We start from the raw sequence: 115,305 nt of genomic DNA, 5'->3' as shown, positions 1-115,305 counted from the left end.
GTGCTTAAGTAGAGATTGACTGCTAAGACTTATCCACTGCATTTTCTATTTTCTCTCCCTAAAACTTGATATCCCAGGATAGTGGGATAATGAAACTACACAAAAATTTATTACAATTCCAGTAAGAATGCTGAATTGTCAGGAAAAGAACTTTTTGCATGACAACTTAAAATGTTCTTAAAATACTTGATAAGATTGAACTTCTAACAACTGGATATTTAGATATTGAAGTTTCCAACTCAAATATAGTTATAAAAGGAAATTATGGGGGGAATAAAATAATGTTTTAAAAGTAAAAATACTATTGGTCATGATTTGTGTCTGAATGTGAGTCTGGGACAAAACATTGAAGTGTGAATGTGGTTGAGCACATGCTTAAATGTTGTTCACAGTAGAGATTAATTTTTCATTTGTTTCAGTGCTGTTCTCAGTAAGAATACAATACTAACCTATCAGATAAAAATCAGAGTGAACACATCAGTGTTAACAGAGAAATGTCAGCTTTCGCACAATGTAAGAAACCAAAACCTCACCTTGTGAATTTTTCAAGGACATCTCCAAAGGTGAGATCACGGTCATGACTGCAATCACACATATCATGAACATTGTTGTCAGATTAATTTTCATCTTCTCTTGTTGGAAAAACAAATGCAAAAGTATTTACATCTTTAGTTAATGTATTAAAGGCAAAGGTCGATTATTTTTGCAAAATGAGATTTCATATTATGGGTATTTATGCAAGAATTCCTTTACATGAAAATTCAACATTCTTACTGGAACTGTAGTAAATTCACAAGTAATTGAGCCTTAGGATAATATTAACATTACGACATCCATTCTTTTCTCTTTTAATAAACACACAGATTTCTTTGTTAGCTGAGTGAACACATCTGGCTTCCAAGACTTCCCTGTCTAGAAATTGTATGTCCATTGACTCCTCAATCCGTAATTCAGAGAACACCGCGCACGTACAGAAATCAAATTGTCTTGCTGATTACAGAATCACACATTTTTAATAGGAAAATTCTTTTCGATTTAGCTTCTGTGTATGAGTAAAAGTCATCATTCCAGGTATATTAAGATTTAGGAAAAAAAATTTATGTGCACAAGCAAAATTACATTTTTTAATTACAGAAATGTACATAATTTAAGAGATAATTGACCAACAAATGTTGTGTGTGAATCTGTTTCACCCAATTACATAAGTCATTTATAAAGTGGGAATATAGCTAAGATAATAACTTACAGAGGTAGTATAAATAGTAATTAAGAGCAGTTTGAATATTTGCCTGCTTTCCTATAATCTTTCCATGTAGATGTCCTAAGGAAACAGGAGGAGAGGAACCTAAAACCTGCAACAAATCTAAGCATGAAGTTACATTTAAGATTTCAGGCAGACACTTCTGCAGGAAGCTCAGAGATCTGCCCAGAAAGATTCAACTGCATAACCAGGTCCTTAGGGAACCTGTTTCCAAGTAAAATCTAGAAGCCACACAAGAGTTATTCACCTTCAACACTAAGTCAACTGTGTACATAGTGCTAAAGCTGTCACCTTTCCAACAAGAAAGAAACATAAAATCCTAATAAATCCAGACACTTTGAATGTCAGTGCTCTTTGCCCAGTAATGTGACAGACATCATCAGCTCTGCCTCAGTGCTGCCAGGGAGTTTATTCATCAAAACCAAAACCACCTTAATTGGCAAACTTCTCTCCTCTGGTCTGAGGCACCACAGGATGTTTAAATGCTACTGGCTCCAGCAAAAAGAGTTTGATAGGTACCCTTCATATTTAACCAATGCCTTTTTGAAAGACTATAAAATCCACACAATTATTACGACGGTCCCAAAATCTTCTAAACCTGGAAGATTGCAGGATTTGAATGTTTGCATCAGACTCCTGTAAGTGCTGTTATCGATCTTACATGGGCTCTCTCAAGGAATATCAATTCGCAGCAAATGGAAAATCTCCAAAACAAATAAAACAAAAATGTATCCAAAAAAAGCCAAATTCAGGTCCAATTTGAATGTGACTTTGAGACCTGACATCACAGAGGAATCTCTTTACCACTGCACATTCTTTCCATTTTGTTTCTCACAGAAAGTTTTGAAAAGCCTTAGGTTTATCCCACGGTGGTACAGAATCACTTCTGAAATCTCAGGGAAAAAAAAAAGCCTGGTGTGGAAGAGAATTCCTGTACACAACTGTGCCAGATGCTGGATTTAAAGCTGCATTTGCACGTCCTGCCACTCTGTCTTGGCATCTTTTTCCATGCTCGGTGCCTACGTATGCCTGTGCATGCCTGTGCCCTGAGCACTTCTCCAGCAACACATCAAGCCTTCCTCAGGCAGAAATCAAGGTGTAGTTACTTCTGCATATAATAGGAAAGCACTTCTGCACAAAGCTTGTGGTGCTGCTTCACCTTCGTGCCTTTCCGAGACTATTATGAATAATAAATTCTCAGGAAGCTTCCTACACTTATAGCTGGGTCCACAGCTCTGCTATGTGTTGATTTGGTTCACTTCATGGTAGCTCTACTTACAAGGTATCCAATAAAGCAAAAATGCTTATTGTTAGTTATTGTTAGCTTTTAGTTTCCTCATTTATGCTTACATCTTTCAGCTGAATGTTTAAACCTGTGCTGAAGGGTAAAGAATAATCTTCCCTAAAAAAAGAATCATTTAAGGAATTGGCAGGGTTGGTGCGGATGGGGGAAAACATTCAAGCCTCATGAGAGAAATTACTGTGGAGGAATGCAAGCAAAACAATTCGATCCATATAGTACAGAGGGAAATTCTGCAGATATGCAAGAAACAATGTGTTCAGGTAGTATGGGGTGAATCAGATGACCAACTTGGCACAGCAGGATGTGCTAACTTTACTATAAATCCTTATTTTATATTTTTTAGTGAGAAACATGAATCCTGCCCACGTGTTACCATTGTGCATCCATTCATATCCCTCTGGAAAAAATGCATTTTGTATACGTCTGTACTTAGATCTGAATACCAATTCAGCCACCAGATAAAAATTCTGAATTATCCTTTGGAAAAATACTGCTAACCTTTAAAATGTAATTGCTTTTGCAAACTGACAATTAATTATCCAAAAACAAAATGCACATTAGGCATTCAAATAATGAAATGTCAGTCAAGATAATAGAAGTGTCACTTTATTTTTTACTTTCAGAAATTATTTTAGTCTTGAAATTAATCTATATATGCATAGGCCAATGTATTTTGCAATTATACTCATTCACATAAAATAAATTCTTACAAAACTGTGCTATTTCTACCTACAGACTGCTTGCTTATGTCCTTGAACTACCACTGGTATTTCTAAAGGTACAAATACCACTACTATTACCAGCTGCTTCAAGCCTGCATTTATATTGAAGTGCCCTCTGCAGTATTTTGCTGCTTTCCAAGGGAATTTTCTGTCTACTGATGATTGCTAGAACATACTTATTTTACTGCGTAATGAATCTGGAAGTCAGACATCCTTACACAGAAACAAACCATGTTAACATCAGGATTGTGAGGTCTGAAAACATGGTTCACCATGAAGCTGCAAAAATTAGTGACCTCAAGGATGTGTTCCATTTCCCTAAATAATCACAAGATTTTATAAAGGCAAGATTAAGGATAGTTTACTTAAAACGTAAGTTTTTAGCAATGGGGAAGTGACGAGTGCACAGTCAAGACTGTTTGGTAGCATCTTCCCTTGACATCTTCACATCAGATTCTTGAAGATCCCTGCCAGCTCTGAGGCTAGCACACCTGCACCCTCCTCACGGATGCTCAAGGAGGCTGCTTCAGAGAGGGGAGCATGTCCCAGTTACGTGTGCCTTGGTCCAGCTGCTAAACCCTGTCACGGAGCCAACGAGAGCAGATGCTCAAGCCTCCTTCCTCCTTGTTCCTCCAGGGCAGAAAGGATGCTTCCTACCCCTGTGTTTCACTTTACAGACTCATTCCTTGAGACAGGGCATGGCTATGTTGCATGGAAAGATAAGACTCAGTTTTTTCCACTTTTGAATGTCAAAAAAGTTATTAAACATGGCAGTGCAAACAGTGCAACTGAGAATGCACTCCTTTCAGTACTGTAACATTTGCACTCCAGTACAAGTGTTTTTTTAGAGAGCCCGAATTATATCACACATGTGTAGAAATAAACACATCTGCTGTAGATTTACATACTGCCTGTGTATATTCAGATTCACGTAGACTGATGCAGATTAAAGCAATTAAAATATTTTCCAAAGCCCATAAGTATATTTTATACCTATGGATCCATAAATATGCATCTGTATATACATGTATTCTCTTGTGAGGGTACAGGCACATGTGAATGTGTGCACAATAAACCAGAATTCAATGTGAGCAAAAGAAACAAATTAAGTTCAAAATAATATGGATGTGAAACTAGTACTCATACTGTAACACCATATTTTAACAAAGCAATTGGAAGCACAAAATAAAATGTGGAATATTTGAACAGAGTCAGAAATGCAGCCCTGTTCCAAATGCATCCATCATTTTACCTGTAAAATTCATTCTATTTCAACTGCATCCCTGTTTGGGGTAGCACAGTAAGTGGGCACAAAAATACACCTTCTGTATATTTTTTGGTAACAATAGTTACTCTAACAGGCTGCCTTTTTAAAAAAAAATATAGTTAGCCACTTCTTAAAATGCTTTATTTCCTGTCTCTATCCAAGAATGGTTTGTATTTAATAATTTATAGAACCATGGGATTATAGAATGGTTTGGATTATAAGAGACCTGAAAGATCACAGTTTCAAACCCCCTGCCATGGGCAGGGACACCTTTCACTAGTCCCAGTTTTCCAAAGCCCCATCCAACCTGGCTTTGGACACTTCCAGGGATAGGGCAGCCACAGCTTCTCTGGGCAATCTGTGCCAGGTGCCTCACCACTGTCATAATAAAGAATTTCTTCCTAATATCCAATATAAAACTACTCTCCCTCAGTTTGAAGCCATTGCTCCTCGTCCCTTATGCCCCCTTACACACTCCTCACATGGTTTCCCCTCCAGACACTTCAGTATCCCCATTGCCCTCTTTTGGACACTCTCTAAAACCTTAAATATTTTTTTTGTATTGAGGTGCCCAAAACTGCACACAGGACTCAAGGTGAGGCTTCACCAGCTCAGAGCAGAGCAGGACAATCCCCTCCCTTGCCCACCCAGAGATGTTGTGCCTGATGCCCCTCAGGACATGCTTATCATATGTAAAAATAACCATCCAGCCCCAGGGCAACTCTGCACCCCATCCAGGCCTCTCATCAAGGCCTGTCTGAGTCATTCTGTGCTCATTTTGGTTTCGATAAGAATAAAAACAATATTTCCTACATTGTAAGGGGAAAAGCAGAGATTTTTCAGGGCAACATTTTAACTTAAACAACTGAAAACTTAGAGTTCTAATTTGTCCCTGTAAGACTTACTGAGAAACAGATATAGCATTTTGGAAAACAAAAGGCTTTGATTGGTCTAAATTATAAGTTTTTTGGAAATGGTATGCAGAGTTTTTGTTAAACTTACTAGGTGGGCACACAGATTTGTAACTTCACGCTAACTCAGACACTAATTTAGGCACATATTTTACAGGAAAAGCAGGAACAGAAATAAGCATTTTAACTCCTTTCACCCCTCTTCTTAATTTTTCATTACAATAACTCTTCAGTCAATTAAAAATCCAAGAATTATCAATTGCTCCATTTCCATATATATACAAATTACTGAACCTCTTTATTTAGTATATGTAGCTCTAATTTAATGAGTTCACCATGAGACTCTTGACTGATTCATAACATGCAAGAATAAAAAAGAAATTGCCTTTGTAGTTGTGAAAATTGATAATGCAGTTCATTCTTGAAGTACCCTGCAGATGCAGGCACCGTTTTTCAATCATCCTGATCAAGATATCTGTAAGACTTCACTGAGCATCTCTCCCTCCCCCAGTATCTGTGCCTAATACCAAGGAAAACCAGATAGCACAGAAAGAGCCACAGTCACATCTGGGCATAGGGGTAGGTGCACATCTGAGAACCAGAGCTATAATCACAGAAAGCAGAGAGTTTATGTATGGTAACAGATGCAGGAAAGTGTAATTTTGATGTTTTCACAAGGACAATATTTGGAGTTGTCTTCAACTTTGATATTTCTCGTTTTGTTCTGGTGCTTAAATGTACACCGTTCCTTCTTGTTGGATAACTGCAATTGGGCAGATAAACCACAGTTATGCTTTCCTTTTATAATGGAAGATTGATACTTACTTCCAGGAAACATTTCCATAATAAAATTTAGTATTAATAAACATTAATGATGAAGGCTTGAAACCTATTTTAATGAGCATTTGTGCCTGCAACATGCAGTAAGGCAAACATCTGTTGTAAATAACACAAGGGAGGTAGAAATATGGCCGTTCCATTTTCTAAGCAGAAATTTTAGTAGCTGATTTTTCAGCAATTCATTGAGCTCTTTTTTTCAGCAATAGAATAGGAAAAAGAGCAAGAATGGCTGGGTAAATATCCTGCCTCTGCTTCCTCTGTAAAAAGCTAGCTCACGCATTTGAAATATCTACAGAGCCAGTTGTTTTGAAGACAATGCTTTGATGCTGTGTTGATATCTCCATGATTATCTGAGTCATTTCCAAGGAAAAGGAAAGAGCAAGGAACGCTCTCTTATATTATTCCATGGTAAAATAGGGAAGATGGAGCAGCCATGAAGCAGATATTCTCACTGAACTGCTTTACTCTCCCTCCCACCTTCCCACATGCATTCAAAAGTTTCAGATACATAATAGTGCTATTTGGGAGGTGAGTGAGCTGTGACTAGCTCATAGCAGGCTTTTTCAGTGAACCAATTTTAATTTTTAGTAATGCTAAGCAGAGCAACCATAAACAGAAAGAATCATTTTGTGATGACAGCGATTAATTTCTTGCCATTTCCTCTATCACAGTAAGGAAATGGGAAATACATCCAAAAAACGTTTTCTTCTGCAGATTCATCATCACTAGATCATATATTATTGCTATGATATGAATACTCTATTGAGATGCTTGTGCTTAGAGAACACCTTCTCATTTCTGCAATTTCCCTTTTACAACTCTAGAATTCCAGATAATTTCTGCCTCATTACTTTAATATCATTCCTCACTGATGAGAATCTTAGGAGAAGGGACACATTTTATGACTTCAGTTCCTCTCCATGCATGAAAAGATTGCAAAAATATGTAAAAAAGTGATTGAGTCCAACTGAAAAAGGACAGACATTAAAGGTTCAGCCCCAATCTATTTATTTTTAAAGATTTTTCTCCCTTGTGCCACTGAATGACCAAAGGAAACAAAAAGGAAACTTCATATATCAGGTTAAAAAAAAATTAATAAAAGGAAGAACACAGTATGGGATTGATTTTGATTTTTTCTTTACTAGAACCACCATCTCCTCCTAGGAATAAAAGACCAAGGGTGAGGATATCTGTTAAAATTAATCTGGTAAGAGACTCAGAACTTTTGCAAGAGATAACCATAGCACTGGTTTCGGACTTGAAAAAATATGTAGGTGTTATCACTACCACAAAATTAACCCAAAGTAGAAAATTACCAGAAAATTCACAAAACAAGCTAAATTCATTTTTGAACACAATAGTCCTTCCTCATTTACAATATGCAATTAATCCTCTCCTGCCATTTATATCCCCAGTGTCATGCCATATTGAGAATTCTTGGTACTAGAAGTCACTAAGAACAAATTAACATTCAACTATCCATTTCTCAGGACTGTGTGCTTTTGATGTTTTTATGCACATGAGGAGCAGCTGTCAGATCCACCTTTCAGCAGCTTAACAAGCACTTAGATGCTCTCTCCTGGTTCAGTAGCTGCTCACAGTTAGGCTGCTTTCAGTTCAGTCAATGGGTTGAACTCCTGCTTCTTCCCTAGCAGTAGCCTTGCAAAATTATCTCAGCTGGAAGTCAGTCCCCAATCCCTAAATTTCCCCTAAATTTTCATCTCTGCCTTTAAGTAATAGATTTTGTGGCAGACTATGCAGAAGTTTCCAAAAGTGATTTCAGGACATATGGGAAATTCATGGTCTCCAACTCTGTTAGTTGGTGAAGCCAGGGGTGATCTAATAACAGCACGATCAACAGTTTCAGCACTATTGCTGTGCAACCAACACTTACTTGCTAGGACATGAAGTGAATAGAAGTACTGTTATGGTTAAACACTTTTATGGATCAAGGAAATGGGGAAGAAGTAGGAAGACAAGGGATCAGAAGTTTCGCAGTACCTCTTGCCATAGCTCTGTGCTAAGTACTCAGTGCTGGATGAACCCTGCAGATACAGAGGAAACAGGATTTAGAGTGAGTCTACTCACCCAAAATGCTGGGAAAGAAACACCCTATCATTTTGATCAGAGTTCTGCTGATTACAGAGAAGAGGAAACGCCGTTATAATGGGTTATGCTGCATTTTCCAAAATTGTGCTGACATGCAGTTACCCTGTGGGTTTTTGGGCCTGCTAGCAAACATCATCCTTGGAAGCACGTCAGTAGAAGCATATGGATCCCCTAGTGAGCATCTTGCTAAGATAACCCCCACAAAGAAACCAATCAATGTCTCATGGTAATCTGTAATTGCTGAACTTCCAGCTAATGGTATTCCTTCCCCAGGGCTCTGTGAGCTGCTGTTTGTAACACAATGCATATCATGAGTGGCAAGCAGCTGAGCTGACACCTACAGCCTGTGGGAAACAGACCTTTAGTTCACACATCTTTTTCAACCATTTTAAGCACAGACCACTGATATAAGGAATAACAGTTGTGGAACTTCCTCTGGAAAATGTTACAGCTAAAATAAAGCTGCCAATTTGTCTGATACAGGCCATCTTGTTTCTTGCCTAGAACATTGTCATAAAACTAGATGCTGCAACAGGAGTAGACAGTATGCCGAGCAGACACTGTTGATCTGAAATGTATCCAAAATAACTAAACCTCCTGAGCCTTGCTGGAAATTCCATTACAATAATCTTTCCAGCACTGGCACTCTGGGATCTGGAAAGTAGTCTGTTCTCTTGGTCTTGTTAATTCCTTGATTTATACTCACTTTTGTGTTCAGCCCTAAACAAGTCAGATTCTAGTTATTTACAGCCTGAACTAGAGAATATTTCCTTTCTCAGCTGAGTGGTGTTCCATCACAGTGAAATAATAAAGGCTACAAAGACGCAGCCTTTTTTTTTTTTTAAGACCCAAAGCTTGCTATGCCTATTTTTTTTTATTACTACTCCATTTTTCTAGGAACCTAATTAGACTAGGAAAACAGTACCAATTACCTGTCTATCTGTGAAAGCTTATCACAAAAAAGAAGAAATAATCCAGATTAGAACCAAAACCAGCCTCCCAAAAATAACCACATCTGCAGAAGAGAATTCTACCAATAAACCTGTTCTGATGCAAGTATAGCAGGGAGAAATTTTTTCTGAGCAAAACACAACTAGACCTTGACTAATTCTTCACACTGACATAAAGTTCTATTTGTGTACCTGGGAAAACTTTAGTAAGTGTTTTAGTCAAAGAAAGTATTCTGATAGAACTGGGAGAGTAATCCTGTATTCACATGTTAAAAAGTCTTGGACTGGTTCTTCAGTATTTGCCATTTAGAATTCACCTCTAATTTTCTTGCCCAGCAGAGCAATCACTGCCAGTCTCAGTTACAGGTGCACTGATAGATTAATAAAAGATGCTGAGGAACAGTCCTAAGTTAATTTATGAGTTCAATTGTGTTCTTAGAAGGATAGTATCAGTTTTCTTTGTCCCTATCTAGTTTTCTTCCACTATTTTTAATTTCTTGGAAGGAAAGTCCCAGACTCCCACATTTGTCCTTTCCTTATTGGAGACCTCCACAGTGAAGATGAAGCGCTATCCAAAGATTTTATGTCACTGCCAGCAGACAGTGACACCAAGACCGGTCCAGAGGGGCAGGTGCCTGGCAAGAATGGAGAGATGGGAACAATGAACAAGACAGAAAACAAAGGAATTTACTGATGGTTAAAATAAAAAATGAAGAAGTCGTGTGCAGTACAAGGGGTCACATCTCGAGGACCCTGGAACCAGGAAGTCACAACAATGTATGGGGTGGGGTAGAGGCTGCAGGTCCAGTCAATAATGAGGATATGAAACAGAACCTTCTAGATATGCAACAGGCAGTCAGCCAACCATGTATCAAAACTAAGAACATAACTCATTTGTAACAAACTGATTAACATACTAGCTCCCATGAGACAACTCTTCTATTCTCTCACCCTAATGTAAAAGGATATTGTCTCACCTAGCTAGTGCTTCCCAGGGTCAGAGGCTGATTCTTTCCAGGTATGCAGGTGAAGCCACTCCCCTGACTGTCCCCACTAGACCCATTTCTACAATGTTATAATGTGAGAATTACTGATCTCATCAATCTTTGTAGTCTTGTTGCTGCTATGTATTAAAAGATAAATGTAAGCAGTAGTTTTTAACAGTAGGGATATTTAAGAAGAAAATATGATCTGGAAAATTTAAATCTTAGTTTAATCCCTGTATACCATTAGATAGCTAAGTTAACCATCAATCCCTGATAATGACTCATTCATTTATTTAGCCAGCAGGGCTGACATCCCACTTTTTGGTGGATTATCAATAAGAGTTCTGATTAAAAGGAAAACAACTATTCCTTCCACATGTTTATACAAAATAGTTAAGAAAAACCAGACCTTTCACACTGAAAAATTTTGTCAAATTTCATATAGAGTTTTTTGCAATAATAGTTTTGAATGCCATGGTAGGAAGTTTATTCGATCTGCTCTTAATCAGCCTTGTGAAGATGAAGTAATTTAGCAAAATTAAAATTTACTTATGTGTTAATTGAATAAAATCTTGAAGCTTGAGCCTGTTACCTATTGCCTGTAAAAGGCAGTTTCACTCAGGAGTTTGAGAAATGTGGCTCAGTTTCTGAAGTCAAGCCTTTGTCCATAACACTGCAAATAGACCAATTTTTATGAAAATTACAGGACTAGAGGGTGAAAAATCACCTTGGCCAGCATCCATTTCAAATTCATATTTATTGCTGAAGGCTGGTGAATGGGTTTTACACATAATTGTTGCACTGAAATCGCCATGTGAAGCCTATCCTGCCGTACGAGAGAAGGAACACAGCGTGGCAGTGCAGGTTTCCATCAGTGAGCGTGTTCTTCCTCAGGGTACAGGATGCTGTTGCAGTCCCGTCACTATTCTAGACCCCTCACTAGACCCACTCTCAGCTATTGAACTACAGCCAAAGAGGTGACCTGGAGCAGCAGGGGGTCACACTGGCACTCTGGAGTGTGTGACCTACGCGCATCCTGCTACAGGAAAAACCCACATAGGTACCATGTGAACATTGACATACATTGACATTGTCCATACAGCTGGCATGCAAAGCCAGTACATCTACCAACTCTTTTTGCATTGTATCACTCTGAGATGTTTCATCCTTTTAGAGATGAAGAAGATACTTCATGACACTGTGACAGTTTTGCTATTCTCAGTTTTCTTCCAGATCTGAATCTCCTCATAGGCTAGAAAAAAAAAAAAAGAGGTTCGTTTTCAGCAGATGCTTCACAAGAGCAGATTTAACTACTGGATCTCCCTGTCATACTCAGATGAGATAAGGCTTCTCTAGAAAAAAATGACAGCAACTGAAGAAGAAAAAATATTGTGTCTCAGCAGTGGAAAAAAGTTAGGAAATATTTTTCCTTTTCCTAAAATCGGACTGTTTCAGCTAAGGCAATGAAACATATTCTGGAGTCTCAAGTGCTAGCTACAGGCTACAGTGCTGCTGGCCGGGACAACCAGGACAGATGTGCAGAACTTTGGCACTTGTCCCCGCATCCCCTGTCCAAGCTGGAATGCTCCCAGTGCTCCTCAGTCTCTGTGAGTAGGAGGACAATGTCAGTCTGTTCCATGGAGGGACAAGGCCTGGCCCTGGCTGCCCTGGGACTGCGAGCAGTCACCAGCATGTTTTTATTGCACCAGACTATAATTTGTTCAAATTTGTTTGTCAGCAAACTGGGTTATTGTGGGGGAAATTTTGTGGGAATTTTAAGCGAATATTGTGGAGATTTGGGGGAATTTTGTGGGAATTTTGGGGCGATTATGTGGGAATTTTCGTTGGGAATATTTTTTGGAATTTGTGGAAATTCTGAGGAGATTTTGGGGGCCATTTTGTGGGAATTTTGAGGGAAGTTTTGGGTGATTTTGCAGAAAGTTTTGTGTGAATTTTGGGGTGATATTGGCGAAATTTTTTGGGGAATTTCGGGGTGATTTTGTGGGAATTTTAGGGGAATGGTGGGGATTTTGGGTCATTTCTTGGAGAATTTAGCAGGGATTTTGTGGAAATTCTTAGGAAAGTTTGGGCTGATTTTGGGAGAATTTTTGTGGGAATTTTTTGTGGATTTTTTTGGGAAATTGATGGAATTTTAGTGGGAATTCTGAGTATATTCTGAGGGGATTTTGTGGGAATTTGTATGGGAAATTCTGAGAGGAATTTGGGGCAGTCCTGTGGGTAATTTTGTGGAGATTTTGTGGAAATTCTGAGGGGATTCTGGGGGAATTTTGTTGGAATTCTAGGGTGATTTTGGGGTAATTTTTGTGGGAATTTTGGGTCGATTTTGTGGAAAGTCTGAGGGGATTTTGCGGCAATTTTGTTGGAATTTTGTGAGAATTTTGCCGTGATTTGTGGGAATTTTTTTGGGAATTATAGCTGATTTTGTGGAAGGTCTAAGGGGATTTCGGTGTCATTTTGTGGAAATTGTGGGAAAATTTTGGGGTGATTTTGGGGAATTTTGTAGGAATTTTGTGGCGATTTTGAGGGAATATTGTTTTAAGAATTTGTGGGGAATTTATGGGAAATTTGTCGAGATTTTTGTGGAGATTTTGTGAAAATTCAGAGGGGATTCTGGGGGAATTTTGTGGGAATTTTTGGGTTATTTTGTGGGAATTTTAGGGAATTGGGGGGGATTTTGGGTCATTTCTTGGGGAATTTTGCAGGCATTTTGTGGAAATTCTTAGGGAAGTCTGAGCTGATTTTGTGGGAAATTTTGTGGGAATTTTTTGTGGATTTGGTTGGGAATTTGATGGAATTTTAGTGGGAATTCTGAGTATATTCTGAGGGGATTTTGTGGGAATTTGTGTGGGAAAGGTAGGGGATTTTGGGGCAGTTGTGAGGGGATTTGTGGGAATTTTGAGGTGATTTTTGGAGGAATTTTGGTGGGAATTTTCAGTCGATTTTGTAGAAAGTCTCAGGGGATTTGGGGGCAATTTTGTGGCAATTTTGGGGTGATATGTGGAAATTTTGGGGGGAATTTTAGTTGGTTATGTGGAAGTTCTGTGTGGATTTTAGGGCGATTTTATGGAAAACCTGTGAGAATTTTGGGGTGATTTTGTGGGAATTTTCAGGAAATTATGGGGTGATTTTGGGGGAAATATTCTCAAAATTCACAACAATATTCGCTTTAAATTCCCACAAAATTTCCCCCAAAATCTCCCAAAAATTTCCTGAAAATTCCCACAAAATCACACCAAAATTCTCCCACAATTTCCACAAAATTGCCCCCAAATCCCCTCAGAATTTCCACAAAGTCTCCACAAAATTACCCACAGAATGCCCCAAAATCTCCTACATTTGCCACAAAAATAACCACAAAATCCTCTCAGAATCTACTCAGAATTCCCACTAAAATTCCATCAATTTCCCAAAAAAATCCACAAAAAATTCCCACAAAATTTCCCACAAAATCAGCCCAAACTTCCCTAAGAATTTCCACAAAATCCCCGCAAAATTCCCCATGAACTGCCCCAATATCCCCACCAGTCGCTTAAATTTCTACAAAATCACCTAAAATTCCCACAAAAATTCCCACAAAATCACCCCAAGATTCCCTTAAAATTCCCACAACATTCCTCTAGAATCCCCTTCAAATTTTCACAAAATCTCCACAAAAATCTCCACAAATTCCCCACAGATTCCCACAAAAATTCCCACAAAATTCCCCCGGATTCCCCTCAGAATTTCCACAAAATCTTCACAAAATTACCCACAGGACTGCCCCAAAATCCCCTAAATTTCCCACACAAATTCCCACAAAATCCTCTCAGAATCTACTCAGGATTCACACCAAAATTCCATCAAATTCCAAAACCAATCCAGAAAAACTTCCCACAATATTTCCCACAAAATAAGCTCAAACTTCCCTACAAATTTCCACAAAATCCCCGCAAAATTACCCAAGAACTGCCCCAAAATCCCCACTATTCCCCTAAAATTCCCACAAAAATCACCCAAAAATTCCCCCCAAAATATTCTGCCAATATCACTGAAAATTTCCTCAAAATCCAACAAAATCATCTCCTAATTTTCAGAAAATCTCCACTAAAATCTCCACAAAATCCCCACAAATTCCCTTCAAAATCTCCAAAAATTCACACAAAAATTCCCACAAAATCATTCCAAAATTTCCTCAAAATTCCCACAAAATGACCCCAAAATTCTTTTGAAATTCCCACAAAATCGCTCCAAAATCTCCTCAGAACTGCTCCAAAATGCCTTCAAAACTTCCCCAAAATATACTATGAACTGCGCCAAATTACCTAAAATTCCCACAAGAATCGTCCAAAAATTCCCTCAGAATTTCCAAAAAATCTCCACAAAATTCCCCACAGAACTGCCCAAAAATTCCCACAAATTCTCCAAAAATTGCCATAAATTTCCACAAAGTTACCTCAAAATTCTCTTGAAATTCCTACAAAATCGACCCAAAATCTCCACAGAATTTCCTCAAAATCACCCCAAAATTCCACCAAAAGTTCCCACAAAATCCCCACAAGTTCCCCTGTTAATTTCCACATACAGTAATTTCACGAATACAAGCCGCACCAATTTGACCAAAAGTTTCGTGGAAACCTGGAAGTGCGGCCAATATTCGAGGACGGCTAATACATGAACAATATTCTAAAAGCTGCCAACACGGAAGTGAGAGCCCGCGGCAGCCCCAAGCCAAGCTGGAGCCCGGCCGGCCCCGGCTGAGGTGGGAAAGCCTGGCAGACCCCGGGCCAGCAGGGCGGGGGAGCCCGGGAGAACTGGGACTAGCAGTGCAGGGGAGCATGGCAGAAGCAGGAAGGCCGGCGGGTGGGGCTGCCTGGCAGCGGGGGAAGCCCAGCAGAATCGGGGCCAGCAGCATGGGGGAGCCCGGCGGTGCGGGGGCCTGCAGTGCCGGCCAGGGCGAGCAAACGCGGTGGCGGTGCAGACGGGAGGGGGCGGCCGGCGAGCCTGGTGGCGGCCGCCCCGCCGGCAGAGCCTGGCAGCGGCGGCAGCCCTGCCGGCCGGGCGAGCAAACATGGCGCAGGGCGGTCGGCGTGCCTGGCAGCGGCGGCGGCAGCTGGCCCGCCAGCAGGACGAGCAAACGCGGCAGCGGGGCGGTGCTGACGGGAGAGGGGGGCCAGTGAGCCCAGCGGCGGCTGCAGCACCACCTGGCCGGCCCCGTCGGCAACCATGAGCGGGCCGAGCCTTCCTGGCCCCGCCCCGAGCCAGTAAACCCCGCTATGCCGCGATCCTGTTACTAATTGGCCAATTTGTGAAAGCTGCGCACGGATTCTCGCTACGAACAAAAGTGCGGCTAATATTCGGGGTGCGGCTTATCTATTGACAAAGACAGCAACATTGTCGAGGCACCGGAAGTGCGGCTTATACTCCGTGCGGCTTGTATTCGTGAAACTACTGTAATCCCCCAAAATTCCCACAAAAATTCCAAAAAAATCATCCCAAAATTCCCACAAAGTTCCCACAAAATCACCTCTGAATTTTCACAAAATTTCCACAAAAATCGCCACAAATGCCCCACCAATTACCACAAAATCCCCAAAACTTCTCTGAAAAATTCCCACAAAATCACCCCAAGATTCCCACAGCATACCCACAAAATTGTCGCAAAATCCCCTTAGACTTTCCACAAAATCACCTAAAATTCCCACAAAAATTCCCACAAAATTCCTCCAGAACCCCTCAGAATTTCCATAAAATCTCCACAAAATTACCCACAGAACTGTCCCAAATGCCCCTAAATTTTCCATACAAATTCCCAGAAAATCCCCTCAGAATCTACTCAGAATTCCTACCAAAATTCCATCAATTTCCCCACCAAATCCACAAAAAATTCCCACAAAAATACCCACAAAATAAGCCCAAACTTCCAGAGAATCTCCACAAACTCCCCGCAAAATTCCCCAAGAACTGCCCCAAAATCCCCAACGATCCCCTAAAATTCCCACAAAATCACTCCAAAATTCCCACAGAATTCCCCCAGAATCCTCGCCGAATTTTCACAAAATCTCCAGAAAATCTCCACAAATTCCCCACAAAATCCCCACAAATTCTCACAGAAATTCCCTCTCCCAGGGACCTCACAGTGCCCCAACAGACACCCCCTCCCCTCAGCCTTTCTTCCTCACCCCCAAAGAAGGCACCAAGGACTCCCAGCCGGGCGAGGAGTGGCACAGGGATGCAGACACAGAGGCACGGCCAGCAGGACAGAGGCTCACCCAGAGAGGGCTGCGCTCAGGGAGGAGCTCTGGGCAGCACTCAGACTGGGCAGGGCTCCTTTAGGACAAGAACAATTCCATGTAGAAGCAATTCCCTCATTTGCATCTCATTTTTATTTGACACCCCCAAAATTCAATTCATATCACAAGGAATGTGCAGTTCTGGCTTTTCCCTGTACCATATTTGTACAGAGGACCTGGGTACAGCACGCACTCCTGAGTCATTGAATAAATCCTGGTTTACATTTCAAAGGTTCTTGGTCTGGCACTGCCTGTTTGCAGGTCTGGGTTGGCACGTTCGCCTCCCCTCACGGCCACATTCAAGAACAATTGATCAGATTTTGCAGAGAATTCCCAATAAAACCCAGGTATAATCGGTGAGCAGAAAATCCTTTGGGGTTTAGCTCCATCTCTCACCTGTTCCAAGCGGAGGGAAGATGGCCTTTTGTCACACATCACAGCAGCAGTGATTTAAAATCACAGGCTATTTTTAAAATGGAAATAAAGCAGATCTGATATAAATGTCTTTAAAAACTACTACAGCTTTTTAAACCCAAGGAGACCATCACGATTCCCAAGTTCAGTCTTCTATTCACACTGGTTTTGCTATCATGAAATCTACCAGGTTCTTTTAAGAAATAGTAAATCATCATGACTAAACCTCTGGCTCCTCGTTATTTGCACTTGCAGCCCCTTGTAGGAAGCTCTGCAGCCTTTTTTCCCATCCTACTCTGGAGAGAGGATGGATATTAATGACACACATATGCGCCAACAGTCTTTCTGGTTCTTCAAAAAGTTAAAAATGCCTGTAATAAAAATGATACAAAGTAATATTGTGTCTCAGACTGTTCAAGAAAATGGGAAGTGGAGCTTTAATGCCCCACTGAGGGAGGTTGAATAAGATCATCCCCCTGAGTTCCCACACAGTGATCAAAATTTTTTGACCAAACAAGTTAGGTCTGTATGAGAACAGCTCAGGAGGCTTCCAGGGCTCACAGTGATGATGGCAGAGCACAGAATGTTGAAGATGAAGTGTTAGTTCCCTGAATTAATGCCCTGATGTAGCCAAATCTTTTTGCAAAGAGATGTAATCATTTCTTCTCCTTGTTTCCAAGTTCCCAAGCTATCCCGTAATTCATCACCTGCACTAGTGCAGACCAGTGGGACAGTAACAGATCCAGCTCCTGAGCTCCGAGCCATGTGTTCCCCTCATAAATGGAAGTCAGGAATACAAGAACAGCTGTGGAAGAAAGATGAGAGGACAATCAGAGGAGATATTCTTCTATTTCCGCACAGAAATACCTAGCCAAGCTGTTTACCTCCAGGATTATGTTTTAAAATAGCTCCCTAACTCTTTTCCTAGATGGAAAATGTGGAGTGCCTTTGCCCACACAAAGCCAATGACCCTGCTCACAAGGAGGAACAAACCTGTTAAATCAAACCGTTTGAAATCTGACCTGTCAGATGCTGCCCTGGACCAGCAATAGGGATCAGCATCCAGGCCCACGGGGACTTGTTTTTTGCAGACTTTTTCTCCTCTTGGAATTACATTTCTTTCATACCTTTTGTTCCATTATAGTCCTTGAAAGGGAAGTTTCTTAGAGGGAGTGTGAGCACTGTAGTGTCAGAAAAACCTCCCAGTGTCAGCATGCTCTGTGCTGCCCACCCCTCCACCCATCCCACCGAAGACAGCTTCTGTTTCAGGAAGCCACGAGCCTGGGTGGGCAGGGGAAAACTGGTTTACTGGATGAAAAAAGCCATGGAATTTCCTAGTTCCTCCACCCCTGCCTCGTAACACGAGTGCTAAGAACAGGACAAGTCCCCATCCTCTCCCATCCTTGCCGACAGGCACAGGGATTTCACCGGCTCATGGAAGGTGCTGCACGGGCCCTGCTCCTCCATGAGCTGGAGCATGAAGAAGCCCAGCCTGCACTGCTGAGAGGGGCTCTGGGGGCTCCCAGTTACACCAGTCTGACAGAAGGTACTACTACTATTTCCAGAGAAGTCTGCCTCACTTGTCCTGTTGGTCTGTAACAGCTGCCACAAAATATGCCTTCCTTGAAGTATTTTAGCACTTACTGAGCAATTCTGTGTTTTGGCACCTCTGGGCCAGTGCCTGCAGCTCCTCCTGCAGCTGCAGGTCTTTGCTCACAAGGCTCCACTCGTGCAGCAGCAGCAGCAGCAGCTCCCTGCTGGACAGGATGCTGTCATTGGCCATGAAACGCCTCATCTCCCTAAAAGCCTCCCCAACAACGGCACGGGATTCCAGCACAGAGCGGAGGGTGCTCAAGAACTCCATCAGTCTGGCCACATCTACATTAGTCCTGTCAAAAGAAAACACAGGTGCCATGGATTTTCCTGCATGCTAATTAATAAGTGCAGTTTGTAATCCTTACTGTCAGAATGGCTAGGAATTAAGGACCTAGGATTTGATAGCAACCATGCATCACATTTTTCTTTATTCTCCCACGTATTCAAACACCTAAATCCGCCTGTCAAAGAAATCTCATCCAAATTCACTACTCAACACAGAAACTGAAGGTAAAAAAAGCCATTCATCTACCAGAAATAAAGAAATCCTCCTGGCCTTATTAAAGTTCCAGCTGGACAGAAGATGAAATGCAAAACAACTGAAACAAAAAACAAGACAAAGGAATTACCAATATGTTTGATCAACCTGACCAAAACATACAGAAATTCATTTACAAGCTGAATAGGAAGAAGTTTCCTCTTCTCCTGCGATTGATTCTTGTTTTCTCTCTTGTCTCCTAAATTTGTTAGCCACAGAGTATGGAGTAAGGAAATTATTTTATCACCTTGTTTTCCAGAAACCTGAAAACAAACCAAAACAAGCAAATAAACAAACAGAAAAGGAAAGAAAGCCACATTTGGAAGGCAGATCCTCACCAGCAGCTGGTCCATCACCTATAGGGGACCATCTTTGTGTGCTTTGGGTGCACTTGCCTGAACCTGCCAGGGCACTCCATGCAAAAGAGATTTTTTGTGTATGTGCATCTATGTGAGGGAGAGGCAAGGGGAAGAGGAATGTTCTAGACAGCTCAAATCCATTCCTGTGCAGCAGTTCCTGTCACAGCATGTGAACTGAAAGTGCTTCAAACTTAGAAGTAAAGACACCAATACAAGGTGCCATTTCCTTCCTTGGTTTTTCAAAGTAGTGTTTTGAAACAGCACCCTGGGGGCCTCGCACTGCACCTCAGATATCCTGCAGAGTTGGCCTGGGATGCTGTTTCATGTAGAACGGTCGAGATATTAGAGGCTCTTATCCCAGGGTTGATATACTGTTTTATTCTTAGGTTTCCATGTGGTCAGAGCGGGAGATGGGGATAAAAAGAGGAAGTCCACACGTGGGCTCAGGTTTTTCTATGGGTCAGGAAAGGGGAGGGGTCAGCCTTGGCTTCAGGCCAATCCCATCGCAGGGGTCAATCCATTGGTCTTGCAGGGGTTACAGGGTTAAAGGGATGTACCATTCTTAAAGCAGTAGGGTATTGGGTTACAACATCTCACCTTTTTTTGTTTAAAAGAAGAGAGAAGGTTATTCTGGATACAACTTAAGATCTTTCCCACCACTTGGGGTTAGTAGGGGCTTTAGATTGTTTCGGGGTTTTCATCTCTATGTGATTTACCATGGCGACAGAGGGCATGAGAACACTAATGGCCTTGATAACCAAGTGACGAAGGATTCCAAATGCCAGTATTACAAGGAAAAGAATAACAAAGAGTAACAAAATAGTTTTGACTATTGAAGTCCACCACCCCGTGAATCCCCAGCCCTTGAACAGTTCGTTGAACCAGTCTTCAGATTCTTGCTTCACTTGTTCGATCAAGGTTTTCATGTCTCGGAGGGCAGCATGGACGTTAGGAGCTTTCGAGGTCAGGTTCATGCAGCAAAGTCCTTCAAATTCCTGGCACTCATGTCCATGTAGCAGCAGGAGAAAATCTATGGCAGCACGATGTTGGAGTGTGGCCTGCCTGGTAATTTGTTCGTCTTCTAGGAGGGAGCTGATGGCAGTGGATGTCAAATTTGCCTGTTTGACTACCCAACACTCTAGGTGGCCCAATTCACCCAGAGCCTTGGCTGCTGCTACCCATGGAAGAAACAGGGATACAGCAACTCTTTTGGATTTGGCCCAATGGAAAATTTCAGAGTCACAATCTTTGTCCACATTATTCGCACTTCTCTTTTGGATTTTATTTACTGATTTGTTTTTATGAGTCCAATCTTTAATTAAGGTTTCATTGGGTGCCAACAGGGACAACCGCCCAAAGGTACATGGTCCTCCTAAAAGCTTAGAGGGAATTCCTGCCCATGCCCGATCTCCACAAATCAAGAACAACCCCTTAGGGAGGCTTTTGGGACTTGTGAGAGATGGGGAGTTTGCTGCAAGGTGACTCAAAACCCCGCACCACTTTTTGCCTGTGAATTCCTCTCTATATTGTGTTACATTGTGGAATTCTTTGGTGTCAGAAGGTTTTGGATAAATTACAAGCTGAATGCAGTATTGTGCCGGATAGGAACCTAACAGCTCTAATTCCTGAGGTTCCTGAGCTGCTTTTGGCAAATTGGGCAGCAGTTCCTCCATAGGGTTCTCTTCTGTTTGCTGCCCATTAGTTTTGTATACTGAAATTGTGTGTATCCTGGGAATTTCATTGTGCATCTCCATTGCAAAGTTGACTGAATATTCTCCAGCTTTCAAGGGAACTCCTACCAGGCAGGTGGACATAGGATTTTCTGCTGCTGCCGAGGACAGGCATATGTTTTCCTGTTGGAGTGTCTTTACCAGGGTCACCCAGACGTTTTGACGCGGCTGAGGGACGATCCATGCAGCTGCCTGACTGTTCAGTGTTAACAGGATGACAACTTGGATGGGGTTCATCACGAGTTGAGTGGAAAGGAGGTATTCTCTAAAAAGAAAACAAACATTTTAAAACATGTTAAAAGTCTCTGAGTCTGCCGGGAGGTCGTCTTCTGTGTCAGTTCTCTCTCCTCTCCGGCGGCGTCTTCTTTTCGAAGCAACTGTGACTTGTTTCTCTTCCTCTTCAGCTGGAGCTGGCTGTTTGGGGACATAAGGCTTCACCCATTTCTGGGGAACCCACCGAGGGCCTGAGGGAGTGGATACGCACACATAACCACGTCCCCAGGTAACAAGCTCATAGGGACCTTTGGTTTCCCAGGTTTCTGGATCCCTAATCAAAACTGGTGGATGCTCAGACAGCTTGAACTGTTTGCCACTGTTAAAATGACGAACCACAGGAGCATTCATGTTTTCAAATGAACAGTTCAAGAAATTGATAGTGAACAGGGCTTTACACAGCTTCTGCTGTGGAGACATCCACACAGTTGAATTGCTCTGTCTAGCCAGAACATGCTTGAGCGTCTGGTGTGCACGCTCAATCACAGCTTGGCCTGTGGGGGAGTGGGGGATGCCAGTCTTATGTTCCACTCCCCACTGCTGGACAAATTCCAGGAACTCCTTGGACACATACGCTGGGCCATTATCTGTTTTGATTTCCTTAGGGATCCCCAATACTGAAAAAGCTTGCACTAGGTGTTGTTTGGCATGCACAGCTCTTTCTCCTGCATGGGCAGAGGCATAAACCGCACCTGAATATGTGTCAATGCTTACATGGACATATTTGAGGCGACCAAAACTGGGAATGTGTGTGATGTCTGTCTGCCACACCTCACAGCTGCCAAGGCCTCGGGGGTTAACCCCTGCACCTAGCGATGGCATGGCCTGGAGCTGGCAGCTGGGACAGGTGGCCACAATGGCTCGAGCCTGACTCCGTGTTAGCTTGAACTGACGGATCAGACCTGGCACATTCTGATGGTATTGCTGGTGGCTCAGCTTTGCCTGTTGGAAGATGTCTGGGAGGTGTGCTTGTTCTGCTGGGGTGGCAAGGGAGTCTGCCTGACGATTCCCTTCTGCGATCTCACCTGGCAAATCGGTGTGTGACCTCACATGCATCACATAGAATGGATGTTCTCTATGAGAAATTAGATAGATTAGTTTTGACAGCAACCTGAAAAGCTGCTCATTGTCAACCTCTTTGAGCACTGCCTGCTCCGCCCTGGACACTACTCCCGCTACATAAGCTGAGTCTGTTACCAAGTTGATTGGCTCTGAGAACTTCTCAAAAGCTCTTACCACTGCAGTCAGTTCAGCTACCTGAGGCGAACCCTCCACAAACTCAACATCAGCTTCCCAATGCTGAGTCTGAGGATTTCTCCAAGTCATCACCGACTTGTGGGAAGCCCCAGAAGCGTCTGTGAACACTGTGAGAGCTTTGAGTGGTCTCCGACTCCTCACGAGGAATGAGGTGGAATTCCTCATTGAACAGCTTGTGAGACGGGGCATGGACTGATATTTGTCCACTGTAGCTGTCCAGAGACAACTGGAGACTGGCATTGCTCTGGAGCAAGTGCTCGAACATCTCCTTTGTCAAACTCTCAGGAGAGTTCCTTCCCTCCTCAGAGAGTTTGACTGGAAGGTGAATACATGTGAAGTCACAACCTGCCAGCTCATACAGTCTCATCCTTGCCTTACGAATCAGCTGAGCTATGAGTTCTTGTGGCTTTGTGATGGTTTTGGATCTTTGGTGGGAGAGGAAGACCCACTCTATGATTAAGAGCGAATCTCTCTGCCCCTCGATCCACTGGAATATCAAACCGTGTAAGTGTGGTAGTTTTCCCAGAATTATGAATTTGAAAGGCAGTTCAGGCTTGTAGCGATGAGCCTGTCTCTCTGCTAGAGCTTTCTGTACCTTTTCGATTGCAGTTTTTGCCTCTGGGGTCAGTTCCCTGGGAGAAATCAGCTCTCTCTCCCCCTTCAATAAATTGAAAAGGGGCTCTAGGTCCTCATTAGTGAGGCCTAGCCAGGGCCTAACCCAATTTAAAGACCCACACAAGGAATGGAGATCTGCTAAGGTTTTTGGGTTGCAATTAATGTCCAATTTCTGAGGAACAATGGTCCTTGCAGTGATTTCCAGGCCCAGGTACTTCCAAGGTGGCATCCTTTGGACTTTATCCTCCTGCAACTGAAATCCAGCAGAGGTTAAAACCTTAACCACTAGGTCAAGCGTGTGTTGGAGTATAGAGTCATCGGGGGCACACACAAGCAAGTCATCTACATAATGTAGGATGATAGCTTCCTTTCTCTGAGCACGCACTGGGGACAGCAATGAGGCCACATACCACTGGCATATGAAAGGACTACACTTCATCCCTTGAGGGAGCACTTTCCAGTGGTAGCGCTTCATTGGGGCTTCTCTGTTGATGGTAGGAACAGAGAAGGCAAACCGTGGAGCATCTGCTGGGTGTAAAGGGATTTGAAAGAAACAGTCCTTAATATCTAAAACTGCCAATTTCCAATTTTGAGGGAGCATCGTTGGAGAGGGCATCCCTGGTTGAAGTGATCCCATGTCTGCTATAATTTTGTTTATTTCCCGGAGCTCATGTAACAATCTCCATTTGTCCTTCCCTGGTTTCTTAATTACAAATACCGGGGAATTCCAAGGACTTATAGTTTCTTCTATGTGTCCTTTTGCCAATTGTTCTGCTACAAGCTCCTCCAGCGCCTTAAGTTTTTCTTTACTCATCGACCACTGAGCTGTCCAGATTGGAGAATCATCTAACCATGTCAATTTGTGGGCAGGGCGCTCCTCAGTGGCCGCCTTTAAAAATCCTGAGAACTTTTGGGGATTACCATTTTCATTCCCCACTGAGACATGGTATCTCTTCCCCACAGGGGGCACTTATAGTCTGTAACAAACAGACGGACACTAGCCATTTTTCCATCCAGCCCCTCAATTTGCACGATGCTTTTTGATATTTTAGCCAATTTGATTCCTCCTATACCTTGGATTTTGCCTGCCACGGGTTGCAATTCCCATTGTGACGGCCACATCCTTTCGGGTATGATCGTCACATCTTGCCCCTGTGTCCAGCACCCCCTCCACATGGAGATGGTCTGAACCATGGGTCAGATTGCATGCCACAGAGGGTTTTTCCTCACCCACCACCTTTGCCCAATAGATTTCAGGTGATTTTCCTTCTGCTGTGATTTCCTTTGGAACAGGGATGGCCTGGGCGAGGATTTGCCCCTCGTTCAGGTAATAAGGTGGTTGTGAGCAGCGTGCTAAGAGAACGAAACCTGAGACATTTTCCTTCTTGGATAATGGAAGTAATTCCACCTCCAAGGGTGTGTGTGCTGTGTCCCCCATAACTAAATACTCACAGCGCAGTTCCAAATGCAACAGCGTCAGGTCCAGTGAAGTGCTAGACAGATCCACTGTAATTGTTGTCCACTCTGTTGACATAAAACAAACACCTTTAGTGGTCTTAAGATTGAGACGACCAAAAGGCGTCCAACCCTTGCCAATTGAATATTTAACATTAATGCTATCATTAATCCCCACACTATTTGTCCCGTCCTCCCCCTTAGTTTTAAAGAGAGAGGGTATTTCCCGTGTGGAACCCGCAGTATTTATATCTTTGCGCGTTATGGTATTTATGGTGGGTACGCGCTGTACACCTAGTTTTTTTGTTTGATGGTCTTCTTCTGTTTCTGGCTGTGTGGGCAATCCCTTGCAGATGTCCAGTTTTCTTGCACTGGAAGCGGGTGATGTGCTGCAGCTGCTGTGGAGGTACCGGTTGCTTCCTTGGTCCTGGTGTCATCGCTGCTGCAGATCGTGAGTGTGCTGGTCCTGGATTCCTCTCTGGTGCACTGAACAGTTCTGCTTTTCTGGTGCAGGCTTCTATCATCTGTGCTAAGCTAGGTGGTGGGTCGAGGGGAAGACTAAGTATGACCCTGCGACATGATTCATTAGCGTTTTTCTGAGTCATCTCCTTCAATAGCTCTGCCTGCACCTTTGGGTCCGAGACTTGTCTCTCCACCTGTGCACGGAGGCGATCCAGAAACTGCAAGAAACTTTCTGAAGGAAACTGTTTAATATTAACATAACTACCTGTAACATCAACAGTAGTAGGTAATTGATGGAAAGCTTTTTCTGCTGCTAGAGAGATCTTATCCAAAACAAATTTAGTTAATAAACGTGCCTGTTTATCAGGGTTCTCAAATTCTCCCTCTCCTGTTAGGTGTTCCTGTGTAATATCATTATTATCCTCATCTTTTGCACTTTCTGGGCTTTGTTGTAGTTCCTGCAAAAGTATTCTTAAAGATCTTTTCCAAATGCTTTCCCACAATTCGAATTCCGAAGCTGAAAGTAAACATCTGAATAAATACTTAATATCATTAGGTACCATCTCATTAGAACTAAATGTTGCTCTTAAAAATCCTTTAAACATTTCACTGTGTCTGCCAAATTCTCTTTGAACCTTACAAATTTCCTTTTTATCTTGGTATATCAGTGGCTGATATGTCCTCCTGCCATTTCTCCTACCCATATAAATGACAGGAGCCACAGACGGTATCTGGGTTTCCAGACCCAGGGTTTTAGGGATGGGCTCTATTCCTCCCTCTGCTCTGGGCTGTGTTATCTGTTGATTATGTGTCTCTACAGAGACAGTGTCCTGAGCGATGGGCGGTGCCGAGGCCCTTATCTCGGAGGGAGGTTGTGTAGAACTTGTAGAACCAGTTCTCCCACACCCACCCCCACCCCGCTCTGTGCTAGCCTGATAGCTTGGGGGTCGTGGTTGTGAAAGAGAACAGTCCTGAATACCCAGAGGCGAGGATGAGTTTGGGGAGAGGTCTGAGGGTGTTAGCAAGGGAGAAGGAGTATTATGGGAAGAAGAAGAGTTTAATGCCATGTGGTTGGAGCCATTTTGGGGTTTGCTTTCAGCCTCAGTAGTAAAAGACACGTGGCTGTCAGCCTGAGTTAGAGAGACAGAAGAGTCAGATTTCTTAGGTGAAGAGGGAATAACACATGCAGAGGGACAGATACAAGAACTGGTTGCCTCTGAAGCAGTTTGCTGTGGCTGGCTGTTATTTTCTGTTTGAAGTAACAGTTTTCTAATTTGCAAAAATTTTGGGATGAACATTAAGGCTTTTTTATCCCCATTTTCAACTTTTAAAGTTAATAAATCTCCAATTTCATTCCAAAATAAAACCGAATTCATATCTTCCAAATTAAGGTCTGATTTTTCTACAGACAGCCACCTAGCAAACCTATCTAGTTCTCTGTTAGTAATAATCACATTTGCAATCTTTAAAAGTTCTCTAATTTGTGAAGCCACGCTCTGTTGCAAAGTAGATTGCTGTGTACCCATATTTTTCACAGCAATTTACTCTAATATCTCACTACAAAGCACAGTTAAAACACAGTAAGAGAAGGCTGCTAGTTGCCGGCTAACTGGCACCTCCCCCCACAGAGAATCACAGGCTGCAGCAAAAGCGGCGCCTCTCTTTGAAATCAGCTGTCTGGCGTGATACTGTACACACGGCAGAAACTGTTTCAAGGTGGCCTTGCTACCCCCACCAGTGTCTCCAGCCGCATACAGCTCCAAAACCCCCAGGGAGGACGCTGTGCAGCCCAGCTCCCGGCACCTCGATGTTACAGAGAAAGCACCTCAAAATCCCCCTCCCCACGGAGGAAAATTTATACTTACCACTCTCTGCGAAGTACCAAGGAGCTGAAAAACTGTACTTTGTAATCTGCTCCTGAAACCGACCACCCTATGGGCTGGATGAGTTACCGGTTCCGTCCCCTTAAGCTAGACCTGCTAGAAAGCAAGTTTCGCCCGCAGGGTAGTTGGGCTTCCCATCGGCTTCTTAACCCTTCAAGGGTCACAGCCTCTCACGTGGGTTTTAATTAAAAAAAACACCACGGGCCGGGCGCCACCTGAAACAGCACCCTGGGGGCCTCGCACTGCACCTCAAATATCCTGCAGAGCTGGCCTGGGATGCTGTTTCATGTAGAACGGTTGAGATATCAGAGGCTCTTATCCCAGGGTTGATATACTGTTTTATTCTTAGGCTTCCATGTGGTCAGAGCGGGAGATGGGGATAAAAAGAGGAAGTCCACACGTGGGCTCAGGTTTTTCTATGGGTCAGGAAAGGGGAGGGGTCAGCCTTGGCTTCAGGCCAATCCCATCGCAGGGGTCAATCCATTGGTCTTGCAGGGGTTACAGGGTTAAAGGGATGTACCATTCTTAAAGCAGTAGGGTATTGGGTTACAACAGTGTTTCCCAGACCATGAAGCCCCCCCACCATCATCCCTCCCACCACAACCCGAAAGCCTCTCCATTCTGTTTTCACAACCACAAGGGCCACCTCAGAGTTCAGCAAGTTCTGCCAGTCCAGCCCTTGGTGCCCCTGTGTCCCTGTCTGCCATCCTTGTTTTCATACTCAGCCATGACTATTCTAGTGTGGACGGTACAATTGTTCCCATTTCTCCTGTACTGCTCTGCTCACCTTTTCTCTAAGCTGTGCAGGAGCCACGTGAGGAGGCTGTGATCCTGGATCAGCTCATGGGCAGCAGCTCTGGTGACACGGGCAGCACTTTGTAATATCGCCAAGATACGACACTGAAACAGAAAATGTAACTTGTTCTTTGACAGTGCAGATCTAACGCTCTAACTCAGAATTAGAAATCTGACTGCAATCTGATCAACTTCAAGGTAAAATGAACATTACATGTTCTCAGCAACGCCAGGGAAGGAGAGACATGCTCCAGTCAAAGCTTCATGCCACAGGTGCTACTCTTAAAAGAACTCTTCAGGTAGCAAGACAATTTTATCTTTCTGTCCAAGGTTTTGATCCCTGAAATACTCAGGGTGGATGCTCCCAAACGCGAGAGGTCCTGGCACGTGAGTTTCCCTCCTGCTGAAGCACTGCTCAGGTAACAAATGTGCTGGTCAGGGAATAGAGACCCCCAAAAAACAAAAGGCCCTGACTAGGAGCAGAACCACGGCAGCCACATGAGGCTCCAGGATGGCAGGAACATGTTCTAGTTTAGGGGGATAAGGATGGGACTGCTTTAGACACAAGCAATTATTTCCCCCTCCACACATACAAAAAATCAACAAGGAACACATTCTCTAGAGAGTAAAGGCAGAGTCAGCTGCTCCTTTCTTTTTGTACTTGAGATCTCAAAGCCATGCAAACTTCTGTGGTTTGGGGTTTTTTGGTGCTTTCTTTTTAAAGTCTTACCTGGGAGCCCCCATCACACAATAGACTGTTGAAAAAGGAAAGAATTATTTGGAAAATCCTCTGGTAGTCATAAAGCTCGTAGCAATGTTTGTCATGCAGCCCCTCCCCAAGAAATCTGAGGATCCACTCACGCTCTGTTTTGTACTGGAGGCCACAAAGAAAAATACCACCATCAGACATTTCAACATTTCCAAACAATACCTGCTCCTAAGAGCACAAATCCTGGTTCCCTGGGAGTGTCAGCTCAGGGCTTACCACAGCTTGCTCTGGTCTTCTCAATTTCCTTTCCTACCAAATTTAATCACTAACATCCATCAGGAACACTCAGTCTGCAGCCCAAACAGCCAGTGGAAATGGAATTTTAGAAGCTGCTGTTCCTAAAATACCTCAGTTGAACTCAATGATACTAATCAAAACTCAAAAGTGAAAGTAGCCTAACTGGGGCAGAATATTCAAATAGTTGTGCTCACAGAGCATACACAGCACAACTCATTGTCTGTCAGTATAAAGAAAGCAACAAAAGCCCCAGAGAAATCACATTTTTAATTCCAATATGAAACAAAAATGCCTCTAATTAACCACCTAGGGGAGAATGAGATTTCATTGTATTGTTATGGCTTTTTTCTGAAGAATTACTGGATACCCAAAATGGGACTCTTACCTCAAAATCAAAACTGTAGAAAAACTGGAAAAAGTCTGGTATTTTCCTCAGGTCCAAAAACTGGTGTGACAGAAGGAATCTGTTTACCTGTGTGTACATGTGCTCCACTGTGAAGAGAAAAAGCTGTCACTGTGGAGGAGGACAACATTCCCACCCCACAGCCACGGACAGCAGTAAATGGAAGCTGCACTGAGCAGAGCTCCAAGCTGGGAGAACAGCCCAGGAACTGCAGAAGGCCTTTGCTCTGGGCTCATTACATTGCTGGCCATCCCTCCCCTTCTCCTCCCCAGAATGAAAAGCTCAGTCAGGAGTGCTGAAGAGATGAACACTCCCCAAGGCTCCGTTTGCCACCCCAGCAGTGACACACGCAGGAAGGTCCCGTACCTGGCTTCAGCATCTGCTGTGCCACTGAGCAATGCAGAGGGTCAGGGAGAAGGTGAACCTGAGCTCTGGCTGCCTGATTCCATTCTGCACAGCATCCAAGAGACCCAGCAACTGCAAGAGTCCAGGGAGAGAAACCTGAGCCACAGCCCAAATGAACACAACAGGAACATGAACACATCAGTCAGCTTCTGGGACATTTCACAGGCCACATTCCATATTCCATCAGCATTTCCATTCTGAGAAACAAAGTTCCCAAGAATTTCTACAACACACTTCCCACTTTCTCTGTCTGCAGATTGTAACAGGAGGAAACACCAAGCAGCAGAGGAGAAACAAGGGGAGAGAGCGATGACAAAAAGCTTCTTTCAGCTGTCTCACCACAGACAGGTAATGGATGAGCAAGGCAACATCTCTCCCACACACGTCCATGACCTACAAGGTCTCACCTGCCAAAGTGGCAATGGAGCTGAGCCTTAGCTCTCCAAAGCTCTCCAAAGCCAGCCCCTTCCAGACGGGAGCAGAAGGAAGCCAGGACAAAACACGCAGCCGCTCTCATGCTGGGGCCATAGCTGCTCAGGGCAGCCACTGGGAGACCCAGGGCAGTGACTTCCACAAACTTGTGACACGCCACCACACACTCTGTCGGGGGCAGCAGAGAAGAAACAGAAAGCACCTGGGTGTGTTAGCACTGACATGTCCCAGTGTATGTAACAGCACCACAGTCCTTAACATGTCTGATCATGAACACCCATTTCTGGCTCTACCCTCAAAACCCATGGCCTCAGAAATTCACTCTAAACAGGAATTCTTTACCTGAGCTGAAATTCATGGGGTTGTTTTCATTAATTTTGTTGTATTTATGTGAGACAGAAATGATCCTGCTCACTAGGCCACGCAAAGCTGGGGTAAATTCTGTAAAGACATCTTGTAGTTCACTATTTCAGGGGAATACAAAGAACAACAAGAGAGAAAATTCATGTCTCCAGAGCGTTTCTGGGTGCCTGAAAGACCAACACTAAAAAACTTCTGTAATAGAAAGGAGCCCATAAATGGCCCACAAACCACACCAGTTGTCCCTGTGCAGGCACAAGTGACTCTGCTGGTAAGGCCTGCTCTGAGCAAAGTACTCAGCTGTATCTTTGAGCCCTTCTGGGTAAAACAAAATCCAGCAATGACCAGAAATCAGCCCAACAGAAAACAGGAAACACACCCTTTGATGTTGCATTTACCTCCCACAGTATTGTGCCATCAGGATTTGCAGTTTCTCCTTTAAGGGTTTGTGTTCTGTGTGTTTTGAAGGGTTGCTGCCATTTCTACCCACTGATGGCTGGAAATGACTTGGTGTGAACCTTTCACCTTACCTCCGGGAATGGAGCGCAATGGCACCTCAGTGGTATTTAACGGATACAAATGTCACATGAGTTTAGCAATAACATTCCTGTATGTTCTTGTCATTCACCCTGAGAGTCAAGAGGAAGTTTCTAGAAACAAAGATTCCTACTTAAGAAGGGGCTGCAATCTCACTGCCAAGTACTAACATCTGGCCCAATGACTTCTCCCCCCATCACTGCTCAGACTAGTGTGCGTGCGTGTATACACGTGTGTGTATATATGTACATATGTATACAATATTATGTTAAAAAATCACAGATTATTTCTGTCCCTGTACCAGCTCTAATCCTCTCATCTTTTTCTCAACTACTCGAACTAGTAAAACTCCATTTCATGCCTGGCAGTTTCTTGTTGCCAGCTCTGCTGGTTACGGGCCAGCCAAAGCAGGGTCTCCGCTTCCCCAAAGGCCACTGCCATTTGTCCCAGAGCCACCACTCTGCTCTCCTTCAGGCAGCAGCTGTGGGCAAACTGCTGATGTGCACTAACCGTTCCACTATGGAGTGGTGACACAGAATGAAACCCAAGGCTCTCACTTCAGCAGCCCATAAGAAAAATTTATCTGGAGAACTTTCCTTCGCTGAAAATATGCAGTGGTAATATTTTCCATCCTGCTGACCCTGGAGAGTGTGTTCAACAACTAACATAAAATAACAAGCTCTTATTACAAAAGTGTCCCAATTGAATCCTATGTCTGACATACAGCTTGTTTTAAAGAACCTTGAGAACCGGGATGGAAAAGCTTTCCACAAGATGCTTATCAGAGCTCAAGACAGATAGAACTCTCTATCTGCTCGACCCCAGGCTTACTTTTTCCTCAGTGAACACAGAACGCTGTGCAAGAAGTCCATGTTTATGTATTCTGAGGGCACTGTGCAGCCAGGACAAAGAGCAAATCAATAAATAAAGAACTGGGAATTCCAAGAGCAGCTGACATGGTTTACAAGCACCATGGGACTGGGATTCATCAATCACTTGGGCTCTTTACAAATGCCCCTCTTAGGACACAGATTCCCAGTCTGTGCAGAGAAGCTAAGAGGGCTATTTTCTCCTCCCCAGGTTCACATTCAGGACAGCCAATGTCTCTACAGCTCCACAAGAACATCATGCACAGCAATTCCCTCACAGCCTCCGTGCCTCCCCCACCAGCAGCCGTTGACCGGCTGCAGTCCTGCTGGGGCTGCCACAAACACCAAATCCCTCCCTCCTCGGGAGGGTGGGTGCTGCTGGCCGTGTACTTTTTCCAGCTATCAACAGCAGGTTCCAAAGACAACAGCTATCCATGCTTTTCATCCCCATGCACCTCAAGTGCCCAGCATTAAGTGGATTGTCTGAGAACCCTCCAACTGTAAAATGCCAAAGAGTTCTGGTACTTTTTCTCCTCAGAGGACTTCAAGACTGCTCTTTTCCTGCTGCCAGGACTACACAGAGCAGGTCAAACCATAGCTAAATACAGGCTAAGAACATTCAAACTGGTGCTCTACTTGCAGGGGTCTGGGTGAACAAAGGACTCTGTGACTGCACTGACAGACCCTAACAGCCTGCCAATTGCTTCTGACATGACTGCTGTGGGAAGCCAAATCCAGTTGTAACTACACCAGCTCAACTATAACCAGCACAGAGAGAGAGCTGGTTAGGAAATCCCTTAGGCTTCTTGTCTCCCTTTGACCTCTGAGGGCTCTCTCCAGGGACAGTGTGCCTGTGGAGCACAGCAGGGATGCGCAAAGTGCATGTGCAAAGTCAAGACATGTCACACAAGAAACCTGCTGACAGTTCACAGCACCAGCCTATTTACCAAACACACTGGCCTTATGCCCATCTGTCTGGTGGAAAATGAGTTGGTTGAAGTTTCCCTGCTCTATAGCCACAGCATGTGACAAACCCATCTCCAGCCAGCTCACTCACAACCCTCACACTAGTGTGCTTCTTTCCTCTAAAGTCAGGCACAAATTCCTTGCAGTATTAGCTCTTGGATCAGGGATAACAGAGCTCCAGCTGCAGCTCCTGCAGCAGAACAACCTGACACTAAATGCCAAAGAATAACACTCATTTTACTGGTCTGGTCAATTCACTGAAGAGCTGAAGTAGAAAACAAGGATCATAGAAGTCATCAAGGCTCTTGACTGTTTCATCTTTATATAGTGACTCTTGTATCACCTGAAACCAAATCCAAACCAGTGTTTGTAAGGAACAGCACCAATTTCAAGCTTGTTTTCAAACTTCCACAAACACCTCATCCCACTATAACCCACCTGACACCGCACGCATTGTAAAATACGATGCAACGCGGGGTGTGACGTGCTTGTTTTTAAACCCAGCTTTCGCTATGAGACTCTCTCCACAACTATTTCCCCTGAGTAGCACCAACAGCTACAGAAGCATGCCAGCAAACTGTACGAAAGGCTGGAGAGCCCATTGCCAGTGGATCCTTGGGCTGTCCAATCCTGGCCTCGCATACGTGACGACCTCTGCAATGCACAGTCACCACTGCTGACGAGACGTGGTCCATATCTTGCAGTTAATTTTGAAAGGTGCTCCCAAACAACGAATTCCAGTCCTCCTACAAACTGAAATGACTCTGCCGACGGAAGCAAACTGCACGGAGGCAAGAAATGAATGCCTCAAGGCTCTTGCTGTATATCCAAGGAAGGGTAACCGTACGCAGGCTGAACCAAAAGCACCTGTGGTGACAGCAGCCGGGGATGCTGAGGGAACGACAGAAGCGTCTTCATCATCTTCTCGATCCAGCAGACACAGAATCTCCTCCGTGCTTGGCTGCTGCCACAGGGACTTGCCCAGACTCTGCAAGTCTTGTGATGCTCCACAGCCATTGGACCTCACAGCAGGATCTTTAAACATTATTCAAGGTAACTGCATCAGGCAACAGAGCCAAAAGCAACTCCAGAGGAGATTTTGCCTTCATTTGTACTTATTACCCTGTGGGACTCGAAGCTAGAACTCGTTTCCCTGGCAACACCTTTGCCATCCATCCCAAGGCTTTTCAAATTTAGGCTGAGGGTGTCTCATTCACTCTGCCCTCCCCTGTCCATCCAAGGCAGAACATATCCATTTAGAGGCACCTATGGAATTAAGCTTGAAGTGCAAATCAAAATGGCAGCAGCTGCATGAAGGGACAGGGATCCAGACCTGACTCAGCCAGCGCTCTTGCACTGCTGGTGGTATTTCTGCCGCTACCTCCAGGACAGAAAAGAGCACATGAGGAAGGCAGACCTAAGCACAACTGTTGGCAACAGACTTTCCTGTCGACTGCGTGAGCACAGCAAAGGGAAAAGTCAACCAAAAGTCAAAGTATTAATCCGTTGTGAATTATTTGTTTCAATGGTGATAAAAGTCGTTTCATTTTACCTAGAAGAAAGCTAATAAAACAACTTTTAAAATATCTGTAATCTCTTGTTCAGTTCCTACTTGTGTATGTTCAGGTACTGGTATGTTTATACTTTTTTGGGGTTTTTTGTCTGTTCACAATGCCAGAGCCATTAGGAAGCATCCGAACATTCAGCTGATATCAAAATGGTGAACTTTGACTGTCATCAGATGGTTAAAGGTGGGAAGGCAGAAAAGCTACACAGTGTGCTTAAACCTCAAGTCCAGAAATTCTTAGAGCGTGGATTTTTTTATTTTGATGCAAAGGAAGTGATAAGGTTTGTGTGCATAACTTCTGTACGTTTCCTCAGATTGAATTGCGGTGCTGGGATGTATTTCAGCCCTCAGCAAGAAGATAAGAGAGAGAATGTTGCCTCTGTAACTGTGGTTTTAGTGTGTCCTGGGAGATGCTTAACAGCTGAAATATGAGTCACCTATTTCACTCTGGTAAGGTCTTGTCTCATCTGTGCAAGCTCTACAAATCTCTAAGGAAGGTCTCTGTGAGACAGTCAAGGGCCAAGAAATAATTTCAGGCCTTTGACCTCAGGATTTAGTGATATTGGTTGATAATCCTTTTTCTAGGGGGCAGCCACATGGAATTAATGAGTGTTTTTCCATCTTCCTGTAGAACATGCTGAGGATTTCCCTCAGTGGTGGAATGCACCATTCTCTGTGAGCTGTGAATGTTTGTGTTGGGGGCAGTGTTTTTGACTGCGCTGGGTCCCGAATGGGAGAGATTCCTTTCTCTCAAAGCAGAGATGCATGTTTCCTGCTCTGCTCTGTACTTATTCCTGATCCCTGGAGCAAAGGCTGTGCTTATCTCGGTAGGAGAAGAGAAACAGGGATAGAAGCAGGCAACATTCCTTCTCTTCTGCCTTCCCCACCTTCCTCCTTTTAACTAATGCAGAGCAAAGTGCTGAATAAGGTTCTCCCTGAGAAAGAGTTGCTGAGTGATGAGGGAATGAGCTCCAAAAAGCTTTAAAAGTGGCTTTTAAAATGTTTTTTGTTGGGGAATTTAAATAATGCCATCACAAATCAAAATACAACAGACTGGAAGCAAGACAAGGTTGTGGCTTGTGGCAGCTCAAAGACTTGTGCTAATGACAGATACAGTGACAATGCTTGTGAGTTCATGGACCATCTCCTTTGGGAAATGTCAGGCTTTTTGCTTTGCATTTCGAGTCAAATACAGAGATAGTAATACCAAAAAAAATCTTGAAGAAAGTTCTTCAGAACTGCTTGGTTAAGTCTCCAAGTAAAGGTGCTGCAACCATACTGACTTTGGTGGACAAGGAGTGTAGTGGGAATGACAGAAGTAAGGGATAAGTGTGTGTCCTTGGGAGAGGCATTAGCATTTTGTACTCCTAGCTGAGCAAGCAGCACGTGGATGTTGCTTAACATGATCCTTTGGAGAGCTTTCTAGCAGGAGTTACTGGGCTTCTCCCAAAGGAAGTGGAGCAGTTCTGAGTGCCTGAGGGCCTCGAACATCCCTTGAGCTGAGGGAGAGAGGCTGGTTTTTAAGTTTTATGAGCAAAATGGGGTGTTGGAATTGGCTTTAGTTACATCACAATTTCTTGTTACTTTTACTTAAATAAAATTCAAGAACTGTCTCAGTACTTTTAATTTTTTTTTTCTGTAACAGGAGTTATTTCTCTCTGAGGTTCTTTGTTCTTTGGAAGTGTGTTAGTTGAACTGTTTGAAAAGAAACCTTAATCTTGCATATCACTTTCAGCAAGCAAGCAAGGAGGATTGGGAGAAGCTGAAGCAGAAGGACTGATGTTATTTGCAGAAAATGCCTGAGCTGTGCTCAGCACTTGAAGCTCAACCTCCGTTGCTGCCACATTTACAAATGCCCTGGTGGGGCAGGGAGGTCCCACTGCCAATGCCCTGATTTACTGCCCTGGCTCAGATCTCCCTGTCCCCATTGAGGAGATGTGTTGAACAGGTTATTTCAGTTCTTTTCTGTCTGCTGTTGTCCCTGGCACAGGTCCCAGAGCAGCACTGTCAGGACCAACTGCTTGGACTGTCTGGATAGGACCAACAGTGTGCAGGCCTTCTTGGGCTTGGAGGTGGGAACCCCATGGAGCTCCTGCTGGGCACTGGCCTGGGAAAGTAGTGCCACCTTCCTGGGAAGGGCAGGTGAACTTCTCGCAGGTGGGTTCCAGAGGGAAGGCCTTCAGCACGTGTGAAAATGAAACAGTACAGGTGTTGTGAGGTCAAAGCTAGGAAAATCATTAGCCTTCTGTTTGCTGAATTTATTGTGGTTAATTGCTCCTCTCAAGAGGAATTCCCATGAGAACTTCCAAGGCCTTGCTCATAGAACAGACATTTCTAATTGTGGAATATGTAGTGCTTGGCTGCTGCATTAGCACAAGTTTTCTATGGCAGAAGAGTATCTTTGTACACTCTTGCTGTGTAGAGTACTTACATGTCAAACTTAGCTTTGTAGCTCTGTTTTTTCCTTTCATGCCCTTTTAAGAACCAGGTGTGCCAGAGGTTTCAGCTATGAAAATTATGAATTCAGCTAAAGTATGAGAGCTAAAAGCACAAAACTTAATAAGAAGGGAAATGGTTAATCCTGAAGAACTGCTTACTTAATGTTAAAATTCTGTTAAATGAGATACAGAAATTCTTACTTTATATAACACAGTAGATACTTCAAATAACAGGTACTGAACTCTAGAGGGCCCCCTAAAATTACAAGAGCAAGCACGCAATTTCTTCTTGTGTATTTCTTCTTAGTTTTGTTTTGCAAGTTTCCTTTTGTGTCTTTTGTTGATTCCTGCCCAACAACCTTCAGAATTTTGCCTTTGCCATTTTGTGTCTATTATTTGTGGTTCCTTCTTGCTGTCAGGAACCCTAAGGTTTTAAAGATTTTTTAAAAGCTCTTGAAAATAGTTTTTGTGTTTAGTTTTAGCTACCTGGTTGTTTTTCCTCTATTACTACCTATCTTCAAAGGAAAATGAAGTGTTGGTGCTGAAGTGCATGTGTGATGCAGCCTTTCAAGCATGATCTGGGGAGCATTTGCTCAGAATGGTTCATATAAACCCCAGGTTTGTGGGGTTTTATGCATATATGCTGAAAAACAGGATGTGCCTTTTAAGAAGTCTATTTAAACTGGGGGTATTTTGTTTGTTTGCTTTTGGTTTGGTTTGTTTGGGTTTTTGCTGATGCTGTCTTCACCTGTTACTGATGCTAATAAAACAGCAGGAGGTATTAGGATTAGCTGAGCAGCCTCAGTTAGTTGAATGAATTTGCACTTTATGTTATCCATGCATCTGGAGGTAAGGCAGCCACTGCTGCCTGATCACTTAATCTATAATCATTCTCTGTGTGTGTGGAATGTGTCCCTTGGAGTAACAGGAGTTGTCCCAGACCTCTGTCTTGTTTGTGTTTGGTGTGGCATTTTGCCTTCTCAGGAACCCTTCAGAGATGTCTCCTCTGGAGAGGAAAAGCTGAATAATTGTTTTGTGGGCCTTTCAGCTGACAGCTTTGGATTGCATATGCTGAGTTCCAAGTACTCATTGTTCAGTGGAAGAAGTTTACTTCCATAGCAGTTTACTCTTCCTTTTTCAGGAAAAGGGAGTTCATTGTCCTCAGCCACCTTTGTCTTATGCAGGTAACAAATATTTGTGAGGGAGGAAAGGAATGTGCAGAACATGTTGCTTAGAAATTGTTTGGAGTAAATCAAATTGTAAAATGTTAGACTGCCGAAGTCACGTCACTGGGATGTGAATTCAGAAAGCCAAGGCCAAGGTGCTGATTGGAGTTCCTCAGGTTGGAGCAAGTGTGTTAATTCCAAGTACAGTTTATAATCCTGCCTAGGAAAATGGTTAGGGACAAGGCAATACAGAGGGCAGAAATAAAAATAGCCCCAGGTTAAGAGGTAGGAATTAAATGACAATTGCCTGCCAGCTGCAAATGAATGTTCCTTGATGATTCACTTTCACGCAGATGTTATCGTTTAACTCTATTGGTGTATCAGAGGATGAACTTGATCAAAGTTTTTGAAACTTTTTTTTTTTTTTCTAGTAGCACAATGCTATCAGGATCACTCTCTTCTTTGTCATATAATTTCTCTGAAAAGGTCAGCATGACCCTGTCTTCTGGGCAGAATTAATAAAATTATAAATATGTTCATCTGGTTTTAAAATCAAAATCCTGTTTGACAGAAAAAGCATGACCTTAACAATCACCCTGTTGGGATCTGGAAGTGGAGGCTTGTGTAAGTATGAATAATATGGACATTAACTTGGAAAAATCCACATTTAGAAAACGTCTTTCAAGCTACGGACAGCTTTTGCATTTGTTTTCATAATTTTTGCCTAATATTCTGCAGTAAATACAGAATGCCTGCGAATTTATTGGTGGCAAAATGTAGGACTGAGTCAGGAATGTAAGTCAGTGCAGTTCTGCTGGCTGCAAGCCACTTTGTTTATAAAGTCAAGGAACAGATTTCTGCTTTTAAATGATCAATATATGTTTTTTTTTAAAATGCAAGGGTGTTAAATAGCACATCTTTTGCAACCTGCTTCGGAGAGTGCTTACCTTATTTAGGTATTACCCTTTAATATTACCACAAAAAAGCAGTGAGAAACTGGAAATTGTCCCTTGGTCTTTTTACGTCCACAAACAAGCCTTTCTCCTCAAAAGTATTTTGAAAATAAATATGCTATTTCATATACTCCAGTGTTTCCTGTTGGACATTTGCTATGTTGACACAGCAGTGTTCTTTTCAGTGTAGAGAATAATAAGAGAATTGTGTAGCTTCAAGCAAAAGCAAAATACTCATTGACTTTGTTGGGCACCCTAAGGTCCTTGCTTAATAATCACATTTTTCAGAGGAAGAAGTATTCACATTTTATAATAGTTTCATCACAGGTTAAATACAGGTCAGTTTAGAAATGTGATTTACCACAGCATACATTCACAGAAATATTTTTGAAATAGTTTGTGTTAGAAAATTAGTTGTATAGCCAGACAATACTGCTGATAAATTAAGTGCATTGATAGTATTTCTGAACATTTGAAAAGTAGAAAAAAAACTATATAAATCCGATGATAGCTTATTGTTGACTGTATGGATTGGTAGTTTACAGTTCCATGTGTATCTCTGGTGAAAAAAAGCTATTGAAAGGTAACAGAAGATCAATATCATAATAAAAATATATTATTATAATGACAATATAATTTATTCAGTGATGAAAATTTTGTTACTGTCTTATATGAGCACTAGGTGTTGGGAGAAAACCCAGTAGATTTTATCACTTTGTAAATGCCTCGGTTTGAAAAAGAGAATTAAGCTCCCAAGGCAATGAATTTAACAGATTCCATTGTGAATTAGGAGAGAGGCTACACACTTAATTTTGGTTTTTTACTGAAAGTTAATGTTGCTTATTAAATTTCCTTAGTGAACCAAATGAGTCCCTGAAACAAACATAGCCCAAAAAAGTATAGAGTGACTTGTATCAAGAATAATTTACTACATTTTAACTCAAACATCCTGAATCATCAGATAAAACTCTGCTGGCATTCTTGTAATGCAGATCCCTTTTAGAATAAATATATATGTCAACATGTGGGATGTGAGTATTTCAGATTTTAGGAACAGTTTTGTTCTCTTCCAATTGCCTTAGGCACTTTTGTGAAAGAACTTTTTACCTTTTCTTAGGCTCTTGGCAGGTTTCTTCTGTTCTTTTCCCCAATACAAGAGACATCGTATTCAGAATCATATTTCTGCTAGGACAGAGCCCTTTAGCTACCATCATTTCTGTTTATGTTTGCAGAGGAATGTGTATGCTAGGGCATGGTAGAAATTATTTGCAAACCCCAACTGACTTGAGTGCTGCTTGTACCATTTTTTGTTTGTTTGTTTCCAAAGTTTAGTGTGAATGTTTGTTGGTTTTTTTTTTGGTCTTAGTTAATTGCTCATGAGCTTTCTGATTAACACTTTCTATAACCATTGAATGCCTTGTCCAGTTTAACTTTTCTTGCCCTTAGTGTGGGTATTCAGGGTATAAAAACAGCCTCTGGGGTATCTTTCTGTTCTCCAGACTGTGTGCTCAATATCAATATCAGGGTTTTTTTTTCTTTTTTTTTTCTGCCCTGTATTAATTTCTCCTTTCTCTAGCTCACCTACTTTTCATGTGATTGTTTTCTCTTTATTAAAGAGCTATATATAAATTCTATTAACATTTTATTGCCCAGTGCTTTTCTTCTTTGCCTTCTTTTCCTATGCCTAATGTAAGCGCTGAACCTAAATAATATTAGGAATAATTTTAATTTTTCACATCCCCCTGAAATTATGCACATCACAGTGTGGAGGACCCTTTAACCATTCCTACTGTTTGATTACATTCACTGAGGCTTTTATTTTTGTTTTGGTAGTGTTTTGATTATTTCTTACCTCCTCTCCCTGACTCAGCCTTTCCACTAATTGTGCTGGTTTGTGCTTCTCTGAAACCTGTAGCCATGAGATACAAAAATCTGTAGAGTTATTGTTTGCCCTGTATTTAATACAGTGTGCCTCTTAACAATCAATTATGTTGATTGCCATTGCTGTTATTTCATACAGGGAGTCAGTCTGTTAACCTGTAGCAAATCTATTATTAATTGGTTTCTTAGTTCAGTAAGAAAACTTTGATTCAGTCTGATTAAACAAAAATGGAAGGTTTGGAAGAGTATCTCTGAAGAATAGAGCCACAGTGATAATCAAGAAGGACTTTTCCATATTTACAACCATCTTAGCTGTTTGCTACTGCGTAGCATCGCTTCCTTGAGGTCTGAGCAGTGCTGGCTGGTTGTTGAGATAGTGGTTAATGGAGAAAAAAGGAGTTCAGTGCAAGGTCAGGGGCTCCTGTAAGAAGGGAATGAGCTCATGTGTATCTATGGATTCACAAAATGCCTTTCCATATGTCTGTATTTCTTTAATCTTTTCAGCATCGGTGGCAGAAGCAAGGCAGATAAGGACTTTGAGATTTGCAGGCAGCCCGAGTGCTGGTCCAGGATCCTTGAGGTTATCTTTCCCTTTTCCATGACAAAGGTGTTGAATCAGGATAACCAAGGACTGAGAGTGGTGACCCGTGTTGAACAGTTCATCACTTGGCAAGGGTGAGCCTCAGCCCCGTTGCTGACTCCCAAGGACTGTGTCTGCAGAAGCAGCAAGGACAGTTCCAAGCTGCTCTCCTGGCAGAAGGAAGGAGGCAAAGGAGTGTGGGGATCCTTGTGCCCTGGTGGATGAACCACACTCGTGCTGAGAATTAGGGTGCTTTACTCTGCTTTGTCTTCTACCTGGAAGTTTTTTCTTGCTGGCGGGTTCACAGTGTGAACGTGTCCCTGTCTTTCACTTTTTAGCCTACAACACTGCCAGCATCTGAAATTTTCAAGGGGAAGTGGTGGGTAATCAGGCTTCTCTGATTCCATTTGTCACAGTTTAGGGGTGGCCTCAGGAAGAAAACATTTTTCCTTCTCTCCAAGTATTTAGCTCTTGTCTTCTTTGTTTTCCACAAGTTTCATTCTCTTGAAATACACTCCTGCTGACTTGCAGGAGTCACCTATGGATGTTATTGCAAATGTACACGTATATGTATGATCACAGTTTCTGTCTCTGAAACTTATTTAAAGCATTTTAAGCCTTCTTTGCTGACCCTGTTGCTTATAGGAGTTGCCACTGTATTCTCAGGAGGTTTCTGGCACTAAGTGAAGAAAATGTTTGACTTTTGTACACGGTGAGAGGGAACCTCAGCCCACGAGTAAGGTGTTTTCCTCCTTGGCAATGTGTATCCCGTTAGGTTGAGGCTTCCTTTATTTATGGTGAAAAAGCACAAAAGAAATGTGCCTCAGGATTGTAACAATGGTATTTTGCTGCACATCTTGTGGAGCTTTTGACTAATGCCTAGAGGAGATAGTAGAGTGGGTATATTTCCTTAGGAGTTCTCTGTGCCTTTTGTCTTTCACTGTGTGTGACCACCTCCTGTCAAGGGCAAACAAACTTGGCTGTCTTCCTGGCTCACAGCTGCTTTTATTCCTGTTTTCTTTGAAAGAGAGATGAGCAGCTGGAACACTGAGCTTGGACGTTGCTGCTCTGCTGGAGAGAGGGGACTGAGGTGTGGGGGGAGTCAGGAGCTCTCCAGGCAGTGTGGGGCTGCAGCTCTTAGTCATTCCAAGCCATCTGTCAGGTGCAGCCTGGAGCAAGGGTGGGTGAGGGTGGCCATCAATACCCCATGGCTTGCCAGTGAGGTACTGCTGATACGGAGGTAGAAGGGAGGGAGGGAGGGGTCAGTTTTGGTAATGGGGTGGTGATAAGGGCACTGAATCCCTTCTGCCTTGCCACCAGAAGTGACTTTTCATTTTCTTGTCATACCACAGGCTCAGAGCAATCATTTCCTGTCCAGTTAAGACTAAGCCTCTTTTGTGGAAATTGATGCTGTTCTGTACTTCACTAGAAAACTGGTATTTTTTCTTTCCTTTGGGTTGCATTTTACTTGTGTGTGAATTCAGCTGTGTAATTGTGTTGAAGCGTGCAGCCAGTCTGGCCACCTCTGTTTTCTTTTGATTCCTTGGGTAGTAGCAACTGGTTACTGCAGAATCCTATTCCAGGTGGCACTGATTTATGTACTTCAAGTAACATATTTGTGTTGAGATGCAGTACAGCAGGATAGCAGCCATGAGTTTCTAGAAGGGTTTGGGGGCAAGAGGCTGCAGGCCCAGGAGGGCAGGAGTCATTTCGGCACGAGAAGGCTCTCTTGCTTCTATTGGACATAGGTAAGTGCAATGGGAGTGTTCTGTGGCTGCAACATTAGCCTTTAATGTAAAAGCTTTATGTAGAAAGTGGGGGAAACGACAGAGATTTAAAGAGTGGCTAACATAAGTAGATGCAATAAAAGGTTGAACAGGGAATGATAATGGGTATTACTGAGTGATATATCCTTAGACAAAATATTTGTTTTATTTTATGCTTGAGCACTTGGGCTTTTTTTTGGGAATGGCTTTGTATTTAAACACTGCCTGATATGTGGTGTGTGTGACTTTGTTGCTCAGTTTTGCTTCGAAAGTCTGAAGACTTACGTGGATTTCACTATTAAACTCGACGTTTTACAAAGAATTCCACAGTACTCTGACAATGGAAGCTGGTAGAGATAGCAAAATATTGTCCAAAGAAAATGGCTTTATAAGCATATTCACACCACCACTGTAATTTTTATGTCTACATCCTTGTCTGCCTACAGCCACAGTGAAGCAGTGAACAGTGTTTATTTGTAAGCAGTGTTTAATATGTTCAAGAGTGAAACATCATGGCCAAAGATGAGGCAGGTGTGCAATTTCTTTAGGTCTTGTCTCCAGCTTATCTTTTTCAGTTTGAAACATCAGGCATTTTTCAAACAGATGTTTCAGAGAGAGGTTGTGAGGCCCAGAATGGCACCTAGCGTGTAAAATAAATGTTCACAGTCTGTGGCAACTAATTTGATGGATATTTTGATTCCAGTGATAAGGTATTATGCAAACTTTGAGAGGGGAAAATAAGAGATTTTATGGGATATGGAAGACACAGGAAAAGCTGATGCCACAGAAATTTATGCTAGTTCTCTAGGTCTTTAATTCTGTAGAAATACAACAAAAACAAACTCAAGAGTCTTACTTGGTGAGTGAATATTCATTGGATGCAAATTCATTGGATGCAGATTTATTCTGGATTAAAAGAAAATGGTTCAGATCAGTTTTGATTACAACTGCACTTCATATTATTAGAATATGATGGATGCATTTGTATGAGGAGACAGTTCACAGTTACATTTAGTTCTCTCCTCTCAGCAATTTATAACCTAAGCATTAGTCACCTACCCAATCTTCAGTCCTTTCAGGATATATAAATAAATATAGTGTAATACACAAGCAGTAAAATTTATGATCATTGATTGATGTCACTTGGGTCTCTTTCCTGTGATACTGAATAGAGGGTAAAGAAAACAATTTCTTAAAACCTGCACAATCTTGATTCTTTCTGTAGATATGTAGCACCAGTAGGCTAAATCCTACCGCCTTTACTCAAACTTGTTACTTAAAAATTATGATTAAATGAAAAAAGTGACATTTGTTCACCTCTAGAATGAAACTAGCTCTTGTGTAGAAAACCTGTCCAAAGCATTTTGAGTCCCAAGAGTCAGACAGAAGTGTTATTTCTTGGGCTGGTGAGTCCCTTGGGCATTTTGTGTCTGCTATGACACAGGTAGTGGGCTCATCCACGAATGGTATTTTTAAATGCCCCGTGTTCTGAGGGCTACGTAGCTCAGCTTCCTCAGTGCTGGACTGACAATCAATCACAGGCTGCTTAAATTTTAGCAAAATTCCCCTAGTCCCAAAGGGACTCCTTAATGAATGACTGATTTATCTTGAAAAAAAAGTGGTCTGCCTCTTTTGAGAGTGTAAATCATAATAAGCATTTTCTGGGTTTAATGCTATTTTATCCTATTGAGTTGCACTTCATTTAAAATTGATTCCAACTATTTAAATTCACATGTGTAATGCTTTATTTATTACAACGCAAATTCTTTTGATATATCTCAGTATATTAATCCCTTTTGAAAAGCAAAATAATAAATGTCTCTAGCTGTTCTGCAGCACATCTCAAGTTACCTGTGCTGTAATTATTTATATTAAGGATGTTGTAAAAGAGCCTGTAAGACACTTTCATTGAGTCTAATGCAGGATCAAAAAGAGTCTTTTAAGGTGGAGATGAAAGCCATTATAGTACAGGCAGATCTAAGATTTCTTGTTTGAATAATTAAATCTATTTTGTATTTTTAAACACATTTCTAGGAAATAGTGACTTTATGATCGTTACTTAAGCCAGCCCTATTGTTTGGATTAAAATGCATTTGATTTTGTTCTTTTTATCCAGATGTTTTAGCATTCAAGGAGACAATTTCTTGCACAATGAACAGCAGTTTTAACTATTGTTTTATCATTGCTGTCTCGTTCTTTAGTGAGCTTTTGATGACATGACTTTTAGCACTCATGGCATGTATGATTCATAGTTTGAGACTTTGTTAACATTTTGATTTTAAAGTATGTTTTAGTTAGAGAAATAATTCTTAACTGAATCTAATAAAGGATAAATGGTTTTCATTGCAATTGTAGCTGGAAACTGATTTGTCTAAAGTTTTCAGGAAAACCAGAAAATCCAGATTTTTGTTCCTGAACTGAAACTTAGTTTAAATGGTGGATTTCAGGTCTGAGTTTGAGTCTGGTTCTGGGGCCCTACACAGCTCCACAGAAATAATATGATTTTCAGTGTGGGTTTTTTTCTGAGTGTGGAAAAATAGAGATAACAGTAGGATGATTGAAATAGTTGTTGTCACATCCCATAGAAAGATCCTGTTTCATGTGATTTCAGTCTTTATTCTGCGTAGAACACGGAGATGTGTCGTTCCTAACCACAGCTTTTTGCTCATTGCTTTGCAAAAGCAATGCAGAACTGTCCCTTTCCTATGTGATAACAAACTTAGACAACAAAATTACTTAACCTTGTAACTTGGAACAAAAAGTCTACCATACCTGTGAAACTATATTTGTAAATGAGCTTGTTGACTCAAAGCCAGCTCTAGAGAGTGAAGATGGCAGCTACTGAAGATGTAGTGCATTACAGGAAAAGGATTTTATTCAGAGTATCAATATATTACCTTTCAAATAGTGAAAGCCATTCCGTAAAATCCAGACTTTCTAATAACTAATCCCACTGAAAGTAAATGGAAGATTTGTCAGCCTAGTGTTTAAAACTCTCATCAAGAGACTTATTTACTTGAAAAATAGCTAATCTGTTTAATAGAAATTGAAGCTCTAAATTCCAAATTTACTATTCTGTAAAATACATTTTATGTTTCATGAATATTGTGTGCTTTCTTAGTTTTAGCCTAAGCTTTTACTATTGAAATCAATTTCTTTCCTCTACTCTATTCATCATGAGAAAATACAAATTCTGTCTTTTATGGAGCTGTCATAGTTCCCAAGAAATATTAGCCCCTAGGGCCCACTACTCCATTTAAAACATTCTTCATGTTCCTACAATCTTTTTTTATGACAATCTTTTTGCTTGTTTGATGAATTTTACTCTTCCCCTTCTCTTTTGGTGAAATTCAATATTATATCCTTATTCTTCTGGTTTTTTGTTTGTTTTTTCTTTTTTAACACAATAGAACATACTAAAAAGTAGAGGTTTATTATTTTTAGTTTCTTAAAGGGAATATAGTCATGTTTATCACATTGTATTCTTAATTTTCCTCTTTTGTATTTTTTGTTTGCTTGCATGTTCTCTGAAAGGTGTAGGGAAGCCAGATGAGGTGAAAAAGAACCCAAGCTATGTAAGGCTCGATTCTCAAGTAACATTTACATCCCTGAAAAAGCTGGGAAATAGATACTGGGATTTAAAAAAATGTGCAGAAGCACTTATTTTTTTTCTTATGTGTTCTGAAAATTCTAGTCATGCTGTTTGCAGAGCTGACAAAGTAATGCTTAGATGTGTATTAGTAATTAATTAATTATTAAGTAATTTTTTTAATTTTATTTTTTTTTCCCTTTACGGTCCACTCTTTTCCTGGCTTGTTTGCTCAGGGCTGTGCTTGTATCCAGGTTTACTGTGGCTAGATCCTTCTTTTCTGAGAGGCCCAAGTGCAGCAACAGCAGGAGGAAGAGAGCGGAGCTGTGCTGTCCAGGGTCTGTGGGGGGGAACTGAAGGAAGTTTCTCAAGATGCTCCGGCTGATGAATTAACTAAGGTAGCTCAGAATAAAAGTTGGCTTGGAGTCTGAGGTGTTGGTGGTGTCGGTTTTTTTACTGTATGTTTTCCTCTTTGATTTTGGTTTGAATAGTTCGTGCCAAATGCAGATGAGATTCCCATCGCCTAATTCTAGTTATCTTAAAGTTAAGGGCTCATTTTCAGCTAATTGTCTAGACCCTCACTATCATCAGTGAAGAAATAGAGGCACTTCAGGAGTGATGAATCCCATCCTAAAATAGGTGTCTAAGTTGGGATTAATTGGAAGTAGCTGTCTTCCTCCACCAAATAGCAGGAGAGCACTGACAACTGGTTAGACAAAGAGGAGCTAAAGGCGGGTGAGATGGTCCCCCTCTTCTCTCTTTCTCAGTGATTTCACTGATTTAGGATGAGTTACATTTTTCAGTATTTGTGGAATAGTTTGACTGTGTGAAATAGACGGTGGTATCAAATCCACCAGATTCAAGACTACATAAGGCAGAAATGAATGTATCCAGTTGCCCTGGTCCTGTGCATGGGCAGCCTGTGCTTTGTTGGGGTTTGTCACATGGTAGCTGAAAAAACAAAAGCTGGTGCATAAAGCATTGTTCCTATTCCAGGTTGGGATCAGCCTAGAGATCAGCAGCCACCCACAGGGAAGGCTGCTTGGTTACTGCTCTGTACAAACTATGTCACAGTGACACTTCAAAGCTGTCCTCTCGCTTTCTCATCTGTTTTCTGAAACATAAATATTCTAAATGAATAACAAATTAAGCACACAGTGTGTGCAGTGTTACTCAAAAATAACTGGAATTGGAAAGCATTTCAAGCTGGCAGAAATATTAGACAAGTTTAATGCCATATAAATGGTTTTCTCAATAAAATTCAGAATTAATATCCATTAGAACATTAATGAAGGTTGAAACTTTCCTCAATAAAGAGAGTAATCAGTAACATTTTTACAGTAGGAATCCAGGGCTGTAATTTTTATTCTCATGCATTTTTTGTGAAATGCAGTGAATATGCCATTTAACATTAAATTTAGCAATAATGTTTCTATTTTGAGGTATATTTTGTAACAGAAACAAAACAACTGAAGGCAGCTATTAAACTTTCATTTGCCTCTTCAGAACAAAGGTTCTGCTTAATGTCTTTTGTAATTGGACAATAATGTTTTTTCAGATGACAGTGAACCCTTCACGGAGGAAGTGTGGACAAAACAGCCATTTCTGTGATATATGATGTCACCTCTATGAAAATTTGCTTAAACTTTAAAGGAATTTAAAGGTTTTTCAGCCTGCAGTGATTCTGGGTTGAGATAGGAGAAAGTAACACTGTCAGATTCTCATTAAGGCCTGCCCACCTCTGAAATACTTTCCCTGGATTTTGGTAGCAATGCCAGTATGCCAATGGAAAAAATTACTGAGTTTCTGTGAAGTGTTTTGGTTCTTGAACTACCCATTGTTTTTTTCTCTTCTCTTTGTTACTCTAGTTCAAGGAAAGGAGCACCTAAGAGGTGGAATTTCTGCTAGATTTTTATCAGAGCTTTCTCTGCTTCATACTTAAAAGCACTTAGACGCATTATGCTCACATTTTACTGATACAATCTTAATGTAAGAACTGCAAATCTTTAAAATGCTCAGCAGGCACAGAAATCTTTGCTGCAAGACCACATCTCTTGCTTGCTGTATGTGATAGTGGAAACAGATCAGTCAGTTAACTGCATAATTGTATTATTATGGTACACAATGCAGCATCTTTTCTCTAGTTGTTCCTTCAGCTGTACAAAACAAGATGCTGTAGATGTTTCATAACCAGACGATTCTTCCATTTTACTTTCATTAGGACATAACTTTTGCTAGCATTCTGATATTTATTCTTCTTTAATTAACCAAATTGTGACTATAAAGACATATACATCATGGGTTACTTTTTTCATCCTTTTAATAATAATAATAATAATAATAATAATAATAATAATAATAATAATAATAACAATCTTGTTGCAATTACTTTTCCATTTATTATCATTATAGATTTTTACAAAGGAATTTAACAAGCAGATATCTGGAGTTCTTAATGGAGTTGAAAGAATAGCCTATGCATGTCATTGTACATGCATAGTGGAATGACGAACATAAATCACATACCCCTCCACACACAGAAAACAAGGCACTGGTAAGACTGTACAAGTAATAAATGACCAAGAGGTTGTTGATACATTAAAAACTGAGCTTCTAGTGTCAGCAGCCGTCTCAACACCCTAAAGCTGTGCATGGTTTTGGGGCTCTCTGCTTGCTGGCCCCGCTGTGTCCCTCTTTCCATACGTGTTGGAGCCCACGTTTGTGGGTGAGTAAACAGCCCCGATGCTGCTGCTGGAGCGCACCAGGAAATCGGCCAAGCGCTGTGTCACACACGTGGCCGTGTTGCATTTCCTCTTCTCCAGCTGGTGGCTGCCAAGGTGAAACCAAGAGAGCCAGTATTAAGTCAAGAGATGAGCAATCGAGTGTGCCGCTTCTCATCACCATTTGAGCTCTGCTAACGTGGGAGTTCTTTTAATATGTGCATAAATACAGGAACATTAGAATCTTCCCACCACCTACTTTGTGCCTGAAAAAAATCCTTGTGCTGGGTGCTATTATCCATTTTAATGATGGGGTTATTCAAATGCAGAGACCTGAACAGTCATGTGTCATTTTTATTGATATCCTGCACAGCAGTTTATGACATCCAGAAAACCTATAATGATAGTATAGGTAAGACACTAAGTGAAAGCAATGACTAAATGTTTAACTTTGAGCTGAACTTCTAAATCTATTTAGAGCTCTTGCTGATATCATGAGGATTACTAACCTAATGATGATCAGTAACATTTATTTAGTTCTCGTGCTTCCACAGAATTATATCCTGCTCTCACTGAAGTGAGTGGCAATATCCCAGTCTGTACCAAGTGGATTAAATCCAAATAAAGGCTATTTCTCCCATCTGCACCACATATCATGAGAAGAAGGCTTTGCCAACTTCTGCCAACTTCAGAACCACTTAGGATTGTCTTTAGCTCTGTCTCTCTCCCACTTAGATCTGATTAAACAGAGGTTTCATCTACTGAAAAACTGCCACATCTCTTTTGAAACACCAGCAACTTGAAAGTTTTGATGTGATGAGAGAAAATCCTTTGCTGAATGATACTTTAGAGAGTGTCCAAGGAAGAATCCATATCTAGAAATAATTTATGATCTGAACTAACAGACCATTTACAGAACTCCATGTAAAAGTTATGTAGCATGATGAAGGTTTTTTAATTGCAATGGTTAGCTTCAGAGAGCTTAGGTTTTTAGATTTGTTTCTTAGACTGCTCTGTTCTTACTTCAGACAGAAATGCTTGCTTGCTGAGATTGCCTGCTGAGTTATTGCTTATTATTTTGGATTTCTTCATGCTGATACGGCATGAGTTAGACACCAGTTTGTGGCTGAAATTTACTGTGAAGAGCAATAATATCCCAGTTTCAAACTCTGAGCAGTTACCAATATGTTCTTTTGCTTACTGATTATTAAATCTGTCATTTAAAATGTCATATAACTTTTTGAAGATATTTGTATTGATCTAAGAATACAAGTGGAATAATACAAATGTCTGTATTATACTAGTTCTTCATTAGTAGATAGGTAGCAGTGTTTAAGTAATTATTATTTAAAGTCTGTAATTGCATTAAAAGAAAATTGTTGGATAGGGCTTTATATAACTTCTCGTTGACTTTCATGGGTATTTCTACTGGTTTTAATCAAGTCCTTAACACAGGAGGTTCAAAGAGCAACTGGTTCTCACAGAGATCCTGCTTTGTTTGTGGAGGAAGAATTTTCTTTTCCATTAAAGCTACAGAATCAGGCCCTGACACCCCAAGCTCAAAATTCCAGCCCTTAACAGGAAGCTGTTGGGTTTCTGTTTCATGTCTAGCCTGGTTGAACCCACCACCCCCTTTAGCTGTGTGGTCTGTGGCCTTTAAGTGAATATCTGCTGCCAGGAGACAGTTCACCCAGTGAGACATGGTTCTAGCCCCCAGAAAAGCAGATAAGGCACACCACACTCATAAAGGTGATGCCTTGTGTTTGAGTATTACAGTCATTTGGGGAGGGGTGTGGTATTTTTTTTAAACCAATAGCTGTCAAAATATCTCTGTTATAAAAATACTTTTGAGGGTACAAAAATTGCCATATAATATTATATTTTTAATATGTATTTAAAGAAAGAGGAGCAGGTAGCTGTATTATACATATGTATTTACTGTATTCATCTACCACAGAGCTGTCATTAAAAGAAATCCACTCAAAAGTCTGACAAAACTACATGAACTTGCAGGTCTCTTCAAACCTTGATGGTTCTGTGAACAGTAGAGTAGTTCAGTACTGTTTATCTTTTAGTACAAATTGCAAATAAATCTTGAAATGTTTTTATTCATTAAAAAGTTGCTTGAATTTGTAAATAAGATTATATTTCAGATACTTTAAATTCTCTCAGAACCAATTTCTTCTTTTCCTTCTTCCTGTGATTTAATTCATATTTAATTATGTGATTTAAAAATCGCTTATTTACTGAAAGCATTTATACTCTAAAATAATTCCATTCTAGTAGAGCCATAGTAATATTATTAAGAAGGGTATGTTTTCTCTTTTTTCCCCCCTCCAGGCTTGGAAATTTGACCAACTTTTAAAAAAGGAAGGCACTTGGAAAATACACCTTTCTTCTCAAGGTAATGTAGTATTTGTAGCCTTTGTAATTTATGAAAGTGTTACAATTGTAAAGTGATCAAATGATTTGCAACTTTTCCCCTGGATTTCACTTTCCACCCTGAATGCTTTAATCTTTATATTACAGGAAAGCTGATCTTAATGCATAGAGGAAAGCTCTGTTTAGTAGAAGGATATTTTAATCTCTTTTTTTTTTTTTTTTTTTGAGAAAAAACAGTAGTAGCTAAGTCTGTCAAGTAGCAGGATATCACTGGAGCAAAGTTTGCTTCACGATTCAATCTGATATGGCTGGAAGAAACAAGGAAAATCGATACCTTTTTGTCTCTGCTGCTGGTTGTTCTGGCATTTCCTCACCAAGTCCTGAGAGTGTATTCTGTGACATTACAGGCAACATCCATCCTTGTCTCTTGGAAGTACCATCAGATAGATCATCGTTCACTGACAGTAATCTTTGAACAACAGTAAAATAGTGAGCTTGAATAACTCCATTTTAATATTATTCGAGACATGAAAGCAAAAGCAACTCATGCAATAATCTGAACACCTTTTTTCCCTAAAAAAAAGAAATAAAATTGATGATTTGTTACCTCTCGATAGGTGTAGCTTCCAAACAGCTCAGAGTGACAGAAAGTGCAATGAAGAAAACTGACAGCTTTAGGTTGCACATCTTTCCTTCCCAACTTTCTGAAAAGAACAGTGATTCAAAACTGAAAGCTAACCCAAATACTCTTTTAGCACATCCCATCACTAATGCCCATTCTGTCCTAAATCAAGAGCAGCTAGTCTTTGTCACAGGCTAGAGTGAGAAAAATGATCCCTTCAAGTTTAGTGACACAATTTAGTTTCAAAAATATAGCTCTCGGCTATATTGTACTAGTTTCAATCCTATCCCTTATCTCTGGTTTGCATTTCCTGACAATTCTCAGTTTCAAATTCTGGTACCCAGTGCAGTTTATTTTAAAGTTGTCTTAGTCTTTTCCTGAAAAATGCTCTAAAGCACATCTGTTGCACTGCAGGTAAAATAAGGAAAAAGGGAAATTATTTACCTTTTTGTGGTCACAGATCTAACTGGAGAAGCCAGCAAGCCCCCTTGGTTAGCAAGAAGTGTGCATGCAACAATTCCACGCTTGCATCTAGCTCTGGAGTATCCTTTCGCCTCTTCCTTTCTGGCAAGTCATACGGCTCTTATATATCCTTGACACCTTTCTCAGCTCTGACATCAGGCAGCACAGAGGGACTGTCATTTATTCCAATCCCTATAGACAGAAAGTGCCCCAGAGAGCAGCAGTGGCAGGTGGGTCATTATTGCACTAGTGCATCAGTAAATATTCACCTGGTGCATGCAGAATGCCCTCATGAAGGTACTGCAATAGCATATTGCACATCAGAAATGTACCCTCGATTTTGCAGCTCTGATAAGCTGCTGAGGTAATATTCCCTGTGGGTGTTTTCGAGGGCTAAATAAGGTAACAAAAGTTACAAAGAAAGCCAGAGCAAATGAAGCACCAGGCCACTGGTAATTGAAATACAAGAAAATCTATTTCAGAAAATATGGAAAAGTTAAAGTTGTGGAGGTTTGCTGTAGAATATAGATAGAAAGAAAAGGTGTCTGAAGGGATAAAAGCCGTATGATGAATAAAGAAAGACTGCAAGTTATTTAAATTGACAGATAGAGTTCTCATTCAGGGTAACACAGTAGAAATCATGTACATTTTTCAGTCAAGTCTGAATGTGAATGAAAATTCTGTCAGTATGAATGTAAAATATCCTATTTTGCTAACACAGGTATACTTGTCATGAGTGAGAATGGAGTCAATTAATACTTTTCAGAAGGCAAAGACTAGGATTAAAAAGCGAGGAAATACCAGAATAAAATTACCTGTGCCAATTTATTTCTCTGGTATGCACTGAGTATGCATTTCAGGGAAAAATGTACAGACTAAATCCAGTGTTAATGAAATACCTAATTGCAGATTTCCAAGGCTACAGATTAGAACCATTTACCTCTGATTTCAGTGGAAATTAGGCAAATCACTTTTTAATTTTTTTTCTCTCCCCTTCTGGCTCCTTAGTTGCTGCGAGGTACCCTGTTGCCTTTGGAAAACAGGTCTTTTAATTATTGATAAAGATCAAGGTTCTGGCACAAAAGCTGAGCAAAAGTTCTGTTTGATGAGAAGTTACCATGTGCATTTTTTCTGTCCCCAAGAACACGAATTAGTTCAGAACTGCTTCAGTGCCAAGTCCCCTGCTTAACTGGAAACCCCCTTCTTTGTTGGTTTAGTCTGTAGTACCAGATTTTCATTGCAATGGCTCAAGTTCCAGTGTTGGCTCGCTTCAGGCATCTGTGCTACTTGAGGTGAATACTGAAGGGATATTTAGCTGGGATAGTAGCTTCTTAACTTGATTATAACAGTCTACAAAAAAGACTCTGGAATGTGACAGAATTTTTTGTTGGTTGTTGTAGATGTTGCTTTGGGGGGGGTTTATGCCTTGTGGTTTTTTGTTTGTTTATTTAGATGGATGCTACTGCTGGATATTTTGGTCTCTGTTTTTGATATGATCATATACTTCTTTTCACCAGGTTCCTGTAATTCCTCTCTGGATGGACAGTCCCAGTGTAAGAGAAGTAAGTACAGTGTTTTATCTTCAGCATGACAGTAGGTTCTGTGCAACATCTGAAACAAGTTTATCTCTCCAAATCTCTCACTGTAGAATTTGACTAGGATGAAATAACATTCTGGTGTCACTTTCACTGTGGCAGTTTCGCTTCTCTGAAATGATGGCATGATTAAACCCATTTTACAGAGATAGTATTGTGCTGAAAAACAATTATACTGATATTCTGTCTCAGGATTGCCATCAGCCAGTCTTCACTGCTTGGATATTGAACTTGAAAATGCCTTAGTGTGCTTTTTCCTGGGTAGATCCGTGTGCCACTGACACTCAGCAGTGGTCCTTATGCTCAGCCCCTGTGAGAGATGTTGTTTCAAATCCTGAAAAGCAATGGATGGATCAGTTTGTGTTTAAGATTTTTAAAGATTGAACCTAATACTCGAAATCTCCTCTTTATTAAGGCGTCTAAGTATGTGGTTTCTGCAACAAACTTGAATCAAGCTATGGGTTGAGAGAAATAAAATGAAATGCCAATCTTCAAATAAATATTGATCCCAAATTCTAATTGCTGCTGTACTGCAAGCAGGCTGGGGAGGGAGCCACTAGTGCTTTGAGAGAAGAAGAGAAAGGCTGCTTGTTGAGTGCACTGTAGAAATGAAAGTAGGCTCATGATGTCCCAGGAGCATTGCCAGCCTCCTGGGCTGCACAGCATCTTGGCAGAGTCAGCAAGAAGTCTATCCAGCAATTAGTCACATGTAAAGGTAACAAAATAAGGTTATTGCAGCTCCTGTTGCAAGTTCTCTTAAGCAGGGGTAGTGTTTTCCTATATAAACAGGAATGGAATATTAAATTGTGGAATCTCTTTGACAGCAGAACAATTCATGACTCAAATTTCAAGATGCTGGCCCTAAATACTTTGCAGTTAGTGCCATTCAATGAGTGGTTGGAAAGCTGTTTTTACCATTAACAAAGTTCTTTAACCTTGATCTTAGAAAAAAACCCTTATTCCTGTGCATTACAACTATTATCAGCCTAAGGGAAAAAAAAAATCAAGTGTTCTTATTAAAGAAATCTGAGATCAATTCTATTCTGACTAGTTACATGGTAATTTTAGATATTTATACTGGTGTTTAAGTTTTTAGGCAAAGACTTGTCTAAAGAACTATGCCTATACGAGGGTTAGGTGAGCTGAGGTATAAAAGCAATCCAAAAGACACATTTCCCTAATTCCTTGGTTCCTTCTGGAAACTACCCACACAATGTTTGGAATTCCAGAGATGCTGACCATGCTGTGCTCTGGGATGTACTGGCAGCAGAGGAACCGGGAACCGGCCTTGTCTCAAGCATCTGCTGCTTTCATGTGCTGGGGAGTGGGATTTGTATCACTAAATGTGGGATGAATATAGAGACCATTCCAGTGCCTGTTTCCTAGTGCACAAGTCTAAAACAGCTTATGTGATCTGTGTCTGTTTCTTCTTTTTGCCTCCAAAAGCAGCCTTGGGCAACTTGCTCAGGTGCACATGTTCACACTGTGGGTGTCTAAATGCAAATGAACTAAATTCCATCAGGGTGCTTCAACTCTCTTATGTACCTGAGATTAAAGATTGTTTCCTTCTTTCTCACATTTACCTTTTTCTTAGGCCATTTCTGGCACCTGCTGGGCAGCTGGTTCCCACTTCTAATGGCTACTTTTCAACATCTGAGCTCTACATTTGCTTAATAACGTTAATAAGACACATTAAGACTCTTGGTAATGGATGTGTCTATCCCATTTGTGAGTGTCAAAGCCACATTACCTGGTGCAGGCACTTCCCCAGCTGCTGTACAGCTGTGTGAGGCAGATGTCTCCAGTAAATTACGCTGTTGCTCAGTTACCAGGAACTGGAAGTGTGTGACTAACTCATGGATTAGTTGTCCTGTTGTATCAAAATACCAAAAGGGAAGGTTTAGTCATTAACTTGCAATGGGCTTATTTCATTTATTTTTTTTAATAAACCAGCGGTCGGAACAGCAGTAGAATTAGTAAGTGTCAGTGTAAATATTACCAGTAATGACACAGAATGGTGCACGTGTTACAGCTTGTAGCACAATGTTTAATGCCATTGTTTCCTGTTAACAGCAATTTTAGTAGCCTTTCATTCCTTTGAAATTAAGCTGCAAACCAAAAGTAGAGCATAAAAAGGAGGTTTCATTGATAGTATCAGCATCACTTGAAAAGTCCAAGTACAAATGGCCAAATCTGAAGTTAGAAGAGTCAGTCAGGTTTATATATCCTAAAATATCTAGGATTGATATTCATGAGCCTGGCTATCAGAACACTATTGTAGCAACTACAAACTCTGTGGAACATCAGAGGGAGCATTAAATCACTCTGCACAATTATGATTAGGAACCTTGATTGTTCCCTACATTTTTACATTTGGATGGGCAAAGTCTGAAAGTTTTGGCCATAATGCTCTCTTCCAGTATTTGTTGCTTGGTGCTATGTTATTGAATACTACAGTGTTTGCACTTTGTGGTGTGTGTGGAGTTTTAATTTTTTACTGTTAGCACTTAAGCTGTGTTCAAATAGTGCTTTATTCAAGTATGCTTTTGCTAGCACAACTTCATTTGTTACCCATGTGGCATGTGGGCCATTTCAGTGCTGATAAAAATACAAAGAGCTGTTTTTGTTGATCCCAAAACTGATGTTAAACTTGAGGAAGAAATATGTAAGAAGCAGCTGAGAGGTAAGGTGTGGAAAGTTATTCATTTCTCACCCACTGGAAAAAAAAAGATGATTCAGAAATAAACAGTGTCTGTCCATGGAATTGATGAGCAAATGACAAGAAGTAATTTGAGTAGTCAACAGTATTTTAAACCAACTTTTATGATGTATTTTGTTACTCAGCTCATGCCACTGATAGAACAATGATGTATCCTGAAAGGACTATTGCTAATGACTGCTCTGAGAATGAGCTCAGCAGTTTGTGCTAAATCAGTGCCTACAGCTGGGAACCCCTCAAGCAGGAGAAATAAACTCGGTGTTTAGATCAGAAAAGTCAGAACTGAAAGTGAGGTGGTTGCTGAGCTGTAGTTCCTTGTGCCATTCTTACTTACAGCTGATAGAATTTTAATTGTGTCCAACAATTTTCCTTTGAATACAACAGGAGGTTTAACTTCTTTGATTTGCTTTTCCCCTGTCTCTCCTGCAACCTGTTTCCAGAAGTTAAATGCAATACCAGGATTCCTTTTTGGTTACCTATGTCACTCCCAAGGGCTCTAAACAGTGCTAATGATAAATATGAATATGAAATAGAAATACTGTTCTTTTGTGGTAAACTGTGGGAAAACAGGTTGGAAGGGTAGTCGAGAAGGCAATCTCTCCTGATGAACTCCAGCTGTACTGATTACTGAGGATTACTGATTACTGAGAAATATCTGTGCCTGCCCAATGAGGTGGGGTGTTATTGAAGAGTGAGCTAGGTGGCTGTAGTTGTAGTTTGTGTGGGAGCTTGAGGCTAAGAGTCTACTGGAGTTTGGGCTGGAGGCTGCTGGCTGTGCTGTGAGGAGGAAGGGACATGTGGCTGTGCAAGGGACAGACAAGGTAAGAAGATGCTGTGTGAGGGACAGGTTGGGTAATGGATAGGTTGGGGTTAGCCAGTCATGCAGAGAGGAGAGAAGGAGCCAGAGCTGTGTGGAGCTGCCTGTCAGGTAAGGAGTCAGCATTGCCTGAGGGAAGTCCATTACAAGAAGATATGTAATAAAGGATTGGTGGTGATTCCAGGCCAGACTGTCTTGGCATAATTGTAACAATAAACTAAGTCATCCATTGCTTTCTACTATGCTAATTCTCTTCGGTCTCTTCCTACAGCAATTAATGTATAGGAAGGTGTTCAGGTTTCAGAGGTATTGCTGGAATGTCACCTGCCACTACTACAATAGAATAGGGAGTTCTCTAGCATGTGGTGTATTCGTGTGTACTTCAAAGCAAAACAAAAGGCCTTGCTAAAAGCAAGTGCAAGGTGACTAAATGGCATTACAGAGTCACAGAATGGCCTGAGTTGGAAGAGATGTTAAACATCACCCTGTTCCAACCCCCTGCCATGGCAGGGACACATTTCACTATCCCAGGTTGCTCACAGCCCCATCCAGCCTGGCCTTGGACACTTGCAGGGATCCAGGGGCAGCCACAGCTGCTCTGGGCACCCTGTACCAGGGCCTGCCCACCCTCACCTCCCACCTAAACCTAGTCTCTGTAAGTTGGAAGCTATTCCCCTAGATCTTGTCATTTCATACTTTAGTAAACTCTCTCTCCATCTTTTTTTTTAGACTCTCTTCAGGTTTTGGAAGGCCTCAATTAAGCCACCCCTAAGCTATTGAATGACAGAATGAAGTCTGCCTAAATTGCTCCTGTTACGGAAAAGAGCAGAATTACATGTTTGTGTGAAAGTGCTGTTTCTGATTTACTAAGTGTAACTGTGTGAAGTCCCCACATCTGTAATAGATGCAGTGAGACCAGGAACTGCTCCCTATGCTCCCCAGACTTATTCCACTGCAGGTGAATCACTGGCAAATGCAAGGCATATGAAATCAGCCACCTCTTAGAGAAAGTGCTCTTTTCAAAAGAATTCTGCACAGATTCATGCCACCTTTCATACATGTTGCAGTGCATAAGCTTTAAGTAAGTTCTCTTTTAAACTATCCCAGTTTTAAAAAAGATATTTTTTTTCTTTGTGTCTGCCAACTGCTGCAAGAGGATGACAATCTGGCTTTGTCTTGAAACACACTGAGTCCTTTAGATGATGCTGTCTTGACAGCTCTGCTATTAATAGTGGCGTTTTCCCTGCTGTTTAAAAAGGAGATGTGTGCTGAACTGAGGATCTGTTACGTTCATAATAATTCTTCACTACGGGTAGATGCATTCTATGAGGTTATGTAGGAGAATTTACGTTGACAATACCATGAAACATTAATTGACTTTATGGTATGTCATCATGCACAGCTGCAAAATAAGATAGCCCTCCTTCAAAAAGAGGTGTAGTAGGGTTGAATTTACAGTATACTTGAATCATTGTATGTGAGTTCAAGACCTGATCTTTTCATTCTGCTTGGAGATGAGAAAAGACTTTGAGAAGCACATGGAACATGAAATTTTCTTTCTACTATAAGCAGTCATTAAAAATTTATTAGAAGTTCATCATATCCATCTGAAAACATATAGTGGATTTTTGGTTGTGTCTTTTAAACCAAATATTGCTGTTTCCTTCTGTTTAGCAACAAATGAATTTTTGGCTGAGCTCATCCTTGATAACACAATTCAGGAATGGTGTGAAAAAGTCAGAACTTAAATGTGAGCTCTCACAAATACTTCAGGAGCTGCAGGTGACGTGGCTAGTCGAAAAGGTGGGGTTTTTTTGCAATAAATTGTTATTGAGCCAAACACCCAGTGGAAAATTGAAAGCACAGCTTTAGTGCAAGGTGGGGAAATGAGACTCTAGAGCCTTTCAGTCATTAACTTAGTGAAATAATTTCATATTAACGCAGGTTGTACCAATTAATGATGAAATTGCAATGGTAAAAAGTTGAAAAGTCACCTTATGGAAGCATTTGATTCAGAAAAGAGCCTTGTGCAGAGCAGCAGAGATGCACAGACTTCAGGACAAGGTTTTTTTAAATCTATAGGTATTGAATGTCTCCTGTATGTTTAGAATGGGTATCTTGTGTTCTGCTTTTGATTTTGTAATGTTTTCTGTTACATAAATTACTGTCTTCATAGGTAGTCTTTTTTGTTATTGTTATTTTTTTTGATTTGCAGGGTTCCTACGCATTTCCACTCTGGCTAGTGACCATGATTGTAGTGACTGTAGGCTTGGTTTTGTTAGTTTTCAGGGAGCTCCCCTGGGCTGCAAATGGCTCTTTTCATTTTAGAGAGCTATCACATTCCCACATGCTTATTGGAGTTGTGTTCATGCTTAGTGGCGTTGTGTTTAAAAATGAGCAGTGTTGGCCATGTCACATATAATTTCATGTCGACAGAACATTTCATACCACTTAGTGTAAACGAGGGGCTAACACATTCTTAAACTATTTTTTAGGATAAGCAGGCGTTATCTTTGTGGTGTTATGGATCACTGCTTTAAGTCATGTGTCATCCTGCTGCCTTTTATAATACTCATAAGAAATTGTACAAGTTAAAAAATCCACTGTTGAAATAGCAGTAGAAGTTATCACCTCAGAGGTGAGGTATTTTTTATTAGAGACTCTTAAAGCTACACTGTTATTTGGAGTCAGTATTTTAATTTTCACTACAGAGGATGTAGAGAGCCTAAAGAGGATGTGTATTTCACACAACTTTAACCTTTCTGAGAAAGTCTCTGTTTCAGGGGATCTTAGGAAATTTTCCTATGTTTTAAAAATGAGATGTTTGTAGCTAGATGGCTGTGCTTATAGGTGCATGCCTAGCTATGTGCCCGATTTCTGAAAGATACTGGGTCTTCTGCTCAGATGTTTCACTCTTTTTAGGACTGAGCTAAGTAAAATGTACCTGGAAAGGCCAGGAATATCACCTTTAACCACCTAGCCTGATGGTGTCTCTGCACACAAAGCATATTATCACACATCAAAAACCTTGTGGACTTGATGGATAGTCAAAGTGAAATTCTGTCAGACTACAGAAAGCACTGATTGATGAATCACAGGTAATGTAATTCTTCAGAAGAAAAGACTCCAGAGAGACTTTGAAGCTTTGAACTGCCAGTCAACCTGCAGTACATGTGTTCCTTGAACTTTTCTCAAAGTATGTTCCTGAGACCATATGCCTTGTTACTGGAAAGCTGATGACCTGATCACACAACAAATCCTTTTGTAGTTTAACTAGGAAGTACTGCCCAAAAGTATATACAGTGATTTCACGACTATAAGGCGCACCCTTTTGACTAAAATTTTCCCCCCAAATCTGGAAGTGCGCGTTATAGTCCGGTGCGCCTTATATAATGAACAAAGTTGCGAAATTTGCCAACCCGGAAGTGTGAGCTGCAATGGGGGGGCGGTGCCACGGGAGAGATGAGTCGCGAGGTGGGGGCGGGAGCCGCTGCGCGGGGAAGGAGGGAGCTGTCACCGGCCCCGGCCGCCGCGTGGGGAGGGAGGAAACCAGCGCCACTCTCTCCCCGCATGGCACACACGGGGCCAGCGTGGTGTCGCTCCGCTTTCTCCCTGCGCAACTCATACGGGGAGAGGACGGCGCCGCTCTCTCCCCGTACAAACCGTGCGGGGAGGGAGGGAGCAGGCGGCCACAGGAGCCACGAGTTGTGGCCACCCTGAGCCAACCCAGACCCCAGGCAGCCCCGAGCTGCCCCAGACTGCCCTGAGCTGCGCCTCGCCGGCTGGTGCCACAGGCAGACGGGAGTGCCGAGGCTCACGGCACGGGGAGGGCGCCTGGGGCTGCGTTTAAAGGCTACACCAATCTGTGAAAAATGTTTGCAAATTGAGCACCTGCCAGTAAACTCCACGATCGCAGGATTCCGTTACTATTTCGTTACTTTGTTGCGCGCAGCGCAGCTCCTCACTACAAAAAAAAAAGTGCACCTTATAGTCCCGTGGCCTTATATAATGTACAAAGTTGCAAAATTTGCCGGCTCTCGGAGGTGCACTTTATAGTCCAGTGTGCCTTATGGTCTGAAATTACTGTAATTGGGTTTTCAGCATTCTGGAAAGCTCTTTTGACGATTGAAACATTTATGTTTTCTAACACTTAAAACCACTAGTTTGTACAACAGAATGTCTTCCAGACTTGCAGCAGATTTTATGAAGAATAAAGAATTTCATGTCTTCATAAATGTTGCTGCAAGGCTAGAAGGCATGCCAAAACAAAAGCAAAGCCCCCAAATCCATACAAGTGGAAATCAATGTGCTAAACTGCTTTCTTAAAGGAGAAACTGTTATGGCAGTATGGTTTAAATAGATAAGTAGTTATGAAACCAGACAGGAATAGTGTTTTATACCTGTGCAGTATTATGTCCAAGGTATGGGTCTGAATGCTTTCTAGCCAAGTTTGTTTCTTGTTCTTGTGCTACATAAGAAAAAACTGATCAGTCGCGAGTTGAAAGGGATGACTAGAGTTGATGGCAGAGTTGAAGACAGATCTGAATTTTTATTTAGGCTGTAGCTGGCATGAACTCTATTGAGGTGAAAGGGAAGGACATTTTACTGGATTGTCAAAGTAAATATGAGTTCAGATTAAAAATGAGCAGAAAGTTTTGTGCCTCTCTGTGTTTCTGCACATACAGGGTAAAAATCATCCTACTTTTTTTATTAAATGCAGATGGATGGTTTTCTACCTGGGTTGAGTAGATCAAGTTCTTACCTCTGAGTCTCTTCACTAGTCACTACAAAGAGACCTTGTGGCTCCTCTTGATTACCTTAGTTTGGTATAAACATTGCCTATATTAATGCATTTTTGATTAATGGAGAATCAGTTAAATTATTATATCTTTGTTTGGTTTCCTCCTTTCTTCTGAGAAAATAGGTTCCCAAAATATCTTGAGCAGGTTTTTTTTTGTTTATGCTGATGATGGAACCCCTACAAGCAGGTTAAAGGTGAGAAAATGTGAAAGAACCTTTGTCATGAGGTTGCTATGCTCAGTTATGCTGGTCTGTTCAAAGGCTGAAGTTTGCAGTAAAGGTTTTGGAGTATGTACCCAGGTCAGGACACAACCCTGAAAAGCAAATTCTGTGTTGTCCTTGTAAGAGATTCTCCCTGTTGACCTCCATTTGGCTGGGAGGTACACGGCTATTGAGCTATTGCACTGCTGGAGAAGCAGATCTCAACAGATACCTCTGAGAAATAAAATGGTTTTAAACATTGCCCTGAGTCCACCTGTGAACTGATGGTGAACCTTCTGTGTCATGGTATCCTGATCTGATTTGCTGTGCCATGTCGTATGGGATAAGCAACCCATGGATGATGTAGTTTTGTGGAGAAGGACTTCACATTCCCAGCTTTTCATGCATTAGAAGTGGTTGCTTACAGCTGAAGTGCTGTTAAAGAGCTACTTGGTCTTCAGTGGTTTCAAAATCATGTGTCGTGTTTAGAGTGAGGGCACAAATATCTTCTGTGTGTTTGGTAGTAAATTATCATGGCATATGATTTAGACTAGGACCAATAACTACTCTGCACTTTTCATTGAGAACTTTGACTGATTTCCGTAAAAACACTTTTTATCCATTTGAATTTTCTGTGAGTTTGCACATGCAGCTATAAGTGGGTCCTGACCTTAGGCTAGGAGATGCTAGCTGACAGGATTTTTGTTCCTTGGCCAAGATGAGTATATCTAAAATGGCATAAAGAGAGATAAACAGAATAGGTGTCAGCTGACCTGATCTTTATCTGTCTAAAGATTAGTTATCCAGACTAAGCTAAGCTCTCAAGACTTCTAAATCAAAGGGAAGAAAGAAGAACCTCCAGAGAGCTTCTGCCTCCCACTTATTTTAGACAGCTGTTTTAAAATGGGGTAAATTACTCTCTGGAAATATCTGACTCGAATGCCTACTGTGAGACTCTGGATAAGTATCTTCAACACAACTCCTTTCTAAGAATAGGTTATACCTGATTCTGTACAAATACTTGATGTTCCTGAGGTATATTCCTTATAATGAAGCATTTGAATGATTAGAGCTACCCCTTTACCAGAAATCCCATGGAGAAGAAGGAATTCTGTATGCTAATATGTCATAGACTCTCTGTAATGCTTTATTACCCACGAATTCATCACCAACAAGAACAATGGTAAATGCCTTATCTATTGAATTTTACATAAATTTACTGAATATGAAACTGCATTTAGGAGCATGTGATAATGTCACATATCTACTCCTCTCTTCTTGAAGAGGTATTTAATTTGTATCTGTTACCAATTATAAATCACTTAAACTGCTCCTTAAAATAACTCCTGGGTTAATTTTTCTGCCATGGAGATAAATATTTAAAGGAAATTTTTAAGTGCCTACTACAAGGTCATGTTTATTTGACTGGAAATATTTAGTTTCTTTCTTTTTAAATTCCTTTGTTGGGTCTGAATCTTGCACTTTACTTGCCCTGAGGTGAAATCATTGTTGAACAGAATAATGGTACAGAAATTGCAGAATTGCAGTCCTGTATGTGATGTCTCTATGTTGTTTGTTAAATGTCTGTGAAGTTTATTTAATTGTTATTTAATAATTTATTAAACTCCAGGACCATGGCTTTTATTCCCCCATTTTGCTTATTTCAGTGGGCAGTATCCTTGCAGCCTGGACCACAGTTTTTTGTCTTACTGTCTTGTCAGAGGATTTTTAAATTTCCTAATTGGAGCAGTGGCTAAGTGAAGAAAATAGAAAATGCAAGAAAACTGTTGAAATACCTTAGGGAGAAATAAGAATTTACCTCAGTTTTTTGATAGAGGGTCAAAGGTGGGAATATGCTTACTGTTTCTTGCTCAGTTGCACAGGCCAAATCCCAGTATAGGCAGACATCAGGTGTGATTTGGAGACCATTAGAAACAGAAAACGGAAAGCAGTGCTATAGCTCTAATAAAATGTGTATTTTGTGAGGAAGTATTAGGCTTTTCACATATGAAAAGCATGTAAAGAGCTTTTTACTTGAGAGTTTTTCCCGTGTGTGAGAGCTGAGGGGATACCATGTCAGCAATTGAGGCTTTTCTGAATCCCAGTCCTGCCCTCACCACAAGTTTTACACCTGGCATTTAGGATTTTGGTGTGCATTAGTAGTTTTTTCTGGGAGGGGGACAAACACAAGTGTCAACAAGGGATTCAAGGTCACAAATGAAACCTATCTCAGCACCAAGACATGAAGGTGTATCTATTGATTCTTAGGTGTCATGTCTAATGGACTTAATTGAAGTCAAATTATCCCTTCTTGTCATGTAAATAGAACTATTTATGCTTGGTTAAATTGCTCTCTGATTTTGTAATATCCAGTAATCAGTAACATAATCTCATTCCCTTCCTCCCTTCTCACCATGTCACCCTTCCTAGAACTTCACCCAGCCTGTAGATTTACACACTTAGGTGAACTCCTAAAGTTCCTTTCTAACTTGTGGGTGCTCTCTGAATGTCTTCAGTGGACAGGAGTGTCGTCACTTCATGCTCAGAGATCTGACACAGATGTAGCCCTTGGCTTTTTTTTTTTTTTTTAATTTTATTTTTTCAGGGAAGAGGAAGAGGTGGACTTAGTTTTCCTTCCAAGCACTTAGTCCATGTCTGTCACATCTCAGCACTCTAAAATGCACTGCTGAAATAATTTGGCAAAAACACAAACTTGGCCCCGTGCTTGGTTAATTTTCAACAATGTAGATTTAATGTTAAAGTTCAAGTGTGCTGTATCTGTGATTTTTTGCAGAAACCTTTTCGAAACTGTAAGTACCTAATTGTTTTGCCATGAGAGTATTTTCCATTGTCTCAGTCTAACGTTAGTGTAATTGCATTTGAGTAACACTTTGAACTGTACTAGTAAAACAAGATTTCAAAAAGCTTTTTGCAACCAGAAAAATAAATTAGTTTAAAATTGACACTGTAATTACTTTCTGAATCGTTATGTTTCGTGATTTTTTTTAACCCTGTAAACAAAATAAAGATGTGGCAGTTTATCTGTATGACTAAGCTGAGCTAAATGGAAGATGAATTTTACATTGGTAGTAGAACATCCTCTTGGGACTTAAGCAAGACAACTTGGAAAACATTGCATCATCAACTTAATCCAGATATTTGGGTGCTTTTGTTCTTTTTATTAGCTAGAGTGAAATGTGATTTAAAACCATAAGATGTATTTCTGGGTTTGTGTGGGACACACGGGACCAAAATGATATCTCAGTGCCTACCTGCTGTTGTCAGCTGCACCAAACAAGCCTGTTTTGGTCCACCCAGGAAGGATCTGCTTTGGTTTTAAGCCAGCCTTGCTCAGCACAGGTCTCTTGGGATGCTGTGTGTCCTGCAGCTGCTTTGAGCTGCCCGCACTGTGAGAACCCCTTGTGCACTCTGCCAAGTGGGTGTCCTTGATCACTTCTCTGCCTTCCTGGTTGCCCGTGGAGATGACTGGAAGGGGCACTTGTGGTGTCATTGCCAACTTCCTAGCCTGCCATAAATAGGTCACCAACTCAGTGCACAAGTGCAGGGAGGAATTTTACTGCCCTCTTCCCTGGAATTTCAGTCAACATTGCAGGCCTATGAGTGGGATTCAGGTACAGGTGTTTACATGAGAGCTGGTAGGTCAGTTAGAATCTGAGGGCAGACTTTGCATAACTACTTTAATGTAAGTGTATTTTAATATAGCTATTTTGTGGCCTGTTTAATGAGCTAAAGAGGTTTGCAGACGAGTCTGAAGAGCCCAAGAGTGTAAACAAGGTACACAAGAGGAATGGACAAGGGAGAGCACGTAGGTGGGAGAAGGGAGAGGGAACACACTTTGTTCATCTTTAGGCACAGAAATGGCAATTCAAATTCTAACCTGGACTTAGTGTGGTATGGATGCACCTGAGCTGTTATGCACCCGTGTCTTTCTGACAATTTAGGCTGTTAGTCTGCATTGGCTTCAGTAACATTTGATGAAGTATGACCACAAAATACTATAAGACTGGGGAAAGTAATTTCAGAAACAGAGCTGGAAATAATAATTCCATCTACTTTGTGATTCAATTAATAGTCTTAATACTCAAGTAAAAAAATTATTGAATTCGTTTTTTTTCTTTCTGGATGATAATTTATGCTCTGAGAGAAGGTATAAATAATTAAAGGTGAACAATGCTATTTTGTTCTGTAGTTGGATGAAGAGCAGTGTGATGTGTCTGATTCCCCAAGTCAAACGGTAACAGGTTGCTGTCTGCTATCTTCGAGCGCCAGAACAGACATCCTGCAATTAGCCAGATGATGTTCCCAGTGTGTGATGGTGAAATGCAGGGACTGGTGCAGTAAGGCAAAGAATCCCTTTGCCAGCTCCTAAAAGAGAACAGGTATAGGGCACTGCTGTTAAGTTCTGGTATTGCTGGTGAGCTTCAGAGAAAAGCAGTATTTAGATAAGGTATAAATTATTCCTTGGGATATAAATCTTATTTCAAATTGCAAAAGGAAAAAAAAAAACTGTATGAGCACGCTTTAGTCCTGTGATTGAACACAGTTTGTGGAAGTATCTGTGAGCAAAGCAGAAATAAGAACTCTGTATCTATCATAGCTAAATGTTGGAGTTTTGACCACCTACAGTTAATTGTAAAGTATTTCCAAGAATGCTGTACTAACACATTATGCTTTTAAAAACTGGAAGGGAGAAGCTACAGAAGGAGTTAATGCCTAGTGAATTTGCTAGGAATCAAGTTAGTTAGGAAACACATTTGAGAGGATTAACATTGTTGTAGAAATTAATGTTTGAAGAGATTGACCAGGAGGGTGCCGAGTTGAAGAATTTGAAACGCAACTGAGTCCTATTGGTGGGCTTGTCAAGCTTGCTCCCCAGCCCTGAATGAAGTGGAAAACACAGAGCAGAGCAGGTGCTGCAGGATCACTTTTAAAGTGTGTCCAAGACAAAAAAAGAGGAAATTAATCTGTGTCCATCCTTCCTGTCAGGTAAGACTCTGACTTGGCCTGGTTTTCTTCACCTTACTCCATCAGGCTGCAGGGAACTGTATTGCGTAACTTTATTTAATGGAGTCTTTAGAATGAGACCTGTTTAATTCACTGTGCAAACCCTCAGATGTGTCTGGGCTTTTATAGGTAAGTATATCCAAGTCCCTGGAATATATTCCTCTTTCTTTGAACACATTCTTGGAATATATGTGAAATGCTAAAAAAGCAGGCAGCTTGTCATTCTCAAATCATCAAGTTGAGATGGAGATGAGTAAAAGTAGGCAGGTGAATAAAGAGGAATGTTTTTGAACATCTTGGGAGGGAAAGGAGAATGGAGTCTGTTTTGTGTCCATTTAGAACTTGAGTTGGTCTGGTGGCTTTGGTTTTATTTTGTTTTTATCTAATTCTAATGTCAAGAGATTGTCTCTCTTCTAATCAAGTTACTTCATTTGGAATAAAATCCCTTGGCTTGTAGGCTTTGTTGCAATCCAGTTTGCAATTATTCAAAGAAAATGCTAAAATATCAAATCTCTTAGAAGGAATAAAATATTTTTCCAACATGGGACAAAAAACTTGTGTTCTTTTCTCTCATCTTTTTCAACACTGTAATGGGATGGCTGACAGACTCCAAAACAGACATCAGTATCAATTAAAAAAAGCAACATGAACGAGCCTGAGAAGCCACGTGCAGAGGACAAAATCTGCTGCATTTCCAAGCTGAAGGTACAATATTTCAGCAGTTTTGCAAGAACACACAACTGTAATTAGTTGCTTTTACAGTATTTTGGTAGAAATTGCAGCCTAGAGTAAATTAATGGATAACCTGTTCTTTTGTATCCTTAATGCCCTAACTGAGGTCAAAGAAGTTGGTAAGCATCTGTGCTGGTTTTTGCTCTCCCTGAACTTTGCACTCTGGTGTGCTGGAGGTATTGATTGATTGCTGCTTTGAAGCTCCGCCACTGAATTTGTATAATCCCCTCATCTCACATGTTTACCCTTCCTTCTTAAAGCTGTGAAATGAGTCTTACTGACTGGGATGTGGCAATAAAAATTGGCTATTGGTTTTGAATAGTAATTCAAGTTGTCAAGCAATGCTAGAAAGTCTTTTAACCTGAGTTTTTAAAATAGTCATTAAAAAACTAAATACACTTCTTTTGCTTTTTAGCTTTTGCAGCAGATGTGTTTAAAAGTAATGTTGATTTAATTTCCGAAATGTTTTTTAAAAAGAAGCCTGAAGTTATAAGTATTTCAATACAATTGCACTCGTTAATTTTAACTTTTTAACTGTCAGTTGCTACTAATTGTCTTGTATAAAGGATGTGTTATTTACTCCTTTTGGTTGAAATTGCTTGTTGTGGCCTCCTGACCTCTGCTGAGATGGGAGAACAGATCCTGGATTGAGTAATTCAGCCCAAGGAAATGATCTTGGTTCTGCAAGCAATTTGTCATTGAGATGAACAGAGGGTGTGGGAAGGTCCTGCAGGTGGCAACCTTGCAGCAGGCACACAGCTGCCTTGCCTGGGTAAATGGGACTTGGGGCTTATGAAGGGTCTTAGGCAATGAGAGAAGATGAAGAACAAAGTTTTTTTGGTTGTTGTTTGGGCGTTTGTTTGTTTTTGGTTTCATTTTGTTTTTTGTTTTTTTGTTTAGTGAAGCCGTAACTCTAGAAAAATAATAGATGATGGGATTTTTGCACATCAGTGGAACAGAGCTGCTCATTTTTTAAACTGGAAACACACCTTCACTGGAGGAAATAACCACTGAGCATTAATATGTACTTTTGAGTTGTTTATGCGTTCTTCTCTTCCTTAGGTATTTCTGCTGGCACTGTCACTTGCATTCCTTGGGAAAACTATGTCTGGTGCTTACATGAACAGCATGTACACCCAGATAGAGAAACAATTTAATATCCCAGCTTCTTTAGTGGGCATCATTAATGGAAGCTTTGAAATTGGTAATCTCTCACTTTAATTTTTCTGGTTCTTTGAAATTGTAATATGTGGTATGAGCATGTATTGGTGACTCTCATTTGTGCTCAGTTACTGTCTGTGACAATAGCGGCCAGCTCTGTCATTCTTTGGAGCTCATATGTAACCATTTCATGCCTTGGAAACAAATAGGAGCACTTGAATGGGCGCATCTAGGTTTAAAAACTGGTGCAGCTAATTTCTGCACTATCATAAGATATGGCAGGGCAACTAACAAAACAGAATTAGTTTATGAGATGTGTATTGAATCTTTCTGAAGAAAAGTGACCATGTAAACTTTGTTTGAATTTAAGATCCTATTTAGTATTTTGCAATTCCTGTGTTTAAACTCTGTTGGAGTGGATTGTGAATCCTTACCTAAACTCAATAATATTTTAAGGTTTCATACTTGTACAACTGTACCTGCAAAGAAGGTTTCCTGTTCTACTTTTAGTGCCCCTTACGTTGCCTGCCAGTAAACTTTGTTGTAGTCTAGAAGAGTCATTGAAGCCCCTGTTTCCATACAAGCCTGTTTACAAATTATGAAATTACATGAAAAAGGCATTATTTTCTTTCAGTGCATGGCACTTGTCACCCAGAGACATGATTTTGTTCTTCTGACAAAAAACCCACAAAATTAGTAGGTGTGCAATTATCAAATTGCTATTTTTACAGGGCCTGATTCATAACATGAAGCTTGATTCTTTTCTTAGTTGCATAGTAATAAATGGAGACAATTAACTAGTTCTAAGTGGAGGAGAGGAAAATGAAGGATTTTAGTACATTTGTTTTTAAATGGTACTAGGTATAAAAGACCTTTGTTTTTTATTCTTAAGCGATTCATTAATATTTAATATTTAATTCCTTTTTTATTGTCCTCTTGTGTTTATTTTCACTATGAAAACCACTACGATATGCACTTCCATGTTTCCCTACACATTACAAAATAAGGTATCCTAGAGGAGTAACTTCCTAAAACAGCTTTTATTCTGCAGTCCCTGGGCCTGATCTCTATGCAAAGTAGTGGGAAATTTCTTCTATATAAAGGTGCACTCAAAAATCTCACTGTGATCTGTTTTCCATTTTGCCCTTTATGCTCATATTCTTTTCATGTGATGTAACTCTTCCAAAAAAAGATCATACATAGCAGGGAGTTACTGCACCATGTAGGCAGTTCCCTGTCTAGTGATACTTTTTGCAAGACAAGAAAAGAAACAAGTTGAGCTTACAAAATAGACTCAAAGTTGTGTTGCACCTTGAAAGATGTTGGGATGCTTTGGTTTGTAAATTGTGATTCAGGTTCTCTTTGCAGGTAACTTGCTACTGATAGCATTTGTGAGTTACTTCGGAGCAAAGCTTCACAGACCCAGAATAATTGCTTTGGGCTGCACTATTCTGTCCTTTGGATGTCTTTTGATATCACTTCCTCATTTTCTCTTTGGCAGGTAAGTGTTTTGTTGAACTCGCCACAACCTCTGCCATCCTTACTTGCATTAATCCATGCATCTTTCCACTGAGTGGTTTGCTTATGGGGAGAGACCTTGCTGAGCATGGATGCCATATAATCATTGCAGAGCACTTTGTTTGGTTTTGCTCCTGAGATGGCTTCAAAAGTCAGTCATCGCCTTCTGGGGAGAGTCAGCCCTCTGGTGGGCACCTTCCCTTGCCTTTGCCTTCATCCTTTTGCTGCCCCTTGTGTGGGCTCTCCTGAGTGGTGTGGGCTGTGATGCTGTCACTTGACACTGCTAGCTCTTACCTGCTTGCATGGACAATAGAAGGTGATGTCCAGAGATCTGTCTGGAACCTGGATGGCAGATCATATTGCATACTGTGTTGACAAGCCTCTACTGATGGTACTGACTCCTCAACTTCTTTAAAATTTTTTTTTTACTTGCCTTAAAAAAAAAAAACAAACCAAAAACCAATGTAAGCTTGTGTAGGTTTTAATCAAGAAGGTGTTTTTTGATATTTCTATCTTGTTGTGGAATGGCTCTGACAGCCTTGGCAGTACTCTCTGTTAACTTTTGGCAATGATTCCCTTCTTCCTACAGCTATGCACTCTTCTAATAGGTAGCTCCCTTACTCCAGGGTAGACAAATGAGATGATTCTCATTAATATCTTCTTGACCTGCACATGCTTTCCTTTGATTCCAACAGGTATCATATTGAAAGCAGCATTTCACAACAAGAGAATTTTTCAGTGGTACCTCTATGCCTTGTTAATCAAAATTTGTCCTCTTTGCCTACAGAGGAACCATCAACAGGTATGACTGTTCCTCTGTGTATTAAAATGTTTGTGTCTAGAGCATCTGAATAAATGGGTTTTTATTATTAACAATTGGTTTTGGTTTTGATCAGTACTCTCTGATGGCCTAGGAACTAGAGGTCAGGAAATTTCTTGGCCTTTGTTTCTTTGGCTCCTGAGTGAAAATATTTCTTTGATGGAGTTTTCACATTATCCAGGCTGTGCAATTAACATCCCTGGCAGTTTTCTTTGGGATAGTATGACACCAGGTTGTTCTGGCAAATGTTCCTCTTTTTGACTTGAAATCCTATGATCGCATGAGGAGGTGGGAAACATATTTCAGCAGTGGGTAAGAGGTATAAGGATGTTTTTTTATTGTATCACATAGGATATAAAAGAATGAGAAATAGATCTAGAACTAAAATATGAATCTCCCTTCTCTTTAGAGAAAACAGTTTAAACTAGGCTAAAACTTTCCTGTGAGAGTGAAACATGTACGTGCCCTAGGAGTGTGCGTGTAAAGGAACTACTGGGAAATCTAAGGGCTCAGAGGAAACCATGTTATGAAGACACACAAAATTATCACACTGAGGGTATGGGATCAGGCTCCTGGGTCTTGAGCTACCTCAAAGGGAAGCATTCAGTCTGAGCCATCCCTTTAGGATCCCTTGATAGCTGGGCAAAGGAGACCCCAGACCTCTAGCAGAGCATGTCCATTGCTGTATGGGGCAAGAGAACAGACCTGGGGATACCAGCACCAGTACAGAGTTCATGCTATGTACTGCTATTACATCTTGGGTGAGCCTTCTGATTGCTGCAGAGTTAGGTGTTTGGTGGATGGTAAAAGTTAAGTGACCCAAACCCTGCAGTTCATAGTTAAACTTTGTGGTGGAGTTCCTTCAGGGTGTGCTGAAGCTGAATCACACTGCTGTAACACTGTCTGAATGCAGTGCCATCAAACCATAGCATTGTGCTGGAGTTTCCTCTGCCTGTCCAGTTAGTGGTGGATGCAGCTTCCAAACTTTCCAAGGCTACTTGTCAGATAAGATATCAATTCTTTCCATCTTTGCAAAAAGAATTTGTGAAATGTGCACACCTAGCAGCACTTGGAATTAACCTTTTACTTGAAGATTTCAGATACTGTATTTTCCCATTTTATACATGCAAGAATAAAGGCACGGGAAGATAGATAATTTTAATTGAAATTATCTACAGCCACTCAATATGCACATTAGAACCCACAAATCATCAAGCCTGTAAATATCCTTGGGTAAGGTCAGTTTCCCTATTAGTCTATGGACAAGCAAGACTGCAATATTGATGTATATGAGTCCCTTTTCTGCATCAAGTGAAAACTGGACTGAATTTGGCCTCACCTGCATGTGGATTGCTTCACTTGTTTGCTGACAGCAATCTGACATTGAAACAAGATCCAGGTTTCATCTATGGCCAGTCACCCAGAAAGACAGCAGTTGCTGCTAACAAAGCTGGTTTTTATTTGTTAATGAGTTTGCACTGAGAATTCTCAGCATGGTCAGGTGGGAGAGAGCAGTGGAATCTGAAGCAGGTTATGGGATGAAGAAATCCCAGTTCAAAGAGAAAAAGAAAGTAAACTATTTTGACTAGTTAGTTCTTTTTTTGTCATTTTAATAGGACAGACCTACCCACCAAAGCTTAAGCCATTGGTCAGTTCTTTGTCTCTAGGTTTCATTAATAGTTGGGACTAAAACATTCCTTCTGACTTTTTGTTTTGTCCACAGAATGTGAAAAGGAGCCTGGGTCATTGCTGTGGATATTTGTGATGGTTGGAAACATAGTTCGAGGAGTGGGTGAAACGCCCATCATGCCTTTAGGCATTTCCTACTTGGAGGACTTTGCCAAAGCAGGGAATTCACCTTTTTACCTGGGTAAATCTACCCTCCTGTGATAAGTCCCCTCCTCCAAACACACACACAAAAACAAAAGCGAGGAGTGTTATTGTGCCTTTCAGTCTAATAAGGGAGGACAGAAAACAGTAATTATTGCCTTATCTAAATAATATTGTAGAACTTGTTATTTAACCACAGAGAAACTTGTTGGAATGAGACCATTTTTAGGTGCATATGTTTTTCCAGTAGAGCTGTCCTAACCATATGTAACAATTCTAAGATAATTATGTCTGGCTTCTAATTTGTGTTCTTTTTCCTACTCTAGGATGTCTACATACAGCAACTGTAATTGGCCCCTTCCTTGGTTTATTGTTGGCATCATTCTGTGCGGAGCTGTTTGTTGACATCGGATCAGTAGGTGCAGGTAATAGGTGAACATAGAAAACATTATTTTTAGGTCTATAGTTCGTGTATTTTTTCAGAACTAAAATATATTTTCTTGCTAGTATTTGCTAATCCTACCTGAGTTTGTTGCTGTTTCTTTTAGAATGGAAGGTCTGCCTACAAAATTCATATATACATAAATCAATCTGCTTATAAATTATTAGATGAAAAAGTATGTCATCTGGCTTAACAGTGGAAAGGGCTAGAATTAATTTAATACAAACCACTGAAGTTTGCCAGAAAATTAGTAATATTAGAAAAGACTGGAGAATGTTCTCCTTCATTTTAAGGCACCTCATTTTAAGAATTGTTAAAATGCTTTTGTCGTATGACTAGGAGAGCGCAAAATGATAACAAAGAATGTGATCAAGTGATCCAAGATGTCTGTTTTTGTGTTTTATTGTAGATGAGATAACTATAACAGCTACTGATGCCCGCTGGGTTGGAGCATGGTGGCTGGGCATTTTGATTTGTGCGCTGCTGAACTTTCTTGTGGGAATACCGTTTTGGTTTCTGCCCAAGTCTCTTGTGAAGGAAGGTGAAACCAATGAACCTGAAGAGGCAAATGAAAAAAGTGTAGCACCATTGCAAGAAAATGATAAAAATGAAACTAAACAGACCATGTATGAAATTGCTAAAGGTGAGTTACATTATGTTTTATTTCCCTCTTACTTTAGTGTGAACTCTGTATACTTGTGTAATTAAAGATGGGCCCAAGATACGCAATGCCTATTCTGTTTTGCTGTCTCTGTAGTTCAAAGGCTTTGTGCAGGAATTTAGAATGACTCCTTGCAGAGAGAGAGAGAGAGACTGATTTCATAGGTCTGGGATCTGGACTCCTTCCTTTTCCCCCCTGCATTTCAGGTGTATGTATGTCTTTTTTTTCCCATGAGGTGGTTAAAATACTGAAATCTGGTGAGGAGTATTACAACTCAGTCAGCTGTGGATGAGTTGCAGATATTGGTTGCTGGTGCCCCACATTCACTATGCAGAAAAGCAGAAACCCAACATAAAATTGTGCATAGCCGAAGTCTTTTAAACATTTAATTACTGTTGAACAAAGATGTTTTCTATTCACTTTTATTCAAGCTACCACTGGCAGCTTTCACATCCATGTCTTTCAAATCTATGTATCTCTAGGAGGTTTTATTTTTCCTTCCTTATTTGAAGGAAACATCCTTCTTACATTTCCTGGTTGGAAATGCAAGTAAGTAAACTGTGTCAAAGGCTATGATCTTCGGAGTAGTCTCCTGATCCTGTCCTGCTCAGGGCCCTCTGACAGGACCTTCATTTTCAGAAAGTGCTGTATGGCAGCTCCCTCTCTCTGCTATTTCCAGCTGGGTCCTGTGAATTCACCATACCCTGAGTGAGTGCTTAGGTCTTGGCTGATACTGCAATTTTAGTTTGATAAACAGTGTCTTTGTTGTCACATAGTCTTAAATGAATCCATGAATAAAATGCTGTTCTAGAGAGGAAAGGTTCCCAGCTCAGCTGTGGGTCCTTAGTGCATATGTTTTCATGATCATTCTCTCCCTGCATTGATGTGAATGTTTACTATCCCTGAATATGCTGAATGTAGAACCTTTTCATTTCACAGGAGCTTGTGGTTGCAGGGGACTTCTGGAGGTCACTGGTCCAACCTCTGTTTAACCACTTAGAGCCTATGGACCAGGACATATTCAGACAACTTCTTAATCACCAGGGGTTGCAAGTCAAAACTTGATCTTCTTACAATTGAAAGTAACCTAAAACAGAAATAATAACCATTAAACTTTATTAAGAAGCTCTGATTAAAATTGTCACTGCATCTGTAAATAATGGAGCCTATTTATAGGGTTTCTAATACTTGACTAATTTTTGAAAGATTTGCACGCAGATCTTCACAAGAAGTACTTGCTTATCTCTGAAAGATATACCCCCATCCTAAGAGGTGCCCACTTTCACTGAGGCCCAGTTATTGTTTTGTAGATGCATATATTTAGCTGCAGAGTTTCTTTCAGCACACTGATTAACAGAGAACATTAGACAAAGGAGAATTTGGGTGCTTTTTTATGGTTGAAGTCCTGACTTAATGGGCATTAGGCAGAGAAAAGGCCTGTGTAAATGAGTTTCTCAGATGGTTCCTTGGCTGAAAACTGGCTGATGGAGATTTTGAGAGGATGGTGGGAATAACTGTGGTCACAGCTTTCTTCAGGCTTCTTCTGCCCCAACAGCGAAAGCCAAAATCAGTGTTCAAGTCTCCGGGAGCAGTTTGTCACATCTCTGTAGTGTGTTTGCACCCCTTTGTGGGCCAAGTGCAGGACAGGAGTTTTGATGAATGCTCTGGGGCATGAAATGAGAGAAAAGGGAGGAAAGATGTGGCAGTAGCTATTGCTGCTGTGATTTATTACTTTTTATAAGCAATAGCTGCACAGGTATGTGTGTCTATATGAGGGTATCTTTGCGTAGAGAAGACGTGCCAGAGTACCCTGGGCTAAGCCTGGGTAATCTGAGCTGTGGTGTCTGGCAAAGCACAAGATGTAGTCTGATCCAGTTCAGGACCATTTCTGCTCCCCTCTCTCCCCCAGAGCCATGCTGAAAAAGCATTCTTTTAATGAAGCAGCACACTAACTCATGGCATTTTTTCATTCCAGATTTCATCCCCTTCCTCAAGGCTCTGTTTCACAACCCCGTGTATGTGTTATTTATATGCATAACTGTGTTACAGTTCAGTGCCTTTGATGGCATGATATCCTTCATGCCCAAATATCTGGAACAGCAGTTTGGAAAATCTGCATCAGATGCCATCTTCTTAATCGGTATGTTTGCCTTTTGGTTTGCTCTGTTCTATCAATTAGTGATGTCTCTATCCAAAATACCTATATTTTTCCATAGATATGTATGTTCGTGTGTGTTAACGTATACATTCTGAGGGTAAATGCTTCTACTGGTGAGGGTTATCCCACTACAAAGCATTTTTAAATGTGAATGCATTTTCTGCTAAATAGCTAATGTTTTTTGTGCAGAATTTTGTAATCCAATTCTCATCTTCTGGATTGGCTCAGAAAATTCAGCTGATATCAAACTAAGCCATGTGGTGTTTGTGTAAAACCACTTCCAACGTGTCTTTCGGTCAGAATTTGCTTCATGAAAGTATCAATCAATGTAGAAGTGTGAGAGCAGATTCAGTAATTTCATCTCTAAACTGCATGTCTGTTCCTCCTTTTTGTGATGCTCAGAGTGTTTAAGATGTATATTAAGATGTGCACTAACAGAAATATAAATTTGTTACATTTCTCAGCTGGAGAAGCTGGATTGAAACAATTGATTTGTTTTTTGAGTTGAACCTGGAGTGCAACTCTAGACTGCAATTTTCCAATTAATTATTTTAGTCCTACCCTGTAGCTTATTCCCCAAGCAGTTCTTACTTGCTGTTGACTTTGGCAGAGGTTTTGGATGTCAAATGAAATTTGCAGAGCTGCATTTCTGTTTGTAGTGAAATTATTCAGTTTGCAGGCACTCCTTGAATCTTTGCCAAATAACCTTCCCTTAGGGCAGCTGTAGTAGCTACTTGTCTAGCTACCTTACAGTAGAGCAGCTTTGATGGTCTTCTTTATTTTAACATGGAAGTTTCACTTGTTTAAATAGGTGTTTACAACTTACCAGTTCTCTGCGTTGGGTATTTTTCTGGTGGCTTATTCATGAAGAAATTCAAGATAAATAGCTATCAGGCTGCGAAGATAGCTTTTTGGGTATCTTTGCTGGAATACCTTCTCTACTTTACTGCCTATTGGACTGTCTGTGATACCTCACCAGTTGCTGGTCTAACAGTTTCCTATCAAGGGTACGTTCTTTGGAACTCAAGGGGACTTGAGTCTTTAGACACCAGAATGATTTTTCTTGTCAAGAATCAGCCAGGAACTCCTTTCCAGTTTCCTGTTGGAAATTCTCAAGGCTTTTTGCTTGCATGAGACTGTAGGATAGCCATGTCAAGACTAATGTAATTGCATGTCCATATTAATTCTTTGACTAATACAATTAGTGAAATCATGTAACTGCAGGTGAAAATAAAAATTGTTTGTCAATTCAGGCATACATGAGTGCAATTTCAGAAAGAGGGGAAAAAAATCCCCCTCTTGATCTTACACTGGTTTACTTGAATTTGATTACTCTCAAGTTATTAGAGGGTATTTTATCTGCAGCTTCTTGATTTTTTTTTTTTTTTTTTTTTCAGCCTGCCTTTGATCATTGGGAATCATAGGATGGTTTGGGTTGGAAAGCATCTTAAAGATCCTCGATTTCCAACCTCCCTACCACGGGCAGGAGCACTTTCCACTAGACTAGGTTTTGTTGTGTGTCTGTAAAAGGGACATGGAGGTGTAGATGGAACCCTTATAGACACCTATGCCATAGGTGAGAAAAATGCTGTAGGGTATGCATACTTAATTTATGATAATGTAATAAAATACAGTTCAGTGGCCGTTAGGAAGGTGTGACTTCAGGGTAGGAACATGTGGGACTGGGTCCTGATTCAATGCTTGAGCTAGAATAGGACTTGAAGCATTGCAAAGGGTCACTGTGGGTATCTCACTATTGAAATAATTATTCATCTTCCAAATGTGTTTCAGAATAGAGCAAGTTTCATATGCAGAAAACACTCTACTGGATGGCTGCAACATGGATTGTGACTGCCCGCTTAAAATATGGGACCCTGTTTGTGGGAGCAATGGAATTACTTATGTGTCACCTTGTCTTGCTGGGTGTAAATCCTCAAGAGGAAGTGGAAGAAGTGTGGTAATTACTGTACCTATGGAATATAGTAGGTGAAAAATACTTAGACCAATATAGGGTGGGGAATATCTGTGCATGTATATTTAATTGAATATTATAAGGTGCAAGATTTGAACAAATTCTTTGAGTAGCACTAGAAATTGCAAATTGCATATAAAAATTGGTTTAAGTTTAAATTAAAAAATAAAATGAAGAAGAATCCTTCTCTACTAAGAACGCAAGTAGTCTTAAATACTTAACATGGAGTGAGAAATTATTCTGCAGGTATTGCCAACTGGAAACCTGAGTGTCCAAGAACGTTTCAGCCAAAATCAAAGTCTGTAGCATGGACTTAACAATCTCTTTTAATCAGTAGATTTAAATTACTTAACCAGGTATTGTAGAACTTTTATCCCTAAATAGTGGGTGGCCAGACCCGTGCCTGGAAGACTGGGAGAGAGGCCATAGGGCAGTGCTGCTCATGAAGAAAAAACTCAAGTGCAGGAGACAGTGAGATGAATGCTACCAGCATGGGTTTGCCACTCGGTGTGTGAGTTTGGACAATCGGTGTGATTAAAATACTCTTTTACAGGTATTTGAAAACTGCACCTGTGTTGCAACCTCAGGGGTTTCATCTCAGAATATCTCTGCAACTCTGGGCCAGTGTGATGGACATGAAAACTGTGACAAGATGCTCCACTATTTTTTAATATTGTCATTAGTCTGCAGCTTCATTTTTTCCTTAGCAGCCATGCCTGGATACATGGTCTTGATAAGGTACAGTAAAATTTCCTTGTTGTAAGAAATCTTTTTATTTAGAGTTTTTAATTCTCCATGGAATTACAAGATTTTTAGTTTGCACATGGAAGGAGGAAGAGCAGACAAGTCTCATGTCATTTGTGTGCTGTTAAGTTTTAGTGTCGTGTCTGATGTTGGTTCTGGATATCAGCTTGATCCTGAAAGAATGCAGGACCACTGAGTTAGGACACTGGGATATTGAGTTGTGTGTGATACCTGTGTGTTTATCAATCACAGGAACACGATGTTGATTAAGGCACAACTACCCTGCACTTTGTGTTGGCCTCGGTTAGAGGATGATACTTCTACAAGTTGTTTTTGCGATTTAGCAGTCCTAGATAAAGAACTTTTCACCAACCATTACCTAATGATCATAATGAAATCTTTCAACCAATGCTCTTGTTAGAATGGTTTGGGCCTAATGTGATGAAGAACTTGGTTGTAAAAAAGGGTTAATCATGTTTCTAATGTCATCTCTATGAATAAGTGTACAATGCCATTATCATACAGGTCTCTAAAGCCTGAAGAGAAGTCATTTGGAGTGGGTATCCATGGGCTGGCTTCAAGAGTATTTGGTAAGAAAATATCTAACACACTTCAGAAGAGCAGTTAGAGAAGGATCACAGCAGGGCTATGGGCATGGCACATGAGTCATTGCTTCTGTGGAGTGCCTTTGATCAGGAAGCATTTAAGTTTATTTTTTTCCTGCTCTCAGCAGCATGGCAAAGTAGAACTGCTTGCTGTTTGCGGTTTTTTTTATGCTGGATAATAGACCGGTGTCTTGGTTTAACCCCGGTCAGGCTCAAAGTACTATGCATCCACTTATTTTCCTCCTGTGTGGATGAGGGAGGAGAGTTGGGGAAAAAGGTAGAACACAGATGTTAAGTAAACAACAGTTTAGTAATGGAAGTCAAGTAAAATAATAGGAAAAACAGAGGAATAAAACAAAAGAAAGGTGATGCAGAATGAAATTGTGATCTTTTGACTGATACTGATCCCATTCCCAAGCAGCAGTTGGTCTCTCCCTGGCCCTTCTCTCCAGTGTTTCTACTAAGCCTGACATTCCAGGTGATGGAATATCCCTTTGGCCAGTTGGGGTCAGCTATCCTGGCCATGCTCCCCCCTGGCCTCCTGTGCAGCTCCTCACTGACAGAGTATGAGACATGGAAAACTCCTTGATGTCAGCACTCCTTAGTAACAACCAAAACATTGGGGTGTTACCAACTTTATTCTAATATCATATCCAAAACACAGCACTGTACCAGCTGTGAAGAAGAAAATTAACTGTATTCCAGCAGAAACCAGGACATGGGACTACATGTACTGCTCATTGGAAAGCCATTTGGCATTCCACCACTCTTGCTTATTGTTTTTGTGTTGAAGGCAGCACTGCCTGTCATTGGTGGGTGCAAACTTGGAGCTCTCAGTAGCAAACACTGTCCGTACTGTAGCATGTGGATATTGTTTAACAAAAATGTTTGGTCATCTTTGGCTGAGGGTAGGTGGATAAGGAAGAAGAGAGAGAACAAGATGGGTAGAGGATGTGGCTCATGCTGCAAGAGGACAGTACAGATGGAGTAGGTGACAAACAGCATAGGCTCTGTGGTGTATCTGATATCCAGAAGAAAACTGCTATTCACAAAAACATTGCTAATATTGTTTGTAGCTGGAATTCCATCACCCATTTATTTTGGAGCTTTGATAGACACCACTTGCTTGAAGTGGGGTACTATGACATGTGGTGGAGAAGGAGCATGTAGGATGTATGATATTGTCACATACAGGTATATTTTCTACTTTATTTTCATTTTTCCTTCTTACTCTGTTATTGCATGCATTAGAGATGTAATTGTATGCACTTTGTCTTCCTGGCAGACAAACTGCCCCTGTGTTAGAGATAGGACACAATTTTCTTTGGCACTGGCTTTATTTATCAAGTGCAACCTTTGACACAGACATTGGAAAAGCCTTTGAACAGAAGTGTTCTGGTGCCATAACATTCATAATAACCTTTGATGAGAACAAGCCTTAAAAACACTGAATTATGATAAAAATAATGAAAAGCAGTTAGCTCATGTGGGAAGAAGTTTTAATGAGTGACTGTAATATCTTTGAACAGAAAGTGGTTGAAACAGTACTTGAATAAGATACAGTTACTCAAGTCAGAATTGGGCCCAGAATACTGGGCACGTCAGGTTTTTGTGGTCCTTCAAGGATGGTTGTGGGGGTTTTAAAGAAAAATCTTATTGGACTCATACTAATTCCTTCTAATACTGTGTTGAGGTTGATTTGGAAGAATAGTCTTATGCATATTTAGAAATTTTTACCAGGTAGTCTGAGCCCTTTCAGGAATCTCTTTTCCCTATGGATAAAGCCATTAGAGTACCAGGTGCCTGACTTGACTGGCTAAATCATTTGCCTGAAACTGGGAGATGTAAAAGGTCATTTTACTTCTCTGTTCTCACATTCTCATCTTCTGTGAGATCCAAAATCATCAGGGCACAAGTGTTAGAATGGTTTCACAAAACAATGTTTGCTGAATAGTTTTGCCCTCTTTTTATAAATACAAATATATATAATGAAACTCATTATTTATTTCAGGTGGCTCTATCTTGGCCTGCCAGCAGTGTTACGTGGAGTGTCTTACATCCCAAGCACACTAGTTCTCCTCATTTTAAAGAAGAGACTGAAATCTGAAAAGTTAGTCTTAATAAATGCCCCAATGGAAATGCAAGATAAAGAACAAGAAACAGTGAAGTAGCATTTCATAGAAGGACATGTTGGGGAAAAAAACATTCCTGTGTAAATATTGGGTATATCCTTGTGAAGAATTTTGTATTTCAACTAATGACCACTTGGACAGAGATGACTAGAATTAAACATAGTTGTATCCTACTTATATTATAAAAGTATCAGTTTGTAAACACAAGGCATGAGAAAAATGTTTGGTGTGAAAGAACAAGGACTAGAAATAAGAAAACTTATGAAATGCCAGGTTTGAGTTGTCTGAGCAAGGGGCTGTGAAGCAGAAACATGTGTTCAGTCCTGCTTCACTGAAATTAGAGAGAATTTTGCTTTTGACTCCAAGTGATGCCAGATTTCATCTTGGAATTCTTACACGATTTCCCTCAGAGTCTCTCGCATTGACTGTAGATGGCATTTGTGAGTTCTTCAGGCCCCAGTTTTCCAGAATGTTATTTGATGATATTGATCCTTCCAGGCAGGGATTGTTTGTTATTCTGCTTAGTATAGGTGGTCAGTATATTGAAAACCTGGTTTATTACATGGTCTGGGTGTTGTGGTAATGATAACAAATTAAAATTAAATTTTTAGGTAAATGCTTTGTTATGGTGATTTTTTTTTTTTTTTAAGAATTGCATAGAGCATTGACAAGGAAAAAGGTAATTGGGATTCATTGCTTCATTTACCTGCTGCCCTGGGATGTCTGAGGGTTTTTCGTCCTTAGATATTTAAATGTCTCAGTTAAAAAAAAAGTACCTATAAAGAAAATCCTGGTGTTATAAGTCATACAAGGTATCTTTGTGGTTTAATGCTTCCAGGTTTAGGATCTAATTTGGCACTGCCTCATGTTTGACTCCAGTGCAGAGGACCCTTAGGTCTGCCTGATAGTGTCCATGCAATAACTGCTTAAGGCTTATTACTCCGCAGTGCCTAAGGCTTGGAGGGGGTTTGTGAAACTACCACAGACCAGTGCTCCAGCACCTGCAAATATTTCCAACTTACTTATTCTACATGGTACAGGCCTCACCCATTTAAACCACCTAGGACCTTTTGCAGACATGAAAAAGCAGGAAGGATATTTTGCCACAGTAGTCCAGTAGTTCAGGTACAATCTGTTTACTTCAAGGTGTCTTAATGACATATGTGTGCTTGGAATTGCTTCCTGTCCTTGTGGTATCAGTGAGAAAAGAGAAATTTCCTCCCACAGAACAGGAAATCTGCTCCATAATTCTAAACTTCTTCAAATACAAGTGATCCTTAAAACAAATTCTTTTGAAAAGATCTGTCATAGCCCTTGTCTCCCTTTGTGTATTGGATGATAGAGCTGAACAGGTATAACATGAGGAAGGGAAGCAGAAGAAAGACAGACGTGATGCAGCCAGGAACAGAGCAGAACAGAGAATGCAGCTCTTTATTAAACCACAGATTTTCCAAAAGCTTGTGGAAATTTGAAGCTGATTTGGAGCGTTGTTCTTGCTAGCATGGGGCATTCACTGAAAGCTGCTCTTTTTTCTTGTGGTCATATTCCTCCAAAGCTGGAGTTAAAAATCCTTTGCAGAAGTTTAGTCACAGCTTGGTGCCAAGGTAACCTGGGAAACATGAAAAGTTACAGAGCACCAGAATTTCAGAGCTGTGAGAAACAAAAGAGCTTTGTTAAGAAGGCAAATCTGTGCTGCTTACATGAAGCACTGCCCAAGGGTCAGGCCTAGTTAACTCGCTGTGTTTTGAAGTGGAAGGAAGAAGATAGGAATGTTTCCAAGTAACAAAATGACCGCTTCAGCAGGAGCATTTCCAAGTGTTAAATTTAGCATTTCAGTGGATATATTGATGTTGTGTTTAATTGTTCTGGTTCACCTGCCTAAGAAGGGAGCTGTGAAGAGGCCACGTTTCCCAGGGGCCTACCCCGGTTGTGTGCCCAGGTAGGCCGTGCTGCGTGCTTGGTGCCTCCTTAGAGAAGCTTCTGGGCATAAACCTGTGGTGTTAACGTTGCTTCTCCAGAGGAAAACCAGGAAACAGAGGTAATCCTCCTAAATCCTGTATGGTATGCCATGCCTGGTACCACAGACATTCCTAGGATTGGGCTGGGAGGTTAGAAATTTACAGTAATTTCACAAATACAAGCCGCACCAATTTGACCAAAATTTTGGTGGAAACCCGGAAGTGCGGCCAATATTCCGGGGCGGCTAATACATTAACAAAATTCTAAAAGCTGCCAACACGGAAGTGAGAGCCCGCGGCAGCCCCAAGCCAAGCTGGAGCCCGGCCGGCCCCGGCAGAGGTGGGAAAGCCTGGCAGAGGCGGGGCCAACGGTGTGGGGGGCGGGCGGCTGAGCCTGAGCCAGCAGGGCAGGGCAGGGAGGGCGGCAGAGCCGGGCCAGCAGGGCGGGGGAGCCTGGGAGAACTGGGGCTAGCAGTGCAGGGGAGCATGGCAGAAGCAGGAAGGCCGGCGGGTGGGGCTGCCTGGCAGCGGGGGAAGCCCAGCAGAATTGGGGCCAGCAGCGTGGGGGAGCCCGGCGGTGCGGGGGCCTGCAGTGCCGGCCAGGGCGAGCAAACGCGGCGGCGGTGCAGATGGGAGGGGGCGGCCGGCGAGCCCGGCGGCGGCGGCGGCAGCCCGCCGGCAGGGCTAGCAAACGCGGCGCGGGGTGGCCGGCGAGCCCGGCGGTGGCACCACCCGGCCAGCCCCGCCGAGCCGTGGCGCTGAGCTGGGCCACCCGGCCCCGTCAGCAACCATGAGCGGGCCGAGCCTTCCTGGCCCCGCCCCGAGCCAGTAAAGCCCGCTATGCCGCGATCCTGTTACTAATTGGCCAATTTGTGAAAACTGCGCACGGATTCTCGCGACGAACGAAAGTGCGGCTAATATTCGGGGTGCGGCTTATCTATTGACAAAGACAGCAACATTGTCGAGGCACCGGGGGTGCGGCTTATAATCCGTGCGGCTTGTATTCGTGAAACTACTGTACTCCTAAAGCTAGGCCTTCAAATGTAAAGCTGAGCTGTAGACTGTATTCCTTCAAGTTTTCACATGCTAACCTTGATTCAGCCATCCATTTAAATATGTGCTTAAAAATGAATGGACTTATTGATGTTTATTGTTTAAATTTGTGACACTGGACATAGGTGGCCCCAAACTGATGCTGTTGTGACCCTCATTTGAACAGAGGTGGGGTACAGAAAGTACTTAGAGGACATTCATTATGCTTGAATGTTTGATCTGATCCTGGTCTGATGTTTCAAGCACTAAGACCTGTGTCAGCCCTGTGGGCAGCACAAGCCACAAATGGGAATTATGGCAGTAGAAGTAACAGTGGTGTAAAGTTTATAAAGCAACAACGTATGAATATCTGAGCTGATAAAATCAATATTAAATTATAAAAATGGGTGGCAGATTTATTTTCTGAGTGCCTGAGAGCCCAGTAGATGGCTTTCACAGAACAGCCAACCATGTGTCTCTGTCACCGAAATTTCAACCCAGTAAAGTACCCAGGAGCTGAATTTTGGTCCTTAAGGCTGCCAAGTGGAAGACTGGGTTTGGACCTGGATATGGATGCTACCAAACACTGATGAAACAAACACTGCAGGTTTGTCAGGCAATGTGATGATCTTGGAGGTATTTTAAAGGCAATGATACGCGAACTGTGCGCACCAGTGTTTATCTAGCATTTTGTGTTCAAAGTCTTTTCTAATAATCTTTGATGTTCCATTGGGGTTTTTGACTGCCATCAGCTGTTGAGGCATCATTTTCAAAGAAATAACAAGTCTTCAGCCTCACTGAAAAATGTTAATGCTTTGTGCATGAGCAGGCTATGTGATTTTTTGTTTTAATTATTTTGTCTGTATTTTAATTTCATTGGCTACTTATAATTTTACAGGGTTATCTGTATCCTAAAAAATCCTGTGTCTGGTATGGAACTTCATTATCCCCCTGCTGCCCCTAACTTTTAAGAACTGAGACCTATTCTTGTTGCGCATGATAAACAGTTGTGAATGGAACAGAGTGTATTGTCTAAGCTGTGATTGTGATTTTTTTTTTTCTTGACAGAACATTAGTCCTTTGGGAGGAAAATACGTTACCTGACGAGCTAATTTTAATTGGTGGACAGAAGGGAGGTGTGATGACCAAAGCTGCATCCTTACACTATAATTTGGTTGAGGTTGTATCTGATTTTGATATGATGCTGGCTTTGTGTTTGCAATACAAATGTATTATGCTGGTATGTGTAACCTCTGAAAACGCGAGCATCACAATATCAGGTAGGTATTGCTGGTAGCTGAAGTTAACATTCTTTTTCTGTAATTTCATCTGTGGTGGACAGTGGACTGTTTCTGTAACCCTTCTATCTCGAGTAGAGTTTTAGCAGATAGCTCTTCTCTACAGACTTTGCTCATCTAAGCTAACTGTGGCACCAGAAACCAATTCAACCTGTGGCTGTGGAGTGAAAAACCCTGAGAATACTAGGGACGGCATTTGGCATGCAAAGAAGGCAATTCACTTTTTAGTTTATGTAATTCTGATCATGTGAAACAAACTGGTTATATCCAGCAACAAGTTCGTAGCTACGGCTCCTTTTTTTTTTTTTTTTGGCCACACAGAATTGTTGTTAGTTTTTTCCTTTCTTTATAAGGCATGAAGTGTTCCCAGTTATGATGCTTGGGATTTTGAACATTCTTTGTTTAGGACTTTCTCTGAGAATGTGGAAAATTACTTGGTAACTGCCCCTCTCTTGCTTTGTCCAGGGAATCAAGGGTATTTTGTAAATCACAAGATGAAACACCGAGGATTCCTTTGGAAGGTTAAATTTCAGATATTGCAATGCTTCTTTCTTCTTTAAAAGAGACCATTCTGTGGCTCCAGGCCAGAAGTGTGACATGTTAATTTCTATCTATTAATTTCCAGGAGAGGTGCTCAGGGCTTTTGCTCATGTGTGTGTCCATGGGTGACAGCTTGCTGAATCCCTACAGCCTTTGCAGAGCAAGAGGAGGGCCCTTACCTGGAGGGCAGAACGCCCCATTAAGGTGGGACACAGTGTTTTAAAAGTAGTTCGTTCCAGAAGTCGTGCTTTTTAAAAGGCCTTGACCCACCCTGTGTTGGTGGAAAGCCTGCCTGGCTTTGTGAGTTTATCGTTTACATGGTTCCAAAACCAGCTTTGAAAAAACAAACTTCTCATTTGAGGTTAATGAGACACAGTGGGCCAGTTCATGCTGTACCTTGGCTGTTGCTATTGTTTCAAGGTAGGTCTCTGGATGGCTAGAGTGCAGGCAGCTGTGTGCTGGCTGGTACACCATGGTGGCTCTTTGTTCTCAAGAAAACCTTCTGATGTTAAGACAGTCATATGTAAAACAATCTTAAGTTTCTGCAGAAATTTTCAGAATTAAAAAAATTCCCAAGAGAGCACATGACTCGCAGGGGGTTTTTTTTGTTGTTCTTTGTTTTGTTTTTTTGTTTTGCTTTTGGTGGTGGGGGTGATGCAGTTTTTTACCTCCCATTGTGCTCCAAATGCTCTTCCTAGTGAGTCTGTACATCAGGATAGTAGCATTTACAATTTGCTGCTTTGTGAGTTCTAGTTTCATGACCAGCATCTTGCAAGAATACTCCTTTCAGATGTGTGTGTATACGTACATACATATATACACACATACATATGCATGCAGACACAAACAGGCAACTTGTTTCAGACATAGACAACTTTTTAATGGTCTCTGCCAATTTTCCAGCATTTGAATTTAACAGATGCAGTCTACTAAATGACTTGCTTTTCCATTTGGACTCCTTTTCTGTAGAAGCCTGGCATCTGAAATCCCATCCTGGATGCTAGTGAAGTTAAGTCCAAGTTCAAATATAGGAAAGACAAAACTATTCATTGTTTCCAAGTTCCTCTGTTAATTTAGCTTGTTATATTTTCAGGTCAGAAAGGCCAGAGTAGTAGAGGCTGCATTCAGCTATATGCTGTTCTCCCACAGACTTTAAGATCCAGTATAGGATTTTCTTGTGTTAATTAGAAGTCTTTGTAGAGAAGAGGAGAGCTGGTAGTTCTCCAACTCTGATTTCTGTGTGAACATCATGAACTTGCTATTATATGCACAGAGTCAGACAGTGGTATTGTTCAAAAAAAGAATTACGACTGCAGTAAACACCTGGAGACATAAAGAGTGGTACGTGTGGGAGAGCTGTTTTCCTTCAGTACTGCAGCTGATAAATCCCAGAGAAATCCATATCACACAGAAACCCTCGTGCTTCTGAGGGTGAGCCATTGCCGTCGTTGAGTGTAGGTGGTGTAATCGGTACCTTTCCCCCTCCCTTTTCTGATGTGTGAGTTTTTCACAGTGTATGGCATAGCAGGTGGAGAGGAGCCACTTCAAGGCTGCAGTCCAGTCTTCCAAGTGCAGAGGTCACTGGGAGGGAATTGTGCTGTGAAATTCAAAGGCCTGAGTGCCCTAAATGACACCTGAACTGAGCTGTCAATGCTCATTTGCCCTGTTTTTATCACAGACTCACAATAATAGTTTTAAATTAAGAGATGGGAACAGTGCCAAGATTGAGGTTAGTCTGAATATGTCTTTAGTGCAAAAAAAAAAAAATTTAAAAAATCCACAGGTAGAAGAGGTACCAAGAGGATCCATTAACTTGTGTTTGCATGGAAAGGGATCCGGATAACTCCCTGATGCACGGTGAAGAAAAGGAAAAAAAACCTTCTCCCCCAGAGTTTTGGGCTGGCAGTAATTCTCTGGGATATAAAATGGTGCCTGTGGTCACTGGGAAGGGAGGGCAATAAGCAGAGGGTGCTGTGCTGACATCCCTGGCACTGACACTACAGCAGAAGAAACATCTGGGGCATCTGCCTCGGGTATAACAATTGCACTGCAAGCTGCAAATGGGAACTCCTGGACTGTCAAAGGAGATTTAAACTCCTGTCACTTTATAAAGTGCTGGACATGCAGGCAGGGTTGCTAATGAACAGATGGGAACAATTAATGCTTCTAATTCTAGTCCTGACGGAGTTGGTTTAACACTTTTGACTTAAGTTTATTTACTGTACCAAATTTACACAGTCCTTACCATCAGTAAAAGATTATTTTTGGCACATATTTATGGGTGTTTGCCAAGTCAAATTTTAAAATGTAGTTGGCATGACTTCTATGACTTATCTGGAGATTGTTTTATACTCTGATTTTGCTCTTGGAACCTTTCCCAATGTGTCAAAAGGACCCTGTTGTGTTCATGCTTTTTATTTTAATAGATTTTTATAGATTTGTTTATTTTAACAGATTTTTATTTTAATAAATAGTTTCTCATCTAATTTAAAATTAATTTTTTCTCTTTGTTTTTATATTCTTGAGGTATTTACTAGATTCAACCTCCCTAAAGTAAGGCTGTACCTTCCTTATGTGTACAAAGTACATTATGATTTGTCTCAAGAATGCTTGAAATTTGTGTCATGCTCAACATACTATTGCTTTGAAAACTGCTTCTTGGTGGCATGTTGTTTTGCTTCCTTGAAAACTGCCTTTCTGTATACTACTTTAACGTGTTGATGTTGTGTGTATTTTTTACCTTTGAGATTTTTCAATAATTTGGGACATTAACAAATCAAAAAGCAAAGAACTATTTTTTGCAAATTGAGTTGTCGTTGGTCCTGTGTAGCTGAATGTCAGAAACTTGTTTCGGGGCTCCTGCTTTTGCTTTATAGATGTTCTGTAACAATGATGGGTGAAAAAGAACCAGGCTGCTTCCTGGAGTGGAACACTTGTTCAGTGTGTAGAGCTGTATCAATGATACCTCTGACTTCCAGATCTTAGAGGGTGATATGGTTACATTCCTCAGTAGAAGAAAGAAATTCTCAAGGGATGTTTGTGTGAGATTATGCTGCACAACAGACTTAATGATAGTTCACAATATACTTACTTTAGATAACTGAAAACCCAGCTTGCTCAAAACCAATTACTGAAACTAATGTTTAAAAAATTCCTAATGCATAGTTCTATCAAAAACCAAGACTCTGTAAAATGTTTTCTTCAAAAAGTGACTGTAAGCTTTCTTTGGGACTGCATAGGGAAGTACTGATCTGAAGAAAATTTAGGAAATGTTTTCCTTGAAGCTTCCCACATCCATCTCTTTTTAAGTGAAAGCACAAAGCTTTAAGTTTTCTTTAATGACTTTTAAAACACCATTTCTTAGGAAAACAACTCTAGGTTCTATAAATAATAGACTTGCAGATTTATCAAGTACTTTAAGATAACTTCACTTTAAAAAAAAATCGAAGGTAAGTTTATAATATCTGCATGTACTAACAAATTGGTGTTGAGATGTTCCTTCTATGTTTCCCACCAAGGACACGATGAAAACCTTTCGAGAATTATTTAGTAAGTTGTTGTTATTGCACTTTTGAATAGAAGAGCTAGCTAGCATTTTAATATCCACCACTTTGATAAGCCATAGCTGTTTAGGCCCATCATAATGGTCACAAGAGTTCTTCCTATGACTTTGAAATTTACTGGAGTCCAGGGGATTTGCGCTCTTTTTGCAGTAGGGAATTTGTCCTGTGCTTTAGGTTGCCATCCACAGGGAGATAAGATTGAAAGTGTACTCCTCGCACACATGTGCTGCTGGAAGTGCCCAGAGTTACCTGTTTACAAGGGTTTCTCTCCACTGCTCTCTGCTCATGAAGAGAAATAATGATCCAGCTCCATGCTCCTTTTACCCTGACTCAGGCACGTTTTGCATTCAGGGCTGGCACAGGCAGTGGGCAGGTCCCTCTAGTGAACTAGAGCTTGGAGAGGTCATCAGAGATCTTGGCCTGAGAAGACATCAATAGTAAGGTACTTGAAGATTATTTCCTTTGGATTGCATCCCACTACAGACTTGTTTGTTTTCTTTGGATACAAACTTTCAGTTGCAAAAAAGAGCTGTGATTTTTAGAAGCTAAATTTTTCAATCAGCTCGTTTTTAATTTAGCTTGCACATAAGACACTTGTAAAAGGGGATTTCCAATGGCATACATTCAAGTGGGCATCCCTTTTCTGAAGGTTGTCAGTGGCCATTAAACTACTTCTTGTCAGCTTTGAAAGCAATCCCATCTTTGGGCTATTCAAATCTTGTGATGTTTTATTTCTAAGACTAGGGTGCATCTAAACAATAATTCCTTTATTCATGTTAAAACATTGTTTCAGCACGTGCTGGAGGTTCGGAATGGAAGTCCTATATCTGTTCTGACAAAAACTTGGGGTTTTTTTCAGATTCCATTTTGTTTTCCATAAGCGTAATTAATTCAAGCACAAATTATATCTAAATGCTAAGGGACAACTTGCTAATAAGTGTTAGGCATTGGAATAATTTTTAATGTCTATTTCTCCGAGGTTAACAGTGTTGTTTGCTATATAAGCATACATGTAATACCTATCTTACAGTTTGAAGAGATCATAACCCTTCTCATCTAGTACTATTATTGTTGGAGGTCTTTACACAAGACTACTCAGCAGGGTCCCATCCTTGGGGAGGGAATTCCCATACTTCAGAGTTAGATGGCACCAATTTTGCATGATGCCTGTGAAGAGTTGCCCAATTTAGTTTTACAGGAGCAAATGGTCATAGAAGAGCACTTTGAAATTATTTTTGCCACTTGTGTCTTGGTCTTTTTTTGAGTTTTCCTTGGGATCTAAAGGGGCTGGTATTAGTAAACAAGATCAAATGATTGCTTGGCTTAGCAGCCCCAAATCCTCTGTGCACTTTTCCAGAGGTGAAAAATTGGTGTCAAGAAAAAGACTGAACAACTTATATACAAATCATACTTGTAAGAACTCTTTGTGTATTGAAGCAGAGGATTAACTGGTTTTGTTCCCTCTTTTTGCACGTGCTGTCTTTGAATGTTTCAGCAGGAATAGGGTACAATCAATCCGAATTCATGTTCCTTTTCCCTCCGTGACAGAGGAAACTCGTGATGTGACTTGGAGCTCCCTGAGCCTTGCAGCCCCATCAGCCCACATGGTCTCCTGGCTGACAGTCTGGCACTTGGGATTGTGTGCTCCAGGCTGGGGCTCTGTTTGGCAGGGGAGCTCAGTCAGTGCAGCTGAGCCGAACTAAAGTGTTGACAAGTGGGTCGCTCTCCTGCAGAGCTTTCTCCATCGGTGAAAAAGAGGCAGATCCTCAGTGGAAGCTGCCATCTGCTTCACCCCAGCATGGCAGGATGCCAGTGTTAAAAATTCTGCAGTTTCTTAAGTGGCTGGCACACAAAATAACTACTTGGAGGAAGAAGGAGGTGGCTGAGCACACTCTCTCTGGGTGTCCTTACATGTCCTTGGCCACAGAGCATCTTGCAGCCTTTTGATGCAGTTCACGGGTGCTGCTGTGCAGCCAGCCAGGCACATCCCATCAGGGATACCACATCCTGCTTTGGGAATGGGGCAGGTGCTGCTGCTCAGCCTGGCTGGGAGTAGGCAGCTGCTGCAACTGGAGCTGCTCCTGAGGCTGTTGGCAGGGAACTCTTGCACCCATCTCTGGGCACACACCACTGCCAGCCCTGGTTGCAGCTGGGAGCAGCACCAACAAACTCTTCCTTGTCGGTAAACAGCTCTCCTGTTTTTCAGTTTCTGCCCTACCGTGGGCCTTGCACAACAGGTTCCTGGTACAACCAGTTGTCAGGCTGGTGGCTGACACAACAGCCCACGGTGTGGCACGTGGAGAGGCTCTGGTGTGTGCTGCTGGTGCTGTGGGCTGGCTAGGATCAGGCTGATGTGCTTTGCCTCTCCAGGACTGCCCTTCCATAGCAAGGGCCCCTTTCCTCACCGACCAGCAGCTGCCATGCCACAACTGAGTTGGACAAGGTGTGATGACAAGTGCTGTCACAGGCACTGGAGCTCAGGTTGAAAAAGCTGCTGAAGACTGTGTTTATGGGGGTGCTGAAGTCCTTTTATGGTGGGATGCATCTCTCCTGACTTTCTGTTGTCAAAAGCTGGTCTTGGCTGTCTAGCCTTTCACAGCCATATCTGGAGTTCACTCCATCACTTACCTGGAGTGAGTATCTAGAATAGATCCAAGAATCCATGCTTTTAGAAATACTTTGTTCTTTCTCTGTCGATAAGGTGAACCTGATTGAGTGGCTCATCTGGATGTGTCTGCACTAGATCCATGCAGTGCTGCCTTGTGAGCGGATATTACCATCTCTATGCAAGGATTACGACAACTGTCAGGTCCTCTACAGATAAACTTCTATGTATTCAACTTTAAAATACATTTCTCATGGGTGTCTCATCTTGGGAACTGTGTTTAAGAGCCTGCTCTCCTGACAGACTATGGGCTTGCAGGGGCCTTTCCAAAAGATTTCACTTTTCTACCTGGTTGCAGACTGGCAGGCATAAATAGAGAATGCATTACTGGTGTTCATACGTTTTTTTCCTGCTAACTCTGTGATATTGTAATAGTTAAAAGCAGCCTAAATCCAGTACATGTGAATTTGGCATTGTTAGATGATGCAAAATCTGCTTCTTTCCAATGGTATTCTGGTAAATGAATCTAAGCTTTTCAAAGACTGAAAAAAATTAGAATAATTAAAATAATTAAGGCATTGAGAAGCAGGCAAGAGTAACTGTTTTTCACCTGAGTAAAAGTATGCAAATGAGAATCAATTTATCTGAAGAATAGGTTTGATGGGTTTCTCATATTCTGCTCTCTTTTAAGAGAAAGTGAGTTTTAACTTGTACATTGTTCCCGTACATTAAAACTAAATTAATTAAACAAGAAGTCCGCATTTAAATAGTAATGCGACAACACTGCATTAAAATGATCATAGAAAATAATACTTTGTTCTGTTGCAAATATTGTTATGAAATGGTAGAAATAAGCTGTTTTGATTTGCTGAGAGCAAATAGAGAGAGCATATTGTCCTGCTGGTAAAACAGGAAAATTGAAACCCTAAATTAAGACCCATAATAAATCAGTGAATATATAATGGTCACAGTACAATGTGTAAAATTCTATCGAGCAAAATCCAATAACAAGTGCAAATACGGCAGATAAAATTGTCTGCAGTTAACCTGCAAGCTTCAGGGAACAATCAGAGCTTGAGTATTTATGTACTTAGCAACTTAAAAATTTCTTTTAGCTTTCATAATGTTTGCTAGTTCTGACTAAATGTTATAATTCAATATATTCGAGTTAACTTAGTCTTTAGCAAATCCCTTGATGTGTTCTTATACAAAAGAAGGCACTCCAAGTTTGCAAACCTCTGCACTGGGGCTGTGGTACAGAAGGCTCGTACCAAAAACTGGCAGATCTCCATTAACCATTTGTGCCATCCCTTGGTTTCCCTGCAGACCCTCCGAGGCACCAAGGGGTGGAAAGCTGGAGGCTGTGGGTGCTTGGAGAAGTGGAGTCTCCTCTCCCAGGGCTCTGTGCCTGAGCCAAGCCTACTGCACGACTGGTGGGTGGACGGGAGGGAGTTCCCTTCGAGAGGTCCTTAATGCAGCTCCGATGTTTAGACATTAGGGGGGAAAAAAAGGTTGAAGAAAACAAGTTGTTCCAGGCGGGAGAGGCTGGCACCGCTGGCAGGTAGGCTGCCAGAGCAGTGACAGTGCCGGGGACTGCCTTCTGCTGCGCTGCTTTTGTGTCGCTCATTGTGGGAAAGTTTTGCAATCGCCGTAAGAAGGAAATCCAAGGTTTAAAACCCATGTGGTGAAGTGCTCCACTTGCCGGAGCAGGCTTGGGCTGTGACGTGTCCCTGGCTCCCAGCCTGGGAGCCCTCGGGCAGGGCAAGAACAGCCTGACACTCCTCTGACACACAGTAAGTGCTCTCTGCCTCTTCCCGTTCCTTTGTTTGTTTACTTGGGGGCTGCCACTGCTGCCTGTCTGCACATCGCCTTGTCACTGAACTTGAAAGACTTTATGTCAAGTGCAAAGGTACAATTCTGCAAATTCAGTTGTTTGCTTTTTTTTTTTTTTTTAAGGAAAAGCACTGGTGGGAGCAGCGTATTTTATCACTCCATAGAAAAACTATCCATTACCCCTAATTAATATATTAAGTCCTTTATAATTTTTCTTGCTTCACAGAATTTTAAATACCACTGGTGTCAACGATTCACTGGTTTGCCAAAGTTCAGATTATCATGGAGCGGTTATGGAAAATGTGATTGCTCAATTAGGTGTAAAGGTGTCTCTACAATTTAGCATTTTGAGTTTCAGGTAGTTTATTAGTCTGGCACCATAGATAAAATTTTATATTTAAGATATTGCCAAAAAAACCATGTCACTGATTTGGATACTGTTTATTTAACAGTCAGATGTTTCACAAAGTTAATCATCAGCAAAATACAAATCAATGAAGAATGTATTTACTTTAGAGAACTGTGTTCCAGCTCCTATCGGGGTAAGTCTGACTTTGCCATACTTTAATTATCGATAGCTTTCTTTTAAATTTTTATTTTATTTTTATTTTATTTTTTTATTTTTTTCTTTAGAAGCTGCTGAAGATGGTCTGAGGAAGGTTAGGTCCTTGTAGAAATTTTATGTGTGGCTTAGTCTGAAATAGACATACTTTCTTTCCTTCATCCCCTTTTACTGGAGTAGGATTTGGAACTAAAATTCACAAAATTCAAGTTGGAGTTCTTACGAGGCTTTATCTCTCTTCATGAGACATCAGTGCCTATTTTCAGTTGTTAGGAGTGACCCTTAGGGGGTTGTTGGGTTTCTAAGACTGTTGTTCTTTTCGGCATAGGTGGATGTTCCACAGGGAACCCAGGGAACCCTGGGCATCTTTTTTTGGAGAACGGAACTCTCAGAGGAGCCGGGTGATGTTTGTGGGTTATCCTGGGACCCTGCCACATCCCCACAACACTAAGGTGGGCTCCACTCATGGCTTAGTTGGCCCGGGGGCCTGCAGGAGGAAAACCTTAAGAGTTCCCATGTGACTGAAAGAGCGTGGCATGTTTAAGATTCCAGTGTCTGGAACATGTTACAGGCCAATTTCTTGTCATATATCCCTCTGTACTCTTTGAATGTATGTGCAAACGTATATATCAGAGCGAACTAGTTAATTTTGGTACTATAGCGCCAGTTTTCCAACAAATGAATTAGGCAGTAGTTTTGTTTTCTTTACTTGCTATCTTTCCAGATGTGTTGGTATTAGCTGCTTTCCCCTGATAGGCTTAATCTACACTGGGCAACACAGCTGATTCCTTAAATCTGAACCAAGTTTTAGACTTAAAACTTTATCAGTCTTATTAAAATATCTACATTTATCTTCTGTCCTGCAGGGAGCTTGTGAAGGTCTGTGGACTTAGACAGTCATTATTTGTTGCTTTTAATCAGTGCTCTCCTTTCCCTTAATATATCTTTACCTACCACATTGCTTGCCCTATTTTCTCCTCTGTCATCATTTGTACTCTGATTGTACAAACATTTATCGAATGAATAATGTTACTCATTCAAATGCAGACAGAATGGTTGTATTCACTAAGAAAATCCTCCGAAATATAATATCAGAAGCCTACTGGATCATGCCAAAGGTCCGTTTCGTCTGGAACAGTGATCAAAAATGGGTATCTCAGAAAAAATTTGTTCAAGTGTGGTGCAGCTATTTTTCTGACAAACTGTCCTTACCTCCAGCTGCCTAGGGACTTTCCTTGTCCACAAAGACTTCTAAAAATATTGGATGAGTTACCTATAAATTTTCCATCTATCCAAGAAAGTTCTGGAACCTTTTAGAAAGCAAATTTCACAAACCAGGTGGACTAGTCCTTAGTTACAGTAGATACTTGGAACACTCTTTAACGTCCTTCCTGAGATAACTGCACATTGACATGTTTTCTCAAGTAGTGTCTTGCTACTAAGTATGTCTGAAAAACAATGGAAAGTGCATTTCTTATGCCAATAATAGTTAAGCATAGCAATGTTTTCCTAACAGGAGAAGGAAAACCATGGACAGACCAATCGCTGCTGGCCAGCTTAAAGAAAAATCGGTGTTCCAGGACAGTAATGGCAGTGCAGTCTCTGCCAAGCCTGCGTGCCATAATTGTTCCAAGCTGAAGGTATGGAAGAGCCCTCACCAAGTATTTTCTCTGGAGCACTGAATTGCCATTTGAATTCCTGTCAAAATTCAGTTAGTTATGTATGGCACTGTTTGATACTTTGAGTTGGGAAAAATTATCTGGGCTGCTTCCATGGGGGGATGGAAGGGATTTGGGCAGCAGGGCAGGGAGAGGATCCTGCCTTTCTGCTCTGCTGTGCTGAAACTCCACCTGCAGAGCTGCCTCCAGGTATGGGTCCCAGCACAAGAGGGATGGGGAGCTTCTGGAGCCAGTCCAGAGGAGGGACCCCAAGGGAATCAGAGGGATGGAGCAGCTCTGCTGTGAGGAAAGGCTGGGAGATTTGGGACTGGAGAAGGGAAGGCTCTAGTGGTGACCTCATTGTGGCCTTCAAGTACCTGAAGGAGCCAACAAGAAAGATGAAGAGAGAATATTGACAAGGGCCTGGAGTGACAGGACAAGGGGGAATGGCTTCAAACTGACAGAGGGTGGGCTTAGATTGGATATTGGCAAGAAATTGTTCCCTGTGAGGGCAGGCAGGCCCTGGAACAGGGTGCCTGGAGAAACTGCGGCTGCACCATCCCTGGAAGTGTCCAAGACCCAGTTGGATGGGGCTCTGAGCCACCTGGGACAGTGGCAGGGGGTGGGACAAGATGATCTTTAAGGTCCCTTCTCACCAAAACCATTCTGATTCTGTGGTTGTGAATCCAAGAACATGGAAGTCAATACCTGTGCTCAGAAGTTAAGAAATGAGGTAGTATTTTACTAGCAATTAATTTAGAGATGTGCTATAGCCACAGTGGTAGTTGCAGGTAGATCTTTTTAGTAATGTTTTTTAGAACAGGGAGAGAGTTAATAAGATGTACCATGTTATAAATACCAGAAATTAACAACATTATGCTGCAAGTTTTTCCTAAGGAAGGAACAGCTGAACCAATGTGTATTAGAAAGTTAGAAGATCCATACCATCAATGCCAATTGTCATTTTCTTTAAAGTAACAGAGTTTTTGGAGGCCACCCTGGAAAAAAAAAAGGAAAATCTATTTTCATGATGACTATAGGATAATTCTCCTCATAGGAAATTAGAAAACAAAGCATACGGTTTTTTTGCTTCTTGAGTGGGTTGCTCAGGCATCCAGCCATAAAGCAAAAATTGTTACTTTGCAAACTCAATTATTTTCTCTCTTCAGATATTTCTTGGAGCTCTAGCTTTTTCCTTTTTTGCCAAAGGATTTTCTGGAAGCTATATGAAGAGCATGTCCAGTCAAATTGAAAGGAGATTTGAAATCTCATCATCGATTGTTGGCATTATTGATGGCAGCTTTGAGATAGGTATATGTACTTTCTTTGAAAGTGGATAAGTGCTTCTTAGTACACTTTAATTCCCCCAGGAAATCTATTTCTGTGCTGGCTCTCTCTCCTGTTGATACAGGTAACTTAATGATCATGGTGTTGGTGAGCTACCTTGGACCGAGAGTTCATCGGCCAAAAATAATTGCTGTTGGGTGTCTCATCATGTCTGCAGGAGCTTTTTTGTCAGTGATGCCACAGTTCCTAATGGGACGGTAAATATGGAGAGTTTTCATGTTGTGCACTAATTGAACTTGATTATATGAAGTGTTTTCTAAAGCATATATCTGAGTTAAAATTTTGATAGTTGTAGTTACTTCCAAAAGGAAAATGGGTGGATTTTTGAATACTGACTTTCTGATGTCCTCTCTGAAAGCTTACCTCTTGCTACAGGTAAGAGTCAGATTTCTAGAGGACTTAGATGTAACTGAGGATAAAGTGGGTAGAATTTTTTACCTGGTATGGATATATATGCACACACATTTTTTCCTTTTTTTTTAAACTATGTTCCCTTTTTTATATTTAAGTGAACTGCAATTAGATCTTGATGGGCAAGGCTTCTTTCTCCATGGGGGCTACTCATGATAAACTCTTTGAAATGCTGAAGATTTTAATGTAAACTTGGGGAGTATTAAGCATCTAAATGCCTCATTTACATTTAAGCTGTAAAACTTAATTGTGAGATGCAGGTCATACCTTTCCAACCCTTTGGCATCCTTGCATCTGCCACAAAGGTAAGAAAGAGGTGCCATTATGGAAAAACATCAACCCTGTTGTATGTAGACAGATGTGGATGAACTCTGCCTCTGTCCTGCTGTTGAAAGAATGATCTCTGGAAGTAGATTTGTTGCTCTTCAGCTCAGGAAAATACTGAGGTTAGAATCATCAGAGCACTTGAAAATGGCATGAAGATACTTATTTTTTTACACTAAGCACTGGAAGTGGGCCTCCCCTTCACTTATTGTGTGTGAAGCAGGAGTGAACATTTGTGGGAGACTCAGACACACTTCCTGCAGAGCAAAGTCCTTCATCTGTCAGTTGTATTTCACACAGTTGTTTTCCAGTTACAATTATGAAAGGATAACTGTTAGTGTGGACAACTCCTCCAAGAGTGTGTCAGCGTGCTCCCCAGCATCATCTGAGGGCCCTGCAGTCACAGATGCTACAGAAACACTCAGCACAATGATAAATGCTGGTAAGATAAAGCTCTGATGCTGGATTCCCTTCTTCTGCTTGTCCCAGTTGCACACCCTTTTTTACTGGAGTAAACCCTGCTAGAAACCATGACATAAATAAACTCAACCTGTAATGATTGTTAAACCCTGTATTTTTTTATTTTACTGTTGCTGTAAAACATTGCCAGGATAATGTTCATAGAAATATAAATGTTTATGACCTGCAGGTTGTGAGAAAACAACAAATTCCTATCTGTGGCTCTTTGTTTTGGTGGGGAACCTTCTACGTGGAATTGGGGAGGCACCAATTATGCCACTGGGAGTTTCATATATTGATGATTTTTCTAAAGAAGAAAACTCAGCGTTTTATATAGGTAATGTGCAAATGAGCGATTTTTATGCTAGACATTCTGTTCTTTAACATTTCTGTAGTCGAGCAGATGCTCAACAAACAAAATTATCTGGATAATTTTGTGTTGTGCAGAGACAAAACAAACCCCAAACAGTGCAAAAGAGGTCTCATATTTATTTTCTAGGGGTATCTCCAGGATGGTCTTTTTGCTTGCCCTGAGGAGTTTATGTGATGAAGAGAGGCATAGTAAAATACTGGTTTCCTCAAAGTGCTGAATCATACCTGTCTGATCTGGCATATCATCTTTAGCACCACATCTTCAGAGAACCAAATTCTTCTGAATTTTTCATAGATATGGGAATGATCCTTAATGTGAGGATCTGTAATGTAGTCAGAATAAATTACAGTAATGTGAATGTATTTCAGGAGCTCTTACTTGAATTTTTGAGTTTTACATGTAGCACACTTTCAGTTGAAAGCTTTTTAAAGTCACTGTTTGCTGAAGGAAAAAGACCACCTGGCCAGGGTGTTGTAACAAATCCTTTCTATTGGGATTCTGATCCTGTTTGGATGGCACACTACCTATTGCCCAAGATGGAGAGGCTTACACCCAAGCTAATTAATTTGTTGGCAGATTGATTTAACAGTGTGGGATGTTTGTGTGGCTGAGGGAGTTCAAGAACTGTGGCCTGAAATCAGTTTGGTGAAATTCAGCTGGTCAGGAAGATAGTAAGGCATATTTTCAGGAAGACCTCAGTATGTAGTGCTACAGGGTGAGGCCATTGCCAATGTTTGGGAATGAGGAAACCTGTAGGTTGAAGAAAATGGAGTATTGTGGCGTTAACTGTCAAAAACAAGTATTCCACTAAGCAGTTATCCAAAATATTTGTAATTGCCTCTGAACTTCTGATTAAAGGTATTTTAAAAAGTTTAGCTAATTTTTTTTCTTGTCAGAATCCAACCTGGGAGAGATTGAGAGGTTGGGGACTACTGGGCAAGTGAGATCAAAAACAAAGTAAACATGGAGAGTAGCATAGATGCAGCTAAAATGGAAATTGGTTTATGCAAGAGAAATCAGGTATTTAGTTTACATTTTATTAAAGTATTTCATTTTTACATTCAGAATAGCAGTTTTCAGTTACTTTACTTTGGTGGACTGAACCACTTTGCAAAAAAGTGAAAGTTGAAACAGTCTTTTCCATAGAACAGAAATTTCATTTCTTGGCTAACTTTAATTCTTTTCTATATCTTCTTTTATCATCCAGCTGAATTAATTTAAAATCAGTGTTTCTGTAAAATACAGACATTTTAAAAATGTCCCATAATAAAAAAAGTCAGTCTAGCCTAGCTGATAATTTTTGAGCATTAATCTCATTGTTTGACCCTGAACAAGAAGTTTCAGCTTTGTCTTTCCTTTTTCCGTTGATGTTTTGTTGAGTAAGAACATAAGTTATTTTGAGGCAGAGACTGCATTTTCTTAATAGAATGAACTAAAATAATTTTGCTAGTGTTGTGGTGACAGTAATAATACCGGAGTTGCCATGGGAAGGAACAGAAAATTTAGCATATTTGTTAAGATGTAACAATTTATTTCAGAAGTTCTGGGTGATAAGCTGAGCAATCACTATATTCAGAAGAGAATTTTCAAAACCAAATCTCTCTCAGGAGGAAAATCTCTGCTGTAGAACACAATAGGATTTACAGAGCACAGTGCTGGATGTGGCAAGAACTTACAGGCTTTTGGGAAAGAAATTCCTTTTTTTCTAATGGAATGAAACCTTCTGCAATTTCAAGGTGTCAGTTCTGCACTAGAATTCAGGAATCCCAATTACTGAGTTGCAGTTTGATCCTGTTACCTCCTCACAACTAAACTTTAACAGAACAACACAAGTGGCAAGGGAATGTGAGAACCTATGCTTGAATTATTTTGCAGTATTTTATTTTATGTTGGTTGCCTGTAGTGGTCACAAAAATCAAATTGTGCTCTATTTACACTTCCGGTCAGCAAAATGCAGTGTAGCTTCCTGGGTTTGTCTTAGCCTTCACAGCTTATTCATTTGCTCCTAGGGCCATCCCACCTTCTGATCGACACCCCAGCTATGGTTAGGGCAGCTTGCACCTTTTATTCTTGCTGCTCAGGACATTCCACAATAGCCTGAGCCCCTCTCCTGCCTGCCCCTTCCTCTCTTGTTTCCTTACCCTCAGAGAGGAAGGCTTACCTTTGTCCACGCAGTGTTTTGCCCCATCTCCCTTCTCTTGCAGGCCTGGTGAGATCCTCGGGCATGTTTGGGCCGACACTGGGCTTCCTACTGGGCTCCTTCTGTGCCAGTCTCTGGGTCGACGTTGGCGCCGTGGATGTTGGTACGGAACCCGTGTGGGTCTCCTGGGATCGTGGGGGTGGCACCTTGGGCCAGCAGGGCTTTGGGTGCAGGAGCCTCCATGCCAAGGAGCACCTCACCAGTTCACTGCCCCAAAAACAGGGGCTCTCCAGAGAGCTTTTCCTGTCAAATATTGGCATTTTAAAATCAGATGTTGTAGTGTGGTTGGAGTAACCCTCCTACCCCTAGTGCACCTTTTTTATGCTTGCACACACACTTGTTACAGCCTTGCTGTGCAGCTGAGAGCAAATGATTGAATAAAAGGCAGTTTCTATGTTGAGGGAGCAGTGAAAAGCTCATGGACACTTGCAACACTTAGCAAAAGTATGCTGCAAAGATTCATCTCAAAACTCATTTTGTTGTTCAAATCACTTTCACTTAGAAGTCTCTTATCCCATGGAAAACTTGAGCATATTTTGGGGAAAACGTAGAGTTTGGGGATGGAGAAGGAGGACACTCAGATTGAGAACGGGGAAGGTTTTGGTTTTTTGGGTTTTTTTTGTGGTGGAGGGTCATTTTGCTCATTCCCCCAGAGGGTATTGGAGGATTGTGGCAAAGAAATGCTGCCATGGGCTTTTGGACAGATCTATTGCAACCTGGTCTAGTGGAAGGTGTCCCTGCCCATGGCAGGGGGTTGGAGTGAGATGATCTGAAATGTCCTTTCCAACATAAACTATTATGTAATTTGAAACCAGCTTCATGTCAATTCTTCATATGGGCCCTCATTCACCTCTGTCCTGTTTTAAATTATATATATGAGGGTATACAGTAATGTATACTAATCTGTAATAATTGCTCTCCATAACATTTAACCTATTTTCCTGTTTTTCTGTATTTTATAGATGCCATCAGCATAAATCCTAAGGATAGCCGCTGGGTTGGTGCCTGGTGGCTTGGATTGCTTATCTGTGGAACAGTCAACTTCATTGCCTCATTGCCTTTCTGGTTTTTACCCTATTCTTTACCAAAAGAAGGAGAGAATGAAAACTTGAAGATTAGTCACTTGTCAGTTCAAGGAGATCACTGTAAAATAGACACCCCAGCTCAGCCACAGTTGAAGTTCTCAGAGGCAGCAAAAGGTGAAAGATTATTGCCCAAATGTTTGCATATGAATTCTGTCTCATGGATTCATTGTGAGCTGAGCACGGACTCACACAGCCTTCAGAAAAATGCATGTTTCTGCGCTGCAAATTATCAACAAAAATTTGTCCTACTATAATTACTCTTTGAGGGCAAGTTTCAGCTCTCTCCTGATATCAGACTGCTGGAAAAAACTTGTGCTGTTTCACTGAGCACCAGGGATCCTCAGTTGATAGTTGTGAGCTGATTTATTACACCTACAGTCCTCTGATTATGAAGAGAGAGTGGGGAAAACATCCCATCCCTCATTCATGACTGATCCATAGCAGGCAGGCTCCTGTTTCACTGAGGAAAACCTTTGGGAAGGAAACTTAGAGCTTACTGTGACTACATCACATGTTGGAGGGACTCCACTGGATCTGTAGCTCCTGTGTATGAGCTCAGGGATGCTGAATTCATCTCATATAGGCAATTCCAGATCCAACAGGCCATTGCTTTTATTGTTATGCCTTTAGTATTAGACCCAGTTTGTTTATATGTGCGCACCTACAGTAGATGTGTTTTGAGCTCACCTTTTTAGGCAGCTGTGCCAAGAGCTAGACTACAGTCTAAATGCAGGTGTTTATGTTCACTTTATTTGAATGGATTTTAATGTTGTAATCAAGTGTCCCAGAAATTATTGCAGCATTCTTTGGGCAGCCAGGTGCTTCTGTTCTTTAGACATCACCCTCATGTGTGGTTGGTGAAGGCTCCTGCTTTAGGGACCACATGTTACTCTTGGCAGAGGATCTTAACACTCTGTGCAGACCTTGTGAAGGTGTGCTGAGAGCTGAGCACCCCAGAGAGGAACCCTGTGCCACACAGAGGATAACCCAGGATCCCTGATTGCCAGCTCAGCATCCTCTGATGTTGGGCTGTTTGGCCCTGCTCCTCCTGTCAGGCACGTGTTGGCAATGACAACACTCACTTGAGTGTTGTGGTAGGCACAGAATTATAACCTGCAACGCAGCCAGTAATTAAATCCAAGCTAATTTTACTATCTAAAGGATACCAAAACAACTCTTCTGTGTTTAGCAGGGTGTACAACATATACCTCTCCATTGCAGATTTCTTGCCAGCACTCAGGAAGCTGTTTGGAAATCCAGTTTTTGTGGTGTTCATCTTCCTGACTATTCTGCAGTACAATTCCCTTGTTGGGATAATAACTTATGAGCCAAAGTTTATGGAGCAGCAATTTAATGTATCCGTGGCAAAAGCCATCTTTCTAATTGGTAGGTACCTGACTTATTTTCAAATTCCACTGTCAAAAAGCAAGCTTTTATTTGTTATTTTGCCTTCTGTTTTAGAAGGAGCTTATGTTAACTCTTTTGGTTAAAAAGGAAGCATGTAGTAGTTTCCTAATTTTCTTACTGTGTTTTGGAAATGGATGTTAATTTTAGTGTTAATTATCCTGGTGCTGCTAATTCAGTGAGCTAGAGGATTATTAAAACCAGGTGGAAGCTTTTTTCATAGTAAGATTTGGGTTATGTGTTTTTGCAAGTAAAAACCACACATCTGTCATCAGCTGCAACTAAGTAAAAACTAATAGAAATTTAAAGTGTTTAATGAGATGTTTGATTTTTTTTTCTTTTCAGAGTAACACATTAGTATAAGTATTCTTTGATCTTGATATGAAATCCAAATTTTATAAGCAATAAGGAATCAAAATATACAAGTTTGAGTCACTTCATTAATTTCAAATCTCTTTTTCTGTTTACCAGTTCCTTCAAAAATAAATACTTTGCAGTGTGCTACAAAAAAAGAATGCTGAAATTATATTTATCTTACAGGAATTTATATGGTCTCATAATCTGGAGGGAAAACCAGGCTATGTGAGGTCATTGCAGAACTGATACTGCATTACTTTAATCTGAAGACACAATGCCTTAGCTACAAATGTGGGAAGAATTTTCTTTTTCCTATCTTTTTTCTTCTGAATGCTCAGAAAATTTTACAGAAATGACCAAGGAAACCAAGCGACCCGAAAAGGCAAACCCATCCCACTAACACCTTGTAAAACCTCTCTGTTCAGGAAGTATATGTGTAAGGGCTGGTGTTTGAAATGCTGAACAGATTAAATCTAAATGCAAATAATCTCTTTACTCACTGTCAGATTGACATGGAATCCAGTGCAGAACCAGGTGCAACTTCCGTTTATATTTGGTTTTGGTGACTTTTTTGTAGCTTTGACAAAGTTTTGTTTTATTTTATATGAAGGGCATATGAGCTAAGACATTATCACTCACTCCAGTTTCTAATAGGTTAAGGTTGTATAGGTTTTATTATATCTACATACAAACAACAATAGAGTGAAAATGCAGTGAAGACTGAGGAACTGAGCTTTCTGAAATCATAATATGATTTGAAAAAGAAAATGGGGATGTGAAATTACTAGAATGGAATATGACTCTCAGAACCTCAAAAGAATCAGCCCAAAAATATTTTGAAAATACTAGAACCAGATATTTATTCTAAAAGACTCAATGCAAGTGAGAGCAGTTAACATTTTTCTTGCTATCTATTTGCAGGCGTGATACTTTTACCTGTCACAATCCTGGGGATGTTTTTAGGAGGCTTCCTGATCAAGAAATTCAAGCTTCACATAACTGAAATGACCAAGTTTGCGTGCGTCACCTTTATAGTGGCATATTTGCTGAACCTCTTGTACTTTGCGTGCAGCTGTGAGGCGCTCCAGGTGGCCGGGCTGACAGCGCCATACTCTGGGTTTGTATCCCCTCAGGTCTGGGGTGCTTCAGTCATTTGTCACAGCTGCTTCTGTGGGGGTGATGCACAGAAGAAAATCTAAGGTTTTGAGACAGAATTGTCAGTCTGAAGTCATACCTAAAGCTGGAGATGGGGAAAATATGCCAATTTTATTTACAGAATTTTGTTTAAACTAGACAATTCATTTTTCTAAATTCTTTTTCCTAAAAATACCTACCTATTTTGGCAAATTGCTAAAAAAAAGATGACGTTTATTACAGGCAAATTAAATTTGTTTTCTCTTTCAAAGCTTTAACTAAAAGCTAGCTTTTTTCTATTATGTAAGGGAGTAGGATGCAAAAGAAGTGTTGGAAACGTCTTGCCCTCAGGCAGTGCCTCCAGACGGGACCATTGCTAGACGAATAGTTATGAGCCCACGTGGGGGATTGGCAGCCCCTTGTGGTACTTGGAGTTGCTTGTGAGCCATTTCTCATCTGGAAGGTGCAAAGTGGTCCTGGGCTGTGTGCTGCAAGGAGAGCCTGCCCCTCCCTTACCGGGACCATGGCCCGTGCTTCCTCGAGAACCTTCTCCAGACTCTAGCAGCCTGCCACAATTGCCTACTGTATCAATTCAGCTTGGTCTGGTCCAAATTTCACAGAATTTTAAAGGATTAAACTGAATCCAGCAGGACTGGGATGCATTTTTAGTCCAGAAAGAAACTCAGCCCTGTGTTTTTTGAAACAGAGCCTGTCCTCAGGGAAATATCTAAGTTATCTTGATGAACCTGATGTCCAGCTCAACTTTGAGCTTAGTTTTTGCCATGAAAGTATTTCAGGGGTTTGTGCAGTGGAGATAACCCTGGTTGAGTGCAATATCTGGTACTGCAGATTGAATTAAAAATAAGCATAAACAACAAGAGACCATATACTGAAAGAGCAATCACAGTTTGTCCAGAGGAACTGAGTCTGGAGAGTTGAGCACATATTAGTGTTTCTGGTTAAGTGACTCATTTAGTGTTTTCCCTGTTCAACAAGTCATATTTTGAAGACAAGCAGCAGCCTAATGAGGGCTAAGTCCCTCAGTTATCTTCCCTTCTAAGAGACTTAGGGGAAATGTAGCCCACATAATTTGTGCTTTTGGCTGAGGGAAGGAAGAAACAGGAAGAAAAGGCAAGTTTTGGTCATTTTTAAGTTTCATTTGTGATTGACTTCACAGCAAGGGTGATTTGTAGATGGTGAGCTCCTAACACTTTCTGGAAACTGAGCACTGCTAACACGTGCTCAGAGTGTCCTGATACAGTCACCTGGATCCAGTGAAAAAAATGTCAAGTAAATCTTGCTGTTTTGGTTTTATGTGGTTTTACATTCCTACCTCTATCACCTGGATATGGTATGATATCATGCTGCTGAGGAAAAGTATGGTCTTTTCGTGGACCATGTTTCTGTGATAAGAGATTCTAGCTATGACTTTCTTTTTCTTGGGGTGTGCTTTCAAACGCAAAAGTAATACTAGATATTCCTGCCCAGCCTTTTCATTACCATGCTTTTTCAGTGACAATCCATAGGAATGTTAATGCTTGATGAAAAATCCCAACAGAACTTTGTTTTAGCTGAAAATCACTTGAGTGACCATATGACAGCTTCATAGTGCATTGGTGGTAGCAGATAGCTGCCCATTCTGATGGCTTCATTTTCTCCATGCTTTTCCTCACTATTTCCTATATATTTTTTTTTCTTTTTACTATATAATTCCACTAAATAATTGCTTAACTTCTTTCTGTTTTCCTCCAGAATAAAGCACCTTTCCTCCAGCAAGCACATCTACATGGCCAGCTGCAATGCTGAGTGCAACTGCAAGGTGGATCAGTGGGACCCTGTCTGTGGGGATAATGGGATCACATACATGACAGCCTGCTTTGCAGGGTGCAAGTCATCATCTGGGACAGGAAGGAATATGGTAAATATCCAGGCAGACAGGTGACTGTGCAGTAGGACATGGAGTAATGGTTTTAAGTTAAAAGAGGGTAGGTTTAGACTAGATAAAGGGGAGTCATTTTTACCATCAGGAAAGCCATTTCCAGGACTTCAAATAATTCTACCTGAGCAAGACTGTTAAAAACATTGTGTTTGCAGAAGAGTGTGTAAATGCTTATATTTTCTGGCAGAAGCAGAATTGTCTTCAGTGACAATACTGAAAAAGACAACAGCCTGGGCTGGTATGGCAAGTGAAAAATCTAGCTGCTGAAGTGTTTGTTTATCACCACTGAATTCTGAATAAGTAAATTCCCCTTCTCATCTTCTCCTTTCAGGTGTTTCACAATTGCAGCTGTGTGCAAGGACAAGGGCTCGGGCTTGGCAATTCCTCTGCAGTTTTGGGACAATGCCAAAGAGAAAGCTGTACCAAAGTCTTTCCCTATTTTTTAGCATTGCAGACTGCATGTGCATTTTTTTTAGCCTTAGGAGGCACTCCAACATACATGATTATGTTTAGGTGAAATACTTTACTTTACCTTGACCTTAAAGCTTGGGGAAAGAGAAGCAGAAAATGATACCTACTATTTCATTCCTGCTGTGAGGAGTGGCATGTCGATCAAATTGTGTCCCTGAGGATTTGCCTGTACTCTGAAATACAGCTTTTTTCAGAGGCAGAGCAAAATATCTGTCCAGAAATTTAATTCTAATTTGATGCTGAATAGATACTTTGGTGATGAAAGGGGGAGCATTATGCTGGTCCTGAATGCTGGATTTCAATTCTAGTGAAAGAGATGTTTTTACAGGAGCATTGGGCTTGAAATAAGATGCAGTGCTAAGCCATAGCCAATGCTGTTCACATTATTCAGACAGAAACAGGTACTTTGTTAAAAGCCTTGTGGCTTCACAATGTCCTCTATGTTGGGAGAAGTCTGATGCTCCCATTTTTTTGGTCAGCTGATCGGAGCAGAATTATAGCAGGAAGTTTTTTTTCAAGTTTTCATTCCTTCCATCGGAAAGTAGCGCCACTATTTTACATTCAGAAGAAAAGACAATGTTCTGTGCCTGCCATGTGGAAGTGTCTTTATCCTCCTGCTCACGGGTGGATCACAATCACGGTGGTCAGTGCACGTGACTGAGTAGTGACTGCGTAACTTGGCAAAGCTGCTGATTTCCTGCAGTATTTGTAAGCATAGTGCACACCTGGGTTATGGACAAGACTCACTTTGCTGGCCAGTTTTCAGAACCCTATTGTGTATAATGAGAAGCCTTTGATGCTGACGCTCAAGACAAACAAACTCCAGGGCAGGGAGCAGGCTGGGCACAGCAGGGCTGCCTCCTGCCCCTGTGCCAGCTCAGTATTCCCCTCTGGTTTTTATCAGTTCTTGCAGCTCACCTGATGGACACAGGTTGCTTTCCGCTGGTAAGGAATGAGGTGCTTTTACAGCCAGGTCACTCACATTGGCTGTGTTGCTGTGAAATGCTGGAGGCAGAGGTGGGTTTAATCTAACAAGGACTACACATCCTTGTTCCTTCTGGTCACCACTGCAAAAGTGCACCACTGCAAAACCCTCATAAAGTGAGGCTTGGTGCTTGACCTAGAGGCCTGTCTTGGTTTGGTTACTTCGCTTTCACGTCCCTGTGCATCATCTCCCAAAAGTATTTACAACCTGTTTTGCTTTGGCTCAAGATGAGTTTCTGTAGATTATTCCATTTATTTCAATGAGTGTTCTTCTGCAGAAGGACACTCTGCATCTGTACTTTAGCTTTGGTAAATGTTTTCAGTCAGGGCTCGAGTGGGCTCTGCCACAGTACCCTTGCAGGGGGGCATGTGCAGGTGCATTACTCTGTTCCTCAACATGCTGGTTTTGTTTCCTTTCCAGATCTGTTTCTCCAGACCTGAAATCCTTTGCTGTTGGAATAGAGACTTTGGGTGGTAGAGTACTAGGTAAGATTTCATTTCTTTGTGGTTTTCAAGTGGGTAATCAAAGAAGCCAAAGAGCTAGACCAAAGTTAGCCATTGCATTGCGCTTGCTCCAGAGAAGAACAAAACAAACATTCTAAAATTTTTCTTTGTAAGTAGACTATACATTTCAAAATGTTTGGAGGAGCTTGCTGGTATGTATTTATGTATTATGATAATCTGTGCAGATTTTTTTCTCTACACTGAAAATAAATTAGACAAAGGAAGGAAATTTCATTTTACTTTGGAGGGTTTTTTTAATTTTAAATTGTGGACCCAGCTACATGAGCTTGATCAGTCTGCATATCCGTAGCACCCATCCTCCCTTTTGCTGACCATTATTCACTTAAAGCTCTGGTGTACTTTGCCTATTATTTTGTTTCTTGAGTTTATCTGCAATGAACAGATAAGTATTTGGGTAAGTATTCAGACACATAGTCTGCCCTGCCTCAAGCAAACCTTGCGTCGTCATCCCTTGTTTGCTGATTTTGAAATCTCTTCCTTGAAGACCAACCCAAGTAGTGGTTTGGATCTCTTTTCTAATCTCCATATTTTAGCTATTACTGCGGAGAATCAATCTTCTACTTTGATAAGACAGTTAACTTCACAAAATTGCACACTTGCTCTCAAACAGCTTACTGATGATATTAAAACAGTATTGTCTAAAAGATATTCTTTGAGTACTACATAAATGTAGGCTTATTACCCAGTTTCTGTGGAGTAAATGCTTAATTTTGTCCCTTTGCACTGCACTAATTACCTTTTAATGGCAAGCTGTTGTGTAAGACCTGAATAGATACATCAATATGCATAAGTATTAATATGTCATGGCATGTAATTCCACACCAGGGATTGCAAAAGAAATGTTGATTATATTATTTCTTTAAACAACCGAAGTTAAACTTCTAATAAAAATAGCATTAAAGGGAATTGCTAACATTTCCCTTGCTGGATATTAAGCTGTAATTGTCCATCATTTCAACTCCCTTTAAGTACTTGCATAAATATTTTCACAAATTGTGTCATCTCAAAGCTGGAACTGGATGTTCAGTCCCATTCTATGCAGGCATAATTCAAAAAGCTGGAGGTTCACTTCCTCATTTATATACTTGACATGAAATTAGGAGCTCTCCATGTCAGAGATCACGTAATGAGAATTTTCTTTCCAGGAGGACTCCCAGCCCCGATTTATTTTGGTGCCTTGATAGACAAGACCTGCTTGAAATGGGGGACAAAAAGCTGTGGAGGATCTGGATCCTGCAGAGTATATGACACAAAAGAATTCAGGTAATCCTCATTGAGGTTTGGGAATCTGGGCAGCAAGGACCGAGGTGAACTTGCCTCATGCCAGCTGTCTGTAGACTGATTAGGGTCTAACTGCACCATAGCTCCTTACTTTGACTAGACCTTAATAGGTAAATAAGCCAAATACTTTTTATTCAGCCTGACACCTAAAATTGCAGGGCACTTCCTTAAGTAATGAAAATTAGTTCTTTTGTTGTAGTCTACACTGAATAATAAGTGCACTGATTAATTCTGGGACATTTTGTGGGATGCTGAAAAACTGTGAGCTACATGTAGCTCTGCAGAGTCTCTCCCTCATCCCCACTCCCTCCTTCCTCATTTATTTGCTTCCTGTTGTCTAAGACACCTCACAAAATCCCCTTGGAGGGAGGACACAAATGACTGGAGAACTGTGGCTGGGAGCACTGAGTGTGCCAGTGAGGAGATGGAGAGGGACAAGGACAATAGGCAAAAAGCCCCAGCTGGTGCAGCTCCTCTTTAGTTAGCCCTAAAATAGAGTCTGCTGAGTGTCTCCAGACATTTCTGCTCTAAGACCTGATTAGAGCCTGTCTGGGCTAAATATCACCAGGTCATTTGCTTTCTGCCTCCTATTTCTTATTTTAAAATGTGACGAAATACCTGGCTGAGAACAGATGATTTTGTCAAGCTTCTCCTTCTATCTTACTTGGTTCCATAGAGAATTGCAAAGTTTTATTAATATAATTGTGTTTTGTCCCTTTTTCCCCCCCCCAGGAATGTCTATCTTGGCCTCATTGCAGGACTACGGGCAGGATGCTGTCTCTTGTACTTAGTGCTCTCCGTTTTAATTATGAAACGCTTCAAACCAGATGGCAAAGAGATGACAGATATTAAAAATGCAGAGAGATCAGCCAGCAAAGAACTAGATACTGCTAACAAAAGAGAAATTCTTCCTGGTTCAAGAACCTCAGAGGAGAGTGAGGAAACTTATATGTAAAAATGAAACAAGACCTAGGCTTCAGTTTTTCTGAAGTGCAAAAGGAGTCTAATTACTGGCTATAACAACTAGTTTACATTTTGGGAGTTCAAAAAGTATCTTTGAACATTGGCTTTTTATTGGCTTTACCCATCATCTTCCTTTTGTCATCTAAAACAGCAATAAGGGGAAAAGGTGTTCAATATTTTGGGGAACTCTGCCATCCTCCTGCTCTCAGTCCCTTTCCTTGACCCACAGTAGGACAACCCAAAAATTTTGCAAATGTCATAAATGTGATTATGATTGAAAAATTAAGAAGAAATCCATAATAAGCTGCTTTGTTGTTTTCCACTGAGGATATTTCAAGTCCTCTTGCTCTGTATTTAGTCCTAGAGCTCTCCATGGCCAATCAATCTTGACTTGGGCTACTGTGATGTGAAAAGTAGGGGGGGTTTTGCTGTGAGGTTTGTTTTGCTGTGGGGTTCCTGACCAGAGCTTATGGTTCCAGACTTGCTCCCATGTGCCATGACCAGGTGAGACCCCCAGGGCTGTCAGGGAGCACCTTCTGAGCTCAAACAGCACTACAGCTCTGGGGGTTTGGCTTGAAAGGGTTAAACAAAGTGGACAGCAAATAAACAAAGAGGTGTATTAATTTTGCAGCACATCTCAAAAATGGGTTTGAGATAGACTGAACTGCAATAAAGTGATAGGTACTTAAGTTTCTTTGGTTTCTTTTTTTGGGGGGGTTTTGTTTGGTGTTTGTTTGTTTTGTTTGTTTGTTTTGGGTTTTTGTGTGTGTGGAGGGAAGGGAGGCCAGTTTTATCCTAAGGACCACTGTATTTGTACCACATACCTACATTTCCTTCCTTTTTTTAAGGAACCTTCAATACACCTTGAAATACAGTACTGCACACTTGAAAACTCACAGCTTTCCACAGACAGCCTTGTCCAGAGAGAAGCTTTATTAAAGGAAGCTCCTAACAGTTACTGAATGGGGAAAGAAATCTCTAAAAATATTATTTGTCTAATATTTTGTTGACAGCCCTCAGGCAGTACCTTTGTATTAGGACCAAACCTACTCAGCAAGCTCACTTTAGATTTTGTTTTATTTTCTGGAGGGTATCTTTCTCCCTGCAGTGCTAAAACCAGGAGCCTAAAACCAGGAAACAAAATTTTTCCTAATTTTAATCTTCTTTTAGGATATGGAATGGAGATAATAGACATAAAGAAAATCTACCACAATTTATCTGAAAAAGTAGCAGATCGCAGGGCTAATAAGAGGGATTCTCAAATGATTTTATGACCTTTCTTCTACTCATCTGCCCACCTGAGTGCAAGAACAGGGATAGAAAAAGGATTGGTGGCATACTCACTGAAAGGAAGTTCCTCATATCCTGGCCTTTTGGGGATGGAGTTGTTTGCTTTTAATTGCTTCAAGACAATGACCAGCACTTTTAGACATTGTTTTGTACATTCACAGCTCTGATTATCAACTGCCAGCAGATCTGGGCAAGGTGTGTCTACTATGAGAGATGAAAGGAAAGACACTCTAGCACAGAAGATAGCAATAAATTATTAAATTGAAATCGAAGTTCCAGACAACACCTCGGGAACTGTACACAGAGAAAATCATGGTGTGTCATTCTCCTTCTGCAAGCATTGTAACATTGAATAATGCCTTGGCAGTTCTAGAAACACTCCTGATCTGCGCCAGACAGAGTCAGTCAGGTGACTCACACTAACATCATTTTCCTTTTACTTCTGTTGTTTAGGTATTTATTTCTGTGCACTGTTGTATTTTTGTGAGGGTTGTTGTTGATTTTGGTTTTTTGTTGTTTTGGGGGTTTTTTTTAATTTCTTTTTTATATTATAGGGTTTTTTTTGATGGGAACATCTTGATTTTCCCAGGAGGTAATGTTTTATCAAAGGCATGTTGATAATTGATGTCAAACTGGAAATGAGATTCTGGTCAGATC

At 41.0% G+C, this 115,305-nt stretch overlaps 4 protein-coding genes across 31 annotated transcripts; 2 read left to right on the top strand and 2 right to left on the bottom strand.

Moving 5' to 3' along the window:
• Positions 1-9,617: 9,617 nt before the first annotated feature.
• LOC116995905 (nucleolar pre-ribosomal-associated protein 1-like) lies at positions 9,618-29,666 on the bottom strand. 13 transcript variants are annotated; one of them, XM_033059006.2, is made up of 7 exons: positions 29,408-29,666; positions 28,009-28,121; positions 19,325-19,450; positions 19,146-19,248; positions 18,698-18,942; positions 17,761-17,858; positions 16,715-17,035 (listed from the first exon to the last, which is right to left on the bottom strand). In XM_033059006.2, exons 4-7 carry the CDS (start codon positions 19,175-19,177, stop codon positions 16,859-16,861), a joined length of 552 nt encoding a protein of 183 aa, XP_032914897.1. In that variant the 5' UTR covers positions 19,178-19,248; positions 19,325-19,450; positions 28,009-28,121; positions 29,408-29,666; the 3' UTR covers positions 16,715-16,858. The 13 variants fall into 13 exon arrangements, 8 of the variants coding, with proteins under 8 accessions (XP_032914894.1, XP_032914891.1, XP_032914897.1 ...); XR_004417817.1 differs by lacking the exons at positions 16,715-17,035; positions 19,146-19,248; positions 19,325-19,450 and adding exons at positions 11,088-11,601; positions 16,529-16,676 and having other exon boundaries at positions 17,036-17,858; XR_004417819.1 differs by lacking the exons at positions 16,715-17,035; positions 19,146-19,248; positions 19,325-19,450 and adding exons at positions 11,088-11,601; positions 16,529-16,676.
• A 12,992-nt stretch (positions 29,667-42,658) lies between these two features.
• Positions 42,659-83,668, top strand: LOC116995801 (solute carrier organic anion transporter family member 1A2-like). Of its 14 annotated transcripts, none has more exons than XM_033058774.2 (18): positions 42,659-42,802; positions 42,932-43,327; positions 51,995-52,058; positions 54,638-54,682; positions 68,884-68,982; positions 70,072-70,213; positions 71,539-71,671; positions 72,384-72,490; positions 74,232-74,378; positions 74,665-74,763; positions 75,190-75,423; positions 77,417-77,581; positions 78,411-78,606; positions 79,391-79,556; positions 80,125-80,309; positions 80,841-80,905; positions 81,997-82,114; positions 82,932-83,668. In XM_033058774.2, exons 4-18 carry the CDS (start codon positions 54,659-54,661, stop codon positions 83,089-83,091), a joined length of 2,040 nt encoding a protein of 679 aa, XP_032914665.1. In that variant the 5' UTR covers positions 42,659-42,802; positions 42,932-43,327; positions 51,995-52,058; positions 54,638-54,658; the 3' UTR covers positions 83,092-83,668. The 14 variants fall into 14 exon arrangements, with proteins under 14 accessions (XP_032914665.1, XP_032914671.1, XP_032914666.1 ...); XM_033058775.2 differs by having other exon boundaries at positions 42,736-42,759; XM_033058778.2 differs by lacking the exon at positions 42,659-42,802 and adding an exon at positions 47,171-47,332 and having other exon boundaries at positions 42,886-43,327.
• On the bottom strand, positions 49,310-54,246 carry LOC116995802 (islet amyloid polypeptide-like). Of its 2 annotated transcripts, none has more exons than XM_033058790.2 (5): positions 54,061-54,245; positions 53,103-53,312; positions 52,644-52,740; positions 52,371-52,505; positions 49,310-49,763 (listed from the first exon to the last, which is right to left on the bottom strand). In XM_033058790.2, exons 3-5 carry the CDS (start codon positions 52,721-52,723, stop codon positions 49,574-49,576), a joined length of 405 nt encoding a protein of 134 aa, XP_032914681.1. In that variant the 5' UTR covers positions 52,724-52,740; positions 53,103-53,312; positions 54,061-54,245; the 3' UTR covers positions 49,310-49,573. The 2 variants fall into 2 exon arrangements, with proteins under 2 accessions (XP_032914681.1, XP_032914682.1); XM_033058791.2 differs by having other exon boundaries at positions 49,377-49,763; positions 52,644-52,736; positions 54,061-54,246.
• Positions 83,669-95,494: 11,826 nt separating the features above from the next.
• On the top strand, positions 95,495-114,047 carry LOC116995914 (solute carrier organic anion transporter family member 1C1-like). Of its 2 annotated transcripts, XM_033059022.1 has the most exons (16): positions 95,495-95,957; positions 96,334-96,423; positions 97,960-98,083; positions 99,271-99,412; positions 99,513-99,645; positions 100,495-100,625; positions 100,833-100,979; positions 103,220-103,318; positions 104,178-104,414; positions 105,522-105,686; positions 106,983-107,178; positions 108,948-109,113; positions 109,466-109,647; positions 111,011-111,075; positions 112,260-112,377; positions 113,128-114,047. In XM_033059022.1, the coding sequence occupies exons 3-16, from the start codon at positions 97,973-97,975 to the stop codon at positions 113,348-113,350; spliced, it is 2,115 nt and encodes a 704-aa protein (XP_032914913.1). In that variant the 5' UTR covers positions 95,495-95,957; positions 96,334-96,423; positions 97,960-97,972; the 3' UTR covers positions 113,351-114,047. The 2 variants fall into 2 exon arrangements, with proteins under 2 accessions (XP_032914913.1, XP_032914914.1); XM_033059023.1 differs by lacking the exons at positions 109,466-109,647; positions 113,128-114,047 and having other exon boundaries at positions 112,260-112,346.
• Positions 114,048-115,305: the final 1,258 nt, after the last annotated feature.

This window comes from Catharus ustulatus, chromosome 4 (genome assembly GCF_009819885.2).
Source record: "Catharus ustulatus isolate bCatUst1 chromosome 4, bCatUst1.pri.v2, whole genome shotgun sequence".
Classification (NCBI taxonomy): Eukaryota; Metazoa; Chordata; class Aves; order Passeriformes; family Turdidae; genus Catharus; species Catharus ustulatus.
Note: the sequence above shows the minus strand (reverse complement) of the source record. Positions and strands in the feature narration are given on the sequence as shown.

What these genes read in the sequence shown, in the direction of transcription:
- LOC116995905 (XM_033058999.2), bottom strand. Translation starts at nt 29,506, where the DNA reads ATGTACACACAGGTAAACAGATTCCTTCTGTCACACCAGTTTTTGGAC. An exon ending in TCTACAGTTTTGATTTTGAG is followed by an intron (nt 28,122 to 29,407) that starts GTAAGAGTCCCA and finishes TTTCTGTTTCAG; the next exon opens with TGTCGTATCTTGGCGATATT. An exon ending in CTGCACAGCTTAGAGAAAAG is followed by an intron (nt 18,943 to 28,008) that starts GTGAGCAGAGCA and finishes TTCTTTTGACAG; the next exon opens with GACTAATGTAGATGTGGCCA.
- LOC116995914 (XM_033059022.1), top strand. Translation starts at nt 97,973, where the DNA reads ATGGACAGACCAATCGCTGCTGGCCAGCTTAAAGAAAAATCGGTGTTC. An exon ending in CAGCACAATGATAAATGCTG is followed by an intron (nt 100,626 to 100,832) that starts GTAAGATAAAGC and finishes TATGACCTGCAG; the next exon opens with GTTGTGAGAAAACAACAAAT. An exon ending in TATGACACAAAAGAATTCAG is followed by an intron (nt 112,378 to 113,127) that starts GTAATCCTCATT and finishes TCCCCCCCCCAG; the next exon opens with GAATGTCTATCTTGGCCTCA.
- LOC116995802 (XM_033058791.2), bottom strand. Translation starts at nt 52,723, where the DNA reads ATGTGCAACCTAAAGCTGTCAGTTTTCTTCATTGCACTTTCTGTCACT. An exon ending in GAAGCTACACCTATCGAGAG is followed by an intron (nt 52,506 to 52,643) that starts GTAACAAATCAT and finishes TGTTGTTCAAAG; the next exon opens with ATTACTGTCAGTGAACGATG. An exon ending in CCAGCAGCAGAGACAAAAAG is followed by an intron (nt 49,764 to 52,370) that starts GTATCGATTTTC and finishes TCACCTTGGCAG; the next exon opens with CCACCAGCTGGAGAAGAGGA.
- LOC116995801 (XM_033058780.2), top strand. Translation starts at nt 54,659, where the DNA reads ATGGACAGTCCCAGTGTAAGAGAA. An exon ending in TACAGAGGAACCATCAACAG is followed by an intron (nt 72,491 to 74,231) that starts GTATGACTGTTC and finishes TTTTGTCCACAG; the next exon opens with AATGTGAAAAGGAGCCTGGG. An exon ending in CATGTATGAAATTGCTAAAG is followed by an intron (nt 75,424 to 77,416) that starts GTGAGTTACATT and finishes TTTTCATTCCAG; the next exon opens with ATTTCATCCCCTTCCTCAAG.